At 38.2% G+C, this 109563-nt stretch overlaps 6 protein-coding genes, 1 long non-coding RNA gene, 6 other non-coding genes and 1 pseudogene across 18 annotated transcripts; 4 read left to right on the forward strand and 10 right to left on the reverse strand.

Moving 5' to 3' along the window:
- Positions 1–10136: 10136 nt before the first annotated feature.
- LOC133707617 (U6 spliceosomal RNA) lies at positions 10137–10239 on the reverse strand. Its single transcript, XR_009845229.1, has one exon. It is a non-coding gene; the product is annotated as a U6 spliceosomal RNA (small nuclear RNA).
- A 22694-nt stretch (positions 10240–32933) lies between these two features.
- On the forward strand, positions 32934–36113 carry LOC133742158 ((R)-mandelonitrile beta-glucosyltransferase-like). Its single transcript, XM_062169839.1, has 2 exons — positions 32934–33504; positions 34899–36113. Exons 1-2 carry the CDS (start codon positions 33009–33011, stop codon positions 35861–35863), a joined length of 1461 nt encoding a protein of 486 aa, XP_062025823.1. The 5' UTR covers positions 32934–33008; the 3' UTR covers positions 35864–36113.
- Positions 36114–38835: 2722 nt separating this feature from the next.
- LOC133744716 (uncharacterized) lies at positions 38836–39471 on the forward strand. The gene has a single exon (XM_062172780.1). It carries the CDS (start codon positions 38836–38838, stop codon positions 39469–39471), a length of 636 nt encoding a protein of 211 aa, XP_062028764.1.
- A 4290-nt stretch (positions 39472–43761) lies between these two features.
- Positions 43762–43864, reverse strand: LOC133707616 (U6 spliceosomal RNA). Its single transcript, XR_009845228.1, has one exon. It is a non-coding gene; the product is annotated as a U6 spliceosomal RNA (small nuclear RNA).
- A 6317-nt stretch (positions 43865–50181) lies between these two features.
- On the reverse strand, positions 50182–51800 carry LOC133742155 (uncharacterized). Its single transcript, XR_009862381.1, has 3 exons — positions 51293–51800; positions 50729–50832; positions 50182–50600 (listed from the first exon to the last, which is right to left on the reverse strand). It is a non-coding gene; the product is annotated as an uncharacterized LOC133742155 (long non-coding RNA).
- Positions 51801–52987: 1187 nt separating this feature from the next.
- Positions 52988–53090, reverse strand: LOC133707605 (U6 spliceosomal RNA). The gene has a single exon (XR_009845218.1). It is a non-coding gene; the product is annotated as a U6 spliceosomal RNA (small nuclear RNA).
- Positions 53091–55606: 2516 nt separating this feature from the next.
- Positions 55607–55709, reverse strand: LOC133707607 (U6 spliceosomal RNA). Its single transcript, XR_009845220.1, has one exon. It is a non-coding gene; the product is annotated as a U6 spliceosomal RNA (small nuclear RNA).
- Positions 55710–58538: 2829 nt separating this feature from the next.
- Positions 58539–59042, forward strand: LOC133744717 (uncharacterized). Its single transcript, XM_062172781.1, has one exon. It carries the CDS (start codon positions 58539–58541, stop codon positions 59040–59042), a length of 504 nt encoding a protein of 167 aa, XP_062028765.1.
- An 8216-nt stretch (positions 59043–67258) lies between these two features.
- On the forward strand, positions 67259–68155 carry LOC133742535 (indole-3-acetic acid-induced protein ARG7-like). The gene has a single exon (XM_062170227.1). The coding sequence runs from the start codon at positions 67511–67513 to the stop codon at positions 67760–67762; it is 252 nt and encodes an 83-aa protein (XP_062026211.1). The 5' UTR covers positions 67259–67510; the 3' UTR covers positions 67763–68155.
- A 3052-nt stretch (positions 68156–71207) lies between these two features.
- On the reverse strand, positions 71208–71310 carry LOC133707606 (U6 spliceosomal RNA). The gene has a single exon (XR_009845219.1). It is a non-coding gene; the product is annotated as a U6 spliceosomal RNA (small nuclear RNA).
- Positions 71311–73866: 2556 nt separating this feature from the next.
- On the reverse strand, positions 73867–77328 carry LOC133744719 (anthocyanidin 5,3-O-glucosyltransferase-like; annotated as a pseudogene).
- A 2042-nt stretch (positions 77329–79370) lies between these two features.
- On the reverse strand, positions 79371–86479 carry LOC133742346 (UDP-glycosyltransferase 88A1-like). 5 transcript variants are annotated; one of them, XR_009862521.1, is made up of 3 exons: positions 86324–86479; positions 82548–82608; positions 79371–79809 (listed from the first exon to the last, which is right to left on the reverse strand). XR_009862521.1 is itself a non-coding variant. In XM_062170014.1 (2 exons), exon 1 carries the CDS (start codon positions 81730–81732, stop codon positions 80251–80253), a length of 1482 nt encoding a protein of 493 aa, XP_062025998.1. In that variant the 5' UTR covers positions 81733–81741; the 3' UTR covers positions 79371–79809; positions 80232–80250. The 5 variants fall into 5 exon arrangements, 1 of the variants encoding a protein (XP_062025998.1); XR_009862522.1 differs by having other exon boundaries at positions 82350–82608; XR_009862523.1 differs by lacking the exon at positions 86324–86479 and adding an exon at positions 83324–83604.
- On the reverse strand, positions 86355–86457 carry LOC133707608 (U6 spliceosomal RNA). Its single transcript, XR_009845221.1, has one exon. It is a non-coding gene; the product is annotated as a U6 spliceosomal RNA (small nuclear RNA).
- Positions 86480–92988: 6509 nt separating the features above from the next.
- Positions 92989–97918, reverse strand: LOC133707262 (F-box protein CPR1-like). Of its 2 annotated transcripts, none has more exons than XM_062132817.1 (2): positions 96711–97918; positions 92989–93103 (listed from the first exon to the last, which is right to left on the reverse strand). In XM_062132817.1, the coding sequence occupies exon 1, from the start codon at positions 97891–97893 to the stop codon at positions 96757–96759; it is 1137 nt and encodes a 378-aa protein (XP_061988801.1). In that variant the 5' UTR covers positions 97894–97918; the 3' UTR covers positions 92989–93103; positions 96711–96756. The 2 variants fall into 2 exon arrangements, with proteins under 2 accessions (XP_061988801.1, XP_061988802.1); XM_062132818.1 differs by having other exon boundaries at positions 93037–93150.
- Between the last annotated feature and the right edge of the window lie 11645 nt (positions 97919–109563).

The following is a 109563-nucleotide window of genomic DNA, read 5'->3' on the forward strand; positions in this document are numbered from 1 at the left end:
GAATGGCAAGACAAACCCATGTGATTTTGTGATTTCTCATAAGCTAGTGACCCTCATTCGAGCACTAATTTAATGTACCTTCTTCACCACTTACATGCTTCATGAATGTAGCTGATGATTGCAACCTCTTATCATAGCCCAGGCTTATCTTTCAAAATAGTTTGGTAGATCAATTGAAATCTGTGGTACCCCTCTTCTTGTCTGCTATATATATATAAAGGAGGTAGGGAACAATGTTTATATCCAACTATGTAGGTTGGTACCATTTATATGTGATTTGAGTAGGAAGACAAACCCATGTGGTTTCACACAAGCTAGTGTTCCTACCTGGAGCCCATATCAATGCCTCTTAACCACTAATTTCATGTAGCAGATGATTTTCCACATACCATTCTCTATATATATATATACACACATGATCAGGTTCATGAGCAAACTCATCAACTCCTCTCCTTGCAAGCATCAAATTAAGTTTTCTCTGTTTCTCAAGTTCTTTGAATTCTTTTCTTCCTTTGATCACTTCAGTATACAGATACCATGGGTTTCCGATTGCCTCGAATTGCTAGCACAAAGACATCAGATATCCCAAAAGGCTACTTTGTGGTCTATGTTGGAGAGAGCCAGAAGAAACGATTTGTGGTTCCAATATCATATTTGAACCAATCTTTGTTTCAGGATTTGCTGAGTCAAGCTGAAGAAGAATTTGGATACCATCATCCAATGGGTGGTATCACAATTCCTTGCAGTGAAGACACCTTCATGAATCTCACTTCCCGCTTAAGTGTGTGAGTAAACACTGATGAAGCGGATCTTGGATCCAAAACATCCTCATTTTGAAACTCGCTGCTGAGTCAAGATGAAGAAGAGGCTTCGGTTGATAATTTGATCATCCACTGAATCAAATCACTCTTGTGTGGAGGGGAAACCGGCCTGATGTATTCTTAAAGCTGCTGAAGAAAGATTTCCAAATTTTGAAGAACCAAATCACATCTTATGAAGCAGGCAAATGTGAACATTGTATACACTCTCTAAGAAATTAGTTAAAAGTTCATGAGACTCCAAATTCTGAACAATGACAGTCAAGTTCCGTCTTTTTACTCCTATATAAAACTTACTTGTTCCCTAGAAAATATGGGAATGAAAAATAATATATATCAATTCCTGATAAACTTTCGTGTCTAATTTTTCATTATATCATTATCTTCTTCTAGCGATATAATTACCAAATCACAGCATAAGTTGAGAAGGAAATAATAATTGATGATATAAAAAAAAAAAAAAAAAAAAAAAAGGCTCATCTGATTTTTCATAATGGCATCCTAATAGAAGATGGTGTCTTCGATTAGACGCATCAATATTAACATTACCATTAAAATATCTGCAGATACAGCCAAAAACTGTCAATATAATAAAGGAAAATATTGTAGCAGATGAGAAAATAAGAAAAGAAAAGTAAGAATACAATAGCTTTCTGTTTTGATCGAGGGTAACAAAAGAGAGAAAACCAAACCTGGAAATAAATAAAGAAGTGCATATAAAGCTCTTTCCGTTGATGAAGTTGGGCAATTCATCTGTGGTGGCATTTTCAAGTACAGATCAGCTGCATGACAATAGAATTAAATACTAGTAAGCAGGTAATGGTACTACAATTTACATTGATGATGTAAACTAAAGAAAATAAATGCAGCAAGTATCCACATTGATATATTACAATGTAATAGATAAGAGTATTGGTAAATTTTTAGATACCAGGCTAGCAGCTCAGAAATGATTGGCTGGGCTACTTTACTAGAATTTCACATCTAAGTTGGAAAGAAGAAAAGAAAAAAAACTACAGTAATTTCTAGACAGACATAATAAGTTGAATTTCAGTATTACTTGACTAATTTGAAGTCTTTTCTGGAATTTTGGAGTTTAATATTTGAAGTCTTTTCTGGAATTTTGGAGTTTAATACATGGCTGGGAAGCCCAGTCTTTCCTTTTTGTTGAGATTATTAACCTCTTCAAAGTTTACGATACAAGTAATAGGAGTTCACATTCCCCCAAAGAAACACACATAGACTAGGCTCGGTTTACAAAGATGAATACTATGTAAACAATACTAGCAGCTCAGAAGGACTGGTTGGGGAAAGTTGGTTATGAACTTGGTTGGTAACAAAATGTATAAAAAGTACAGAAAAACATCTAGAAATAAGGGAAGTTATATGAGTTGTATATATAAACCATTATACTCCAAATATCAGTTCAAGTAGGAGAAAAAGGATTATCTGCGTTGCATTCTTGAAACCCAAGTAATCAAAATTTAGAGAATTTCCAGTTCAAACAAGGAAACAGCATAAATATATATATATATATCAGCAAGGTTCCAAAGAGGACGTCCTTGCAATAGTTAAGTTGCGGATGGATCAATCAAGGCCGTCCGTTGCTTTAAATGAAAACAAGCGGCTCAGATGCAAAGTCCTTGAAAACCAAAACGTGGGTCGAAGCCTAAAGCTCCAGAACGATCAAAACCTGACTCCACTTTGGTTTCATCGAAGACCAGAACCAGATCGAAATCAGCTCTCCACAATCTCTTCTCATCTCTTCAGTTCTCCAAATACTAGAAACCATCTCCGGTTGACGATTGTTGCAACCGAATCTTTCTTTTTTCTTTCTCTCATGAAAATTGCATCTCTCTTATGGTCCAGACATCCCTTGGAGTTTTCGCGCCAAAAGTTGAAGACTTGGAAGCAGAGACTTCGATCTACAGTATGGATTCTGTCTCTTTTCTGATTTGTTTGATTTCCACTCACTCTAGGCGGGTTTTTTTCCATATTTTGGGACTTTTCTTCTTTCTGTTTCTGAGTTTGGTTTTTGTTTCGATTGTTGATCTTATGTGTGCTTTTCAGTTTCAAATAAATGGAGTCAGAGGATGATCAAGTTTATATTCCTCAAGTAAAGGCAGAGTTGATGCCTAAATTATACCAAGAGTTTGAAACAATAGATGATGTTGCTGCTTTCTACAATAGATATGCAAAAGAAGCAGGGTTTAGTATTAGAAGTCATTCTAGTGCGACCAGCAAAGATAAGAAACAACTTATGAGGAAGGAATATGTCTGTTATAAGCAAGGAGATTCCAAAGTTGAAGGAGAAAAGCGTAAGAGAGGATTACCAAAAGTGGGTTGTAAAGCGAGAATTGCAGTTGTGAGAAAGAAGGAGTCTGGAAGATATGCAATCTCTGTATTTGTTGAGGCTCACAACCATCCATTAACAAGCCCGCCTAGAGTACATTTGTTGAGATCTCACCGTCATGTTTCAGAAGTTAACACAGTTCTATCACAGCAACTAAGCTTGGTGAATGTGGAGAAACATAAACAGTTTGAATTCTTTGGTGTTCAGGCAGGTGGCATTCAAAATATTGGTTTTATACAGCGTGATCTGTATAATTATGGAAGAACTTGTCGTGAAGAGAAGAAGGGGCGTGATGGAGATCTACTGTACATGCATTTTGAGAATGAGAAAGAAAAAGATTCTTCTTTTGTCTATACAATGGATGGAGATGAAGAAAACAGAGTAACACGGTGCTTTTGGGCTGACTCAATATCAAGACGAGCTTATAGCTTTTATGGAGATGTAGTTATCTTTGATACTACATACAACACAAATCGGTATGGAATGATTTTTGCACCATTCACTGGTGTTAACAATCATGGGCAGACAATCATCTTTGCTTGTGCATTCTTGAATGATGAGACAGCCGATACTTTTGTTTGGTTATTCAAGGAATTTCTAAATGCTATGCCAGGAGATGCACCAGAAAATGCCCCCAAGATGATCATTACCGACCAAGATCCTGCTATGACTAAAGCCATTTCAGAAGCACTCCCACAAACATTTCATAGATATTGCAGTTGGCACATTCTTAATAAATTTTCTGAGAAGCTAGATGCGATTAAATATCGGGATTCCTACCAAGACTTTCATAGCTGCATATGGAATTCAAGTAGTAGAGAGGAGTTTGACTCAAGATGGATTGAAATTATTGAGAAGAGTGGGTTGAGTGATAACAAGTGGCTGGAGTCGATATACGAAATTCGTTCATCATGGATACCAGCATATGTCAATCATGTTTTCTCAGCTGGAATGTCTAGTAGTCAAAGAGCAGAGAGTCAACATTCTTTCTTCAAGAATTATGTTTCTAAGTGGAATTCATTGGTGGAATTTATGGTTCAGTTTAAGAGGGGGCTTCTTCACCAACGACATTATGAGTTAGAGGAGGATCATATTAATATTGATGAGAAGGCAAAAACTGTCATGTCCCTTGACATAGAAGATCATATGGCCAAGGTTTATACACGTAAACTATTTTATGAAGTTCAAGAACAGTTGAGAGAGAGCTTCAAATATAAACTTGAACTTGTGTTTGAAAATGTCACTCAAGAACAGTTTAAGGTTATACGAAAGAACATTGATACTTGTAAGTCTCGTGAACTTACTTATGAAAAGAAATCTGATTTTGCATCATGCAGCTGTAGAATGTTTGACAGTCAAGGTTTCCCATGTCGGCATGTATTGGCATATTTGATTAAGATACAAGATGTTGATAAATTGCCTATTCAGTATATTTTGAAGAGATGGACTAAGGCTGCAAGACATAGAGTTGTGTTAGATTGTAATGGAATGGAGATAAAAGATAACAAAGCTTTACTTGCAAGGAGTTTCTTGACAAATAGCTACAGTGTTACTGTTTTTGGTTTTGCTTGCGTTTGATTTTTTCAGAAATAGCTGCAGTAGATTGGTTTTGAATAGGGGCAAGAGTGTTTCCCAATGCACCTGAGTGCAAGGACAGAATACTAGTGAAATTGGAACATTGGTAGAAAACTTTAAGTTTTTTGTGCAGCTATTGATGTCTGGAGGCAGTATGAGAATATTCGTGGGAGGGTAAAGTAGACTAAACTTATCATTCTTAAGTTTGGTATTGATTATTGGTTATAAAAAGAAGTTTGTTAGTGATTAATTGGAAAAAAAACAAAAAAAAAGAAAGAAGGAAAAAGAGCTACTGTGCTTGTGTTTGATTTGTTGAGAAATAGGTAACTATAATTGGTTTTCAGTTTCTAGGGATATTGCTACTGTGCTTGTTTTTGATTTGTTCAGAAATAGCATTTGTTGATTGGTTTTGAGTTTGTTTAGAAATAGAAATCTATGCTTGTGTTTGATTTGTTGAGAAATACCTATTGTGATTGGTTTTCAGTTTGTTGAGAAACATCTATTGTGATCTTCATTTACAAGTTTGGTTTTGAGTTTATTGAGTCTATTTGATTCTGCAGGTTTTGGATGCATTTATAAGCTACTGTGCAGGTTTGATTCTGCAGGTTTTGGTGGTCTCTTTGATTCTGCAGGTTTTGGATGCATTTATAAGCTACTGTGCAGGTTTGATTCTGCAGGTTTTGGTTGTCTTTTTGCCTATTCTGCATTTATAAGCTACTGTGCAGGTTTGATTATGTAGGTTTTGGTTGTCTCTTTGATTCTGCAGGTTTTGGAAGACATTTTGGATCATTTCAAGATTATATGGTAGACTGAGGATCATAGTGAAGAAATTATGTAATGGTTTCAATTGTGGATACTCAATTGTTGCTGATTTGTAATGATTCCAGATGACTTGTAATGATTCCAGATGATTTGTAATGATTCCAGAAAATGAGGTGTGGAATGATGCAATGTTAGACTCAAAATGTTCCAATCTGGAACCATTTCATTCCTTCTATAATTCTGTAGAGTGTAGAGTACAACAGATGAAAAATAGCTTAGCAAGAGCAAAGCTCTGTGATTCCAGAAAATGCACATTACATTCACATGTTCTATACAAATTGAAGTCGTAAAGCTCTGTGTTCAATCCTTCGTTTCTTCTTCTTATGCCATTCAATCCTCTTGCATTCCACTGCAATGTCCTTTTTTTTTTCTCCCTCCAGTCCCCTTACTTTCATTTGGAGTTTGGACCTGTTCCTTACTCCACTTCCTACACTTTGCATTCATCTGTTTCTTTGTTAACATTTTCAACGTGGCCTCTTGGTCTTTACTACTATATCTTTAGTGAACATTTAAGTCTTCCTCGCTCATGATCCAACTGATCTCTAGCAACCGCAAACAGATTTTGTTTCCCTACAATGGATCAAACAAATCTTTTAAACATAATCATGAAAGAACACCTGCAAACAACATCCAATGATCGCCAAAAAAAAAAAAACATGACATTAGATAGAAAATAATGGAATTTTAGGGTAAACAATGAGGCACTGTGGAAGTATATCACCAAAACAAAAGGAACCAAATGCTCAATACAAAAAAGCTCATAATCATGCTGCAATCAGAGTAAGATTCATAAGTTAATCAAAGCTTCTTAGATAGTGGGTCAAAACACACATATATGAAAGCAAAGCCAAAATAAAAAATGAAATAACAATATTCTCGATATGATAATATACACAAAGTGAAAAAACACATAACGAAGAGACATAGCAGCAACATCATAATCCCAACAAAAACACCAAACAAAATTAAAGGAAGGCCTTCACCAATTGATTTTGTTCTCACAAATTGAAGGCCTTCACCAATTTTGCATCTGATCTCTTAGCAGGTAGCACCATGGAAGCCCAACTTTAGATAACCACTGCTTTTTTCTTTCTTTTCTTCCATGGCAGAGTTTTTGACCACTACCTAGTTCAGGGACAAAAAGAAAAAATAGAAGAAATGCTAAATTCACCACACAAAGAACAGCAGAATCACAATTATAGTATCAATCACTAAAACCGAACCAAAGAAAAAGCTCAATATATGAACAGTTATCTTCTTTCAATGCTTTTGTTTTGGCGGTGGGAGATTCGTTCAAATAGGTTCGGAATTGAACGATACCCAGAATAAAAGCATGCAAACAGAGCATGAAGCAGCAAACCCATATACAAACCCAATTATTCTTATTTTTTATCAACTAAATTGATGCCACCCCATTCAAAGACCAAAACTTTACAACATATTCCTCAAAACCCATCAGCCACATTCATCTCAAAAAGCAAACCCGACATAATCTCCACATTCATCAGCCACATTCATCTCAAAAAGCCACCTGTAGATGATTGCAAAAAAATCAGTAATCCCAAAAACAAAATCAGTAATCCCAAATCTTCAGTAATCCCAGAAAACTCAAAGCTTTACCTTATACGGCCACTTGGGGACCTTCATCGGGGTCTTCACCGGTGATGAGCTCCGTTGACCGCGTCATCCTCGAACCCAAACAGCAGCAGTGAGGAGGACTAAGGAGATGACGAGGTTCGGCGGGGACTAATATCAGGCGTCGCCGGGGGAATCACTCCGGCCATGTTAATGATTTTGGGTTCGTGCAACCTGAGATGAGTTTCTTGTCGTGGAGATGAGAAGACCTGGAGTTTGGGTGGAGAAAGAGAACCAGAGCTTTGGTTGCATCGACAAAACAGTGGAGACTCTACAGTGGGTTTGAGGCTTTAGGCTTCGACCCGCGATGGTTTCTAGTATTTGGAGAACTGAAGAGATTGTGGAGAGCTGATTTCGATCTGGTTCTGGTCTTCGATGAAACCAAAGTGGAGTCAGGTTTTGATCGTTCTGGAGCTTTAGGCTTCGACCCACGTTTTGGTTTTCAAGGACTTTGCATCTGAGCCGCTTGTTTTCATTTAAAGCAACGGACGGCCTTGATTGATCCATCCGCAACTTAACTATTGCAAGGACGTCCTCTTTGGAACCTTGCTGTATATATATATATATATATATATATATTATATATTTGTGTGTGTGCATATCTGGATACATGTCCAAATTTCTTAATGGCAGGGTAAAAAGAGTTGAGTAAATAGCTTGAAACTCATTTGTAAATCAATACTTGGGATGTTTTCTCGTCATGGTTGACCATCAACTCACTTTTGTTGCTTGACTAGACAAAATGAAATAATTCCTCAGCTTGTTGGAAGTGGAGATCAGAGATATCATACATGAAGCAGCAAAACCACATGTTAGGTTGGCTTGGTCATCCACCAATTCTTGTCTGCAAAGAAACCCTACACACCAGCTTAGAGTAGAACTGCGAGTCTGAAGCCGGGAAGATATCTCACTTCGAGTGGTCCCTGTCCTGTCTGTCAACTCAAGGAAGTAGCAGAACGACAGTTGCATATGTATCTGCTGGGGGATGAGTTATGTGAAGGACAAGACAATCCCATGTGATTTCGTGATTTGAAACAAGTTGGTGTCCCTCATCAGTGCCAACTTAACCACTCATTTTGTGTAGCACATCATGCTGCTGAGTCAAGATGAAGAGGCTATGGTTGGTCGTCAACTGAATCGATTCACCTCTTGCCTGAAGGGAAGCTTCTTTAACTCTGAAGCTGCTATGGAGCGGAATGCCACAAAATTCCTGAAGCAGACAAATAGCGACTCCATATGAATTCACAAAAACAATTCATCCGAATATCTCCATTCCATTTGAACTCAAAGACAGTGAAATTTTGTCTTCAATCCTATGTAAACTTATTTCTCCCAGCATCATATCCTGGGAATATATAATACAGTCCAATCCTTAACAACTGCATTATCTTATTTTGTATTCGACCATTGCCAGTATATGCTAAATGAAAGCATACTTTTACAACATAGTTTTAAACCATGACTTAGTTCACACCATTTTGACATCCAGTCATCCAAAATTAATCTGTTAGTATCCTTTCTCGCTAAAATATATCTGCAGAAAGAGATTTCAAGCTGTACGTTATCCTGATTGCTTACACTCATGATTTATATTACATGGCTTACCTTCTTCAAAATCAAGTAAATAGGACTGCTTACAGGTATGAGTAAGCTTGATTTAGAATGATGAATACAAAGAAGATAAGTGCAACAAGATGACTGCCTGGAAGGAAGCAGGGGACAAAGATACTAGGGAAATTTTTGAAAGGATAATGCAATCTCCTATTGTTCTTAACTTGCAGCTTTGGTGCAACTGATAATTGAAGATTCTTGGTAGAAATTTTTCAAATGGCAGAGAAAAACATGGAGCACATCAAAATCGATCAGGATTCAACAATGTTCCTAATCTACGGTTTTTGAATGAATAGCTTCATATTGATGTCCAGAATTCAAAAAAGATTGAAAAGTCGACCAAGTGAACTTCAGCTACTTCTCCTGACATTTTAATGAACATGAATACTAACAAGGATAGCAAAGAAAACAAGAGTTCAGGGTCAACATGCTTTGAAGCATTCGTGCTACCCCACTAGACAAAAGCAAAAAAACAAACTTACAATTATAAGCTAAAACTAGGCAAATTGTGATAAGCACTAGACAAGGGTTTTTGCTGAACCAACTCTAACCAGTGCATTGTGATTTCACAACTCGCTGAGTCAGGAGGAGATGATTGATCATCCACTGAATCGACACACATCTTGTACAGACAATTGGTGACATTATATGAACTCTCTAAACTATTGGTTCAGAGACTCCAATAAAAAAATAAAATAAAAAATCAAAAGACAGCTTAAATTAGGGAACATAACATTCAGAGATTCAAGAAAATACTAAAATGTGGCTCTTCTAAATCAGACACTTGAAGTAATAGACAAGGGTACCTTGTCCAATTATAAACAGATTCGAAAGTTCACGATAACAACATGTGCATAGAGGGGGTTGTGGTTTATAAAGAAAACGGGTTACCCGAGTTAGAAGGAAATAAGTAGAGGTAAGTTACCCACAATGTCAAAAAATACCAACCATCATAAACTAATAACAAAGTCGATGTAGTTCAGGCAGAAACAAAGATGCGTTATCTGAGTTTTGTTCTTCAAGCCCAAGAACTAAACTAGATGTAAGGAATACTCCATCAAACAGCTGGTGAACTTCGAATCAATGAAGGAATGAAAAAAAAATAATAATAATAAAGTAACAATGTCTCGGAGGCATTTCATCAAACAGGTGGTGGACAATGTCTCAATTTTTCATGTGCATTCATAAATACTGGATGATTGGGTCGGTGATCGTTCAAAAAATCCCAGAACTCAAACAGAAAGGAAGAAAAACGAAGACCCAGAACGCAAACTGGAACCAAAAGAGAAGGAGATGCAGAAAGAGGAGGTGGATTTGGGAAAAAAAATTTGGACCATTTCTCGATTTATGCGTGTCATCCTTGCGCAGGGACCATGCTAATCTTCTCTGTATCGTTCCAATTTTATCGGATGTCCCCGAAGGGACGAGCTTGCATGCAAGCTCTGCATATGAACAGACTCACCTCGTCGCTGTTTCTCGATGTGGGACTTGCAAAACAGATTTTTCAAAAGCTCACGTGTCCTCTCTCAGTTGGTTTTAAACTTTTAACCAAGATTTAAAAACTAACAAAGTTTGACTGCTTATGGCACCTATCTAAGTTAATATTTTTTGAATAATCTTTACACGAACTTGAAGATCATGTTACAAGGTTTTATTCCATGTAATAGGATGTATTTTAATTCAACTTTTATGAAATAAAAATCAAGCTTAAAGAGAGCTGGTAGTTAAGGAGGATGTACGTAGATGAATAATGCAGCTCGATCTCGTGTCTTGCAATCTTTTCATTCACTGGCACACACAAGCTTAGGTTTCATTCATTGGTTGGTTTTAGTTTTTGGGTCCAAGTATATATCTTGATGGAAAACCAGACGGGTTCTGACTTTTGTTATTTTCATGATTTTCTTATCAGGAGTCAATATTCCTAGTCTCCAGTAATGATCTTACTCAAATTTCTAGATTAAAATAAAATCTATCTACTTTTCTCTTTGCTTCTGTAGTCTGGAGATCATATACGAAACTCACACAAGCTGCATATTCTTTAGGGTTGCTAGGTCCTAATTATATAAGCGACACACTAATTATCAAACAAGGCCACAAGCTAGCTACGTACCAACTTAGTTGAATCAGTGTTGGTGGATTGATATGTATTTCGATCACTTGCATGCTGTCTCGTTTTCGTATCTGTTAAATATTGAGAATGGTTCAGAAAACATACTTGATACTTCTACACAATCAAAAACCTAAATTTGAACTAAACAATCTAAGATAGAGCAGATCATAAAATATTTAGGACACTCACATTTAAGCTAGTTGTTCCCTATAACCAAAAGCAAGCGTAAGAAGAATTTTACATTAAGAGGAGAAAAACTAAATCTGGGTACCATGTGGCTAGAAGTACGGTCACCTGCAAGCCCATGCTTTTGTCAAGACTTTCATTTGGAGGCTAGGCTAGTGAGAGATACTTTACCCATGCACCACCAGAGAAGCTTCAGCCAAGAAGGTACAGTTAAATGAGTACTTTTGTCCTTTTTGCTGTTGTGCGCTGGAGACTAGCATACATGTATTCAAGAACTGTCCTATCATTGCATGTTTTGTATTCAAGAATTGTCCTATCATTGTCCAATATAGGGTTTAGGGTTTATGGATGCTTTTGTATTCAAGAATTGTCCTTCTTACTCGGATTTGTGTAGTAAGGTTTTAAAAAAATGACAACTGTGTAATTTTGTCGTTTTTGACAATCAGTAAATATCATTACTCGGAACTTACGCTAATGTCATATCATTGCATGCTTTTGTATTCAAGAATTGTCTTATCATTGTCCTATCATTGCATGCTTTTGTATTCAAGAATTGTCCTATCATTGCAAGTCCTATCGTCGCAATGAATTGTCCTATCACAGTAGTGTAAGTTCCGGTTGGTTTACTTCTTATTCGAATTGTCCTATCATTCGCCGATGATATTTACTGATTGTCAAAAGTGACGAAATTACACAGTTGTCACTTTTTTAATGTGCGACACAATTGGTTCCTCGCATATTACAAATTGTGAGACACACAAATATGTTACCAAAAACTATATGCGAGACTTTGTATTTGTTACTATTTTTAATACACAAGGCTTCGCATATTCCATCTGCGGGGCTTGAATGATTGTCGCATTTAAAATATGCGACACAATTTGTTCCTCGCATATGATATCTTGCGAGACACGTAAGTGTGTTACAGAATGATATATGCGACACTTTCTGTTTGTGACAATTTCTAATATACGAGACTTCATTTACATTGCATATTCCGTCTGCGAGGCTTATATGTTTGATCAAAAATTTATATGCAAGACTTTTTTTGTTGCAAAAAATAACTGTGAGGTTTCATTTTTGTTGCATATATTAATACGTGACAGATATGTATTTGTTGTAGAAAATTATATGCAAGATTTCTTGTTTATCTCCTATAATTTCATCGATGAACTAATTGCACAGCATATTGAACAAGCAACAACCATGTAATTTTGTCACTTTTGACAATCAGTAAAACACATTAGGTGACAACTGGTTGTGACAACCCAAAATCGTTACATTTTCAATTAAGCGAGAAACTATTGTTTGTTGCAAATGATTATAGACGAGGTTAGGTTGGGTTAGGTTGTTTGTCTCATTTAATAATAAGCGGAATGTGAAAAATGGATACATATTTCTTGCTCAAATTTAATTATTTATTTAAAAAATTTAAAATAATTCCAATATTTGAAACAAAAACTTCATTAATAATATTTATCTGCAAATAATAATACTCGAAGACTTATTAAATCATAAATCAAATAAAGTCTACAAATATTCTACTAAAAAATAATAATAGCTAATAAAAGAGGAAAAAAATAATTTACCAACACTAACTAAAACCTAAACTAATTATTACTCAAATTAAACTTCGTAAATTTCATCATCTTCATGTTCCAAATTGTCTGCATTGTTTGACACTATCTTCATCTCTTGGCTCTCCTTAAGGCATGTTAAATGAAAGGCACAGCTCCGCCACGATTCATACTCTTTTGTTTCTTCGGCTAGTTGAATTCTTGTTGCATTTATCCTTTATAAATAATGTGAAGTCAAATATATACTCTAAGATTTTTAATCCAAGCATAAAACTGAAAAAACATAACAAAAATATTTTGGAGAAAAAAAAAATGAAGGTGTAGAGAATACGTACATACAATATACTTTGGATTGGTGTAGAGTTTATCACATAGCCATTGCCATTCCTCTCTCGACCTCACACCCCATAGATCTAGTGGAGGAAGTGTGGCTCGTCCCTGAGCAGGTGTTCCACATTTTCGATGGTGATCATGCAACTTCCACTTGAATTGAGTATATGCCAAGCGCATCTTGATTCACAAAATTCACAATTTTCGGATGTTATATTTCGACATCAATTGTACCTAATCAAGATTCAAATAATCCAAATATATTAGGAACACAATATTAACTTTACATTGAACGAATTTAACTAAATAACTTACCGTTAATCCTTCAAAAATCAAAATCATTCAAGAAAATATAAGAAATCGGAAACACAAACCATCACAATACAGACTCAACCTTATACAGACGAAGATTGAACGAAGAGATCGAGTAGTCAACTGTTCTAATCAACAGAGCCAACCTCCCTTTTATATTGTCTTCCGTATCTTTTGGTTTAAGAAGAGTCATAATTAGAACTCCTCTCTCGCCTCTTAGGATCCCGCCTACTTTTCCTGCTTGTGTGAGAGAAAATGGGAAGAATAGCTGGAAGATTTCTGCACCTGTTTGAGATGAGAACGGCAAGAAGTTCTTATATTTTGGGTTCTTTTGCTTTTTAACGAAGTTATAGATAATAGAGAAAATATAGGAAAAAAATATTAGATTTAAAAGATTTAGGAAACGATAATCAAAACCATAATTATATATCAATCAAGGAAACGATAATTGTGATTAAGGAATCACAACCATAATTAACTTCTATATACAAAAAAAAAAAAAAAAAGAAGCAATATCTGTTCAAGTAAATCCGGAATATGTGTCTGGCCAAAAATCTAGGTTACTTAACCTAGTTGTAACAGGGTTTAGAATTAGAGACATTCTCGGAGATATCCGATCAATTGTACGATTATCTTTCCTTGTACAACTCTGATTCTATGTCTTGTAATCCTCTATATAAAGAGACCCCTATTATCAATGAAAGCACGACTCAATTCTCTCCCAATTTTGGTTTTCCTTAAACACGTTATCAGCACGAACCCCTAACCTGAAACCCTAAATTCGTAGCCTTCAAACCCTAGCCACCACCGCCACATATATTGAAGCCCTCAATCCCAGGATTCTAGAACCGGCGGAGGAACTACAGGAACCGGCCAAAAAACCACCGAACCGGACACCGGAAGTATTGAACCAGCCCTCCAAGAAGAAAAAAAGGGGATCCCTACACCGGTTCACCACCTTGTGGACCTTCGATTGCTACCAAATTTTTCCAGTAGCAGCTCTTCGATACCAGGTGTCACGCCCCGAATTTTGAATAACCAATTCAAATCCGAAACATGAATAAACAATTAATACAAATAACGTTCTGAATTTTTTTCTCACAAACAAACACACCACTCGCCACTCAACACAAAAACTCGAAAACCTCGAGTTAATTATTACAATTCACTCTTACAAAGTAAAATTGCAAAGCTCTAAATGAGCATAACAAACCTCACAATATAATGCTGTAATTCACATAACACTACTCTAAGCAGCCCGATCACCGTCCTGGTTCTCCTGACCTGTAGGATTTCCCGCTACACAATTTGAATAGTGTACCGGGAGTTGCAACAACACAAAACCCGGTAAGCTTTTTACAGCCAGTATGAGTAAACAAGAAAGAACTGTTGATTTTAAATTACAATTCTTATAACTCAACAACACAACCAACAATCTCAACATCCACGACGCAAACGTCAAACCCATTCAATATCACCACTTTGGTCCTATCTCACAACACTATCACCACTTGGGTCCCATCCCATAACACGTTAGAGCTCTAACTGCCTCGTTACCTCTGACACCTTGGCCTAGGGTCAAGCAACGGCAAAAATACTTCGGTTAACACTATAACCGTCGCGCTTTGGACATCCCCGTCCTCAGCACCATATACTTCGGTTAATAATAAACCGTCGCGCTTTGGACATCCCCGTCCTCAGCACACAACTTCGGTTAATAATAAACCGTCGCACCTTGGACATCCCCGTCCTCAGTACACAAACACTCCGGTTATCCTTAACCGTCGAACTTCGGACACCTCATCCTCAGAACCCTACATTCTCTGACTCTATACATCCTCCAATGTAAATCATGAATATTAACAAGAACTCATCAATCATGTTCATCACATATAAATATGGTAAGTCACATGTCAATTTATAATAATTTAATCATCTCAATTTCACACTCTTCAATGTCACGCCATTCACATATAATCACGTAAATATATATATACGTAATTATCCGCTCAGGGATAATCACTAATACCAACTATAGTTCACACAAGAAAATCGTGAAATTCATTTTGTATAATTAAAATCATTTTACTTACCTATGGACCGTAATTGATCAAGTCCATATGATTTTAAAACAAATATTTATTCCATAAATATTTTCACGCAATTACGACAAAATAAGGTAATTAAATTTATTCGGTTCGTAATATGAACCACGTGAGGTTTACTCACCTCGATAATCCCGCTGCGTCTTCAATTCAGCTCAAAATACGATCCACAATCGTCCACCAACTCAAACCGTCAATAACCTAATCCAATAATGATCTTAACTTAGCCAACAACTCATAAATGTAATTAAACGACGATCCAACGGTCAGATCTGAATATAATGATGATCCAACGGTCGGATTCAAATTAAACGATGATCCAACGGTCGGATCTGAATTTAATGATGATCCAACGGTCGGATCCTCACGGATCGCCCTTAGGATCATCCTCCAAAATTATCACGAAGATCCAACGGTCAGATCTTCCTGAATCGCCCTTACTAACATCTCCACAAAATTATATGAAAATCCGACGGTCGGATTCTCACGAATCGCCTTCCGAATAACTATTTCTCAATTATACGAAGATCCAACGGTCGGATCTTCGCCCGTGACCTCACAAAGTCATCGGGACAGTCATACGATCAACATACTAAAATTTGAAGTAAAACCGATGGTCTGATCTTCACAGATCGTAAACCGAAGATAAAACGTAAAAACCGTAAATAGTAACGTAAAAACGTAAATCCACTATTTATCAACTTTTTCTAACATGACCATGTTATATATCAAAACGCTCGTAAGGATGCGTAGATCATCACCTAGATAATAAAAACTCAAAATATGGTCGAATACGCCGCCACAAGCGGCGGTCAGTGGGCGGTCAACGGCGGTCAACGCGGCGGTCAACCACCTCCGATGCAAAAGTCGTCAACTACAAACTTGTTCAAAATGACGAGTTGATCCACTTTCATAACTAGCATGAAGTCTGAAAACGAAAGGAAGTGGTCGGAAATTACCTAGAACAGTCGAGGTGGCCGGAAAATTTCCAGAATCCGGCGAAATTTGCAGAATCCGGCAAGGCTTGATTTCGACGTCAAAACTTCAATTTCAGGCTTCGATTCCTTCTAGAGAGTTGTTAAGAAACTCAAGACGAACGCATTGGTTCAAGAATCACAGAAAAATATGGTCTGTAGCTCGAGATATACCGATCGAAAGCTTCGGTGGTCGGAAAATTTGCAGAATTTTGCAAAATCCGGCGAGGGCTCCGATCGACGTAAAAACTTCAATTTCAGGCCTCGATGCCTTCTGGAAAGTTGTTCAGATCCTCACTCTGAGTTCACCAGTTCAAGAAACACTCAAAACAACATCCTGTAGCGCGAGATATGTCGATCGAAGCTTTGGTTTTCGATTTGATCGGGTCTGGCTTCCAGCCGCCACCACGAGTAGCGCCGCCGTGCAAGGCCACTTCTGGGAGCTTCAGGACGTTGAGGTGAGCTTGTGGATGGAGTTTGGTGAGGAGTGGTGAATGGTAACTTGAGATATCAAGCTTGAAATCAAAACGGGGGTAAACCGGCCTCGTGCTCCACCGCCGTGTACGGCCCACGAGACGGCGAAAGGCTGTTACCGGCAGCTGCGAAAGGAAGAGGCGAAGCTGTGGAACGTGGTCTGGGTCGATTCGAAGGCCTGTGGAGCGAGAACAAGCTTGGAGAAGGAATGCTCTGTTTTGGTTGCTGGTTTCGGCAGAGAGGGAGAGAGTGAGAGATTTTCTTTCTTTTCTTCTGGAGCTGGTACACCACCATCTATCAACATGTAGAGTAAAATACAACTAGTGTCGCACTACCTCTCTTAATGCTTGAAACACAAAGAGCACACCTCAATTTTTTTAAACAAAGTATTTGCCACTATAAATTTGTGATAAAACCAGAAAATTCAATAACTAGTAAGTGGAAGATGAGGTTATTACAATCTACCCCCCTTAAAGGAATTTCGTCCCGAAATTCAAGTACTCAACTCCCCAAAGAGCTGTGGATACTTCACTCTCATGTCAGACTCTAACTCCCATGATGCATCGCCCTCGTCATGATGACTCCACAGCACCTTCACAAGATTAACCTCCTTCCTACGAAGCTTCTTCGTAGACCTATCTAAGATACGAACAGGTTCAACCACAAAGGTTACATCCGTGTTTACCTCAATCGTACCATGATCAATTACATGGGACTCATCTCGGACGTACTTCCTGAGCATAGACACATGAAAGACATTGTGTACACCAGACATGCTAACTGGTAAGGCAAGACGATATGCCACTTTCCCAACCCTTTCTAGAATCTCAAAGGGTCCAACATACCTTGGTGCGAGTTTTCCCTTCTTGCCAAATCTCATTACGCCTTTCATAGGTGAGACCTTCAAGAACACGTAATCACCCGTCTTGAACTCAACTGGTCTTCTCTTTAAGTCTGCATAACTCTTCTGTCTACTTTGTGCTATTTGGATCCTATCCCGAATAGTAGTGATCTTCTCTGTAGTCTCCAGAACAAGTGCAGGACCAAAGAGTCCCTTCTCCCCTACTTCTGTCCAACAGATAGGAGTTCTACATGGCCTACCATAAAGAGCCTCATACGGGGCCATGCCGATGCTGGCGTGATAACTGTTGTTGTAGGCAAACTCTATCAATGGTAGGTGATCCGCCCAACTTCCCTTAAAGTCCATCACACAAGCTCTAAGCATATCCTCCATCACCTGATTCACTCTCTCAGTTTGCCCATCTGTCTGTGGATGAAATGCGGTGCTCATAGCTAAAGCTGTGCCCAATGCCTTATGGAATCTACGCCAAAATTCTGAAGTGAAACGAGCATCCCGATCAGAAACAATTGTAACAGGCACACCATGCAGCCTTACTATCTCATTCACGTACAACTTACACAACGCATCCCCTGAGTAAGTTTTTGCCACAGGAAGGAAGTGTGCAGACTTCGTCAATCGGTCCACAATCACCCAAATTGAGTCATAACCTTGCCTGGACCTAGGCAATCCAGTCACAAAGTCCATGGAGATATCTTCCCATTTCCACACCGGAATCGGTAATGGTTGTAGCATCCCTGCAGGCCTCTGATGTTCTGCCTTCACTCGCTGACATGTAAGACACTTCGACACATGTTCCGCCACATCCCTCTTCATTCCATACCACCAAAATTGTCTTCGTAGGTCCATATACATTTTAGTACCACCTGGATGTATCGTGTATCGAGATCTATGAGCTTCCCGCATGACCTCCTCCTTGAGGTTATCAACACTTGGAACATACAATCTTCCTCGAAATCTCAACCCCCCATCTGCTCTAGTAGCCCACTCAGAAGGGCCCTCCACATCAGGATTAGCAGTCATCTCTGCAATCCTCGCCTGGGCAAACTCATCAAGTGTCTGCCCCTGAATGATCCTGGAAATCAAGGTAGACTGTAAGGTCATACTACCGAGAAAGATTTCATGTCCACCTCTTGTGGGCATAAGATCAAATTCGGATGCAGCTTCCAACATGAGCCACTCCTGTACCATAAGCGATGCCATGATTACTCGGGGCTTCCTACTCAAAGCATCTGCCACTACATTGGCCTTTCCAGGATGATACTCCAAAGTGAAATCATAGTCTTTGATGAGCTCCATCCATCTCCTCTGCCTCATGTTCAACTCCTTTTGGGAGAATAGATATTTCAGACTCTTATGATCTGAAAAGAGTTCAAACTTCTCACCATACAGATAGTGTCTCCAAATTTTCAAGGCAAACACCACTGCAGCTAGCTCTAGATCATGAGTGGGGTAATTCCGCTCATGAACCTTCAGTTGTCTAGAGCCATAAGCAACAACACAACCATTCTGCATCAACACACACCCCAAACCCTGATGAGATGCATCACTGTAGATAACTAAACCACCTCTGCTAGTAGGAATAGTCAACACTGGTGCCGTAGTCAACCGGGTTTTCAGCTCGTTGAAAGCCTTCTCACACTCATCCGTCCATACAAACTGAGTGTCCTTCCGTGTCAACTTAGTCAAAGCTGAAGCGATACTAGAAAACCCCTCAATGAAGCGCCTGTAGTAACCTGCTAATCCGAGGAAGCTACGGATCTCTGTAACAGTAGTGGGGCGACTCCAACTCATCACCGCTTCAACCTTCGAAGGGTCCACAGAAACTCCATCCTTCGAAACTACGTGACCAAGGAACTTGACTTCCTTCTGCCAAAAATCGCACTTCTCGAGTTTGGCAAACAATTTCTTTTCTCTTAATGTCTGTAGTATAATTCGCAAATGCTTCTCATGGTCACCAGACGACTTTGAATAAATCAAAATGTCGTCCACGAAAACTACTACAAACTGGTCCAAGTAGGGACTGAACGTGCGGTTCATCAAGTCCATGAATGCTGCTGGTGCATTAGTTAGACCAAAAGGCATGACAAGGAACTCATAATGTCCATACCTAGTTCTGAACGCCGTCTTTGGAATATCCTCATCCTTCACCCTTAACTGGTGATATCCAGATCTCAAGTCAATCTTTGAGAACACAGTAGCCTCTCTAAGCTGATCGAACAAGTCATCAATCCTAGGTAAAGGATACCTGTTCTTGATGGTCACCTTGTTCAGCTGCCGATAATCCACACATAATCGAAGTGAATTATCCTTTTTCTTCACAAACAACACTGGTGCACCCCAAGGAGATACACTAGCCTGTATGAACCCTTGAGTCAGTAATCCATCAATCTGAACCTTCAACTCCTGAAGTTCAGCTGGAGCCATCCGATAGGGTGCTTTCGATACAGGGGCAGTACCTGGTATCACATCAATGGAGAAGTCCATTACCCTTTTTGGAGGTAACCCTGGTATCTCCTTAAACACATCAGCATATTCTGAAACTACAGGAATCCCTGTAATCTCAGAAATACTACTCCCTGACTCAATATGAGCCAAAATCCCTGCCCTCATGGCAACGTCGGACCTCAGACAACGGTAATGAAACACCGGTTGTCCAGGAATACGGAAGGATACAATCATCCTAAAGCAATCAATCAATGCATGGTTCGGGCTCAACCAATCCATACCCAAAATCACATCATATGTGTGATCCGGAATCACAATCAATGATGCAGAGAACTCTCTACCACCTATCCCAATAGGGCAATCATCACAAAACATATCCAGCTCAAGAGACACACCCAGAGGTGATGTAACACATAATGATCTAGTAAGAGGCATGACAATCAATCCCAACACATCCACTACTGAACTAGATATGAAAGAGTGGGAGGCTCCCGTATCAAACAATACTCTAGCAAGATAGTTATAAACAGATAAAGTACCTTCCACCCCAGTGCCTCTCTGACCGATTGCAAAGACTCTAGCTGGTACTGGAGGTAAGAGCCTTTGCTGATTACCCTGTCCTCCAACACGGGGTCGAGTACAGTCCTTGGCAAGGTGTCCAGTCTGTCCGCAACGAAAGCATCCCTTAGCCCTGGGTTTAGTGCAAGCCCTAGAGAGATGACCCAACTCATCGCAGTTATAACATCTCACAGGCGCTGCAGCTGCAACTTGTCTGACAGGTACGGCCCGAATAGGAGGAAGAGGAGCTGCTGCTACTCTAGCTGGGGCCTGATGGTGGAACTGAGTCTTTTGTCTCTTCCAGTATCCACCCCTAAAGTCTCTGGATCCACTGTTACCTGCCACTGCCTTTCCCTTTCCCTGAAAATCCCTCTCAGCTGTTTCCTTCTCCTTATGAATCAAGTTCTGTTGCTCAATGATCAGAGCCTTTGCTAGAATTTCCTTCATGACCTTCAGTTCCAAAATGGCCACATCACGCTCAATGGAAGCATTCAACCCCCGCTGAAACTTCTTGGCCAAATCCTCAGCATCCATTGATTTCACAAACCTATATAGCCTAGAGAACTCTGCCTCATACTCTGTCACCGTCATCTTCCCTTGTGTTAGTGAGAGGAACTCCCGTTCCAATTTTTCTCTCACTGAAGCTGGAAAGTACTTCTCTCGGAATAGTCTCACAAAACCATCCCAAGTCAGGGTGGTCACATCAATGGTCTTTTGCATACAATTCCACCACACCCTAGCCTCACCCTTTAGCATGAAAGTGGCTAACTTCCTCTTTTCAATCTCATTACAGTCCATCATCTCGAAATAATTCTCCATATCCTCGACCCATTGATCAGCCACCATGTAATCCATGCTTCCATGAAACTTGGCTGCTCCCAGATGATTAATGTCTCTAGCCAATCTCAACAGACGACCAGGGTCAGCCATTTCACCCATGGGCGGAGTAGGTTGTACACCGATAGAAGACTCTACATCATCATCATAAAGCTCCTCTATGGGACGGAACCTGTCCCTATCACCAGTTCTACCTTCTCTTACACCCCCACCACGACGTCTAGGCCCACCCCTCGGAATTTCCATTACCTAGGAAGCATAGTATGTTTGGTTAATACATGTATAACACTCAACATAGTATAAGTCAATACTAGTCCATATTAACCAAGTCGATACTACAAGAAAAGTATTCACGTTCCTAAGACTACTTAGCGGCCTAAACGACTCCTAACACTCACACATACCCAATGACTTAGCCAATACCGAAGAGCACACGATGGGGATCCGCTGCAGACGGGCCATCACTCGGAAAGTATTGACACATCACCAAATATGCACCTTACGCTCTGATACCAAACTGTCACGCCCCGAATTTTGAATAACCAATTCAAATCCGAAACATGAATAAACAATTAATACAAATAACGTTCTGAATTTTTTTCTCACAAACAAACACACCACTCGCCACTCAACACAAAAACTCGAAAACCTCGAGTTAATTATTACAATTCACTCTTACAAAGTAAAATTGCAAAGCTCTAAATGAGCATAACAAACCTCACAATATAATGCTGTAATTCACATAACACTACTCTAAGCAGCCCGATCACCGTCCTGGTTCTCCTGACCTGTAGGATTTCCCGCTACACAATTTGAATAGTGTACCGGGAGTTGCAACAACACAAAACCCGGTAAGCTTTTTACAGCCAGTATGAGTAAACAAGAAAGAACTGTTGATTTTAAATTACAATTCTTATAACTCAACAACACAACCAACAATCTCAACATCCACGACGCAAACGTCAAACCCATTCAATATCACCACTTTGGTCCTATCTCACAACACTATCACCACTTGGGTCCCATCCCATAACACGTTAGAGCTCTAACTGCCTCGTTACCTCTGACACCTTGGCCTAGGGTCAAGCAACGGCAAAAATACTTCGGTTAACACTATAACCGTCGCGCTTTGGACATCCCCGTCCTCAGCACCATATACTTCGGTTAATAATAAACCGTCGCGCTTTGGACATCCCCGTCCTCAGCACACAACTTCGGTTAATAATAAACCGTCGCACCTTGGACATCCCCGTCCTCAGTACACAAACACTCCGGTTATCCTTAACCGTCGAACTTCGGACACCTCATCCTCAGAACCCTACATTCTCTGACTCTATACATCCTCCAATGTAAATCATGAATATTAACAAGAACTCATCAATCATGTTCATCACATATAAATATGGTAAGTCACATGTCAATTTATAATAATTTAATCATCTCAATTTCACACTCTTCAATGTCACGCCATTCACATATAATCACGTAAATATATATATACGTAATTATCCGCTCAGGGATAATCACTAATACCAACTATAGTTCACACAAGAAAATCGTGAAATTCATTTTGTATAATTAAAATCATTTTACTTACCTATGGACCGTAATTGATCAAGTCCATATGATTTTAAAACAAATATTTATTCCATAAATATTTTCACGCAATTACGACAAAATAAGGTAATTAAATTTATTCGGTTCGTAATATGAACCACGTGAGGTTTACTCACCTCGATAATCCCGCTGCGTCTTCAATTCAGCTCAAAATACGATCCACAATCGTCCACCAACTCAAACCGTCAATAACCTAATCCAATAATGATCTTAACTTAGCCAACAACTCATAAATGTAATTAAACGACGATCCAACGGTCAGATCTGAATATAATGATGATCCAACGGTCGGATTCAAATTAAACGATGATCCAACGGTCGGATCTGAATTTAATGATGATCCAACGGTCGGATCCTCACGGATCGCCCTTAGGATCATCCTCCAAAATTATCACGAAGATCCAACGGTCAGATCTTCCTGAATCGCCCTTACTAACATCTCCACAAAATTATATGAAAATCCGACGGTCGGATTCTCACGAATCGCCTTCCGAATAACTATTTCTCAATTATACGAAGATCCAACGGTCGGATCTTCGCCCGTGACCTCACAAAGTCATCGGGACAGTCATACGATCAACATACTAAAATTTGAAGTAAAACCGATGGTCTGATCTTCACAGATCGTAAACCGAAGATAAAACGTAAAAACCGTAAATAGTAACGTAAAAACGTAAATCCACTATTTATCAACTTTTTCTAACATGACCATGTTATATATCAAAACGCTCGTAAGGATGCGTAGATCATCACCTAGATAATAAAAACTCAAAATATGGTCGAATACGCCGCCACAAGCGGCGGTCAGTGGGCGGTCAACGGCGGTCAACGCGGCGGTCAACCACCTCCGATGCAAAAGTCGTCAACTACAAACTTGTTCAAAATGACGAGTTGATCCACTTTCATAACTAGCATGAAGTCTGAAAACGAAAGGAAGTGGTCGGAAATTACCTAGAACAGTCGAGGTGGCCGGAAAATTTCCAGAATCCGGCGAAATTTGCAGAATCCGGCAAGGCTTGATTTCGACGTCAAAACTTCAATTTCAGGCTTCGATTCCTTCTAGAGAGTTGTTAAGAAACTCAAGACGAACGCATTGGTTCAAGAATCACAGAAAAATATGGTCTGTAGCTCGAGATATACCGATCGAAAGCTTCGGTGGTCGGAAAATTTGCAGAATTTTGCAAAATCCGGCGAGGGCTCCGATCGACGTAAAAACTTCAATTTCAGGCCTCGATGCCTTCTGGAAAGTTGTTCAGATCCTCACTCTGAGTTCACCAGTTCAAGAAACACTCAAAACAACATCCTGTAGCGCGAGATATGTCGATCGAAGCTTTGGTTTTCGATTTGATCGGGTCTGGCTTCCAGCCGCCACCACGAGTAGCGCCGCCGTGCAAGGCCACTTCTGGGAGCTTCAGGACGTTGAGGTGAGCTTGTGGATGGAGTTTGGTGAGGAGTGGTGAATGGTAACTTGAGATATCAAGCTTGAAATCAAAACGGGGGTAAACCGGCCTCGTGCTCCACCGCCGTGTACGGCCCACGAGACGGCGAAAGGCTGTTACCGGCAGCTGCGAAAGGAAGAGGCGAAGCTGTGGAACGTGGTCTGGGTCGATTCGAAGGCCTGTGGAGCGAGAACAAGCTTGGAGAAGGAATGCTCTGTTTTGGTTGCTGGTTTCGGCAGAGAGGGAGAGAGTGAGAGATTTTCTTTCTTTTCTTCTGGAGCTGGTACACCACCATCTATCAACATGTAGAGTAAAATACAACTAGTGTCGCACTACCTCTCTTAATGCTTGAAACACAAAGAGCACACCTCAATTTTTTTAAACAAAGTATTTGCCACTATAAATTTGTGATAAAACCAGAAAATTCAATAACTAGTAAGTGGAAGATGAGGTTATTACACCAGGATCTAGGAATCGGAAGAAAAACTCCAAAAACCGGTCTAAAAGTTGCAGAACCGGCCAACAGAAAAGCCGGCAGAAGAAAGAAAAAAAAGGAGAAAAAAAAAAAGGAAAGGAACACAGATGTTCAGCAGGAACGACAGGAATTGTCGTGGTCTGTCCCCACTATGTCTCATCTCGATCCTTGCTAAAGTGATGAGATCACACATATCTGCTGCAAACATGCCTGCAAGGATGGACGTCCCTATGAGAAAACGTAGCGCAACCCTACACGGAGGTAGGCATAGCGCCAACGCCAAATAGAGTGGCACTTTGGCGTTACAGGCCATGGCCCCAATGGTTCGAAGGATACTTTGGCACAACTCAATCCTTGAATCATCAACACTCAAAATCTGTCTCATGAGTATCTTCCAGATTATGGTTATCGTTGGGGGACGCCTCAATGTCAAAACCTATTCATGAGAATATAGAGCTCTATGAAAATTACATAGTGTACATGAGACGTGGGATAGAAACTTCATTATAATTGATGATGCAGTTGCGCATTTCGTTACACATGAGTTTGTTGAGTCAGATGATATCGAACCACGCTCCGTTGATGAATGAATGCCAACGTAGAGAGATTTGGCCTAAATGAAAAGATGCGATCCAGGTTAAGTTGGATTCTCTAACGAAGAGGAAAGTTTTCGAGCCAGCGATGCCCACACCTCCTAACATAAAACCTATTGACTAATGTGTCTTCGTTAGAAAGCGTGATGAGAAAAAGAGATGGCAATCTCGCCTTATGGCGCAAGGTTTCTCACAAAACGCCGTGGAATCGACTACGATGAGACATATTCTCTCGTAATGGATGTCACTGCACTCCACTACCCTGTTAGTTTGGTAGTTTCCGAATAACTGAAAATGCAGCTTACAAATGTGGTCACTACGTATCTCTATGGGGATCTAGGTACGGAATATACATGAAGGTTCATGGTGAACTTCATTTACCCAAGTCAAGTGGCTCTAGATCACGGAGCGCGTTTACAATAAGGTTGAAACGCTCACTAAAGTGACTACTTGATTGGGAAAGAATATGTCCGCGCGTTTCCATAACAAGTTTCGGATTCTATCGCGGTTCATGTTGGACATGAACTTCATTGGAAGCCCTTAAAGAGTTAAGGGAAACCGCTGAACACTTGAAATCCGAGTTTGAGATGAAGGATTTTGGGAGAACACGATTATGTCTCGGTTTGGAACTTGAGCATCGGGTTGATAAATGCTTAGGCATTTTGACAAGGTCAAACCTTCAAGCACCCCCATGATCGTCCTTAGTCTTGATCCTGAAAAGAATCCTCTTCTTCTGAAGGATGATGACGAAGATGTGTGATAGGAGCATTTTAATGTGGTATTTTAATAGTTAATTCCTCACATTTTGCTTAGTTAATTCCTTAACGAATCGATTTTTAATTCAATTTTTATTTTTAGGTACATTGGAGTAGATGATGATGAAATAAGTGTTAGGTCCATAAAATGATGGAGAAAAATGGAAATGCACTAAAAAGGTCAACTTTACACATTTTCCTACTCCGGCTAGGAGAAACCAAGCCAAGCAAGGAAGAAGGAGCGACCACCTGACCAAATGAACTTCAAATGAGCTGAAACCTTCCAGATCCATTCTAGACATCCTAAGAAACATTTCTTATGAAGAGTGCAAGAGCCAAAAAGAAGTGGAAGGCCTTCAAACAGTCAGCCCAATTTTCTGCAGAAGCAAAACTGGAAAACTGGACCTGTAAGGAGTCCAGCAGAAATTCCGGCCCAATCACATGGAGATAAATTCTGAAAATTTTACAGAATGATCTACACTCATGATGGATCATTTCATATGAAGAAGTCACGGGCAAAATCTGAAGTCTTGGTGGAGAATTAATTGAAGGAAAAATGAGTAGAAAGTGACTCAAACCTAACAAATTCCATTAGTGTTTAAATATTCAAACCTAACAAATTCCATTAGTGTTTAAATATTCAAACCTAATAAATTCCATTAATGTTTAAATGCTCAAACCTAACATATCATCATTTGTTTAAATCCAAATAGTTTTGCTTGGTAGCCTATAAATAGAGGCTACAACAAAGAAGAAAGGACATTCCTTCATCCATTCCATCTTCTTTGTCTCTCCATTTCCTTTCCATTTTCCTTTCCAACATCCTCTAGGGCAAGCCACGAAGTTCAAGCAAGGCCAAGGAAGAGAAGAACCAAGCCGTGAGCATCATCATCCATCCTCCACCTTTGAAGCTTGCTTTCGAGTCTCAAAGGATTCAACGTTATTCACCCATCTTCATCTTCCATCCACGGTGTAATTCGACCTCTACTTTGTAACCTTTGCTTTGTATTTCGTTGGTTTTGCCTTAGTTGACATATATGTTTGAACAATTGTTAATTTCTGGAATTTTATGATTAATTGAGAATTTTCAGATTCATATATTGTGATTCAAGAGTTGCTTATGTGGGTTTGTTTAATTAAATTTGCATTATGGATAACTTTTGTATTTTAATCTTATGTGGTTGCAAACACTTAGGGTTTCGATATAATTGGTGCTAGGTTTAAGAACATGAAATCGACTTTTCGTTTTGTGTAAACTTGAATCAAAGTAGTAAAGGTTTTGTACAAAGATCGAATTTAATTAAAGAGAATTGCAATTAGGGGACTTTTCCATACTAAGTTGTACACTTGAGTTGATAGCCTTTCTCTATGTGTAATGCGTTAAACATGACATGATTGACTAGCTTTCTAGGGTTTGATTGCATGTTTGATAGGATTAATCTAGGTGCTTTCGCTTAGGTTAATTAGCATTGAAAAGTAAAAAATGGGAATTCATTTGCTTTCGAATGTTTCACATGATCAACTCCTTTCTCATGACTTAGATGAACAATATTAGGGTTTGAATCAATTTTAATCATAAGTTTCGGTTTTGATCTTTGTTCCTTCATTCCATTCGTATTTTTATGTTTTTGCATTTTTATTTGTTTTCTTAACTTAGTTTATTTTCGAATCCAAAATCCAAAATTCCCCCTTTTTCGTAAATATGTTTATACTTGTGAATATCTTTGTGTTTATATTACTTTGTTTTAATTTTAATTGTTTAATTGTTTGACAATGACAGGTGTACCCTCAATCCCCGGAATAGAACGATCCCTACTTGCTTATACTACTAATGATATTTATAGGGTTAAATTATGCGCTTGCTTTGAGCGTATCAATGTGCTAGAGTACAATACGCGCATTATTGTACTTAACTCAATGCACAAGACCGGACATCTCATATGTTGTGAACTTGTTAACTAGATATAGCTCTGCACCAACGCGACGCCATTGGACTGGTGTAAAAGATATCTTTCGGTACTTGAGATGTACGATTGATATGGGCTTGTTCTATCCCTATAGAGAGACAATGGATTCAGACCCATCACACACCAGGAACGCCGCCAACATTGGCCTGCGTCCTCTATCCCCATCCCAAAACGACATGTATTTTGGAAGGTTTTGTTTATGTTAGGTATCTCTCTGACCCACATAAAGGTCATTCCCAAACTGGTTAAGTGTTCACCATAGGTACAGACCGTGATATCTTGAAGGTCTACAGAACAGACCTTAGTCGCTATATCTTCAAACCATACAGAGATTATTACTCTTCACGAAGTAGTTCGTGAATGTTTATGGATTGGATCCATAATCACGCATGTTCGAACAATTGTGGTTTGAAGTCCACCACAGATGAGCCTACGAGTATTTAGGATAATGCTGCTTGTTTTGAACAAATGAAGCAAGGCTACATCAAAAGCGTCAACACCAAGCATAATCAGCAACAACAGACTCTCCTCAGGATCAAAGTGAACTAGGTTCGATCAGAGGACTGTATGGCAGACTTGCTCACTAAGTCATTGCCTAAATTCCACTTTCAAGAAACATGTTGGTAGCATCGTTTGCGGAAGTTATCCAAACTCTAATAACTGTAGTCATCAGGGGGAGATGTAGACATCAGGGGGAGGTGTCTACATGTATGATCTCGAAACGTGAAGGGTGTGTTGTGCTCTTTTTCCCCTTCCGATGTTATTTTTGTCCCACAGGGTTTTTGTTACTCGGCAAGGTTTTTAATGAGGCAACGAGAGGCGACACAAGGGGGACTGTTCAAGTAAATCCGGAATATGTGTTTGGCCCAAACTCTAGGTTACTTAACCTAGTTGTAATATATAGGGTTTAGAATTAGAGATATTCTCAGAGATATCCGATTAATTGTACGATTATCTTTCCTTGTATAACTTTGATTCTATGTCTTGTAATCCTCTATATAAAGAGGCCTCTATTATCAATGAAAGCACGACTCAATTCTATCCTAAATTTGGTTTTCCTTAAACAATATCTTCGTTTATTCTAAAAAACCAAAACACAGTACAGTAGAAAGAAAGAAAAAAAAAACACATTGAACCCAAGACCACAAAAATATTAAAAAAAAAAAAAACAACCAATTGCGCTACTCTACATTTGTATAGGTGTCATATTTTTCATTAGACTTATCTAACTTTAAAAAGTACTCTAAAAAAAAGGCAACAGTTGAAATACAAAAAGATAAGTAAAAAATAGGGCTAAATACGAGTTAGTACCCTGTGGTTTAGGTCCAAAATCAATTCAGTCACTGGACTTCTAATTTCATCAAAAACACCCCTGCACTTTCAATTTTGATCTAATAGGTCCAATTTGTTAATATTCTGTTATGGGTTCAAGTTATAGTTGGATTATTTGTTGAAAAACTATTTATTTTTAATAGTAGGACTCACTCCTAAATTGACTATGCAGACCACCTCGACACCACATCATAAAACATAGGTCATATATGAGCCACGTTAACAAGTTAAATAACTCAATTGTCAGAAAACTAACAAATTGGACCTATTAGATCAAAATTGAAAGTGCAGGGGTGTTTTTGATGAAATTAGAAGTTCAGGGACTGAATTGATTTTGGACCTAAACCACAGGGTAGTAATTTGTATTTAGCCCTAAAAAATAACATATATAGAACTCACAGTAGAAATTGAAAAAGAATAAACTCAATTTATGAATTTTATTCATTGAATCTGAGCGTCAAAAATACCGAACAACATAAATTATCTTATAATTTAATTAACTTGGATCATAATTCTAGCCACTATTTGTGTCACTATCAACCATTAATTCTTCTTCACTAGGAGCTCTGTTATACTCCAATATAAGATTATCATCAGTAGAATCATCATTAATATATTCACTATCATATAATGTCTTAGCACGAGTTAGAAACCATTTTTTAAACTCTTCTATATATATATGTCTTTGATCTATGTTTTCAGTGCACTCCCTTTTTCCAGTTGGACGTACTCTTTGAGCAAAAACAAAATCCTCCACGTTGGGTTTACTCCCTGACTGATTTCGTTTTGGTGATCAATTAAAGACTGTCTTGACATCTCGAAGATATATTGAACAAAATTTTAATGATTCATACGAGATATGAGCCTCAGCAATAGAACTTTCTGGTCGTTCTTTATTGCGCACATATTTTTTATATATTCTCAGCAACCTATGAATTAAAAATAATTACTTAGTTTATAAATGCACACTAAAAGAATATAAATAAGTTCAAACAAAATAATATACATTACCTCTCAATTGGATACATCCAACGATATCTTATTAGACTAGCAAGTTTAGCTTCGCGTGGCAAGTGGACGGCTGAATGAACCATGATGTCAAAGAATGATGGAGGGAAAATTTATCAATAAGCTTCGATGAATCTATTCTTCTCCATCTTATAGATATTTATAGAAATTACATATTGTAGCAAACAGACAAGTAAACAAAATAAATATAAGTTGAATAGGATTAGAATCATAGTCCAATAAGGAATAGAGTACCTAATCAAACCAATCTAAGTAATATAATTCAAGTAGGAAAGAAATATTTCACCTGGACAAGAAAGTACAAACAATAGCAAAAAATTCACAAAGAGCGGATTTCTCTTCACCCCTTTAGGGGATTACTCTTCACCCATGTTCGTATTGAGGAGATTTCTCCTCACATAGATTCACCTTGAGGGAATTTCGCCTCACCCAAATCAACCTTGAGAGGTTTCACCTCACCTAGATTCACCTTGAGGAGATTTTGCCCAAATCAACCTTGAGAGATTTCACCACATAAACTCCAGATTCCATAATGTATGTTTTCTATAGAATAATCAAATAACTTTTTGATTTTTTTTTTCGCTTCTCACATTTTAAAGATATTTCTTCATTTTATCAGAATATATCTCAAATATCTAATATATCGGAGAAATTTTGCAGAAACGGTGAAAGATAAAATATTTTTCCTCTATGATATATCAGTAGGTAGTGAGAAAGTTCAATTTGTCACATAATCATTAAGCGACAACGGGTAGAAGTTGTCGCCTAATTGAGCTTTTGTGAGAAAATTAAAGTTGTCACATAAACATTAACCGACAACTCGACAAGTCGTCGTTTAATTGGTTTTCAAAGAGGGAGTTCAAGTTGTCACACTCACACAAACATTAAGTGACAACCTGTAGAAGTCGTCACATAATTAGTCTTCTGCAATAAAATTAAATTTGTCACATAAACATTAACTGACAACAGATAGAAGTCATCTCCTACTTGGTTTTTAGCGAGGAATTTCAAGTTATCCCATAAACATTAAGCAACAACCCGTTAAGATTGTCGTCTATTTGGCCATTTGTGAGAAAATTAAAATTGTCACATAAACATTAACAGACAACTCGTAGAAGTTGTCGCTTAATTGGGTTTCAGTGTAGAAGTTCAAGTTGTCACATAATCATCAAGCGACGACCTGTAAAAGTTGTCACCTAATCAGGCATTTGCGAGAAAATTAAAGTTGTCACATAAACATTAACCGACCGCTAGTAAAAGTCATCACCTAATTAGTTTTCAGTGAGAAAGTTCAAGTTGTCACATAAACATTAAGCGACAACACGTTAAAGTTGTCACCCAATTGATTTTCAGCTAGGAAATTAAGGTTACCACATAAACAATAACCGACAACTCCTGTGAGTTGTCGCTAAATCAGTCTTCTAAACATTAACCGACCGCTAGTAGAAGTCGTCGTCTAATTAGTTTTCAGTGAGAAAGTTCAAGTTGTCACATAAACATTAAGCGACAACCCGTTAAAGTTGTCACCCAATTGATTTTCAGCGAGGAAATTAAGGTTACCACATAAACAATAGGAGTTGTCGCTAAATCAGTCTTTGGTGACAGAAATCTAGTTGTCACAGAAAGATTAAACGACAATTTTCAGAAATCGTCGCATAATTAATTTTTGTGAGGAAGTTAAAATTGTCACACAAAATTAACCGACAGTTAGTAGAAATTGTCGCCTAATTGACATTTTGCGAGAAATTGGGTGTCGCATAATGTCAAATTGGCAACAACTGTCAATTTGTCGCAAATACCTACTTTATGCAACAAATTGGTTGTCGCCGATGGGATCATGTGCGACAACTGAAATTTTCTCGTATTTGCCAACCTTTTGCGACAATTTTTGGGTTGTCACAATGAAATTCCTTGCTTTTGCTATTCTCTCTTGTCCGCTAGGACTTCGTGCTCGTAACCAGAGGACTACTAACATGAAGGACTAGGTTATGGAGAGTACAATAATTGCAACCGACATTCGTCGTACAATAATTGCAAATGTGCAATTACCACATGGTGCTATTGCCTCTGTTTGTAGCAATAGTAACAAAGACAACATCATTATATATAAAGCAAGATGATGGTCCAGAGGATCTTGAAGTTAAGCAAAAGGAAAGGTTGATATCAATTTTCCTTAGAAAAGAAACACATACACTGCTACAAACACATAGACATACAATGGCTTCTAAGAAGCCTCATGCTGTGTGTATTCCAGCTCCATCTCTAGGCCACATAAAGGCAGTGCTTAAACTAGCAAAACTCTTACACCATAAAAGCTTTCATATAACCTTTGTCAACACAGAGTCCTTTCACAAGCGCTATCTTAAATCTCTAGGCCCCAACTCCTTAGACGGTCTCCCCGATTTTCAGTTTGAAACCATTCCGGATGGCTTACCAGATTCTGATGCTGATCCTATGAGCTTGCTTTGTGAAAACAAACATATGAAAACTTTGTTGCCTCCCTTTCGCGGCCTCCTCACAAAACTCAACAATGATTTTACTAATCCTCCAGTGACTTGCATTGTTTCAGATGGTTTCTTGTGGATGTTCACCATTGCAGCTGCTCAAGAAATTGGAGTCCCCATAGTGCTCTTCGAAACTATTGCTGCATCAACGTTCATGGCGTTCACACAGTTTCGCACTTTGGTCCAAAAAGGGCTTGTACCACTCAAAGGTGAATAAACATATCTAACCATTGAGGAGTGTGTATATTAAACTATATCCCTAATTACTTCATACATAAGATTTTAGGTCAATTATTATCAAATCGATCTTCCATTTTTCTGATTTCCATATAACTAATTGCTGTAGAAAAGAAAAAAAAAAAGAAATCATACTGGTGGACTTAATTATTTGTTTCACATATGTATTCTCTACATTTGTAGACTTGACATTTTCCTTTCCTTGGACTTGGGGGGTTGTCAATCTTAGATACGTCACCTCCTTCTTGTGGGCAGCTATGCTTGACGATGCAGTAGGGTAGCTAGATCCCATTTTATTTTGATGGAATATTTTTTTTTTTTTGCCGAAAATAAATATGAATATACTTAGGGTGGTTTCGATACACATAAGACAACACTGGCCAACCCAAAACATCCAAACAAAATCAATAAAACCGATTCACTGGGAGGTAATGAACAATGATTTTCCCCAACACTACCAAGGCTGAATATCAAGCACTGAACTCTTGAGAAACAAGACACCTACAGAAGCTCATCTATGCAAATCGATTGTCACTACTGCTGCTTGCACTCTGGAGGACGCTCACCACCTTCTGCTCCTTGCACCTTACCTCTTTTTTAGCTCCAGTAGATGGCTTTTTCCTTCCCTTATCTTCCTCTTCCTCACCATCTTCGCCATCATCCTCATCGTCCTCTTCATCTTCATCTTCATCCTCGTCATCGTCTTCATTCTCATCTACATCAGCATCGTCATCTTTTATATCTTCAAACTCATCCTGAACAGCTTCCCCAGTAAACCATGACACCGCATGGGGAATGATTTTGTCTCTTATCGTTGAACCAATGTCGTAATCCTGCTCCATCTGACCTTGAAGTTCTTCAGCAGTTTCCTCATCAAATCCATCATCAGTATCAGAGGTCTCAATGTAATATTCTTGTTTTTAACGGGTCTTTTACATCCTTTTTCACTACAAAAACAAGAGAGCTAGGTAAATAAAAGTCAATACAAGTTCAACAAAACCTTCCTGCCGGGAGGCAAATTTCAGACAAGTCTTGTTGCCTGATCTTTTATACGTAGTTTTGATCTTTTACAAATTAGTTTTGAGACACTTATCTAGCATCTCCTCAATCTCTTCCAGGATCTTATTTACAGGGTGTGAATCAATTAAATGATATCTCCAATCATGACATACAATGTATAATTATATGTATGAGAGCTTGAATTAATACTTGTGCCGAACTCTTTTATATGAGATCAAGTATTATAAAAATAAAAAATGTGTGTGTGTGTGTGTGATGTTTTAGAATACATATAGTTTGTGCAGATTGATCTCATTGGTAATGTGTTAATAATATTTCTTTAACTGAATGTTGGTACGTACTGTAGATGAGGGCTGTTTCACAAATGGATTTTTGGACAAAGTGATAGACATGGTTCCGGGAATGAAAGATATTCGTTTAAAGGATCTCCCAACCTTTATTCGAACTACAGATCCAAATGACACCATGCTTAACTTCTTCATGGAAATGGTGGATAACGTTCACAAAGCATCGGCAGTTGTATTTCCTACTTTTGATGCTTTGGAACAAGTTGTGTTGGATGCTTTCTCATCTATGTTTGATCAGCCACTTATTTATGCAATTGGTCCCATGCAGTTACTTCTCAATCAGATACCTAATGACCCCTTGAAGCATATTGAATGTAGTCTATGGAAAGAAGAATCTGAGTGCCTCCAATGGCTAAATTCTAAGGCGCCGAATTCAGTTGTGTATGTGAATTTTGGTAGCGTAGCATTCTTGACACCGAAACAGCTAGTAGAATTTGGTTGGGGACTTGCAAATTCAAAGCTTCCATTCATGTGGGTTATTAGGCCTGGTTTGGTAATGGGCGAATCAGCAACTTTGCCACCTGAGTTTGTAGTTGAAACCAAAGAAAGCGGTCTGATAGTGAGTTGGTGTCCACAGGAGGAAGTCCTTAATCACCCATCAGTTGGAGGGTTTCTAACACACTGCGGTTGGCATTCAACCATGGAGAGTCTGACTGCTGGAGTGCCTATGATCTGTTGGCCATTCTTTACAGACCAGCAGACAAACTGTTACAAGATTTGTAAAGAATGGGGCATAGGAATGGAGATCGGTAGTGATGTGAAGAGAGACGAAGTTCAGAAGCTTGTTAAAGAGATAATGGAGGGAGAGAAGGGTAAGACTATGAGAAAAAATATCTTGGAATGGAAGAAGCTTGCAGAAGAAGCAATTGCTCCGCATGGGTCTTCATTCGAAAATCTAGACATTCTCGTGAATCAAGTTCTACTAAGAAAAAGAGAAGGGCAGGTGTTTGATCTGATTAGCTAGTAATATGAAAGATGTTATCCATGCATCAAAATTATTGTTATTTGTAATAATTTAGTAACTGGAAAGAATTCTGGTTGATCATAATAAGGCACGCACCTACTAGTTAGGAATGTGCTAGCTAGTGTTGTTTGAATTTCATGTTTGAGTGGAGGATAGCCTTTCATGGCTACTCAATGTACTTATTCGATGTATTGTAATCTATTTTTGATATACTTTTGTCTTTGCAAATAAAAAAATAAAATAAAATATCTATGACGTGGCTTTCCCAATAATCTATATCATGCATTAAATATTTTGCTGTATGATTGGTGGTAGCAAGGGATATATGTATGAATGATATTAATCAACGGGATCCGGATCAAGGAACATCATATTTTACACAAATTTTGACACATCTTATGAGCCATTAGATTTTAAATGTTCAATGGTCTGGATTTGTTGTTTAACTAGAAAATAAGCAATCATACAATCAAATTCAAATCATATCAACATACGAACAAGGTAATCATACATGTTTCCCATGGCAATTCAATTTCTTTCGTTTTTGGGTCATCTCTTCCATCTAAGACGCAAGTTTCCTTTCCAAAATAAGTTTATTGAAGGGTTTTTATCACAACTAGCGTCAAAACTTTCTTACACAGTGCAGAATGATACTCAACTTTCAAAAGTGATCAACAAGGTACCTAGACTTATAAAAATTGATCAACTCCATACATTCGTTCATTTTCCATCACATCTCCTTTAAAACTAAGGGTATATACAACATTTCACTCAATTTTTAGTTAGAAATGATGATATTATCCTCTAGTATTCTTTCTCTTTCTGTTTTTCTGTTATTGTTCTTCCTCATTCTTTTGTAATTTGCATATTGCATTTAGTCATTTTGCAACCTAACTATCCAAGCTTAGTTCTTCTTTACTTGTGATTGCCCGACTATTAAAAGCTAGTTTTGGTCTAAAAATACTATTATAACCCCACAAAACACCTCACCTGCACCGCACGTTATCAATTTTAACAGAGAAGTGACGAAAAATAAGTTGAGGTATCAAGTTGATTTGTTTTTAAAAATTTAGATATCATTTTTATCACTTTTAAAAGTTGAGTAGCATTCTGTTTGATGCAAAAAAAATTAGACACCATTGGTGATAAAAACTCTAACTCTATTCGTGCAAGTGATTCTCGGGAATTCACCCATCAAAAAATTGGGTAAAGGTATGCATAATATGAATAAGTACTGTATCAGATTTGCTCACCTAAGGGACAGTTTTAAGGGACTATGAGAGACAAATGCATCTCAACAACATGTATTAAATATAAAAGTAGAAATTATAACAACTTAAAAAACTGTGCATTTATTTTCAGCCGTCAGATTCACTTGTCCCTCACAGTCTCTTAAGTGAACATGCCTTAGTACTGTATAGCGATTTTTGATTAAACTTGGACGGTTAAGCTGATTTATTAACTCCGAGTATTGTTCAAATGAGAAGTAAATCTGTAGGGAAGAAAATTCTCTCTGCTGTACAGAAAACCATGTCAAATGTTGGCAGCATTACTTGAAGTCGATTCAGATTCAAAGCTCTACTATAGATGGACAGAATTCTAACAGTAGGGAGCTATCCAGCTTATTGGCAAATCTTAAAAAAGTTGAGAAAGTCACTTTCGAATTACAATGGTTGTCAAACAATTCGGCAACTACCTGTACTGGAACAAATAAATATGTATAATTACCAAGTATATATCTCTGGTTGATTAGTCTTCCATTTACAATATATCTAAAGCATCACAACTGTATTCCAGTAGCTGTTCAAATATGCTTACAACTACATAATATGAAGAAACTATATTTTAAAGGCATTATACTTTTGCATATAGCAACTAAGACGATGAGCTACAATTTTCAAATCTAATTACTTTGTCATTCATCCTATGTCAAATTCAACCCTCCTATGTTCAATAGTGGAGTAAACTAGAAGAAAAAGAAAAAGGAATGGAATCATAAACAGATACATCTATAGATACAAATGAGCAAAATGTTGAAGCTTTGCTGCAAAATCATTTAGGCCTTGTATCAAGAAAGATACCGTGATGCATGTGTAAAGCCCCAAAGCTGCATAAGTGAAAAAATGCATAAGTATTGCTCATTAGAAATATGGAGCCAAAGTCCAATTTGATGCTAAGATAGATTCCTTGTAAAATTTTGACATAGTACAAAAAAAGATAGCATAAAATTTTTATCAGTTTGTGTCCTGAGTTACTTACTTTCCTAGTACCCACATTTAAGTATATCTGTTTAGTTACAGATCCAATCCAAGTACATAAGTTGGTGGAACAATGCTGAGAACAGTCCTTTCAATTCAATTCAATGCACTCTAGCAATAGAAGTGTTGAAAAATGATTTTGGTCAGTGGCAATAAATTGGCCAGTGACAAATTGATAGTCCGTACTGATATAATCCAACCTTAAAAGAGTCAAATATAAGGAGATTACCTCAACATTCTTCAATTCAAACTCTGGTTTATGAGCCAAGCATAAGAGCAACTCCACCCGTAGTCAAGAAATGTCAAGGTCGAAAAGTCAAGGGGTCGACCAGTCAAGAAATTGTTCACTGCCACTGGACATGGGTTTCCACCCGTTCTGTTTCTTGACCAGTCAGATTTACTGTTCATTGATTTTTTTTATTGGAAAATTGCTATAGATTTGATGTAAATAGATGGTAACAATGGAGATTTATAGATTTGTATACTATTCAATCTAACGATTATTGTTGATGTAATCTTATCTAAGATTTCGGATCAGATTACGTCGAACCAAGAGTGGACACGTGTCCTTATCATCTGATCACGTTTTAAGTGAAAATTGTAAATAAATAGAGCAAGAGGCAGCACATCATTCACACACAATCTGATATTGGCAAATCTCCTTCTTTTTCATATCTCCAGATCTAACACATTTCCCCTCCTTCCCTCATTTCAATGAAGAGATTGTGGGCTAAGTATCGACAATCTCGAGATGAAGATCATGAAGAGATGTGTACGACTAATGCTTTTGTGGTAGCAGCAGTCGTTGAAGCTGAAGCTTCCTCTCAAACACGACGAGGGGGTTCTCGACCGGGGCGTGCATCGAATGAGGAGCGATTTAGGAAATCAAGAGGGAAAAACATGATGGAAGATTACTTTGTGGAGCGACCAGTTTTCAGTGAAGAGGAGTTCCAGACACGGTACAGGATGAATCACAATGTTTTCAACCGCATCTCCAATGACCTTTGTCGCTATGACAGGTACTTTGTCCAGAAATCAGATGCTGCTAAGAAAGTCAGACTACTTCCCCAGCAGAAGCTGACATGTTCCTTAAGAATGTTTGCTTACGGTGCTGGGGCAGATCAATGCGCTGAGTATTGTCAGATGGCGAAATCTACCGCCATCGAGGCTCTGAAACGATTTACAAGAGGAATCGTTAATCTGTACTCAGAAAAATACCTCCGGGCTCCTACTCCGGCCGACCTCAGAAGACTTTTCACCAAAGCTGAGATAAGAGGTTTTCCTGGGATGATTGGAAGCATCGACTGCATGCACTGGCAATGGAAGAATTGCCCAACAGGTTGGGCTTGAGAATACAGCGGTCAAAAAACGTGTGCCCACTATCATCCTCTAAGCTGTCGCTTCTTATGACACATGGATATGATCGACATGCCTTCTTTGGAATGCCTGGATCATGCAACGACTTCAACGTGCTTGCGAAGTCCCCGTTGTTTGACGAGCTCACTGCTGGTCGAGCCCCTCAGATCCAATTTCAAGTGAATAACATAATTCACAATTTAGGCTACTATCTCGCTGATGGTATCTATCCGCAATGGGCGACTTTCGTGAAATCAATTCCAAGGCCTACACGACCCAAGGATCTGAAGTTTTCCCAGGCTCAAGAGGGGTACAGGAAGGATGTGGAAAGATGTTTCGGCATTTTACAGTCGCGCTTTAGTATTGTTTGAGGAGCGACTCGTGGCTGGGATAGAGAAGACCTTTGATACATCATGCTGACTTGTATTATATTACACAACATGATAATTGAGGATGAAAGACCAGATGACAGCGATGAGGATTTGGAGTAACAGCGTAACAATCAAAACTCTGAAAATTGTGTCTTCTGGTCCTCCATTTTCTCTTCATCCCGACATGCCACAATTTATGTGCTTCATCAAGCTATGTAATTAAAAAATAAATAAATAATGCAATTAGTACAAATATAAACGCCATTATGAAGGGTTATCTATTATAAAGGTCATAATTTTAATAACAAAATATCTCACCGTTGGCTACAATAAAAATCAATAAGTTCAAATATAAACATCGTTGTAATTACATCATTATTTATCAACTAATTATTTTAATTATAACGAAAAGCAATTACTACAATTAAAACGATATTATAATTACTACATTATTTATCAAGTAATATTTAACTATAATGTATCAACAAAGTAATATTTAACTATAATGTATCAACAAATTAAATGATTTATCAACAAATACATACCTCATCAACCGCATTCGAACCGCTCTTGTACCAATTATGAGCTTGCCTTAATGCACAATGCCACTCAAAGAGTTCAACCTTCAAAATTTTCCACCTTCCCTGCAAAGAGGAAGATGATCGGCCCTTTTCTCTCCAATTTGCGACAAAGTGTCGCTTCACGCGCCTCCATAGGTCGTTTTTTTTTATTTGTGCCCATAGCCGGATCTTGGCTTATAGCTTTCCAAAACTTGCACAATTGAACATCTTCCTCATCCGTCCATCTCCTCCCGGATTCGATATTATCATCGATCTTCACTTTGATCTCCCTCTTGTCCGGCCACTGGATGTGTGTTTCCCCTTTGTTCGGCCATATTGGATATAAACAAATTTGGAAGATGAGAGCTATATGAAGAGGAGGAAGGTGTAACTATGAAATATAATTTTTTGGGTGTGAGATGTAAAAAAAATGGTAGGTATTTATAGAGAAATTTTTACAATTTTTTAGGAATTTTTTTTCTTAACGTTACAACCCTATACATACCTATTAATTGCACCACCGTCGGATCTCAACATTAATTGAAAACAACGGCCCAGATTAAAGGACCGTTGCTTTCAAATTTTCTGTTCACCCAACGGCGCCTAACTTCCACGCGTCCCAGCCTCCGTCCCACTTCTTGTCGCTAGGGGACAAACGCTTGCTTTCCACGCGGTCAGCAAATGCGGCGCTCCCTCATTCGTGCGTGGCCACGACGCATCCTCTCCTCCGCGTCTCTCTCTGCTTGTCTGTCGCTGACGTCAGCCACGTTGCCTTCTGGGCTGAGCTGGCAGCCGGGCAGGCTGGGTCAAAAATTTAGTCACGGCCTTGGTTTTTTTTTTTTGGACTTGGTCATCAAAAGCCAAAACTTGGCCGGTCACTCTTGGGCCGGTGGAGGAGAGTTTTTGCAATTGGCCGGTCACCACCTCACTAATCCCATGTAGAGGCCGGTCAAAACACAACCGGTGGAAATGCTCTAAGTTCCTAAATGTTTCATAAGGTCCGCTAGTTCCGCTTAACCTTAAACAGTTGACAGGTTACAATAACAAAGAAAAGGACGTGTACGTCTTTCTCCATCTGATTATATGGGAGGAAAACAGTGCAAGAGCAAAGTTACTTACAGATCTCCATCTAAGCATAAAGCAAAGTTACCGCCACCCCCAAAAGCTAGCATATCATTCAAACACATGTAATAGTAACGATTGGCTCCTATTTGCACAAAATGGACAAAACATCAGCACTTTTCCAATTAGAGAAAAGAAAAAATAAATGGAAAAGTGCACCATTTGATTTCTAGCGTCCTAAAGGCTTATATATGCATTGCTTTACATTTAACCAAGTACAATTAACTGTAAATTTTTAAGAGCTTTACAACAAGAACCAATTCATATAAAGGGCAACTGACATCTCAATGAAGTGGTTAACTTGATACTCTTTGCAGAGTCAAAGACAGAGGTACCGGTTAGCATCTTTAGTTCCAAAATGCACCCCAAGTGCCAGTGCTCTTGATATGTAGTACGTATCAGTTATCTTATCTCTTGACCAATCAACAATCATAACTTCATTTCCGAGTATTCCTAAGAAAACTTGAATATGCAAGTAAATAGGACACACATCTTGTACAGACAGTTGGTGACATCATATGATCGAACTCTCTAAACTATTGGTTCAGAGACTCCAATTTTTTTTAAAAAAAATCAGAAGACAGTTTAAATTAGGGAACATAAGATTCAGAGATTCAAGAAAATACTAAAATGTGGCTCTTCTAAATCAGACACTTGAAGTAAAGACAAGGGTATCTTGTCCAATTATAAACAGATTCGAAAGTTCACGATAATAACCTGTGCATAGAGGGGGTTGTGGTTTATTAAAAAAAAAAAAAAAGGGTTATCCGAGTTAGAAGGAAATAAGTAGAGCTAACACATCTTGTACCCACAATGTCAAAAAAACATGAACCATCGTAAAGTGATAACAAATTAAGTTGATGTAGTTCAGGCAGAAACAAAGATGCATTATCTGAGTTTTGTTCTTCAACCCCCAGAACTAAGCTAGATGTAAGGGATACTCCATCAAACAGCTGGTGAACTTTGAATGAATGAAAGGAATGAAGAAAAAAAAACAGTAAACATTGTCTGAGAGGCATTTCATCAAACAGGTTTTGGACAACGTCTCAATTTTTCATGGGCATTCATAAATACCGGATCACTAAGGCACTGATGGTCAGTGGCAGATCCAGGATCCGAGAGTTGTCTAGGCTAATTAGAAGTACACTAATTTTTTTTTTTTTTTAAGGTTTGGAACCGAGTGGGAGGCTCATCCTCACGCATTTATTATCTTCAATCTCAAAACATACAACCTATGTGTATAAAACATGCTAAAGAATATAAAGTTAGTAACACCAACACTCAACAGCAGTCAATTAAGTCTGAAACGCTGCGATAAGGATCAAACTCATGAGTTGAGCATTAGTTAGCCTCATAATATTAAATTGCTCCCCTTCTTTCTATCGTGGCCTCTGACAGTTCAGCCTCATATTATTTACACAAACACTATACACAAGCAAGACAGATTTAAAAGAGATAGCCGACTAAGCCGAGTGAAACAAACCCAAAACCGATATCCCCTAAACAAATCCAACAATCCCAATCATCAACTTATACCCAAAACTCAAAATCCCAACTCACAATTACATGGAGGGCTAAAACTCCTCCAAAAACCCAAGCAATCACTCGGTCACTCCAGTCTGCAAGAAGCCAAGAATCTCTGCAAATCTGCAAGTGAAATGGAATATACCCAGAATCAAAACATAAGTGGTCAAGTGGCTGTGAGGTTCAATTTGGTTCTTAAATCAGTGAGATAGCATAGAGATGCAAATGATTAATAAAAAAGTGGAGCAACCCAGTGAACCCACATTAAGAAAATCGAACAAGATAAGAAATTGGCGTAAAGGAGAGTGAGAGAAACCTTGGGCAGTTGGGCATTAGATCGGGCAATGGAAGGGAGAGGTGGAGAAGAAAAGGCGGAGGGTCTGATATTTCCGTTGAGTGAAAAATAGGCGAGGAGGCGAAGAGAGGAGAGAAGCACTCGACGTCTTGGCCACAGAGGAGAGAAGTGAACTGCTGTGGCTGGGGGAGAACGCGACTTTTTTTTTTCTTTGGGTATGGGCTGAAATTAGATAGATATAGCCCAAAAAACTGTCTAGGCTTGATCCCATATAGCCCACCACTTACATCCGCCCCTGCTGATGGTTCAATGTCACAAAAAGCAAACAGAATGGAAGAAAAAATGAAGACCCAGAACGCAAAAGGTTAGGTACCTGGAATCAAAAAGAGAGGGAGATGCAAAATTGGAAAAAAAAAATTTAGACCATTTCTCGATTTATGCGTGTCATCCTTGCGCAGGGGCCATGCTAATCTTCTCTGTATCGTTCCAATTTTATCGGATGTCCCCGAAGGGACGAGCTCTCCTGCAAGCTCTGCCTATATGAACAGGCTCATCTAGGGGTCATCATTTGGCCCTTCGACCCTAAGCCCGCCCGGCCCATAGGGCCGATGCCCTACCTGGCCCTTGCATTAGGGCTTGCCGGCCCGACCCTTTCTCAAATAGAGTAGGGTAAGGGTCATGCAATTGAAACCCGGCCCGGCCCTTCGGCCCTACCCGTTTGAGCCCGTTAGGGCCAAGCCCGGCCCGGCCCTCTAGGCCCTACCCGTTTAAGCCCTAATAATTTTCTATTTTTTCTATTTTAAAAATAAATTTCTTTTTTTTCTATAGCATACAACTTATCTCTTTTTTTTGTAATTGATTTCCTCAGCTTTATTTTCTTTAATTCTTGTTTCCTTTGTTAAATAAAAATTAATTTAGAGTTTTAGAGAGATAGTTAATTAAATATAACCACATTAACTAATATTTATAAATGTTATAACTTATAAGTTAATTTCAATATATATATATATACAGATTTGCTCACCTAAGGGACAGTTTTAAGGGATTGTGAGGGACAAATGCATCTTAACCACATGTATTAAATATAAAAGCAGAAATTATAATAACTTAAAACTGTGCATTTATTTTCAGCCGTCAGATTCACTTGTCCCTCACAGTCCCTTAAAAACTGTCCCTTAGGTGAGCAGACCTTTATATATATATATATATATATATATATATATATATATAAAATATGATCAACAAAAAACAATGAGTCTTATATTGCATATATGACCATGGAGCCACATTTTAAGGAAAAAAGAATAATGTATTTCTTTTTGTTAAACAAATTAAAGCCCTTTTAAGCCCATTTCGGCCCTATTTGGAAGGCCGGCCCGACCCGGCCCTTTTGGCCCTAGTGACTCGGGCTTTTCGGGCGGATAAGGGTTAGTATATTTAAGCCTCGGCCCTACCCTACCCGGCCCTAAATTTTGTTGACTTTGACCAGGCCCGGCCCTACCCTAAGCCCTAAAATTTAGGGTAGGGCCGGCCCTAGCCCGGCCCATGATGACCCCTAGGCTCATCTGGTCGATGTTTCTCGATGTGGGACTTGGAAAACAAATATTTTAAAGGGTCCTTGACCCAAAGCACCAAAATAAGCAAAAGTTACCCCACTTACCGCAGCAACAGAGTTTTGTTCTCAGATACACAATTTAAGCTCAAATGACTATTTTACCCTCAAACTAATTAAAAAATTACCCACTGCCATTCTGTCTCCTCTCTCTCTCTGGACGCCAATACTCTCTCTCTCTCAATCTCCGATCTGCGTTCTCTCTCTCTCTCTCTCTCTTCCCCCACCCTCCCCGGCCTGCAAAGCCCCGACGCCAACTCCACCTACTACCAGAGTCGGGCCGGCCACCATGGCGTCGTCACCAACTCTCTCTCTCTCTCACCGCCGTCGACCTCGACTGCAGTCGTCGTCAACAACTGCATCTCCGACCTCGGTCTTCCTGATATCGTTACTCTCTCTCCGGTGAAGGATTAGAGCTGGTTTCAACCTTTTCGTAGCCTGTGTAGTCCGATCCCAGTGGCCGTAAAGCCGACTGCGGCGTTTCGATCGACGAGCAGCATCACCACCACCTCAGGCCAGAGATCAGCGACTGTTTCGGTGTTGGGCTCCGGCGTTGAAGTCGGCAACTACGCTTGCAGTCTCGTCGGAACGGGTGTTCAGGCCAGTAGTTCGAGCAGGTGAAGGTGCTGCGATCCCTTTAGTAGCAAACCTGCAGACTGTTGCTACAGTTGAAGGTGAGAGAGATAGGTGGGTGCCCAGATCATTTTCTGGGTGGCCGATCAAATTTTTTTTTTTTTTTAAGTAATGGGGACAGAAAAAGAGGGAAAAAAAAAAGTTTTGAATGTCTATTGGGGGGCAATACATGGCTGATAGTCGTCTATTGGGGGCAAAAAAACTTTCCGGTGGGTGGTAGCCGGTGATCGGAATCCGGCGGCCGGTGACCGGATTCCGGGGAAAATTGGCCGGATTCCGGTGACCGCTTCCATTCTCTCTCTCTCTCTCTCTCTCTCTCTCTCTAAGTAACAAAGGTGAGGGTAAAATGGTATTAAAAAAATAATAAAAACAAAAAAAAAATCTTAATGGGGTATTAGGGAAGACCTCCTTAGAGTGTTTTGGGTAAGAGGGAATTAAAAAAACTTAGTGGGGTAAGTGGGAAAAAAATCTCTAAAAATGGTGTAAATGGACAAAAACCCTATTTTAGTAAAAGCACACGTGCCTCACGTGTCCCCTCTCAGTTAGTTTTAAACTTTTAACCAAGATTTAAAAACTAACAAAGTTTGACTGCCTATGGCACCTATCTAAGTAAATATTTTTTGAATAATCTTTACACGAACTTGAAGATCATCTTACAAGGTATTATATGAAATAATAGGATGTATTTTAATTCAACTTTTATGAAATAAAATCAAGCTTAAAGAGAGGTAATTAAGGAGGATGTACGTAGATGAATAATGCAGCTCTCATGTCTTGCAATCTTTTCATTCACCGGTACACACAAGCTTAGGTTTCATTCATTGATTGGTTTCAGTTTTTGGGTCCAAGTATCTTGATGAAAAACCAGACGGGTTCTGACTTTTGTTATTTTCATGATAAAATTATCAGGAGTCAATATTCCTAGTGTCCAGTAATTTTATCTACTTTTCTCTTTGCTTGTTGAGTCTGGAGATCATATACGAAACTCACCAAAGCTGCATATTCTTTAGGGTTTCTAGGTCTTTGTGCTCTATTAAGCACCAGCAAGTGTTAATTATATAAGCAACACACTAATTATCAAACAAGGCCACAAGCTACCAACTTAGTTGAATCAGTGTTGGGGGATTGACATGTATTTCACTTGCTGTGTCGTTTTCGTATCTGTTAAATATTGAGAATAGTTAAGGAAACTTCTACAGAATCAAAAACCCAAATGAGCAACATGAATGGAAGGGTGATGGAGTTGAGGAGTGACATTCAACTCATTCAAGCATGCACAGATGACAGATGACAGATCCATGAGTGAAGCCCTATCAATTTCTTAATATCCCAACAAAACAACAAACACCAATCCTTGCTGAGATACTACTCTCAACGGCACATACCAGGATACCTCCATATACATTACCATGATACAAATCTATTTATGATAGATTTGTTCCAAACTCAAATGCCAATTCTAGAAACATGGAAACATTGTAAGACCTTACTACAGCAAATCCGAATAAGAAGTAAACCAACCAGAACTTCAAAATCCAAGAAGTTGAAGTATAGAGTTGAAAGTTGAAACTATAAACGAAGTTTAACTCAATATATTACAATTAACGGAATAATCCCACTTTGCACTCCACTAAATCATCCGATAAAGACAATTAAACAAGATGGATAAACCAACCACAAATATTAACCAAGTCACAGAAATTGTCGTAATATATCATTAACAAGACAACAACAATTATAACTGTTCACATAAACAGCCTCCAGAAGATATTTCATCATCACAAAAAGCTCGTTTTGCAACCATACATTCAAAGTATCTACAAAATCCAAGCAAAGCATAACATACTTCCAGAGTTAAAGTGAACTTATAGCCAGTACAAACTAAAACTAAAGTAGACTTCTAGGAGATCTGAATAGATTAGTTAATAGAATATTCGCCTAAAATTCGATCAGAATAGTTACTCCTATGAACTGAAATAATTGCAATGGTTATAACAAGGAAGATCACTGGTATTGGTATGTGACTAATCATGTGAGTGTCCTGACTACTAAAACGTTCTAATCCCGTGGGAAACGAGAGAAAAAACAGATATCAACAAAATGAAAAGTAAAGCTAGCACAAATAGTATGTTCAATAACAATCACAAAAGGCAAAAGCACCCTGAATTAAAAAGAACAATATAACAATTAATCCTTATGCTGATTAAAGGAGATATTTCTATATCTTTTAATATCTCCCAAGTTCTAACATACTATTCTACGTCTGAAGAGACAGAGAAATTTCAACATATCAATATGGACTCATACCTTTGTCAATTTACATGCATATACATCAATATAGTGGCCAACTCCTAGTCTCTAGTAACCTCACATTAACCAAGACATGAAATTAATCCCTTAAACACTGATTATCTGAGGTCAAGGGTGTAAAGCCTACACAGCAAAATAAAATGGTAAAAAATAACTCATCCTGTCACAAAGAAGATGGGACTGATTCAAAAACATGTTCTAATTTTCAGGAATATTGAGTAACCCACAACAGTTCAGTGGATGATCAAGAAAAAATTAAACAAAATAATTTCAAATGAATGAGAGGAGAATCAATATGAAGAGTAACAAACCAGCACTTGTGTGCAAAGAGCAATCATTATTTTAGTGAAAATGGAAGAGCAGAGCATATCCTACAGCAGTTTTTACCATGTGGGACTTGTCCCCCATATTTCAATAAGGCAGTGTATATAAGCAATTAAAACAGGAAAGTTATATTGCGATCTCGGACAAAAAAAAGGTTGCAAAACCAAAGAGCTACATACAGATACAAATTTAATCTCTCCTTCCCTCTTAGGTTTAAGTTTTTGCTCAAGCTTCGTAAAAACGAACCCAAAGCACTTTGAATGAAATAATTTCTTTTTTGAATAATCACAATCACCATTAATTGTTCCTCCCCTTTCAGTCTTTAAATCAGCAGCACTATTAAAACACAAGGAAAAGAAAAAACTTAAAGGTTGTGTTAAAGGGCATATACAACAAATCAGTAGGCAGAGATCACAAAAATTCCAGATAACTAAATGATAAGCAAGCAATTAGTGAAAAAAAAAAAAAAAAAACTACAGCTTTCATTAGTTATTGGGTGATTCATTCAAAAGAATCTAATAGATGGAGTTCATTCTAATTATTAAAGAATCAATGTTCCTCATCTCTACTTCTGACTCTGAAGTATTTTAATCAGTACTGTCTGATTTTCTGCTCATGGTTAACCATCAAAATGAACTTTCTAGACTGACCAAACAAAACCATCACTTCCTCAGGTTGTTGAAAGAAGAGATCGTAGATTGTACAAGAAACAAAGAACGTAATGCTAGGCTGGCTTCATGCTCCCATTCAAGATATATAGCATCACGTTATATCTCAGGCACCAATTCTTGTTGTGACTTGTGAGCAGCATTAATTATCAATGTTCGACAGAACTTCTATGTCTAAAGCCTGCCTCTTATTTCTTGGATAGAATTTTCATTTCTGGTAGTCACTTTCTTGTATCTTCTGTATAGGCTGTTGGGAAGGCATGTTACTACAATATTGGACAGAGTTTCTTCACTAGTATATATGTGAAATCGATGGGAGGATATGACTTACGAGAATAGCAAGACAAACACATGTGATTTCAGGATTTCTCACAAGCTAGTGACCCTCATTCGATCACTCATTTCGTGTACAACATGATGGACCTTCTTCACCACTTACTAGCTTCATGCATTTAGCAGATGATCGCAGCCGCTTATCATAACCCAACCTTATCATTCAACATAGTTTGGTAGATGGATTGAAACCTGTGGTAGCCCTCTTCTTGTCTGCTATATATCTAAAGGAGGTAGGGAACAATGTTTCTCTCCAAGTATGCTGGTTGGTACCATTTATATGTGATTTGAGTTGGAAGACAAACCCATGTGGTTTCTCACAAGCTAGTGTTCCTACCTGCAGGAGCCCATCTCAATGCCTCTTCACCACTAATTTTATGTAGCAGATGATTTTCAACATACCATTTCTCTATATATACACACATCAGATTCATGAGCAAACTCATCAACTCCTATCCTTGCAAGCATCAAATTAAGCTTTCTCTGTTTCTCAAGTCCTTTGAAATCTTTCCTTCCTTCTTTGATTACTTCAGTATACATATAACATGGGTTTCCGGTTGCCTAGAATCGCTAATACAAAGACATCAGATATCCCAAAAGGCTACTTTGCAGTCTATGTTGGAGAGAGCCAGAAGAAACGATTTGTGGTTCCAATATCATATTTGAACCAACCTTTGTTTCAGGATTTGCTGAGTCAAGCTGAAGAAGAATTTGGATACCATCATCCAATGGGTGGTATCACAATTCCTTGCAGTGAAGACATGTTCATTCATCTCACTTCCCGCTTAAGTGTGTGAGTGTACACTAATGAAGTGGATATTAGAACCAAAACAGTCATTTTGAAACTCGCTGCTGAGTCAAGATGAAGAAGAAGCTTCGGTTGATAATTTGATCATCCACTGAATCAAATCACTCTAGTGTGGAAGGGAAACCGGCCTGCTGTATTCTTGAAGCTGCTTCTGAGCTGAAGATCCAAATTTTGAAGAAAAATCAAACCACATCTTATGATGCAGGCAAATATGAACATTGTATATACTCTCTAAGCAATTAGTCTAAAGTCCATAAGACTCCAAATTTTGAACTCAATGACAGTCAAGTTCTATCTTTTTAATTCTATGTAAATCTTTCTTGTTCTCTAGAATATATGGGAATCTAAAAGAATATATTTTAATTGCGGATAAACTTTCTTGTCTTATTTTTCATTACCTCATTTATTTTCTTGTAGCGGTAAATTACCCATCACAGCATATGTTGAAAAGGAAATAATACTTGATGATATAATGGCTCATCTGATTTTTCACAATGGCATGCCTAATATAAGATGGTGTCTTTGATTAGACAACATCAATATTAACATTACCATTAAAATATCTGCAGATAGAGCCAGAAACTGTCAATATGGTAAAGGATAATATCATAGCAGATGAAAAATAGGAAAAGAAAAGTGAAGATTACAATAGCTTTCTATTTTGTGGGTAAAGAAAGAGAGAAAACCAAACCTAGATATAAATAAAGAAGTGCATTTGGAGCACTTTCCATTGATGAAGTTGCGCTTTTCCTCTGTCGTGGCATTTTCAAGCACAAATCAGCAGCATTACAATCTCTGAGAATTAAATACTAGTAAGGTAATGGTACCATAATATACAATAATGATGTAAACTGAAGTGCAAGGGAAGATATAAACCATTATACACTAAATATCAGTTCAACTAGGAGTAGAAAAAGGATTATCTGAATACCATTCTTGAAACCCAAGTAATCAAAAGATTAAAGAATTTCCAGTTCAAAGAAGGAAACAGCAAAAATATATGTATAATAATGAATATTGTGTGTGTGTGTGCGCGCGCGCGCGCGAGCATATATATGTGGATATGTACCTGTAATTGTCCAAATTTTTTAATGGCAGGGTAAAAAGAGTTGAGTAAATAGCTTGAAACTCATTTTTAAATCAATACTTGGGATGTTTTCTCGTCATGGTTGACATCAACTGACTTTTGTTGTTAGACTAGACAAAATGAAATAATTTCTCAGATTGTTGGAAATGGAGATCAGAGATATCATACATGAGCAGCAAAACCACATGGTAGGCTGGCCGGCTTGGTGATCCACCAGTTCTTGTCTGTAAAGAAACATTATTCACCGGTGGTCCAGAGTTGGATAGAAGTGCAAGTCTGAATCAAGGCTATTATGAGTCCTAATCTGATAGGTTTTATTAGACAGATGCCTCACTTCTGGTCCCTGTGATAAGAGTCTGTCATCTCAAAGAAGTTGGGAAAGATGTTCAAAAAAAAAGGACAGCAGCATATGCATCTGCTGGGGGATGAGTTAAGTGAATGGCAAGGCAAACCCATGTGATTTCTTGATTTGAAACAAGCTAGTGTCCCTCATTGCTGCCAATGTTAACCACTCATTTCATGTAGCAGATGATCTTCCACACACCCTTTCATCATCTATATATACATACACAAATCAATCATCAGGAACTCAACTCCTCTCATTCATCAAACATCAAAGCTTTCTCTCTTTCCTAGAGCCTTTCAAGTCATTTTATTGTTTATCCACTTGGGAATATAGAAGCCATGGGTTTCCGGCTACCTGGAATTGTTAGCCCCAAGAGAAGTCTTACCCGATCTTCATCTAATGCAAACAAGACCACTTCAAAGACCTTACATATCCCAAAAGGATATTTTGCAGTGTATGTCGGAGAGAGCCAGAAGAAGCGATTTCTGATTCCTATATCATACTTGAACCAACCTTCATTTATGGATTTGCTGAGTCAAGCTGAAGAAGAATTTGGATACAATCATCCCATGGGCGGTATCACAATCCCTTGCAGTGAAGACACCTTCCTTGATCTCACTTCCAGCTTAAGTGTGTGACTGAACGATGAGATGAAAATGGGATCCAACTTCGTATTCAAAAATCATCCGAATTTTGGACGTGCTGCTGAGTCAAGATGCATGAAGAAGAGGTGAGGCCATGATTGATCATCAACTGATATGACTCACTGCTTCTGCTGTGAGTTTGAAGCTGCAATGGAGCTGAACTGAAAGATACAAAAGTAATGAAGCAGACAAATGGCGGTATTGTAAGAATCTTGTACAACAATTGCTGCAAAAATCACGGTTCCAGCTTTGAACTGAAGAAAGTAAAATTCTGTATGCAACCCATGTAAACTTAGCTCTCCCAGGATAACACTCGGGGAACAAATAATATAGTTCCAATTCTCATCAACTTACTTGTCTTATTTTTTGCCACACCATTACCATTACTTACTAACTTGCAGCAAACTTTCACAAAAACATAATGTCTAATGGCTTACAGCCTATAGTATCAAATTATGGCTTACAGTATATTTTTGACATCCAAAATCAACAATGGAGAAAGGGATTTAATGTTTTAGCCTGATTGCCTATATGCAGCATTCAAGACCGAACTTGTGTGCTTCCCATGTGATATTCAAACCAGCAAGAACAAATATTGATCCAATCACTTCCAATGCATTGAAACAAAGAAGTTCCATTCTTCAAACCCAAGAATACACAAAACTTAAAGGAATATCAAACAGTTCAAGCAAGACGCATTTCATCAAACAGTTGGAGGACAACATTTCAATTATTCAATAACACTGGATCACTGAGTCACTGATTATTCAAATTCACAGAGAGCAAACCGAAAGGAAGAAAAACGAAGATCCAGAAAGCAGAGGTAGACTACCTGGAATAGAAAGATGAAAATTCCCAAAAACAAAAAAGAAAAAAAATTTGGACCATTTCTCGATTTATGCGTGTCATCCTTGTGCAGGGGCCATGCTAATCTTCTCTGTATCGTTCCAATTTTATCAGATGTCCCCGAAGGGACAAGCCTAAGTGCCAGCCAATCCTTTATAAAGCGTGTCCTTTTCCTCTTGTTTTCGATGTGGGATGCCTTAACCCGCTGTTCTATAAAGCGATAGGGGGATTCCTATTTCTAAAAGCATTCGCGGTCCTCTCTTGCTGTGCAATTTTGGGTGTTTTACAAGATTAAAACTAACGATTTTTTATAGCTTGCATCTTCTGTATCAATTAGTGAGTATGAAAGATGCATTATATTGATTGAGATATCTTATTACAAGCTTTAAAATGCCTTCAATATTGCGCAATGAAATATATAATTACATTAAGCTTGGAGAGAAGCAATGACTCAATGAGTGAGGAGGCTCAATCCGTCAAACCATTATAGACATATCCAGTTAATCCAAAGAAGTAAGGGAAGTCCATGAAATTCATATCACATACCCAGCTTCATTTGAACTTGAGGTTTTATACCCAACATAATATATTTCATAAGGCATTGGGTGGTGAGATAATTTCCAGTTCGAACAAGGAAACAGTATATTATATACGTGTGTGTGTGTGTGTGTGCGCGCGCGACCACGCGCATATCTGGATATGTATCTGTAATTGTCCAAATTTCTTAGTGGCAGGGTAAAAGAAGTTGAGTAGAAAAAATGAAATAATACCTCAGCTTGTTGGAACTGGAGATCATAGAGATATCATAGATATCAATCATATCATAGATGAGATAATTCCTCAGCTTGTTGGAACTGGAGATCATAGATATCATACATGAAGCAGCAAAACCACATGCTAGGTTGGCTTGGTTATCCACCAATACTTGTCTGCAAAGAAACCCTTCACACCAGCTTAGAGTAGAACTTCAAGTCTGAAGCGGGAAGATATCTCACTTCGGGTGGTCCCTGTTGTCTGTCAACTCAAGGAAGTACCAGACGACAGTAGCATATGTATCTGCTGGGGGATGAGTTATGTGAAGGACAAGACAAACCCATGTGATTTCTTGATTTGAAACAACCTAGTGTCCCTCATTGGTGCCAATGTTAACCACTCATTTCATGTAGCAGATGATCTTCCACATACCCTATCATCATCTATTTATAGACATACCAATTCATGATCAGTAACTCAACTCCTCTCATTCATTAAACATTAAAACTTTCTCTCTTTCCCAGATCCTTTCAAGTCTTTTTATTGTTTATCCACTTGGGATATAGAAGCCATGGGTTTCAAGCTGCCTGGAATTGTTAGCCCCAAAAGAAGTCTTACCCGATCTTCATCTAATGCAAACAAGACAGCTTCAAAGACATTAGATATCCCAAAAGGCTATTTTGCGGTCTATGTTGGAGAGAGCCAGAAGAAGCGATTTGTGATTCCAATATCATACTTGAACCAACCTTCATTCATGGATTTGCTGAGTCAAGCTGAAGAAGAATTTGGATACGATCATCCCATGGGCGGTATCACAATTCCATGCAGTGAGGACACCTTCCTTGATCTCACTTCCAGCTTAAGTGTGTGACTGAACGATGAAATGAAAATGGATCCAACTTCATATTCAAAAGGCTTCAGAATTTCAGAACATGCTGCTGAGTCAAGATGAAGAAGAGGCGAGGCCATGATTGATCATCAACTGAATCGACTCACTGCGTCTGCTGAGGGGAAGCTTCTGTGAGTTTGAAGGTGCAATTGAGCTGAACTGAAAGATACACAAGTTATGAAGCAGACATATGACAATATTGTATGCATCTTCAACAACGATTGGTGCAAAAATCACGGGGTTCCAATTTTGAACTAAAAAAAAAAGTGAAATTACGTATTCAACGCATGTAAATTTAGCTCTCCCAGGATAACATTCTGGGAGCAAATAATATACTACAATTCTCTATCAACTTACTTGTCTTATTTTTTGCCACACCATTACCATTAGTCACTAACTTGTCTTACATTATTATTTGGCATCCAAATCATCCAAAATCAACAATGGGGAATACTTCCTCATTAATACATGTGCAGAAAGGGATTTAATATTTTAGCCTCATTGCCTCTGCAGTATTATTTGAGTCAAGACCGAAGACCGAGCTTGTGTGCTTCTCATGCATGCATGTGATATTCAAAACCAAATAAAGAGGACTACTTACCGGTTTTACAGTATGAATAGGAAGAGTATGAATGCAACAAGTTGAGCTAACCTTTTAAACCCAGGAATATATGGGGGCATGTATAAACCCAGCAAGAACAAATAGTGATGTTGTTCAACTAGCTCAGTCAAATGCATTAAAACAAAAAAAAGTTTATCTGATTACCATTCTTCAAACCCAAGAATAAGGAATATTGAGTTCAAGTAAGCATCAGAAAGAGAAGAGGTTTTCAGACGCATTTCATCAAACAGGTGGTGGGCAACATCTCAATTTTTCATGTGCATTCATATGTGGCCAAGGACCGAGTCACTGATAGTTCAAAGTCATAAACAGCAAACAGAAACGAAGAAAAACAAAGACCCAGAAAGCAAAGGTAGCCTACCTGGAATCAAAAAAATCCCAAAAAAATTTGGACCATTTCTCGATTTATGCGTGTCATCCTTGCGCAGGGGCCATGCTAATCTTCTCTGTATCGTTCCAATTTTATCGGATGTCCCCGAAGGGACGAGCTCTAAGGCTAAGCATTCGTATATTAAGAGCGTTAGGTTACCACTGTTTCTCGATGTGGGACTCTTATCACACAGATGCACTTTAAAAGCGCACGTGCCTCACGTGTCCTGTCTCAAGTGCATCTCTATGCGAGTAAAAGTGAGAAAACTAACAAACTTTCGCCGCTTATACGTGAAAGTAGAACAGATGAATTGATTATACATGTAACACTACTATTGTATTTGTTTTGAATTAATAGAATCCAAATCAAGTTGGTGATGTAGATCCTATCAAAAGCTCTCCATCAACATTTACTTTTAACCATCCCACCGGTGGGGGCTTTCAATCGTAAGCCTTGATTTTGTTGTTTTGATCTGGACTTCCCAGAGTGATGAAACTGAAGATCTTTGACCATAATGGAAGTCATATAGACCAAGATCGACATGAAAAGCAATGACCTTGTTCAGCAGTATAAAGAAAAGTAGTTGATTGAAAGAATTTGAAGACAGAGTTGGAGCACACTCTTGAAACCAATTTGCAGGAGGAACAGACAACACTATGTAAGTTGAGTGTAATTGTGCAAACCAAGGTCAAAGTGTTCCCCAATGTACAGATGGATCATACGTACTGCAAAACAAAAGCTTACTAAACTAACCTAGCTACCAAGGATTTGGTGTAAACCACACATTTTGGATTCAACTCTCGACTCAAATGATTTATAGGACAACTCATGGGTTTGACGCTCCTCTTTGTCAGGGAAAACACCCCAAAGTCGACTATAGGTGATGTTTCAATACTATGCCAATCAAAAGCAAAATAGATGCAATTTCTTTCAAGTGTCATATCATCGGAACCACTAAGACCTCCCTCGGAAGAGATGCATTTGTTGTTAAGCATGCACACAAACAATATCTGACTACCAAGGTCAACAATCTCCACCCACCAAGCACCACCACTACTATTACAGTACTCCAACTTCAACTCTTGAAATCCTTCAGTCACCTGTGCTAGAGTGGTGTTACGCAAAATAAGAAACAGCTCATGCATGTGATTCAAAATCCTTCACCAGCTATTGGACTCACATATGGTTAGAAACTGACTCCATGCTCGTGGTGAATTATTTTGACTCTCCAAATTTAATTCCTTGGAGGCTCTGTAATTAATCAATGGTTAAGTCGTCTTCATCAGGCTCATCAACTCAATTTCCGTGTTTATCGAGAAGGTAATGCAGTTGCCGACAAACTTGCAAACTATGGTGTATCCAATGAGGGGGCGATTTGGTGGCTTAATTAACATCCCGTCTTTTATCAAATACTTGGTTGTTCATGATTTATCCGCAAGAGTTCTCTATAGATCATCTTAGTTTTGTATTATTTTGGGCTCATTACTTTGAGTTCCTCCTTGTACTTTTCTTTTGTTGGTTTATTTAATTTGTAACTCTTTGTTTGAGTGGTTTTGGCCTAGTCCCCCGCTTGTCATCCCTTGTATTATTTTGGTTTTTATATATCAATAAAATTATAGCAAGGGAGGGGCGGTAACTCCCGAATTTGAGGTTGTGTTGGTGCATGTCCCCCCCCCCCCCCCCCCCTCTCAGATTGTTGCAGACTTGCAGATGAGCTAATACCTCATAATCATTGCTAGCTAAAAATAAAATAAAATAACTTTAATAACTTATAAATAAGTTTTGCTCAACACTTTGCGTGAATTTAGTGAAAGTTCATATGTTATTAAAATATACTATAGTGCCGTGATGATTAAATTTTGTAACTTATAAATTAGTTTCTTATAAAACTCGTGTGTGTTTAATGAAATTTTGCTTGCAATTGTGGTTAAACAAACTAATATGTAGTGGCCTTAGCTCTTAACTTTTTTAACATATACATGAGTTTCTTTGAACTCCCTTGAAATTTAGTGAAGCTTAATTATTAGTAGTTCAAACATTTCTAGCTATTTATTTCTCAACTTAAATGAGTTCCTTTAACACATGCAAATTTGAGGTACATTTAAAAAAGAAAATAATTTAAAATATTCGACCTAGTTTCTCGGAGCTAGGGTGCGATCGGAAACCTAGGGTTTCTTTGATCTGAAAGGTGTCTAATGGCCATGAACGTGTTGTTCTGGAATTGTCGAGGGATTTGTAATCCTTCCACTAGGCGTGCTTTGAAGATTTTAATCTCACAGCATCAGCCGAAATTGGTATTTCTTATTGAAACGAAAATCAGAGAAAGAGAGGAGTTCGACAGACTACAGCGTAACCTAGGGTTTGATCATGCAGAAGGCGTGATGAGCGTTGGGCTGGCTGGGGGATTGGGTTTGTTCTGGAATGACGATGTTACGCTCAAAATACGGCAGCCTTCTACGGCCCGTTTTATCGATGCAGTGGTTGATGAGGGAGACGGCCTCTTGCGGTGGCGTTTCACAAGTTTTTACGGCAATCCAGGTGCAGCAGATCGTCATGAATCCTAGGATCTTCTCCGGGGTTTGAGTGACGACGACAGCTTACCGTGGGTTGTGCTGGGAGATTTTAATGAGATCTTGTTGGCCTCGGAGAAGTTGGATGGCAGACCACGACCGGAAAGTCAAATGCGAGGTTTCCGAGAGGCGCTGGGATATGCGGAATTGGTGGACCTTGGGTATTACGGATGCCAGTTTACTTGGAGTGATTTGGAGACGAAGGTTAGGTTGGATAGGGTGGTTGCTATACGGCGGAGTGGTCTGATAGTTTCGGCCATTCTCGGGTGATCCATCTGCCGCCAAGCAAGTCGGATCATATTCCGGTTTTGCTTTGTATCAGTGTAGTTCCGGTTGTTTCACAGAGGAGATATCATAGGTTTAAATTTGAATCGATGTGGTTGAAGCATGAGGATTGCCATGAGATCGTTCAGCAGCAGTGGCAACGCCCTGTTCTAGGGCAACCAATGTTTCTGGTGTCCAAGAAGATTGCTAGAACCAGTATTGCGTTAGATGTTTGGCAGCGCAGTGTATTTGGTGATCGTCAAAAAGCATTAATATCAGCGACTCGTTCACGGTTGGAGGAGCTTCTGAGCTTGTCAGCGACTCCGGAGTTGTTGGCAGAGAGGGGTACTTTGATGGCACGTTTGGAGAGTTTGCTATCAAAGGAGGAATTGTACTGGAGTCAAAGAGCTAAGGTTTCATGGCTTAAGGAGGGAGATCGTAATACTGGTTTCTTTCATCGTAAGGCTTCTAACAGGAAAAGGAAAAATTTCATTGGCGGTCTTTATGATGATGCAGGGAACTGGAAAGAAGATGATGATGGTCTGGAAAATGTTGTTGTGAACTATTTTGAGAAAATTTACAAGGCAGGAACTGTTGATGGTGGGGCTTTGTAGGAAACTCTTCAGGCTATTTCTCCTTCAGTTACAGACGAGATGAATATTTCTCTTTGTTCCCAATATAGTTGTCAGGAGCTGAAGGAGGCTTTGTTCCAAATGTATCCCACAAAGTCGCCTGGACCAGATGGAATGCCGCCTCTTTTTTTCCAACATTATTGGGAGAGTATAGGTGATGACATTACTGCTGCTGTACACAATTTTCTACAGACTGGTCAGTTGCTAAAACAGATTAATTACACGCATATTTGTCTGATTCCTAAGACTGCTAACCCTGAGACTATGGCAGATTTGAGACCAATTGCGTTGTGTAATGTAATTTATAAGTTGTGTTCGAAAGTTATTGCGAATAGGTTGAAGTTGATTCTGCCTCAAATTATTTCGCCTTTTCAAAGTGCTTTCATTCCAGGCAGGTTGATAACTGATAATACGTTGGCAGCGAATGAGCTAGCTCATTTTATTCATAATAAACGAGCTGGCGATGAATTTATGGCATTGAAATTGGATTTGAGTAAAGCCTATGATCGATTGGAGTGGGGGTTTTTGCAGAAAGTGATGGAGCGTATGGGATTTGCTCATAGTTAGGTGCAGATGATTATGCAATGTGTCTCTTCTGTCCGATATTCTTTTCTGGTACGGGGGAAACCTCGGGGTTATGTGGTACCTTCTAGAGGATTGCGACAAGGGGACCCATTGTCACCATATTTGTTTCTTCTCGGAGCAGAAGGCCTTTCTGCCTTGTTAAAAACAAAGGCTGATCTCGGTGTGTTGCCAGGTATTTCTATTTGTGAGGGAGCTCCCATGGTTAATCATCTTCTTTTCGCAGATGATAGTATGCTGTATGCGAATGCTAGTTTACAGGCTTGTCAGGAAATTAGTAATGTATTGAAGGTATATGGTAAAGCATCTGGTCAGCAAGTTAATTTTCACAAGAGTTCTGTTACGTTTAGTAAAAATGCGGATCATGTTACTCAGTATTTGCTGGCTAATTTTTTGGGAGTTCCGGTAGTGGAATCCCATGAGAAGTATCTTGGTTTGCCTACGTATGTTGGCAGGAATAAAACTAGTACCTTTCATTATATTCAGGAGAGACTGGATCAGAAACTTCAGAATTGGCAAGGTCGGCTTCTTAGTGGTGCTGGCAAAGATATTCTGATTAGGGTGGTAGCTCAATCTTTACCTACATATGCTATGAGCTGCTTTCAATTAACAAAAATTTTCTGTGATGATCTTCAACAGAGATGTGCTCGTTTTTGGTGGGGAGGCTCTAATGAACAAAGGAAAATTCATTGGAAGTCTTGGCAATTCCTCTATCGTCCAAGGAAGGAAGGAGGTTTGGGCTTCCGAGATTTACATGCTTTTAATAGGGCTATGTTAGCTAAACAGGGTTGGCGAATTGTTCAACATCCGAATTCATTGATTGCTAGAATGTATAAGGCTAGATACTTTCCAGATTCTTCTTTTTGGGAGGCTGAACATCATCCATCACCTTCGTTTTCTTGGCGGAGTATTTATGAGGCTAGAAGTGTTCTAGTAAAAGGGGCACGTTGGCAAGTGGGAGATGGGAATGATATCTTGCTTTCGGACCCATGGCTACCTAGAGAGGCACCATTTCGATTATTACCGGTTCAGGGAGGCAGAAATGCACTTTGGAAGGTCAGTAACTTGTTGAATGATGAGGGTTGCTGGAATGAAGCATTGATACGACAGGTTTGTCATGCTGATGATATCCCTTTTATTTTGTCTATTCCTTTGAGTAATAGAAGGGTTCAGGATCGTTGGGTGTGGCACTTTGATTCCAAAGGGTTGTTTTCCGTTAAGAGTGCTTACAGGCTCTTAATGGAGGAGGAGATAGTACAAGCGGTGCCTTTGCAGACACAAGATTTATGGAAGAAGCTATGGTCAACCAATGTACCAGGTACGGCTAAAATTTTTCTGTGGAAGGTGTTGAACAATTGTTTACCTACTATAGATAGATTGATTGAGAAACAGATTCCTCTGGAGATAAGGCCTTGTGTTCTCTGTGGAGTGGGGGAAGAGACAATTGAACACTTATGTCGGCTTTGTCCGTATGTGAGGGAAGTGTTGGATGCCGTGCCTGGTGTAGTATGAACGGCTTTCTCTTCTGATGCTCGGTTGTTGTTGTTTTTGGAGTGGATTGGGGTTTGTGCTTCTCACTTGCCTTCCAATTTATGGGCAGCTTTTGTTTATAATTTGTGGGGTATTTGGAAGGAGAGAAATAATAGAGTCTGGGATAATAAACGTATGGAGGTGAACCAGGTGGTGCTACTATTGTCGGCTCGTCTCCAGGAGTACCAGAGGCATCAGGGTAAGGGACAGGGTGGAGGGGGTCGGCGAGTAGTCCCCTGGAAACCTCCTGGTGCAGGGTGGGTGAAGATTAATGTTGACGGTGCTTTTCATAAAGATACTGGTACTGGGGGGATTGGAGTCATTATCTGTGATGATATGGGGAAATGTTTGGGAGGTTATTATGCTCCAGTATCTCATGTTTCTTCCCCAGAACAGGTGGAGGCATTAGCAGGGAGGGAGGCAGTCTCACTTGCTATTCAGCAAGGTCTCTCTCCGGTGATTTTTGAGACTGATTCTCTTACTCTTTTTCATGCAACAAAGCAGAGAGTCATTCCCCATACTTCCTTTATTGGTCGTGTGTATGATGACATTACCTTTCATCTTCAACAGATGTCGGGTTCTTACTTTACTCATGCTTATCGTCAAGCCAATGTTGTGGCTCATACTTTAGCTCGTTTTGCTTGTTCTTCTGCTAGTTCTTTGTTTTGGGGCCTAGAGCCTCCATCTTGTATTACTGATGTACTTTCTAAGGAGTTTACCTCCTGATTTATTTGAGTTGACAGTTTCTCTAAAAAAAAAAAACACATGCAAATTTAAGGATTCGCTAGTGTAAACAAACTATTTTGTCCTCTCTTTGACGCTCTCTTGACTTTAGTGAAGTTTATTTGTGGTTCAACATGTAACATTTATTTCTCAACTTAGATGAGTTCTTCTTACAATCATGTGAATTTACGTAAATATCATTGGTGTAAACAAGCTATAATATTACTTTTTATAACTTAATTATGAGTCTTCTGTAAATTTAGTGAAACTTATAAGTACGTAGTCTAACAACTTGTAATGTCTCTAACTATTTATTTTCATAACTTATAAATGAGCTTCTTTTGACACTCACATGAATTTACTGAAGTCAATCTATAATTAAACAAACCAGCTGAGTGTCGCTATCTATTAACTTTTTCTGATATATACATCAGCTCTTCTAACGCTTGCGTGAAATTTTGTGAAATATTCTCCTTAGTTGAATGGACTTTAGTGTTTTTCCATAAATTAAGTATGCATTTCCTCTAACGCTCCTCTGAAAATTGTGAAAATCTTATCTGTAGTTCAACAAACTTCAATGTAGCTGTTTGCTAGCTATTTATTATGAAAACGGACGCATGCATTTTCTGGGAAGGTCGCTTGAAATTAGTGAAAAGCTTGTCCCTATTAGAGTTTCTTTCTATCGGTTTCTTTCAGTACATTAAGTATCCCTTGTTTCCATATATAAGCTCTTTGCTCATAGTTACCAATTTTTTTGGTTTTTTCTGAAACTCGCATGAATTTAATGAAGTCGGTCTTCAGTTAAACAAACTAGAGTGTCGCTATCTATCAACTTTAATTTCATGACGTATACATCAGTTTTGCTAACGTTTGCGTGAAATTTTGTGAAATATTCTCCTTAGTTGAACGACTTTAGTGTTTTTCCGTAAATTAAGCATGCGTTTCATCTAACGCTCCTTTGAAAATTGTGAAAACCTTATCTGTCATTCAACAAAACTTAAATATCGTTGTTTGCTAGCTATTAATTATGAAAACTGATGCATGCATTTTCTAGGAAGGTCGCTTGAAATTAGTGAAAAGTTTGTCCCTAGTTCAACAAACTCTAGTCTTACGTACTATCGGTTTTGCCGTCCTAGTTTATATAAATACCACTGAACCTTCAGTACATTTTGTATCCCTTGTTTCCATAAGCCCTTTGCTCATGGTTACCAAATTTCTTCTCTCTTCATTGGAATGCATACACACCTCTAATCTCGAGCACATACCCCAAAAGCAGTATTGTAACATCACTATCACAGAAATTAACTTTGTACTTGATAGAAATGGATGGCATGGGAAAAATCGAAGGGTGGCTATTACCGATCCCAATGGGAGGAGACATGGGAAGAGTTGCCGGGGGCACTGTAAGGAGCTGTCATAGCTCTCCTTTTTTAGCCCAAGGTAAAACTTCTTTGCTTCTTATAGTTGCTTTCATATTTGTAGTCAATTTTTTCAAGTGATTGATTCTATTCCATGAAAAGAAGTTTGGTATATTTGTTAGTTATTTTTCCTAGTAAGCATTCATTATCACAACAACTTTTAATTATTCTTGCAGAGGGGGGCGTGTGTGTGTGTGTACCATATGACGATCTGCAATTAGAAGAGACATGATTTGAACTTAGGCCAGTTGATTTTAAATTTTTTACAAATATCATATGATTTATGCGATCATTCTCACATATTTTGTATGTGCTAGTTCTACATATATTTACATGCGAATCACACATCTATAATATACGATTATATATAGAATACTATGCACCTGAGTTTCTACTAGCTAGCTAGTAATTAAATCGTCATTTTACAGTTTGAAGTTAATATTTTACCCACTTTTATTAAAATTAAACACCTGCAGAAAAATAATAAAAAGAAATAAAAGGAGCAGAAAAGACGATTTACAGTTTGAAGTTAATATTTCCTCACTTTTTAATTCATCTATTCGATCTGTGGTTAGGTATATATGTCAGATCATGATCTGCAGGTGAGGAAATGGGGGTATATTGTGGCCAGTAGTATGCCTTCACTTCGATTCACCGTAGAGTGTCTGACAAAACCATCAGGGTTGTTCAGAGAGGTGACGAACTCGATGTACGCGCCTTCTTCAGTGAAGTTTTTGGCACTTGTAGCCCATCTTGAGGTAGTTGGTCATCACGGGATACGACTGCAAAGAGATTATCAAGAACAAGCGTAAGGCTTCAAATCTTAGACATGGGAGATAGCCAGCAAAATATGAAGATTCATTTTCCTGCTCTTATACTTCCAGTAGAATGCAACTTTAATATAGTTGTAACATGCTAACATGTGATATACTATATTTTTAACTCGCTATGAAAATGCACAACTATCATTGCATCAAGACAGGCCCAATCTTCATGAATTTGAAATGAGAGAAGATTGTGAAAGAGAGAATTCATCAAGCACAAACCATGTACACCAACATGTTCTATAGACAGGATATATTCTTTAATTCGTGCTCAAGTGTTATAGAGTTAATCTGAGTAGGTATTATATGAAAAATGGAAAGCTAGATATCTCCATTTTACTAGTTTGATATCATCCAAATAGGCACATGCATGAACACATGCAACATCATTGTGTGCAGGGTTACAAACAACTTCAGTAATCTTTCATTGATTAAATGGAAAGGGTTACAAACAGAACAATTCCATAAGCCATGGTGGCCAAACTTCAATACAAGAGAGTAGAATTCTCTTTTACAATGTGTTCTGCCATTTGATGAGCAACTATATGGCATTCCCTAGCTAGGCTGGGAACAAACTGAGGTGGTACCAACCGCGTGCATTAAGGCAAAACCAATGCCGGCTTTTAATGCCTGCAATTGGGCTGCAAAGAGGGGAAAGAAGAAGAGCAATTGATCGACGTTCCATAAGCACCCATCAATTCTCCCAATTCATTCCTAATCACCATCCCAAAGCCACTCCTTTTACTTGCTACATCTGTATTTAGTTTGTAGAAACCAGTTGTTGGAGGGCACCACTTGCAATTTCTGTCATTTGTTTGTCTCCTTGTAGAAACCAGGGTCCTTTGGGTTGTGTGATCTTCCTGGCCTGCTTCACAAAGAAGAAGCCCTGCTTCTCACCATCGAAAAATACCCTCATAATCAAGATCAGATTGAGCGCTAGCAAATTCTTCATTGTGAAAATGCTCAGAAATTTGGCCATTTTGGTAAAACAGAGGAAAGGGAAGTACTTGAAAGCAGAGTACTGAAAACAGAGAACGAAAACAGAGTGCTTTGAGTGAATGTGAGGAACTGGAGAAACTTGAGGTGGGTTTAATAGCGAAACCCAGGAGATGAAAACAAAAGGTGTGAGTGCCAAATGGGTGGTAAAGAGTGAACTTTAACGTTTATACAAACGGGTTTTCTGGGTTCAAATTGAACAAACTAGGTCAGTCAATTCAATCATGACATTTTTGAAACTGATTCTTGGGTCATGTAGAAGCGGGTGGTAAACACAAAGTGAAATGATACAGTAGATAATTTAACTGAGACCAGGGTGGTAAACACAAAGTGTAGTAATGCCTTCAATTTGCATCAGATAATAGACATCAGTTTTATTATCTATTTTTACCTGTATTTCTTAAACGTAAAACTTCTTTGCACAGCCATTGGTTATGAACATATTTCTACTACAGGAAAATCATTAGTACCATGCCTTTCGATTTGTTTAAACCCTAAAATCAAACAGTTCCAGTTATGTTCCCTGCATTGGCCTTGATAGGATTCAGGGTTCAAGTGAACTTTTAGCCGGTACAAACTAAAACTATCATAAACTTCTAGGAGATCTGAATAGATTAGTTAATAGAATATTCAACTAAAATTCAATCAGAGTGGTCACTCTTGTGAACTGAAATGATTGCAATGGTTAATAACAACAAAAGATCACTGGTAATATTGGTATGTGACTAATCATGTGAGTGTCCTGACTACTAAAACATTCTAATCCGGATAGGAAACGAGAGAAAAAACAGAAATCAACAAAATTAAAAGTAATAAAAAAGCACCCTGAATTAAAAAGGACAATAGCAATTAATCCTTATGCTGATTCAAGGAGATATTTCTACATCTTTTAATATCTTCTCAATTCTAACATACTATGATTCTACGTCTGAAGAGACATAAATTTCAACATATCAAAATGGACTTATACCTTTCTCAATTTACATACATCAATATAGTAGCCAACTCCTAGTCTCTAGTAAGTAGTAACCTTACATTAACCAAGACATCATATTAATCCCTTAAAAACTGATTATCTGAGGTCAAGGGTGTAAAGCCTCTCTGCATAATAAAATGGTATAAAATAACTCATCCTGTCATAAAGAAGATGGGACTGATTCAAAAACATATTCTAATTTTTAGGAATATTGAGTAATCAATAATCCTAGATGATGAAGAAACAAACAAATCAGCAGCACTAAATAAAAAAAATAAAAAAAACATTAGTTCCCAGGTTGTGTTAAAGGACATATACAACAAAACAGAGGTCACAGCAACTCCAGATAAGCAGACAATAAGCAAGCAATTAGTGAAAACAAATAGAACTATAGTTTTCATTAGTTATTGGGTGATTCTTTCAAAAGAATCTAATAGATGGAGTTCATTCTAATCATTAAAGAATCAATGCTCCTCATTTTCCCTACTGATTCTGAAGTATTTAAACCAGTACCTGTCCGATTTCTCCTCATGCTTGACCATAAAAATGAACTTTCTAGACTGACCAAACAAAACCAATACTTTCTCAGGTTGTTGAAACCAGAGTTCATAAATTGTAGATAAAACAACAACATAATGCTAAGCTGGCTCCATACTCCCATTCAAGATATATAGCATGACTACATATCTTAGCACCACAAATTCTTGTTGTGACTTGTGACCAGCATTAATTATCAATGTTGGACAGAACTGTGTGTCTAGAGCCTGCCACTTATTTCTTGGATAGAAATTTTACTTCTGCTAGTCGCTTTGTTGTATTTTCTGTATAGAGTGTTGGGACGGCATGTTTCTAGAATATTGGACAGAGTTTCATCAGTAGCATATATATGTGAAATCGATGGGAGGATAGTCAGGATACTAACTTACGAGAATGGCAAGACAAACCATGTGATTTCATGATTTCTCAAAAGCTAGTGGCCCTCATTCGACCACTCATTTCATGTACCTTCTTCACCACTTGCATGCTTCATGCATGTGGCAGATGATCGCAACCTCTTATCATAGCCCTGGCTTATCATTCAAAGTAGTTTGGCAGAAGGATTGAAACCGGTGGTAGCCCTCTTCTTGTCTGCTTTATATGTGATTTCAGTAGGAAGACAAGCCCATGTGGTTTCTCACAAGCTAATGTTCCTACTGGAGCCCATGTCAGTTTCTCTTCATCACTAATTTCATGTAGCAGATGATTTTCCGCATACCATTTCTCTATATATCCACACATAATCAGGTTTATGAGCAAACTCATCAACTCCTCTCCTTGCAAACATCAAATAAAGATTTCTCTGTTTCTCAAGTCCTTTGAATTCTTTTCTTCCTTCTTTGATCACTTCAATATACATAAACCATGGGCTTTCGATTGCCTCGAATTGCTAGCACAAAGACATCAGATATCCCGAAAGGCTACTTTGCAGTCTATGTTGGAGAGAGCCAGAAGAAACGATTTGTGGTTCCAATATCATATTTGAACCAACCTTTGTTTCAGGATTTACTGAGTCAAGCTGAAGAAGAATTTGGATACCATCATCCAATGGGCGGTATCACAATTCCTTGCAGTGAAGACACCTTCATTGATCTCACTTCCCGCTTAAGTGTGTGAGTAAACACTAATGAAGCAGATCTTGGATCCAAAACATCCTCATTTTGAAACTCGCTGCTGAGTCAAGATGAAGAAGAGGCTTCAGTTGATAATTTGATCATCCACTGAATCAAATCACTTTTGTGTTGAGGGGAAACCGGCCTGCTGTATTCTTGAAGCTGCTTCTGAGCTGAAGAAAGATTTCCAAATTTTGAAGAAGAATCAAATCACATCTTATGAAGCAGGCAAATATGAACATTGTATATACTCTCTAAGCAATTAGTCTAAAGTCCATGAGACTCCAAATTTTGAACTCAATGACAGTCAAGTGCTGTCTTTTTGATCCTATGTAAAACTTTCTTGTTCTCTACAATATATGGGAATGTAAAAGAATATATTTCAATTGCGGATAAACTTTCTTGTCTTATTTTTTCATTATATCATTTATCTTCTTGTAGCGATAATTACCCAATCATAGCATATGTTGAAAAGGAAATAATACTTGATGATATAATGGCTTATATGATTTTTGATAATGGCATGCCTAATATCAGATGGTGTCTTCGATTAGGCACATCAAAATTACCATTACCAATAAAATGTCTGCAGATAGAGCCAGAAACTGTCAATATGGTAAAGGATAATATCGCAGAAGATGAAAATATAAGAAAAGAAAAGTAAAGAATACAATAGCTTTCTATTTTCCCGGTAAAGAAAGAGAAAAAACCAAACCTAGAAATACAAAAAGAAGCGAGTGGAGCGGTTTCCATTGATCAAGTTGGGCAATTCATCTGTGATAGCATTTTCAAGTACAGATCAGCTGCATGACAATCTCTCAGAATTAAAATGCTACTAAGGTAATGGTACTACAATTTACATTGATGATGTAAACTAAAGAAAATAAATGCAACAAGTATCCACATTGATATATTAGTATATTACTGTAATACATATGAGTATTGGTAAAGTTTTAGATATGATACTAGCCGCACAGAAATGACTAATTGTTCTACTTTAGTCAAATTTCACAACTGAGTTGGAAAAAAGAAACTGCGATAATATCTAGAGGGTTCAGTATTAAATAGACAACTAATTTGAAGTCTGTTCTGGAATTTTGGAGTTGAATACATGGCTGGGAAGCCCAATCTTTCCTTTTTGATGAGATTATCAACATCTTTGAAGTTTACGAAACCTATACTAGTAAGCGTTTGGTCACATAAAAGGACTTCACATTCTCCCAAAGAAACACAAATATGACAAGGCTCGGTTTACATAGATGAATTCTTTGTAAAGGATACAAGCAGCTCAGAATGACTGGTTAGGGAAAGTTGGTTATGAAGTTGGTTGGTAACAAAATGAATAAAAAGTGCAGCAACACATCTATAAATAAGGGAAGATATAAACCATTATACACTAAATATCACTTCAAATAGGAGTAGAAAAAGATTATCTGAATACCACTCTTGAAACCCAAGTAATCAAAAGATTAAAGAATTTCCAGTTCAAACAAGGAAACAGTACAAATGTGTGTGTGTGTGTGCGTGCGTGTGTGGATTTGTACCTGTAATGGTCCAAATTTTTTAATGGCAGGGAAATAAATAGCTTGAAACTCATTTTTAAATCAATACTAGGGATGTTCTCTCATCATGGTTGACCATCAACCGACTTTTTTTGTTTGACTAGACAAAATGAAATAATTCCTCAGATTGTTGGATGTGGAGATCAGAGATATCATACATGACGCGGCAAAACCACATGCTAGGTTGGCTTGATCATCCACCATTTCTTGTCTGTAAAGAAACATTATTCACCAGTGGTCCAGTGCAACTCTGTATCATGCAACTTTTGGTATTATTAGACAGATACCTCACTTCTGGTCCCTGCGACCCTTCTTGTCAATCTTGTGCGTCTTCACAAGGAAGTAGGGAAAGATGTTTGAAAAAAAAAAGACAGCAGCATATGCATCTGCTGGGGTATGAGTTAAGTAAATGGCAAGGCAAACCCATGTGATTTCTTGATTTGAAACAAGCTAGTGTCCCTCATTGGTGCCAATGTTAACCACTCATTTCATGTAGCAAATGATCTTCCACACACCCTTTCTTCATCTATATATACACATATGAATTCATGATCAGTAACTCAACTCCTCTCATTCAGTAAACATCAAAGCTTTCTCTCTTTCCCAGATCCTTTCAAGTCTTTTTATTGTTTATCCACTCGGGAATATAGAAGCCATGGGTTTCCGGCTGCCTGGAATTGTTAGCCCCAAGAGAAGTCTTACCCGATCTTCATCGAATGCGAACAAGACAGCATCAAAGACCTTAGATATCCCAAAAGGCTACTTTGCGGTCTATGTTGGAGAGAGCCAGAAGAAGCGATTTGTGATTCCAATATCATACTTGAACCAACCTTCATTCATGGATTTGCTGAGTCAAGCTGAAGAAGAATTTGGATACGATCATCCCATGGGCGGTATCACAATCCCTTGCAGTGAGGACACTTTCCTTGATCTCACTTCCAGCTTAAGTGTGTGACTGAACGACGAAATGAAAATGGGATCCAACTTCATATTCAAAAAGAATCCGAATTTCGGACATGCTGCTGAGTCATGATGAAGAAGAGACATGGCCATGATTGTCATCAACTGAATCAACTCACCTCTTCTGCTGAGAGGAAGCTTCTGTGGCATTGAAGCGGCAAAGGAGCTGAACTGAAAGATAGAAAAGTAATGAAGCAGACAAATGGCGGTATTGTATGAATCTTGTACAACAATTTCTGCAAAAATCTCGGTTCCAATATTGAACTGAAAGAAAGTGAAATTCTGTATGCAACCCATGTAAACTTAGCTCTTCCAGGATAACACTCTGGGAACAAATAATGTAGTCCAATTCTCATCAACTAGTCTTATTTTTGCGACACCATTACCATTAGTTAGTAACTTGCAGCAGACTTTCACAACAAATAATGTCTAATGGCTTATAGCCTCTTGCAGCCTACAGTAAATTCTGACATCCAAATCATCCAAAATTAACAATGGGGAATACCTTCCTCCTTAACATATGCCTATGCAACATTCAGGACCGAACTTGTGTGCTTCTCATGCAACAAGTTGAGCTAACCTTTAAACCCAGATATGGTCATGTATAAACCAGCAAGAACAAATAGTCAAGTTGTTCAAGTAGCTCAGTAAAATGCACTAAAAAAAAAAAAAAAGTTAATCTGAATTCCATTGTCAGTCAAACCCAAGAATATTGAGAGTTCAAGTAAGCATAAGAATGAGAAGAGGTTGTCAGACGCATTTCATCAAACAGGTGGGGAGCAACAGTTTCAGTTTGTCATTTGCATTCATACATAGCAAAGGACCGAATCACTGATAGTCACAAAAAGCAAATAGAATCGAAGAAAAACGAAGACCCAGAAAGCAAAGGTAGGCTACCTAGAATCAAAACATGAAAAAAACCCAAAAAAAAATTTGGACCATTTCTCGATTTATGCGTGTCATCCTTGCGCAGGGGCCATGCTAATCTTCTCTGTATCGTTCCAATTTTATCGGATGTCCCCGAAGGGACGATCTCCACTGCAAGATCAGCCTATATGAACAGCCTCACATAAACACTTTTCCCGATGTGGTACTCGTACCACAAATATTTCAAAAGCACGCGTGCCTCACGTGTTCTCTCTCAAGTGCAATTCTATGCGAGTAAGGTTTAAAACCAACAAACTTTTCTTCTCAAAAAAAAAAAAAAAAAACCAACAAACTTTGACTACTTATACATGAAAAGTAGAACAGATGAATTGATTATACATGTTTTGAATTAATAGAATCAAAATTAAGTTGGTATTTGCCTATTTGGTTAAGAAGAAAAAGGAGAAAGGTGATGTCGATCCTACATTCGTAACTTGCTTTCTTCTTCATTATCCTCTTATATTTAATTCTCGTAGATTCACGACAAATGAAATAAGCACAAGCAAATGCACCTCTTGCAATCTTCAAAGTACCTTATTCATAACGACCTTCATGCTATCTATATGAACTATAGTTTGATTGAATTTATAGGGAAATAGATGAAGCTCTAAGACCTGGAGTATATGCTTTGATAGATGTCTGCTCAGCAGATGATCTTCAACGTCTGCAATCCTTATTTGGAGGTAAACACTCTAGGCTTATTAGCGATAAAATATGTGATGTCCTTCGTTAACAGAAACACCTTGGCAACTTTGAAGCATGACTACGAACTCAATTTCGAGTACCAGCGAAAAGTCTAAGTGAAGCTTTATTATTCATATGGTGGGATATGCAACAAACTGTGTAACATATACTTCGAATCTTCGATAGCTTCTGTAATAGGGAATTTGGTTAAACAAATAGGCAAAGTATATTAGTGTAGCTCTATTTCTAGTTATTTATTTCTTCATTGGTCTGATATTAGAGTGACTTGAATTGACATCTCCACGGTCGATTATACATTTGTGTACTGTAAGTGAAATCAAAGTTGCTTACAATGTGCAACTTCAAAGTCATAGTATGCATTTATATTTTTCATTTGCAGTTTAAATTTAGAACAGTTGAATGAATAAAATTTGGTTAGACATGTATTCTATTAGAACTTTTACTACTCAATCATGAGTTCATGACAAAATATGTGGTGCCCATGTTGCCATTTAATGGTTGCATTTTTTTCACATGGAACGAATCAAAGTGGTTTTGACATAGCACTTGTTGCATGTCAAAACTCGTGAACACCATTTTTCTCTTATGTCCTAACCTCATTGTTGGTAAAAAAAAATGAGTTTTAGGAGCTGATTTAAGTGATGGAACGCAAAAGTGTCGACCTAATTTTTTTTTTTAATGATTTTTCTTTGTTCTCCAACATTGGAAAATCGAAAAAAAAAAAAAAAAAAAAAAAAAGGGTTGAGATCTCTAGATTTTATCAGTTATACAATTGTTTAAAATCATGAGTTAGGATTACAAAATATTTTGGTGAGAAAATGAGAATATGCGATTTTGGCCAAGAAACAGTGCTTATATTCCAAGGTTTTTGGTGGAAAATCATGGTCAAGCTTTAGAATGCAAGACGTAGGGGGTCCACCTCTTAAACGTTCCCGTGGGGGTACCCAATGCAGCCAGTAAACCATGTTATCATGGTTAAAGTTCGTATACTATTAAAATAAACTATAGTGTCGTGACATATTAATTTTTATAACTTAAGAGTTAGTTTCTTCTAACACTCGTGTGAATTTAATTTAATTTTTGCTAGTGGTTTAACAAACTATATATGTAGTGTCCCCTAGCTCTTAACTTTTATAAGATTGACATGAGTTTCTTTGACACTTCCCTGAATTTAGTGAAGCTTATCTATAGTTCAACAAATACTAATGTCTCTAGCTATGTAATTCTCAACTTAAATGAGTTCCTCTAACACTAATGTGGAGTTAACTTTTGTGACTTATATATCAATTCTTCTAACGTTTGTGTGAAATTTTGTTGAAATATTGTTGCTAGCCCAATAGACTATAGTGTCATTAGCTATTAATTTTTGTAAATTAAGCATGCGTATCCCCTAACACTCCTGTGAAAATTGTGAAAACTATATATGTAGTTCAACCAATTTCAATGTCACTATTTTTTTTATTTTATTTTTTGAGGGAAATTGAATCAAGTTCCAATATATTACGACGTCAAGCTAGAGGGTTTCAAGAAACCACTCATAGTACAAGTACAAGCACAATACAGACTGCGCAAAACAGCCGGCCAATCTCCTAACCAAACTGCCCAAAGCAGTCAAATTATTACCAGTGCCAATAAGGCCCCGTTTGGGATTGCTTCGCTTTTAAAAAAATCAGCTTTTGTTCAAAATTTTAGATTTTATTGTGTTTGGTAAATAAATAAAAAGCAGCTTTAATTGAAAGTTATAGGTCACTGGCAGCAGATTTTAGAAGCAGCCTAGAGGTTGCTTTTAGAAGCTGTTGTGGATCAAAACACACTCTGCAGTTATTTTATGTACTGACAGCACTTTAAAAAATATTATTTACCAAACACAAAACTGTTTTAATTCACAGCTAATTATTCTCACAACACAGCAGCAGCAGTTTTTTTTAAAAGTCACAGCAATCCCAAACTAGCCCTAAACCGAGTTCCACCCACAGTGAGTCACGAACCCGCCTACCGAGTCATGCATGACTCAGTACCTCCACCTGAGGCGCCCACTTCCTCACCACCAGCCCCCTATCCTTTGTTCTTTCCACAAAACCCTTTGGCAATATTTCCTCCAAACTTGGCTCCTCTACCGGTAACTCTTCTATAGGTGGATTACATACCACCCACAAAAACCTCTGGCCACTTTTCTCTAAACCTAAAGCCATGGCCTCCAACTGTTTGATAGAAAACACTCCCATGCTTCCGAAACATAGAAACACAACGCTGTCTTTGGGCTGGTTGTTTAGCCACTTCAAGCTCTCATGCTCATCATTATCTCCACTCTTCCCTGAGATCAACGGTCCGACAGTGAAGATCGGAGGTGTGGGTTGGTTAGGCAAGCACAGTCCAGCCCTCAATGCTTTGAGGGCCCTCTTTTCCAGCAGATCAAACGTGTTGAGAATGATTCCATTTGACTTTGCCATGTGAGTTGAAGTCAACAGGAAGCTCTTGTAGAAATTAGTAGAGCGGTCAAACAACAGCTTGGGCATTGCCGAAACAGGAATCGGCGGCATGCCCGAAATGGAAATCAGGACATCGCTAAAATCAGACAGATTGTTGGTTGTGCGATGGAAGGTGGGGATGTTGAGTAAGACAGCAAGACTCCTTCCTGCGGAGGTGTAGAAGTAGAATGTAGGGATGTTGAGGTCTTTCGCGACGTCGAACAATGCGTCGCAAAACATGTCGAGGATAAGGGCTTTGAGGCTTAACTTAAGGGTTTGGAGGACTTGGAGGATGTTGGGGATTTAGAGATGTGCATATTCGAAAGGGAGGTTGGGCTTCTCGATGTGTTCTGGAAGAGAAGAAATGGTTGGGAGATGGTGGAAGTTGATGGCAGGGTTGTCAGCAGAGACGGCTTTGATGTAGTTTGTCAACTGATCATTGGAGCTGGCGACCAGTTTGGCGGTGACTGCAATGGTGGTTGGCGCGGTTGAGGCGAGGATTGTGATGGAGAAAGAAGGGTGGTGAGTGACTAAGAGCTTGCCAAGCTCTACCATGGAAATTAGGTGGAGTCAAGAAGAACAAAGGAACAAGAGACTTGGGATTTTGTTATATGTTATTTACCTTCTCCAAGAACGGAGTATGTATACAAGATACATCAACTCCTATTAGGAAACTAATTACAACAAAATAATCTTAATAATACACAATATTCACAATCCTAATTACATGGCATGACTCACGCCAACACTCCCCCTCAAGTTGGTGCATACAGATCACGGATGCCCAACTTGTCAAGTGAGTCACAGAAGGCTTTACTCGAGAGAGCCTTTGTAAGAATATCCGCCAACTGTTCTTCAGTATGAACGAAGGGAAACATAATGACCTGTCCATGCAGCTTCTCTTTAATGAAGTGTCGATCTACCTCCACATGCTTCGTGCAATCATGCTAAACAGGATTGTGAGCAATTTCAATTACAGCCTTATTATCACAATAAAGCGGCATAGCCTTTTTCTGTCTGAACCCCAAATCCCTTAACAAATTTCTCAACATCAACATCTCACACAGTCCTCGGGCCATTCCTCTATACTCCGCTTCTGCACTAGAACGAGCCACCACATTCTGTTTCTTGCTCTTCCAAGTAACCAAATTACCACCCACAAACGTGAAGTAGCCCGAAGTAGGCCTGCAGTCTGTAATATTACCTGCCCAGTCCATGTCTGTGTACCCAAAAACATCCAAGTGACTGTATTTTGAAAAGAGTAATCCCTTCCCTGGAGAAGACTTTAAATACCGCAAAATATGAAATACAGCATCCATATGAGTCTTACTGGGATTATGCATAAATTGACTCACCACAGTAACTACATAGGCTAGATCTGGTCTAGTGTGGGATAAATAAATCCACCGGCCAACTAACCTCTGGTATCTTGCTTTATTCGTAGGCACTTGATCCAAAGACTCTGCTAACCTATGGTTCTGCTCAATAGGAGTATCAACAGGTTGACAGTCAAGCATACATGTTTCTGCCAGCAAATTGAGAACATACTTCCTTTGACTCAACACAATACAATCCTTCCCACGAGCAACTTCAATTCCCAAGAAATATTTCAAATTACCCAAATCTTTCATTTCAAATTTAGAAGATAACTAACCTTGTAACCTTTTATTCAATGTATGTTATTTTTCAGAATCTGTGCACCAGGGTGATCATGGGCAAGGGAGACCTGAGGGGGAGACTGTTTCACTTTGATCAGAGCACTTATTTTGTGACCCCAACTGGGATACAGACAAAAGATGATGAGACAATGAAGGTACATAAAGCACATCATGCAATACAATGGATGGTGTAACCTGAACAGACCCAATACCTAAGACAGGAAAAGACGCACCATTCGCATTAGAGACATGGGATATAAAAGGAGATGACATAAACATAAAGAAGGACTTATCATAGGTCATATGGTCAGACGCACCAGAATCAATTATCCATGTGTCACTACCAGTAAAGTCAGAAACATGTAAAGCAACACCAATTTTACCTCGAGTTAAGGAAATATTACCCTTTGAGGGATCTTGCCCTGCAATGCCGTAGAAGTCAGGTTCTGGCACCAATTGGACTGCTGCTTTGCCTCTTTGACCACCACCACGTCCTCCAGTATTATTGCCTCCTCTCCAACCAGAGTTGTTGTAATTAAACCTTCGCAGCTTAGGACATTGATTCTTGAAATGGCCAACTTCCTTGCAATAGTTGCAAGTCATTTGGTTATAATTCGAATTCTGTTGATATCCCTGATTCCGTGGTTGATACTGACTCTGAGATGGAACTAGGGTAGAATTCCCAATCTGAGGTTGAGGTCGAGGTGTAGCATGGATTGCTAAACCAGAAATTTCAGTATGAAAGTTCTGAGCGGCAGCCTTATTACCTTCATCTCTTCGGATATAGGCAAAAGTTTATTCCAATGTAGGTGGAGTTGCAAGACGCAATAACTCATTCTTTGCCCTTTCAAAATGAGGATCCAGGCCAGCAAGAAAAATATGGACACACATTTTGTCCTGTTCAGTCCGATAGGAATTAATATCAGCTTCACAAGTCATAGGATTAGGATTTCGCTGATCAAGCTCCTGCCAAATTGTCTTCAAATTCGCATAAAAGGTTGCAACAGGCTGTCCACTCTAAGTTATTTTGAAAGCTTTGACATTCAATTCATGAACACGAGCAAAGTCACTCCCATCATAATATGTAGCAGCAACAGAATCCCAAATTGCTTTGGGAGAATCATAGTTAGCAAATAATCTCATTACCTCCGGAGTCATAGCTTTGAGAAGAATTCCCATCACATTAGTATTTGTCGTATCCCATTCATCGGCTTTTGGTCCTGCAGCAGGTCTTACTGCACTACCGGTAACATAACTCCACTTTCCAATTCCCTGAATATGGATCTTCATAAGCCTCTGTCATAACTGATAATTGGTGTCGTCGAGCTTTACACCAAAACTTGAATTATCTGTCACATTCTGAACAATCACAACCTCACGGGCCACAGAGTTAGCCCCTCCACTCTAAGATCCTCCATTATTCCCATCGGTAATAGTCAAATCCACCATCTTTTTTTTTTCCTTCAAATACCCGAATTAACAAACCACAAACCAAAGAAGACCAGCAACGTTTTTCCAAAAAACACGTATCCAAGGGTGCAGACTTGTTTCGTTGATGCAGGACGCCTCCAAGGGAAACCAAGGTTAATTATAGTTTGATGCAAAGGGCAAAGGACCAATAACAGTTTGATGCAAAAGGACAAAGGACCAATAACAAACTGGATGGACCACCGAGAAACAAAGGGACCAGAGAAACAAAAGATTAATTGTGTTCAAACAAAAGGACAAGGGAACAAGATTAATTCTAGGGTTGTTTTTCTTCGCAGCGGAAACCAAATAGTACCACCGAGTCCGAATGGATCTCAGCTCTGATACCAAGTCAAGAAGAACAAAGGAACAAGAGACTTGGGATTTTGTTATATGTTATTTACCTTCTCCAAGAACGGAGTATATATACAAGATACATCAACTCCTATTAGAAAACTAATTATAACAGAATAATCTTAATAATACACAATATTCACAGTCCTAATTACATGACATGACTCACGCCAACAAGGTGGCCTAGTCCTGGATATGGATACAAAACTATAGCATCACCACCCATTTTTAGACCAATCAATTGCTGTAAAACTGGATCTATGATGGATTTTCTTGTACATCATTGAAATATATAGGAACTACAGTGCTGCATGCTCAAAGAAATAGCGCATTAAAGACATGCTATCCTTGTAGCTCACCGTTCAATACCAACCAAATTTTCATTCACATTCCATTCAACTTACGAGCTCGATAAAAACATTTTTCCGCAACATTCTTGAATGCCAACTAAAGTTCCATCCGCATTCCGTTCAACTTATGAAGTTGATAGTAATTTGGGCAATAAATGTAAAAAGGAAAATGAAGCACTTCCATCATCAATCAAGCACTTCCCTCGAGTGGAAAATGAAGATGGGAGTTGAGCCAAGGTTGGTAAGGTTCAGACCCAAAAAAATAAAACTTTGAAAGTATACGTCTTATACAAATTCAAACATCCAACATTCAAAATTTTAGAGTTATCTATAGTATTCTGGAGTATTGAACTGAGTCATTAGACTAGCTTATTTGATGAGACATGCTACAAACAATTTTTCTTTTTACATTTTCATCCATAGTTTTCTAAATATTTACTTCATTACTTAATACAACTCAAAACTTTGGAATCAACTCAGTCTCGACTTCACAACTCAATGAGTTTGGACAAGTCATGAACTGCTGATTGTGATGGAAAATACATATTGAAAGCTTAGGAGGGTTTTATAGTCATTTGGCATTCCTTTTCATTTATTTGATGGAATCTATCTCCATCAAGGTAATGAACACGACCAGACTAAATAGACCGGTTATATAGCTAGGAGGGCCTTGCACGACATGTCGGCCTTTGATGGGTGATGGATACCTATCTACTCGCCGGGAAGGGGGGGTAACCACCATTCATTCATGTTGACCAAGGGCACTATTGCGATGGGACTGCAGTAGCAGGACCAAGAAATAATGGGGTATAAATGAAAGTAAATTTGTCCAAAGATTACTCACATACACAGTATCTATCATTGCAATTCCGCAGCTTCTACAAAGATAAGACAACAGCGGTACAACAAACATAACATCTAGTAAAATTGATCGAGAAATTGTCAGAGTCTCGGGCAGGCTAATTGAAGCAGTGCTGTAACAATAACACCAACTCGTCATAAGAAAATCCAAGCAAATGAGTTAAAGCTAGCTATCGACATTCATCTGGTTTGCTTTTGGCCAAGCTACAAAGTAATAACTTCCCAGCTTGTTATATCTGGTGTCGTTTCATAAAAGCAGTAAAAAACAGGTCAAGCGTAGCAGGAAAATATGGGGGAAAATACAAGAAAAAATTGCAGCTTTTGTTCTATGAAACCCCGCCAAATTAGTTTCATACATAAAGTACTTATTGTCAATTCCAATGATATAAACAAACGATCATGTTTCTAGATTATACCAAAACCATTTATCGTAAACAAATAGAGAATCACATGATCACACTAATCACCCAAGTCCACATGGGTGAAAATAGTAGCATTCCTATCTGTAGAATATTTAAAATGAAGTTGCAGACTCCATAAGTAATTTCAGTAACCTGCATCTCAACCAAAATGACCATCTGCTACAGGCCAGGGTAAGGTGAATGATGCAAAAAGAGGCCGTACAGTTCAGGTCCATGGCCAACATGCATGAAGCAGTAGTACACATAGCTCGAGCTACTAGGGAATGCTCCTCTTACATACTGGTCAAGACTCAAGAGTTGTATTAAATAGCTCACACCTGCAAACAATATTAGGATTTAAAAAGTTCTTATTTATGTGAAACCTTATGAAGGATATAACAGACAGAGATAAAGTTAAATCCTGTACTGAAATTACTTGAAAACAATAGAGACAAAATGAAAGAAAACAAGAAGGCAGAAAATGTCCTAATGGTTTGGTTAGTGTTGCAGAGCAAATAGTTTGTTCTGGACTTCTGGTAATATGAAATCAGAGTTGGGCATTCACCAAGTATTGAGGTGCCTAAAAACTGATTAAGGAGACCCACACAAAAATAGACTTGCAGTCCTCTAGACATTGAAACACTATGGTCGCCTCAAACTTCTAAAGTTTCATTAAGCAGTAGATTTCCAAAAAAACACCATCCCAGTTTTCATAAATTTTATTTATCACTCATGTCAATTACAGTTTAACCTCGAAGACCTGGTCGGATATACTCGACTCAGCCTTGATTCCATGATTCGACAAGTTTAGTGAATGCAATCCGAGATGTCCCGGCTTCACTCAGAGCAGCATTTGCTTCACTCTTCAAGGCCTTGGTCCTCTTCCTGATTGACTCTCCTTCCTCCGAGTCCATCAACTCTCTAACTCGCTTCTCCACCTCTGTTGCATTTACAAAACCGTCTAGTGACTCGTTCATTGGCAAAGCAATCTTTATTTCCTCCACCAAAATAACCCTATTAAATCTCTGCTCTGCATAGAGTGGCCAAGACACAATTGGCACCCCAGCACACACTGCCTCCAACACCGAGTTCCACCCACAGTGACTCACAAACCCACCTACAGAATCATGATTCAGCACTGCCACTTGTGGTGCCCATGACTTCACTACAAGACCCCTATCCTTAGTTCTATCCAAAAAACCATCTGGAAGCAAATAATCCAAATCCGGATCCACTTGGCCTGCAATAGCAACGCTTTGATTATGAGAAGGTGGATTACGGACAACCCACAAGAACCTTTGGCCACTCCTCTCTAATCCCGCAGCTATTTCCCGCAACTGCTCCTTTGTAAACAATCCTAAGCTTCCAAAACAGAGGAAGACCACACTGCCACTTGGCTGTGAGTCCAGCCATGTCAAACACTCAGGCACATCATCATTACCACCACCTCTTTGATTGTGAGCAAAGATTAACGGACCTATGCAAAAGATGGGTGGTGTGGGAACATCTTCAGGCAAGCATAGTCCATCTGATATTGCTCTGATGGCCCTAGATTCGAGTGATTCAAACGTGTTCACGATAATCCCGGCTGATTTGGGTAATTGTGTTGAGCTTTCTAGGAAGCACTCATAGGCCTTGTCATTACGTACCAAAACTGGTTTTGGCATATCAGAGGAAGGTATTGGTGGTACTCCTGGAATAGCGAGAAGGGTGTTAAGGTCTTTGAGGCTCTTGTCAGTGTTTTTGTGAATAGCAGGGAGTGTAAGAAAGGAAGCCAGGCATCCTGCACCAGACGTGAAGAAAAAATATCCTGGGATATTCAGATCAATAGCAACAGAAAGCCCAAGACCACAGAAGAAGTCCATGATAAAAGCTTGAACAGTAAAGTTGTTGGAGATGGAAAGGAGGGCTTTGTGGACGTTGGGGTTGTTGAGCCGAAGGACCTCAAAGGTTAGGGTTTCATGGTTGGGAGAGGAAGTGGAGGAGGGAGGGAGAGAGATAGTTGGTAGATGGTGGAAGATGATGGAGGGAGTAGTGGCAGAGACAGAGGCAATATATGGGGCGGTGTCATCGGCTCTGTAAGGTGGGGTGGTGATAAGTATGTGGATACTACATGAAGGATGGCAAGTAAGTATGAATTTGCCCAACTCTACCATGGAAACCAAGTGGCCAATAGGTGGTGATGGGTATAAAACAATCGCCTCCATGACTCTGCTCTGTCTTTGCTGGTGGTGATGGAAAATACGTTTCTTATTTTCCATATAAATACACAGTCTCGTTCTGCTTTTGCTTTTCACTTTTCACTTTGATGGAACTTATCTCAATCAAAGATTAAGCTGTGGGTCCACGGATTTTTTACTCTAGGCCATAAAACAAGGGTGAGAGATGTTGGTTAAAACAGATTAATAGGTTAAACTAATAGTCTACCACTTAAAGGTAACAGAAAAAAAACAAGATCTATGGTGGCTATGATATATATATATATTTGGTCAAGTATGGTGGCTATAATATATTAAAACAGCAAACAATGGGAATCAACAAAGAGTAATAATGGGTTTACATGACGACAAATTTACCAGAAGATTCCTCAGATAAACTACTGTAAAGAGATACTACATTCAGTACATTGTTGGTGTCGTTGTACAAAGAGCAGTAAACATAACTATACTTAAGAAAATGATGAAATAGCAAATAACGATAAAACAAGAAACGAGATAAATAAATTTATCATAAACAAATATGATATTACATGATGCCATAGAACACCTAAGGCGACAAGTTTAGAGCATTTATCATTGTGAAATTCGAAAAATAAATGCAAGCAAACTCCACTACATAACATGGACATTTTGTTCTAGATCCAGTTTATGGAAAGTACCTATCTGCTTCAGGCCGGGAAAAGGCTGATGTTGCCAAAATGAAGCAGTTACATACAGGTTATACTTTGACATGCTCTTTCCCCTCCTCTTTAGAGACACACACAAGAAAAAAAAAAAAAAAACAAGAGAGAGAGAGAGAGAAACTCTCACAAAAGTACAAGCAACTAGATACTGCAACACTGGTGATCAAATGTTACCTTGAGCTTCTAGGAAATGCTCCTTACACATTGGTCAAGAGTTGTATTAAATAGCTCACACCTGCAAAAAAAAAATCACTTGAATTTTAAAGATTTTCACTTGACCATAAAATTATTGAGATTTCATAAACCAAGCAGAAGAAAAAAAAGAGAAAAAAAAAACAATGGCAGAAGTCTTCACGGTTTCTGAAGAAAGAAAAGTGTGTTCAATTTATATCATATATTGAATTGAGGTGCCTTAAGCCACCAGTTAATTACATAAATAGACTTGTATAGTTGCTTTCCCCTAAACATTAAAATGATTAACCTAAGACTACGAATTGGGCTACTTCAGTCAGCCTCATCACCCTCATGCAACTACTATGATTACACTATAAACTTTCAAAAAGACATATCTCAGTTGGAGTTAGGGTTCAAATTTGCTCAACAGCCAATTTATTATAGCATGTCTGCATGATCCCCTTATCCCTTAGGCATAGAAGATATATAAACAGGTTATGAAGAAGGAGAAGTATCAGATGAGCTAGCATATGCAAATATCAACGCAGAACAAGAAATTGTTCAAAAAATCAGTCCTGTTATAAACTTATAATGCACCCAACATGTAGCAATACATTTTATTGACCATCTGGTTAATTTCCTTCCTTGACTGACCGAATGGGATGATCTTTTTAATAAGATTAAAATAAAACATCATGTATGACAGTATCGGAAGTAAGTTTCACTCTGAAGATTAAATAATACTAGATCACATTGATGCGACCGTAATCACTCACCTAATAGGAGTTCCAGGAGTATAGATTTTTCATTTTTGAATCGATTGAGGCAACTGTGTGATCATTAGAAAATGTAACCCTACTGGAACCCATGCCAGTTTCTCTTCACCACTAATTTCATGTAGCAGATGATTTTCCGCATACCATTTCTCTATATATACACACATAATCAGGTTTATGAGCAAACTCAACAACTCCTCTCCTTGCAAACATCAAATTAAGATTTCTCTGTTTCTCAAGTCCTTTGAATTCTTTTCTTCCTTCTTTGATCACTTCAATATACATAAACCATGGGTTTTCGATTGCCTCGAATTGCTAGCTCAAAGACATCAGATATCCCAAAAAGCTACTTTGCAGTCTATGTTGGAGAGAGCCAGAAGAAACGATTTGTGGTTCCAATATCATATTTGAACCAACCTTTGTTTCAGGATTTGCTGAGTCAAGCTGAAGAAGAATTTGGATACCATCATCCAACGGGTGGTATGATACATGGCTGGGAAATTTGGATACATATCTAGAGGGTTCAGTATTAAATAGACGACTAATTTGAAGTCTGTTCTGGAATTTTGGAGTTGAATACATGGCTGGGAAGACCAATCTTTCCTTTTTGATGAGATTATCAACATCTTTGAGTTTACGAAACCCTATACTAGTAAGTGTTTGGTCACATAAAAGGACTTCACGTTCTCCCAAAGAAACACACATATGACTAGGCTCGGTTTACATAGATGAATTCTATGTAAAGGATACAAGCAGCTCAGATATAAAATAAGGGAAAGTTGGTTATGAAGTTGGTTGGTAACAAAATGAATAAAAAGTGCAGCAACACATCTATAAATAAGGGAAGATATAAACCATTATAAACTAAATATCAGTTCAAATAGGAGTAGAAAAAGGATTATCTGAATACCACTCTTGAAACCCAAGTAATCAAAAGATTAAAGAATTTCCAGTTCAAACAAGGAAACAGTAAAAATGTGTGTGTGTGTGTGTGGATATGTACCTGTAATGGTCAAAAAAATTTAATGGCAGGGTAAAAAGAGTCAAGTAAATAGCTTGAAACTCATTTTTAAATCAATACTAGGGATGTTTTCTCATCATGGTTGACCATCAACTGACTTTTTTTTGTTTGACTAGACAAAATGGAATAATTTCTCACATTGTTGGAAGTGGAGATCAGAAATATCATACATGACGCAGCAAAACCACATGCTAGGTTGGCTTGATCATCCACCAATTCTTGTCTGTAAAGAAACATTATTCACCAGTGGTCCAGTGCAGGTCTGTATCATGGCTATTATGAGTCCTTATCTAATAGGTTTTATTAGACAGATACCTCACTTCTGGTCCCTGTGACCCTTCTTGTCAATCTTGTGCGTCTTCACAAGGAAGTAGGGAAAGATGTTTGAAAAAAAAAGACAGCAGCATATGCATCTGCTGGGGTATGAGTTAAGTAAATGGCAAGGCAAACCCATGTGATTTCTTGATTTGAAACAAGCTAGTGTCCCTCATTGGTGCCAATGTTAACCACTCATTTCATGTAGCAAATGATCTTCCACACACCCTTTCTTCATCTATATATACACATATGAATTCATGATCAGTAACTCAACTCCTCTCATTCAGTAAACATCAAAGCTTTCTCTCTTTCCCAGATCCTTTCAAGTCTTTTTATTGTTTATCCACTCGGGAATATAGAAGCCATGGGTTTCCGGCTGCCTGGAATTGTTAGCCCCAAGAGAAGTCTTACCCGATCTTCATCGAATGCGAACAAGACAGCATCAAAGATCTTAGATATCCCAAAAGGCTACTTTGCGGTCTATGTTGGAGAGAGCCAGAAGAAGCGATTTGTGATTCCAATATCATACTTGAACCAACCTTCATTCATGGATTTGCTGAGTCAAGCTGAAGAAGAATTTGGATACGATCATCCCATGGGCGGTATCACAATCCCTTGCAGTGAGGACACTTTCCTTGATCTCACTTCCAGCTTAAGTGTGTGACTGAACGATGAAATGAAAATGGGATCCAACTTCATATTCAAAAAGAATCCGAATTTTGGACATGCTGCTGAGTCATGCATGATGAAGAAGAGACATGGCCATGATTGTCATCAACTGAATCAACTCACCTCTTCTGCTGAGAGGAAGCTTCTGTGGCATTGAAGCGGCAAAGGAGCTGAACTGAAAGATAGAAAAGTAATGAAGCAGACAAATGGCGGTATTGTATGAATCTTGTACAACAATTTCTGCAAAAATCTCGGTTCCAATATTGAACTGAAAGAAAGTGAAATTCTGTATGCAACCCATGTAAACTTAGCTCTTCCAGGATAACACTCTGGGAACAAATAATGTAGTCCAATTCTCATCAACTAGTCTTATTTTTGCGACACCATTACCATTAGTTAGTAACTTGCAGCAGACTTTCACAACAAATAATGTCTAATGGCTTATAGCCTCTTGCAGCCTACAGTAAATTTTGACATCCAAATCATCCAAAATCAACAATGGGAAATACTTCCTCATTAACATACATGTGCAGAAAGGGATTTAATATTTTAGCCTGATTGCCTATGCAACATCCAAGACCGAACTGGTGTGTTTCTGATATTCATAACCAAAAAAAGAGGACTACTTGCAGGTTTTACAATATGAATAGGAAGAGTATGAATGCAACAAGTTGAGCTAACCTTTTAAACCCAGGAATATATGGGCATGTATGAAGAACAAATAGTGATGTTGTTCAACTAGCTCAGTCAAATGCATTAAAACAAAAAAAAAGTTTATGCATCAAACCCAAGAATAAGGAATATTGAGTTCAAGTAAGCATCAGAAAGAGAAGAGGTTTTCAGACGCATTTCATCAAACAGGTGGTGGGCAACATCTCAATTTTTCATGTGCATTCATATATGGCCAAGGACCGAGTCACTGATAGTTCAAAGTCATAAACAGCAAACAGAAACGAAGAAAAACAAAGACCCAGAAAGCAAAGGTAGGCTACCTGGAATCAAAAACATGCAAAAAATTCCCAAAAAAATTTGGACCATTTCTCGATTTATGCGTGTCATCCTTGCGCAGGGGCCATGCTAATCTTCTCTGTATCGTTCCAATTTTATCGGATGTCCCCGAAGGGACGAACTCTATTGCTAAGCATTCGTATATTAAGAGCGTTAGGTTACCACTGTTTCTCGATGTGGGACTCTTATCACACAGATGCACTTTAAAAGCGCACGTGCCTCACGTGTCCTGTCTCAAGTGCATCTCTATGCGAGTAAAAGTGAGAAAACTAACAAACTTTGGCTGCTTATACATGAAAACTAGCAACAGATGAATTGATTATACATGTTTTGAATTAATAGAATCCAAATTAAGTTGGTATTTGGTTAAGAAGAAAAAGGAGAAATGTGATGTCGATCCTACATTCTTAACTTGCCTTCTTCTTCATTATCCTCTTATATTCAATTCTCGTAGATTCACGACAAATAATGAAATAAGCACAAGCAAATGCACCTCTTGCAATCTCCAAAGTGCCTTTTCCAGTGGACAATCTTGAGAGTGTAATATTCATAACGACCTTCATGCTATCTATATTGACTATAGGGAAATAGATGAAGCTCTAAGACCTGGAGTATATGCTTTGATAGATGTCTGCTCAGCAGATGATCTTCAACGTCTACAATCCTTATTTGGAGGTAAACACTTTAGGCTTATTAGGGATAAAACATGTGATCAGAAATTTGTTCGTGGCTCTGATTTACTTCATGTCCTTCGCAGAAACACCTTGGCAACCTTGAAGCATGACTACGAACTCAATTTCCAGTACCAGCGAAAAGTCTTAAGTGCGTGAAGGTTATTCATATGGTGGGATATGCAACAAACTGTGTAACATATACTTCGATAGCTTCTGTAATAGAGAATTTGGTTAAACAAATAGGCAAAGTATATTAGTGTAGCTCTATTTCTAGTTATTTATTTCTTCTTTGGCCTGATATTAGAGTGACTTGAATTGACATCTCCGTGGTCAATTATACATTTGTGTATTGTAAATGAAATCAAAGTTGCTTATAATGTGCAACTTCAAAGTCATAGTATGCATTTATATTTTTTATTTGCAGTCTAAATTTAGAACAGTTGAATGAATAAAATTTGTTTAGACATGTATTCTATAAGAACTTTTACTACTCAATCATGACAAAATATGTGGTGCCCGTGTTGCCATTTAATGGGTTGCATTTTTTTGACATGGAACGAATCAAAGTGGTTTTAACATAGCACTCGTTGCATGTCATGACATGTTAAAACATGTCAAAATTTGTCAACACCATTTTTCTCTTATGTCCTAAGCTCATTGTTGGTAAAACATGAGTTTTAGGAGCTGATTCAAGTGATGGAATACAAAAATGTCCACCCAATTTTTTTTAATGATTTTTTCAGTTCTTTAACTTTGGAAAATCGTAAAAAAATTGGGTTGAGATCTCTGGGTTTTGTCAGTTATACAATTGCTTAAAATTATGAGTTAGGGTTACAAAAGATTTTTGGTGAGAAAATGAGAATATGCGATTTTGGCCAAGAAACAGTGCTTATATTCTAAGGTTTTTGGTGGAAAATCATGTCTTGGACTAGCTTTAGAATGCAAGACGTGGGAGTCCACCTCTTGAACGTTCCCGTGGGGGTACACAATGCAGCCACTAAACCACGTTATCGTGGTTAAAGTTCGTATACTATTAAAACAAACTATAGTGTCGTGAAATATTAACTTTTAGGATTAAATACTGCTTACTACCGTGTACATTTAGGGTTTCATCATTTCAGTCCCTCGATTTCTAATTTCGTCAGAAAAGTCCTTGCACTCTCAATTCTCACCCAATAGGTCCATTCCATCAATACACCGTCAAATTTTGGTGTTAACTCGCTGACGTGCCAAGGAGATATTTGGGTAAGTTAACACTTTTAGGGTTTCATCATTTCAGTCCCTCGATTTATAAATTCATCAGAAAAGCCCTTGCACTCTCAATTCTCACCCAATAGGTCCATTCCGTCAATACTTTGTCAAATTTTGGTGTTAATTCGCTGACATGGCAAGGGGATATTTGGGTAAGTTAACACCTAAATTTGACGGAGTATTAGCGGAATAGACCTATTGGGTGAGAATTGATAGTGCAGGGATTTTTCTAATGAAATTAGATGCCGAGGGACTGAATTGATGAAACTATAAAAGTACAGGGTAGTAAGCAGTATTTTGTCCTAACTTTTATAACATAAGAATTAGTTTCTAACACCTAAATTTGACGGAGTATTGATGGAGTGCACCTATTGGGTGAGAATTGATAGTGCAGGGATTTTTCTGACGAAATTAGATTCTGAGGGACTAAATGATGAAACCCTAAAAGTACAAGGTAGTAAGCAGTATTAATCCTAACTTTTATAACTTAATAATTAGTGTCTTCTAACACTCGTGCATGTGAATTTAATTTAATTTTTGCTTGTGGTTTAACAAACTATATATGTAGTGTCCCCTAGCTCTTAACTTTTATAAGATGTACATGAGTTTCTTTGACGCTTCCCTGAATTTAGTGAAGTTTATCTATAGTTCAACAACTAGCTAGTAATGTCTCTAGCTATGTAATTCTCAACTTAAATGAGTTACTCTAACATTAATGTGGAGTTAACTTTATGTGACTTATACATCAATTCTTCTAATGCTTGTGTGAAATTTTGTGAAATATTGTTGCTAGCCCAATAGATTATTGACAGGACCCGCCCCGAATTTCACCCTGAAATCCGAGGTGGCCCTGCGGGGCCCACCTTAGAGATAACTCTACCGAGAACTAGTCGAGTCACCCCTAAAGTGGACTACCCAAAATAGTAACCCACAATATATCAGAGCCAAACGAAGAAGTGCGGAAGCTATTCGTCAACTATGCCTCGAACCACGTACGCCCGACCTCAACTAATAACTCCTGTAAACTGGGCATTAGAAACCGAAAGGCCCAGGGGAAAGTAGACGAAAAACGTTAGCGTGAGTGGACAAAAATAAACAATTTATAAGAAAAAGGATTTCATACTTTCCCACATTTATTTCAATAAAAACCGATGCATGCAACAATTAGAAAAACACATTTAGCTTTAAATCCAAGAATTCCAAAACGATAAATCAACTAGCCTCGCTAGTCACGACATTCGAAAAATATATCGTAAAACCGAAATCTCGTTTCTCAAAAAGATAAGACCAGCCCCGCTGGCTACAGTGAAAATCGGACTAGCCCCGCTAGTCAAGCAACGATAAAATATGGGGAAGAAGTTTCACCATACGAAAGAAGGGAGCCTCCCAGGCTCGGGTCGGAGTGTCCCACACTCTGGAGCATCCCATGCTCTGCTCTTACTCACCCACAAACACATAGTAAGCAGGGAGGAGTACTAATAGGCTAGCTAGCAATAAATATGACGACCCAGGTATGGCGGGTAAAAACCATTCAAAACCAATAAATCCATAAGGCTTCCCCATGTCCCACGAATAAAGAAAAACGCGGGTACGATTCCCAACCGCACCCAGAAATTCTCGTAAAACGTCGTATAAATCAACAGCGTGTCCCACACGCTAAGAAAATAATTAGATCATCAACAAGGCATTCCCAATGCCAAAACCGAAAGTCGATAGATAAATAAGAAATATCTGCATCGAAATCCCATTTCGAAAAACTTTCCAAAAATCTCAAAACAACGAATAGAAATATAATTAATTCCGGAAATCACCTCGGAAAAATAATTCGTCGAAATTCAACATCAATTATAAATTCGAATCCGAGCATAACAAATTAATAACCGAAATTCACAACCGGTATAAATCATAATTACTTCAAGAAAATCATTATTGAAAGCAAATCCACGAGATAAATCGAAATCAAATTCCAAAATCAATTCATATGCTCGGAAAATAATATGTTAATTAAATAAAGCATACTTTAATAAATAAATGCATGCATCACTTATTTGAAAACAAAAGTCCACTCACTGTACTAATGGGCGACCACGCAAACGAGTTCCTTCATCTAGCCGTAGCTCGCAACATTGCCCTGTACACAATTATATTTCCGTAAACGGCAATCCGATAAAATAAATATGAACCTAAACGAAACCCGAAAATCCCTATCTCCATTACTTCTCAAATTCAACCCAAATCTCTCCCACAACACCAATTCCTCAATTAACATATTCCACAATGAAAACGAGGGAAATCCGACGGCCGGATTTCCCACAATTCCATCACAAAACTTCCGAACTTCGGAAAATCACAAACAATTCCAAACTCCTCCAAAATTCACCAAACTTCACATACAAGCTCTATGATAATTATAGAATTTAACTAGCCAGAAAATGAAATTATAAAGCTACCCTAGCCGCCGCTACCGCCGCCCACAGTGGCGGCGCCGCCACCACCGCCACCAGCTCCGATGGCCACCAAACTTTGGCAGCGCGCAACACCTACTCATAAAACCTAACACTTTTCTCAACTACAACAAGTTCCAATTTTACCTTGAAGAGCTCCAATTCGGCCGGTGAAAAATTTCCAGAAAACTCCAAGAACCCTAGAAATTGCAAACTGTTAATTCGACCTCTACACTGCAAATTGAAATGAAAGACCTTAGGGGAAATGATCTATGTCAAAAACCGAACCTTCGACGGTGGTTGGGTGGCCGGAGAAGGCCGGAATCGCCGGAAATCGACGAAAGTTCCGATCGGCTACAGTAAACTTCACGGCTCCAGATCGAGCTCCTCCGGCCGAGTTACCGAAAAATACCACCGCAGGCGTGACAAGGAGGAGGAGGCGAGCTTGCCGGTGCCCGGATTCCGTCGTGGGTCGGCCGGAAAAAGAAGAACTCGGAGGAAGAAGAAACCGACCGAAGAGGAAGAAAGAGTCGGGGGAGAGGAGAGAGAAAAAGCTGGGGTAGGTTTCCAAAAATGGAAACTTACCACAGTAACTCGCTATTTATAGAAAGTTACCATAAACAGTAATCATGAACAGTAACTTTAATCTTTCGCTTATAACTTTCGCATACTAACTCCGATTTTTACGTACCACATATGCACGTGCTCGGTTTAACGTCCTCTACAACTTTCATGAAGAACATTTTCTCAAATTTTGACCCGAACAAAAAGTCAATTTTTAGGGCCACTAAAAGCACTAAACCGAAAGTAAAAGTGAACGTAAAGGTCGTTTACCGTCCAAATGACTAGTAAACAGGTAAATTGAGATACGGGACGTTACAATTATAGTGTCATCAGCTATTAATTTTTGTAAATTAAGCATGCATCTCCTCTAACGCTCCTGTGAAAATTGTGAAAACTATATCTGCAGTTCAACCAATTTCTATGTCACTATTAGCTAGCTAATTATTATTAAAACGGATGCACGCATTTTCTGTGAAGGTCGCATGAAATTAGTGAAAAGTTTGTCCTTAGTTCAACCAGCTTCAATGTCACTGTTGACTAGCTATTTATTTTGAAAACGGATACACGCATTTTCTGTGAAGGTCACATGAATTTAGTGAAACAAAAATACCACTCAACCTTCATTACATTAAGTATCCTTTGTTTGAATAAACGCATTTGCTCATGGTTACCATTTTTTTTGCTCTATTCATCGGAACTCGATCAAATGCAGAAATGCAAACACAGCTCAGGTCTCGAGCGCATATGGGATCGCGGGGAGCAGTATTGTAACATCACTCATAGAGATTTAGTACTTGATAGAATTGGATGGCAGGGGAAATACCGGTGGGCGGCCATTGCCGATCTCAATGGAGAAGACATGGGAAGAGTTGTCGGGGGGCGTTCAAAGAGACACCCAGGGTAAAACTTCTTTGCTTGTTATTGACTTATTGCTCCTTTCATTTTTGCAGTCAATTTTGTCAACTGATTAATTCTATTCCATGGAAAGAAGTTTGGTATATATATTTATTAGTTCTTTTACCTAATAAACATTCATTGTCACAACAACATTGCCTTGAAGTTTAATTATTGTGCGTACCATATGAGGATCTGCAATTAGAAGAGACATGATTTGAACTTAGGCCAGTCGATCTTAAATTTTTTACATATATCATATGATTTATGCGAGCATTTTCACATATTTTGTATGTGATAATTCTGCATATCTTTACTTGTATATGTGGTATATATGAGTGTCTTTAATTGGCTACGCAACCAATTTTCAGGTTATTCGTGGAAGGGATCATCATTTCTTAGTGTGGCATGGGCAACTGGAATATGATGGCAGAGAAGTTTGTGAAGACCAAGACTCCTGAGCAGATATATAACTATTCTGCATAATTATTCAGGCGAGTTTGCTCAACAATCTTACGTGCCACTCGTTATAAAAGAAGAATAGGGGGACGGGCGGTGGGTTCCCATAGTGTGGCAGACCCTTCTCCTTCGGGATTGAGGGTGGGACTTGCTCCCTACATCGTCTGCTTCCAAGGACCTATTATCGCCTAATCCTTTATTTGATTAAAAAAAAAAATCACCAGCCGCATCAATTGGTCCCTCAAACATAATGGCAAACACTGTCAGATCATGATCTGCAGGTGAAGAAATGGGGGTATATCGTGGCCAGTAGTAAGCCAAATCATGCACCAATATGCCACCAATTCGATTCACCATAGTGTTTGACAAAACCATCAGGGCTGTTCGGAGAGGTGACTAACTCGATGTACGGGGCCTTCTAGTGAAGCTTTTGGCATCTCCAGCCCGACTTGAGGTAGTTAGTCATCACGGGGTACGACTGCAAAGAGATTATCAAGAACTAGTGTAAGACTGCAAATCTTAGACCTGTGAAAAAGCCAGCAAAATATGAATATTTATTTTCCTGCTCTTTTACTTCCAGTAGTATGCAACTTTAACATTATTGTAACATGCTAACATGTGATATACTATATTTTTAGCTCCCAATGAAAATGCACAGCTATCATTGTAACAAGATAGGCCCATTCTTCATGAAATTGAAATGAGATAAGATTGTGAAAGAGAACACATCAAGAACAAACCATGTACAACAACATGTTCTACAGATAGGATATTATTATTCTATTCATGCTCAAGTGTTATAGACTTGAAAGTACAGAGCATATTTGAGTCGGTATTATATGAAGATCGAAAGCATTTTTCTAGTTTGATCTAATCCAAATGGGCATATGCAACAACACTATGTCCAGGGGAGGATAAAATGACTCGAAACAGGGGGACAAAAAATTTAGTAACATTTAATCAACTTCAATAATCGTTCAGTGATTAAACGGAGAGGTTCCACATCGACTTCCAAAATCTTTTCCTGAAAGCAGAATCTTTCCTGGGTTGCGTGATCTTCCTTGTCTGCAGCCATTGATAGACCTCTCTGCTCCACAAAGAAGAAGCCCTGTTTCTCACCATCAAAAAATTCCCTCATAATTAGCTCAGATTGAGCCCCAGAGACAGCACAAGCAAGTTCCTCATTGTGAAAATGCACAGAAATTTGGCATTTTGGTAAAACAAGGAAAGGGAAGACTTAAAAGCAGAGTACTGAAAACAGAGCAATGAAAACAGAGTGCTTTGAGTGAATGTAAGGAACTAAAGAAACTTGAGGTGGGTTTTATAGCGAAACTCAGGAGGTGAAAACAAAAGGGTTTAAGTGCCAAAAATGGGTGGTAAAGAGTGAACTTTAACGCTCACACAAACCGGTCTTCTGGATTCATATTGAACAAACTAGGTCAGTCAATTCAACCATTACAATTTGGAAACTGATTCTTGGCCTCTTGGGTCATGTAGAAGCGGTTTAATTGATAGTTTGGAAGGACCACTCCAGATTCCTGGGGTTCTAGAGACTGTTGCCTCTGGGTTTTTCAAATACAGCAAATTTCTTCCAAAAAAAAAAAAAAGATTGTGAAATCAGATAATGGAAAACAGAAACAGGTACAGTGAAAATACCAGAATGATGTCGTTTCACGATGAAGAAGAACAGAAACCGAAAGCAAAGGAGTGCTGGAGAATCTGAAAGAGCTATCAAATTGCACCGCATTGATTTATCACAGAAAGAAGAACAAACAAAGAAGAGCAGAAAGAGAAAGCAGCAAGGAGAATCTTAAAGACCTCTGAAATTGTTACATGTTTTTGTCTCCTATTATAGGATGTATTGAAAGTATACTTGTTTGAATTAAAATTGTGCTTGAAGTAAGGCAGTTAAAGAAGATATACGTAGTTAAGTACTGCTTTTTAACAAACTCAAACCCCAATAGCCGAGCAATCATCTTATACTGCTGGAACTGTGGAATACACTAGCTCGTTTCATTGATTGGTTTCAGTTTTTAGGTCAGATCTCTTAATGGAAAACCGTGTTATGAGTTATGATATGTAAATTTCATCATTTTCTTATAATGAATCACATTCCTAGTTCAAATTTCTGGATATATTCACTTTTCTCGTAGTCCGGAGGTCATATACGAAACACACCAAAGCTGCAATAGGTAAGGGATTATCATAGTTCTACATTAAAAATCCAAATGAGCAATATGAATGGAAGGGTGATGGAGTTGAGAAGTATGACATTCAACTCATTCAAGCAGAAATCACATGAGTGAAACCCGATCAATTTCTTAAACCCAACAAAACAACCATAAAGGAAATCATAAACAGCAATCATTGCTAAGATACAACTTTCAGAAAGCCTAAACAAGGATACCTCCATATACATTACCATTCTGAAGCGTGCGAGCAGGACACAAAAGTTTTGGGAACCAACCAGATCTACTTCTATATAGCAGATACGATAGAAATATTGCTAGAGGTTACTAGAGCAAAACCAGAGAAGAAGTAAACCAACAAAAATTTGAAAATCCATAAAGTTGCAAATAGAGTTACTAAAAAGCTAACTTCAATATCATTGCAGTTTCAATAACACATAATTAACGGAATAATCCCACTTTGTACTCCACTAAATCATCCAATTGACTGAAGACAATCAAACAAGATGGATAATAAAAATATTAAAAAAAATTCATAAACCAACTATAAATATTAACCAAGTCACAGAACTGAAAAATGTCCAACACATCATTAACAAGACAACAATCATCATTTAGATGAACTACATAGCCTCCCAAAAATTAATATTTCATCATCACAAAAAGAAGCTCGTTTTGCAACTATATCCTCTGGGATGCCCAAGGGCTCACCCACTTGACCTGGTCTACATCCTTGCTCTTGCAACCATACATTCTAACAAACTTTCAGAAACCCTTCGAGTAACCTGCCAAACCAGGAAAACAATGACTTTGCATTGCTGCTGTTCTATGGGCAGCTGAAGTGAAATGATACAGAAGACATTTTAACCGAGACTACAGTAGCAAACAAAAGTGCAGTAATGTCTTCAATTTCACATAAGATAATCGACATCAGTTTTATCATCTATTTTTACCACTATTGCTTAAGCATAAAACACAGCCATTGGTTATGAACAAATTCCTACCACAGGAAAATCAGTTGTATCAAGTCATTGCCTTTCAATTTGGTTAAATGCGTAATCAAACACTTCAGTTATGTTCCCTTCATTGGCCTTGGTAAGATTCAGAGTTAAGGTGAATTCATGGCCGGTACAAACTAAAACTAACAAAGCAAATGGCTTATCGAAAATAAACTTAGGAGACCTGAATAGAGATTAGTTAATCACTCATGTGAACTGAAACAAATACAATGATTATCACAACAAAAGACCACTGGTATTGGTATGTGACTAATCATGTGAGTTTCATGACTTACTAAAATATTCTAATCCTCTTGGGAAACAAGAAAGAAAGCAGATGTCAACAAAATAAAAAGTAGACCACAAACAATATATTTAACCACTTAAGAATCACAAGCAAAGGCAAAAGCACCCTGAATGTTCAAATTGTACAAACATTGATGTACTAAGAACAACAACAACAATTAATCCTTATGCTGATTATTTCCACATCTTTTAATATCTTCTAAGTTCTAACCAACTATGTCTTTACATCTGAACACAACAAATAAATTTCAACATATCAAAATGGACTCATACTGTTGTCAGTTTACACATACATCAATATAATGGCCGACTCCTAGCCTCTAGTAACCTCACATTAACCAAGACATCAAATTAATCCCTTAAACACTGATTATCTGATGTCAAGGGTGTAAAGCCAACATTGCAAAATAAAATGGTAAAAAAGAACTCATCCTGTCATAAAGAAGATGGCACTGATTCAAAAACATGTTTTATCTTTTAGGAATATTGAGTAATCAATAACAGTTCACTAGATGATCAAGAAAAAACAAAAAAGTAAAACAAAAGAACTTTCAAATGACTGAGAGGAGAATCGATATGAATAGTAACAAACCAGCACTTGTATGCATTGAAGAATCTTTCCTCTCCATTTTAGCTTGTCAGGACTTGTGTTCGGTTTTGAGTCTTTTGATCTTCTCTTCCACTGCATAATAATCACTGAGCCAAAGTAAACTCTCCTCATATTTAATCATGTGCCACTTATATCTATCAAGAAAGTGAAAGGAGAGCTTCCCTTCTTTATGATCATGCTTGACCAAAATGTCAGCCCTGCAGGTCATCTGCACAGTAAGTGTTATAGTCTCCATAACCAGGATTGGTATGAGGGACCAATACCCAGGCTTGTGGGAAACCTCGTAGTCAAACAGCTTAGTCCAGGATTGGCAAACACCATACTCTTCCATGACCCAAAAATCGACATAACGAAAAGTGTCACGAGCACACGGTATATAACGAGATACTAACAGGCGTCCTCCATAAACAACCTCCAAATGGCGGAAATCCTTGCCATCTCCCATAAAATTAGGCAGCTGTATTTTTCGGAACTCCTCCTTTACCAAATCAAGTGCAAAGATAACTGGTTCTGGTACATTCAAGTCATCAAGCCAATGAAGTGCCTCATTTAAAAGAACCCCCTCTCCCTGGATTACAGACTCGATAGAGGCTTCAATCCTTTTCCAAATATTAGCTCTCATTGAAAAGATCTCGACCTCAACCTCAACTTCATCCCCAAAATCAGCTGCCACAATAACTTTGTAGTCGTCAGTGGCTGAAACATAAGCAAAACCATGATAAAAAAGAGATACATTGCTGTTCTCTTTCGTCGAAAACCCTGGGGAAGGCAAGTTGTGTAAAAGTCCTAACAAAGGGTTCCAGATAGACAAGTGTCTACAATTTTCAAGACCTATAAACACCAAGCCATTGCACGATCCCAGTAGCAAGACACGCTCCCCAAATTGCTGGAGCGGGCAGGCCAGTTCTCTGACTGAAGACTCGTTTCCGATTCCGAATGGCTTTTCCAAATCTAAAGATTCAAGACTAGATGACCCGGAGACGAGGAGTCTGTGACTGAGGGTTTTCTGCTCGAAGGCTAGTCTAAAATGGGATTTGGCAAACTGGGAGTCGGACAGTATAGAACGCCACCGTTTCGAAACACAACGGAATCGGACCAAAGACTTGACAGGCAGCCTGGTCAGAATTTTCACAATGATATCCTCAGGAAGGTCGTTGTTCGCCATTGGCAGTCAATAGAAAACTAGTTTTGAACTCCTATAGAATTTGGAAAGATAAACAACAAGTTACTTAAAAATCAACAAGGGTATCTCTGAAAACAAAATGCCCATAAAAGAAACTGATTTACAGAGCAGAAATGTCACCTGGTGGAAGCAGGGTTTAGACGTAGCTCCAGTTCTGTGCTGCCGTTCAGTTCTCCAATTTTGTGAGGCGTTGGCCAAAGGCCGGTGTTAATGTCAAGTCGGGGTATTTTGGTCAACTCCCAAAATTTCCCTCCAATTGTCAAATTAATTGCCCAAATTTTAAAATGTGAGCGCTCACAGCATGGCGGGAGATTAATCAAGATGAATGGCATTTTTTTTCAACATCAACACCTGTTCAATCATTCGAAAAGAAGCAATAAATAGGGGAATGTTAATCAAGAAGTTATATGAATCCTTTTAATAAAGTCCAAGATGCAGCAGATGAGGTGGGATTGGTGTTACTCTCAGAGTTCAAATATCCCAGACTCTTCTAAGAGGCTTGGTCATTCTATGGCACTCAGAGCAGGTCTACAAGCAGCTGTTAGTCATGGCATGTAAAACATCAAAGTTGAAGGCAATTCAAAAATCTTGATCGACTGTATTAATAATAAGATCACAATTCCTTGAAAGATTCATATGCTAGTTTTTGATATCAAAATGTTGGCATCACAATTCTCGGACATCATATTCAAGCACATTTGGCGTGAGGCGAACTTCGTTGCGGATGCTCTTGCTTATTTGGGTCACAACACCGACATAGCTAGCTGGAATCATGGCCTCCCTCTTTTCTGTCCTACATGCCTTTAATTTTGATTTTCATGGAATAGGTTGTTTTAGGGGTTCTTGTTAGGTCCATAATTACCTAGTAATTATTCTCCTAATCTTGCACTTTTGCTTAACCTTTGTGTTTATTTATATATATTTATTATGTTTTCCTATCATGCTAGGAAATAAGGGAGAAGCTTGGAAATGCACTAAAATGTCAATCTTAGCACCTTTTCCTACTCTAGCTAGGAGAAACCGAGCTAGACATGGAAGGAGAAGTGGCAGCCAGATCAAATCAACTCCAAATGAGCTGAAATTTTACAGAGACATTCTAGACATCCTGATGATCATTTCTTATGAAGAGTACAAGAGCTAGCATGGAATGGAAGGCCTTTAAAAGGTCCGTGCAAGTTTCTGCACTAGAAGAAAAAAAAATGTAAAACCGGACCTGTATGGATTACGGCAGCCAAATCACGGTGAATTAAGCTCTGAAATTTTATCAGGATGATCTACAGTCATGGATGAACATTTGATATGAAGAAAGCAAAGGCCATCTTGGTTACTCATGCCAAGAAAGCAGAGTTATTTTCGATAATCAAGGGGTAGCTTAAATACATTCTCTAGTATAACTGTTTCTTGGTTACTCGATAATCAAGAGAACTGAGGGGGACTCCATCTTGGCATGAGCATGTTAGATTTGGTTACTTAGACTTCGCACAAAGGAAGTTAGATGTGATGCCTTACAACCCCTTTTTCATCTCATTTGACCAAATCTCTTACACTTTGTTAGTTTAGTTTGCTTCATTTGCACTTTAGCTTTAATTTAGTTAAAACCAATTCAAAAAGCCGATTTATTACTTTCCATTGTTAATATCACCATTTGTTAGTTGGGCTTCCAAGTGGCTAAAATTACTTAACTTATAAAAAGGTAGACTTTGCATGTGTTTTCTAGGTTTATTTTCGCGGTAATCTAGCATAGGGTAGAGTTACTCAATCCCTTAGGTACAATACTCTACTTTACTAAAACTTGACCTCCTAATCTTGGGAGTAGGTAACATCACACAAATGTGCACATATTTTCATACTTGTGATGCAACCAACAGTTCTTCGTTGTAACTTTCTTTCCTTGTCGAAAAAAGTAGACAAAATAAGCCAATAATGTAGATAATTATGGAATATGAATCGTGTTTTGGCCTGGTTTAGTTATGAGCGATTTTAGTGGGCTTTATTTTTAGGCAACTGGCTGTTTTGATAGGCTTAACTCTTTTTTTTTTTTTTTACTCACATTCTTTAACCAATTAATTTTTTCATACCCAATTTTATATTTAATAACAAAAAAAAAAAAAGAATGATAAAACCAATTATCTGAACTTCAAGTTCATCACCGAAAGTAATAAGAACTACAACAAATAACCAATTTTGTTTGTTGTATAAATACTAGTAACGTTAAATTGCTTTTGCTATGTCTAAACTCATAGATGCCTGATTTTCACTAAAAATACCATTAAGGTAGGAGAGAGTAGGCCTCATCAAAAAGCCGGCGGATCAAGTGGGCCGATGGGGGCCCGCCGGCCCTGAGGGCTAAAAGCTCGGCCAGGCCCGTTAAAAAGCCCGCCTCGGTGGGTAGTGGGCCGGCCCGCCAAAAGCCCGCAAAAACCCGGCCCGGCCCACTAAAGGCCCGCTAGGCCCGGCCTGTAAAAGCCCGTAAAATATTTTATATATATATGTAGATATTTGTGTGTATGTTTATAAATATATATATATATATATATATATATATATATATATATATATATATATATATATATATATATATTTGTGTGTGTGTGTGTGTGTGTGGAAGTTCTTATACTTTTATATAGAATATGTGCATTAGTGCATATATATATTCTACATATCGGTTGACCAATTCGATCGGATTCGAAAATATGGTGAAATTGGCTAAATTTTTTACCACACTCATAATTTATTGTAATAAACTCATCCAACGGTCGGTTTTTCCATTTTCTTTGAATTGATAGGGGTTGCTCTTTGTAGTGTATGATATATTAATATAGGTTTATAAGAGTAACTAAGTTTGACCTAGTGGATCGAAATCGAAACGAGAACCAAATTGGCTGAATTTTCTACAACCACCATAAAACATTACAATCTCTCCATCGAGCGGTTGGTTTCTCTGAATTCATTTTCCACTTCATGGTTGCTTTAGAATAAACCTCAACAATTTAAATGTAATGTATAAGTCATACAACTTTAGGAGGAAAATTGGTATAGGCCAATGTGTTTGTAATTAAATTTTTTTTTTTATCTCATGTCCACACACATCCATCGATGGAATATTTACAAACGTGATGTGAAAAAATAAGCACGTTTCGCGGTCGTCATGCCATCGGTCAACCAAGAAAATATACAAGTGACGACGGTTGACCAATTCGATCGGATTCGAAAATATGGTGAAATTGGCTAAATTTTTTACCACACTCATAATTTATTGTAATAATCTCATCCAACGGTCCATTTTTCCATTTTATTTGAATTGATAGGGGTTGCTCTTTGGAGTGTATGATATATAGATATAGGTTTATAAGAGTAACTAAATTTGACCTAGTTGATCGAATTCGAAACGAGAATCAAATTAGCTGAATTTTTTACAATCACCAAAAAACATTACAATCTCTCAATCGAGCGGTTGATTTCTCTAAATTCATTTTCCACTTAATGGTTGCTTTAGAATGAACCTCAACAATTTAAATGCAATATACAAGTCATACAACTTTAGGAGGCAAATTAATATAGGCCAACATCTTTGTAATTAAAATTGAAATTTTTATCTTATGTCCACGCACATCCATCGATGAAATATTTACAGACGTGATGTGAAAAAATAAGCACGTTTAGCGGTCGTCATGCCATCGGTCAACCAAGAAAACATACAAGTGACAACGGTTGACCAATTCGATCGGATTCGAAAATATGGTGAAATTGGCTAAATTTTTTACCACACTCATAATTTATTGTAATAATCTCATCCAACGGTCCATTTTTCCATTTTGTTTGAATTGATAGGGGTTACTCTTTGGAGTGTATGATATATAGATATAGGTTTATAAGAGTAACTAAATTTGACATAATTGATCGAATTCGAAACGAGAATCAAATTAGCTGAATTTTTTACAATCACCATAAAACATTACAATCTCTCAATCGAGCGGTTGATTTCTCTAAATTCATTTTCCACTTCATGGTTGCTTTAGAATGAACCTCAACAATTTAAATGCAATATACAAGTCATAGGACTTTAGGAGGCAAATTGATATAGGCCAACATCTTTGCAATTAAAATTGAAATTTTTATCTTATGTCCACGCACATCCATTGATAGAATATTTACAGACATGATGTGAAAAAATAAGCATGTTTCGCGGTCGTCATGTCATCGGTCAACCAAGAAAACATACAAATAACGACGGTTGACCAATTCGATCGGATTCGAAAATATGGTGAAATTGGCTAAATTTTTTACCACACTCATAATTTATTATAATAATCTCATCCAACGGTCGGTTTTCCCAATTTATTTAAGTTGATAGAGTTTTCTCTTTGTAATAACAGGCCATCACGGTTGTTCCCTTTAGCCCTAAATCCATCGAGCGAAGATCCATATTCAAGGACATGTCTTTGTCAAAAGGTGAAATTATCTAATGTAAATAAGTAAGAGATAAGCATATCAAGTAAGCCACTCTAATGCCAGCAAAATATAAAAAATAAAAATAAAAAAAATCAACCTAGCCAGTCTCATTGAAATTTTATTATGTCATAAACAAATAAAAAATCCAAAAAAGATGGGATCTAATATCAAACACTGTTTTTCTTTTTACATGTATTATTATATCATCCGTTGATTCAAGGAAGCTTTTGCCCAATTATCTATTAGTTGAAGTCAATTTTTGCTACATAACTCTGAAATGAGCAGGCGACAATGATGGTGAGGATGAACGATGATAAAGAAACTATGAATTTTGGAAAAAGGAAGAAGCTTAAAGCTCAACTTTGTTCTTTCTATTTGATGATATTCGATCCTTGTGCTGGCAAAATTGCTACGTATGTATCTTAATGTTACGAAATTAAAAATCATTCAGCTCTATAGCAATAAGGACCTCAAATTAATTGTTGAAAAATGTCACCGTCTACGAGCCATCAGGATCATCAATGTTATGGTGATGTGGGAGAAGATGCTCTGTCGGCTAGCTGTTGGAGATATATGTCCCAATTTATCCAAAGTTGTAATTCGAGGTACATTTGCTGTTGCTGATTGTGGAGTGATTGCTCTTCTGTAATCTGCTCATAATCTAATGACTTTGATTTTGGAGTCCAGAGGTGGAGTAGTGGAGTAGTGGAGGATGTAGCGCTTGAAGCAATCGAGTCTGCATCTTCCCTCAATAATTTAGAGTTGCCCAAGTGTCCAAGAATATCTGATGTGGGATTGGGCTACTTAGCATATGGCTCTACCTCTAAGACCTTGAGGAAATTGGTCGTGAAAGATAGTGAGTAGATCACAGACACTGGAGTGGAGCATTTACGCAAGATGTGTTGCTTGGAGAACTTAGCATTTGGAGGGGATATAGAGGTGGACTAGTATTTAGCGGAAATGAGGAAAACTTTGGTTCCAGAAAGAATCATAGAAGCTGGAGGTGTTGTAATATCTGTGATCAACACCCTCAAATAGTTGAAGTTGTTTGAGACACGGACTGTGTCGAACAACACCTTGCTTGCTCTCACTCAGAACTGCCGCAGCTTGAAAATCATTGACTTAAGGTATTGTCCAAATGTCACCGAAGCTGGTCTTCTTGCATTTTCAAAACACAAGTCTTGAAAAAACTTGTGATTTTGCTAAGGTGCCGCTTGGTATTTCTGATGTTGTCACATTAGTGGAAGGATGCCCTACACTTATAGATGTCATAGTGGATTCAGCTTGGCGCCTTACTTAGAGAGAGGAATTGAAGTCGATGGATGACAAGACATCACGCATGCTGAAGTTCATACAAGAATAGGATGGATTACATGTAGGTCTCCCTTGCACTTTTCTTTAGTTTCTGCTTGTTGCTTACATAGTTATATTGAAGTAAGTCGACCTTTTGTGAAGTATTATGCTTCATCTTTATTTTGTGAAGAAAAGTAAGGAATAGTTACACTTTTGGAGAGAAGAATTGAAGTCGATGGATGACAGGACATTACGCATGCTGAAGTTCATACAAGAATAGGATGGATTACATGTGGGTCTCCCTTGCACTTTTCTTTAGTTTCTGCTTGTTGCTTACATAGTTATACTGAAGTAAGTCGACATTTTGTGAAGTAGTATGCTTCATCTTTATTTTGTGAAGAAAAGTAAGGAATGGCTACACTTTTTTTTTTTCCAGTTTCATGTTATATTGAGCTACAACTTCATTTTGTGAAGAAAACTAAGCAATGCCTGCACTTATATTTTCAGTCCCAACTTCAATATTTTTATTTTTGTCAAATATGTTGGACTTGCATATCATGATATGTGAGAAATATGTAGCTTTGCATATTATTTTCTACAACAACTTAGTATGTATTGCAACTTATTGTATATGACATAAATAAAGTCTGGCATTTTTTATTTGTGACAACACAAAACCTCACATATAGTGTTTTAGATAATTATATAAGTCTCACAAGTAATGTTTACAACATAACGGCTTTGCATACGAATAATTGCCAAAAATATCAACTCTTGCATACAATATATATTTTGGAATATCATTATATGTCTCATAACATGATATTTGAAATGTGACAACTAGGTAGTTTTGTCACTTTTGAAAATCGGTAAAACACATTAAGTGACAACTTAAAATCCTCGCATGTTCGGTTAAGCGAGAATTTTTGAATTTTTGCGACAAATTTGAGTTGTCACAAATGTCATTTCCTATTGTAGTGTCTATAACCACATTCACAAATTTATTGTCTGCGAGCTATCTAGGTCTCTATAGTTTGTTGTATAAATACCAATAAGCTCATAGATGTCTTGATTTCCACTTATTACCATTGAGGGATGAAAGAAAGAAATAAACAAGAAGAATAAGAAAAAAGAAGAATGGTTGTGGATGAGGGAGTCATTATTACGAGAGTTCAACTGGGAAGTCAAGGATTTGAGTTAAAATTTATTTTAGATTTCTTATTTTTAAGTGTTCATAGCAAGTTACCATGGTTACTAATAAGTCTAACGTAGCATAATGAATTGTTGACAGATGAAATTGCATGCAGGTTTCCAAGTTGGGATTTGGATGTAGATGGTTTATTGGAAAATTCAATTAAGCTCCAATCAATGAAGAGCTCGCAATATCAATCATCAAGTATGCATTCGTTAGAGGAATAATATTCTTTGATACACAAGATATATGTGGACCAAATATTAATAAAGTTTTGATTGGAAAAGTAGCGTCACTACATATCATGCATTTCATAAAAAAAATCAGTGTTTGATGTGTTGTCTTAAACTTAGCATTTTACAAGTATTTCATGCATTAAAGCAATTACCTAAAGAGACTCTTGAGTATGTTTGCTTTAGCTGCAAGGCTAGCTTGAAGTGCCTTGATGTTGACTACATCAATCTTTACTCTCATCATCGTGTAGACACATCAGTCACAATAGAGAACACTGGAAGCCCTCTTTTAATTGTAATCTTAATGTGTTGCATTATTTATTCTTTCATTTTTCACAAATTATTGGAGTTGATCGGATTATGTGTTGAGGTGGTGCAGGAACAAAGTGGATGTTAGAGAACATGCAATTCAATTTGAGTGTGTTCAGATCATTCTCTTCTTGCACTGAATCTTTATGTTAACCATATAGACACATACGTGGATGCATATTACTTTTCAAATTCTTTTTCCTATTAATAGTCTTAGCAATGGAATCACAAGTAGAAGCTCTTGGACAGTTAACTACAGATGATCTGGAAGCAAATGTGAGGGCTTATTGTCTCGGCTACCCATTCCATTTTTGATCTAGTGTGTCTATAATTCAATATCATCTTCCAATTGATAAGACGCATGGAAACTAGGAAGAGAAAACATATCACACATGTTTTAGAAAAACAATATGGAAACAGTCAAAAGGAAGCTCAATAATCTGTTGAAAATGGAGGCATAGTTCCAGCTGTATAAGGCATACATATATACATACAAACATGGTAGTGGATAGGAACATAGAGTTCATCACGTATAGTAATACATCTTGTGTTGGATAGCATGTTCTTTGTATTTCGTGTTTCAAAAAATTTATTGCAAACCAGCTTCTTTGTTTCAAATGCACTTTGGTTATTTATAATGAGCTTCAAAGGCAAAGAAAATTGTTGACCATATAAGATTACGATGGTACTCTGTTTAGCTTCCTAATTGATAGCAGTAGGTTGATTTAACATTTAACGTACTTATGATCGTTTCTATGCTCAAACTGGAATTCTTATCATTTCAAATCTCTACCAAAATTGCACCTTTCTGCTATGTTTTAAGTTTTCAGGTGCTAGACTTGATCATTTTTTAGTGGTATTTAAAGTTCAATGTAAATGTTACAGATTCACACCTTCAGACATTTCCTCCATCCGAGGACTGGTGCACAAGGGAATACCAGACGACCGTTTTTAGCCGTTGTCTGTTTCAATTTTTGTAGTAGTGTACCGGGAAGACAAGAAATGGAGGTATTAAGAAATACAATTGCACAAAGTCTAATGAATGCATCTACTTAGCATTTAGTTGCAAATTTCAAGTGACTTTAATATATTTTGTGTAATGGTTCCCGTTGAACTATGGTCGGGAAATTAATCCAAATATTCTAAACTTATTTTGTGTAATAGTAAAACATAATATGCACATATTGAAAGGTTTAAAGTAAATCTTCTATTTGGTCCAAGCAGGGTACAAGGATAATACATGAGAATTTTTTTTTATTTTGTATGGTTACATAATCAAAAAAACAAAATTATGTATTTTAGTAGTATATCTTAGCATGTATGACCATTTTGGTAATTATACCCAGCCAAAACACTTTTGCCTTACAACTTACTAAACACCTAGAAATTGCTTTTCGTTCTCACAGCACTTTTAAAAACAGTTTACGAAACACATCAGCTGCATCTTCTCACAACAAGTTCGGAAGTGCTTCATCTCACAGCAAGTTCAGAAGTGCTTCTTCTCATAGCACAACAATCCCAAACTAAGTTTAGATCATGGTGCTCAAGAACAGCACATAGTTACTGATAAATTAGAAAGAAAAAAAAAACATTATATGATGTGGGGCAGAATAAGAAGAGTGGGTGAGTGGCACGCACCAGGGATAGTGTCACGGACACGTTCTTGAGTAGGGAAATTTTTCGCTTTCCCTCAAGTCCGTGATGGCGCCTTGCTGCCCCCCATATGACAACAAGACCAGCCTAGCACACCTCAGAGTAGAATGTGCTTACACTCAAGTGTTACGCTGCCACCCAACACTCAAAGTGGACACCAATGTGTAGGTGAATGTTTCAATCGACAAGACACACGAAATACGGGGAAACCCCAACCCTTTATTACTCACACTAACAAAAGGAACTCGTGTTGGATCTCCACAATACAACCCCTATTGGATGTTGTTTAGAGTCTCAACACACTCGGCTATTTATAGAGGGCAGCCAACCCTCGGAAGTTGACAACCCCAACTTCCCTAGGTACGTGTGTCGAGCACTCCACGCTTTTCTCTTACGGTTGATATCCCCAACCGCCTAGGGATAAGATCGCTTAACTAGTCGATCTTGTGGTTGACAACCCCAACCACCTAGGTTTATCCAAAGGGGAGTTACTCAAGGTAACTTCCTCCAACTTCCTTTGGATAGGAGCTAATAACCTATGCTAACCGCCGCTTGCATCACCCTTGCATCAGCTTGCTTGCTCGCGCTTGCGTCACGCACTTGTAGCTTGCTTGCTTGCTTGTCAACATGCCATCCTCGCCCCTCGCTGTGCGCTGCCCCTGGCAGTCCCTCGCACAGGCCATGCATTGCCCACTCTCAATGCCATGGTCTTGCCATCAGTGCTTAGCGAGGTTAACCCTCGAGTCCCCCTCCTTGCCTGCTGATGGGCCAATGTTGGCTTTGCTCGCTGCCTGCATGCTTGGCTAGCGAGGCTTGCTCCCTCGAACACTGGTCTTCCTTGCCTTGCCTTCCTTGGACAATCCTTGCTGCCCCTTGACACTCGAGGTAGGCGCAAGACATGCCTTAACCTCGGTGCTTTTACCCCTTGCACCTTCAAGGGTGTAACAGATAGGTATAACATTGTCGCCATGAGTTTGTTCGCACTTTCTCTCACAATATAAAGGTATCACCTTTTGGAGGGCCGTTGATTAAAATTCAATAATCAACGATTCAACAGTTGTGATAGGCTGAGTACTCAGTACTGATATTTAGAGCAATGTAAGAATTGTCGTCTCTCTTAAACTCTTCCTCAACCCTTCCTTCATTATTATCAAAAAGGGGGAGAGAGAGACACTAGAAGAGAGAGAGTCAAAAGAAGAGAGAGACTAGCTCAGAAGAAGAGAGAGATATAAGGTTTCAAAGAAGAGATGTTTCATGGTTCTTATACTTTTTTCTTACTGCATTTCTTTCTTTCCAAAGGTGTTCCATTTTCATGTATTTTTAGTGATTATGGCATAATCGGGAGTCTCGGAGGAGATGTCTGAGTCAGGTCTGAGTTCCAGAGAACTCGGGGCGAATCCGTCGGTGAACGAGTTTGACAACTCGGGGAAAAAGCCGCAGTACCCGGCGGCGTTGGCTCATGCATCACAGTGTGTGGAGGCGTTGCTGAAAAATGACACCCGGAGGGAGATGAGTGGGGGCAACTGCTTCCGTTGAGATTATGATATTTGTCAGTTGTGAGGGAGTTTTTATATAATTTGCCCCCACCAGAAAAAAATATTAATAATAGATCTTGTTTTCTCACAATTCAGAACCCACAAAACTCTTATTTGATGGCTAGACTAAACATTTCAGCAAGCCCACAATTCCCACAAAACAAGAAAAATGGGAATATGTAGTTTCTCATGTACTCTATGCAGCATATACAATCAAAGCCCTCAAAGCCATACACAATGAGCCTATGATTCAACGATTCCAAATGATAATTCCTCGTAAGGACATCTATAGATGATTTGAGCAGTATTATTTCTATTTTGTTGCTAAATATTGATTGTCTTTTATGTTGGGAAACAGCTCGAGTCTTTTTTTATAATGAGAATCATGTTTGTATAGTATATGCACTGATTGCAAATGCAGGGGATGTATTGAATTGGAATATTGTTAATATTTAGAAATTAAAATGTTGTGTTCATTCATCAATGATCTATTTTGGTGTTTGGTTAATTATTTTGCCACCACATATACATATATATTTCTCCCTTTGCCGTTGTTCCCAAGCCTTGGCTCTAATATCTGCATAACTTGTTGTATTATTTACAACAACTTCACAAGCAGTTAAAGAAAAAAAGACAAACTTTGTTGCCTTTCCAAGCCTTGGCTCTATAACCTGCATTACTAGTTGTATTATCTACAACAACTTCGTAAGCAGCTGAAGAAAAAGAAAATAAACATTGTTGCATTCTCAAGCCTTGGCTCTAGGCTCATTATCTCTCCAGAAGATTCTTCTAATCCCTTTTTGTGACGATGAGAATGTCAAGAAGCTTTGATAAATTGTGGCCACTATGCAGCTTGAGATAAATGAACTATTGATACACTATGCAGCTTGAGATAAATGAACTATTGATAAATTAGAGTCATATTATAAATTTGTTGATTTATATGCTTAGTACTGTGCAATTTTTATGTTGTTTCATATGAAAT

This window comes from Rosa rugosa, chromosome 4 (genome assembly GCF_958449725.1).
Source record: "Rosa rugosa chromosome 4, drRosRugo1.1, whole genome shotgun sequence".
Lineage (NCBI taxonomy): Eukaryota > Viridiplantae > Streptophyta > Magnoliopsida > Rosales > Rosaceae > Rosa > Rosa rugosa.

Excerpts from the sequence above, each read along its gene's own strand:
- LOC133742158 (XM_062169839.1), top strand. The coding sequence starts at position 33,009 with ATGGCTTCTAAGAAGCCTCATGCTGTGTGTATTCCAGCTCCATCTCTA. Across the intron at positions 33,505-34,898 it reads AGGGCTTGTACCACTCAAAG|ATGAGGGCTGTTTCACAAAT; the intron begins GTGAATAAACAT and ends TACGTACTGTAG.
- LOC133744716 (XM_062172780.1), top strand. The coding sequence starts at position 38,836 with ATGAAGAGATTGTGGGCTAAGTATCGACAATCTCGAGATGAAGATCAT.
- LOC133744717 (XM_062172781.1), top strand. The coding sequence starts at position 58,539 with ATGTGGTTGAAGCATGAGGATTGCCATGAGATCGTTCAGCAGCAGTGG.
- LOC133742535 (XM_062170227.1), top strand. The coding sequence starts at position 67,511 with ATGGGCTTTCGATTGCCTCGAATTGCTAGCACAAAGACATCAGATATC.
- LOC133742346 (XM_062170014.1), bottom strand. The coding sequence starts at position 81,732 with ATGGAAAATAAGAAACGTATTTTCCATCACCACCAGCAAAGACAGAGC.
- LOC133707262 (XM_062132817.1), bottom strand. The coding sequence starts at position 97,893 with ATGGCGAACAACGACCTTCCTGAGGATATCATTGTGAAAATTCTGACC.